The 118,616-nt window shown below is 37.0% G+C and overlaps 5 protein-coding genes and 1 pseudogene across 6 annotated transcripts; 3 read left to right on the forward strand and 3 right to left on the reverse strand.

The window, feature by feature from the left end:
• Positions 1–6,820: 6,820 nt before the first annotated feature.
• Positions 6,821–7,228, reverse strand: LOC115956859. The gene is made up of 2 exons (XM_031075135.1): positions 7,041–7,228; positions 6,821–6,992 (listed from the first exon to the last, which is right to left on the reverse strand). The coding sequence occupies exons 1-2, from the start codon at positions 7,226–7,228 to the stop codon at positions 6,821–6,823; spliced, it is 360 nt and encodes a 119-aa protein (XP_030930995.1).
• Positions 7,229–33,493: 26,265 nt separating this feature from the next.
• Positions 33,494–38,639, forward strand: LOC115958534 (nicotianamine aminotransferase 1-like). Its single transcript, XM_031076947.1, has 7 exons — positions 33,494–33,906; positions 35,901–36,240; positions 36,451–36,669; positions 36,937–36,996; positions 37,474–37,629; positions 37,717–37,810; positions 38,226–38,639. The coding sequence occupies exons 1-7, from the start codon at positions 33,635–33,637 to the stop codon at positions 38,348–38,350; spliced, it is 1,266 nt and encodes a 421-aa protein (XP_030932807.1). The 5' UTR covers positions 33,494–33,634; the 3' UTR covers positions 38,351–38,639.
• Positions 38,640–41,105: 2,466 nt separating this feature from the next.
• LOC115957997 (tyrosine aminotransferase-like) lies at positions 41,106–52,832 on the forward strand. The gene is made up of 7 exons (XM_031076360.1): positions 41,106–41,377; positions 47,801–48,140; positions 48,586–48,804; positions 48,961–49,020; positions 49,772–49,927; positions 50,008–50,101; positions 52,301–52,832. The coding sequence occupies exons 1-7, from the start codon at positions 41,106–41,108 to the stop codon at positions 52,417–52,419; spliced, it is 1,260 nt and encodes a 419-aa protein (XP_030932220.1). The 3' UTR covers positions 52,420–52,832.
• Positions 52,833–56,438: 3,606 nt separating this feature from the next.
• On the reverse strand, positions 56,439–61,326 carry LOC115954931 (G-type lectin S-receptor-like serine/threonine-protein kinase At4g03230). Of its 2 annotated transcripts, none has more exons than XM_031072935.1 (8): positions 59,932–61,326; positions 58,974–59,432; positions 58,240–58,380; positions 57,915–58,126; positions 57,606–57,816; positions 57,263–57,500; positions 56,993–57,143; positions 56,439–56,883 (listed from the first exon to the last, which is right to left on the reverse strand). In XM_031072935.1, the coding sequence occupies exons 1-8, from the start codon at positions 61,154–61,156 to the stop codon at positions 56,581–56,583; spliced, it is 2,940 nt and encodes a 979-aa protein (XP_030928795.1). In that variant the 5' UTR covers positions 61,157–61,326; the 3' UTR covers positions 56,439–56,580. The 2 variants fall into 2 exon arrangements, with proteins under 2 accessions (XP_030928795.1, XP_030928794.1); XM_031072934.1 differs by having other exon boundaries at positions 57,915–58,132.
• A 2,926-nt stretch (positions 61,327–64,252) lies between these two features.
• LOC115956860 lies at positions 64,253–81,473 on the forward strand (annotated as a pseudogene).
• A 4,958-nt stretch (positions 81,474–86,431) lies between these two features.
• Positions 86,432–95,487, reverse strand: LOC115955637 (tyrosine aminotransferase-like). The gene is made up of 7 exons (XM_031073848.1): positions 95,038–95,487; positions 90,894–91,233; positions 90,197–90,415; positions 89,982–90,041; positions 88,880–89,035; positions 88,709–88,802; positions 86,432–86,972 (listed from the first exon to the last, which is right to left on the reverse strand). The coding sequence occupies exons 1-7, from the start codon at positions 95,307–95,309 to the stop codon at positions 86,854–86,856; spliced, it is 1,260 nt and encodes a 419-aa protein (XP_030929708.1). The 5' UTR covers positions 95,310–95,487; the 3' UTR covers positions 86,432–86,853.
• Positions 95,488–118,616: the final 23,129 nt, after the last annotated feature.

Raw genomic sequence — 118,616 nt, forward strand, 5'->3', positions numbered from 1 at the left:
TTATTTAATTTAATATAGGGATTATAGTACACCCCAGCTAGGTGATTAGATACAAAAGGGTTAATAGGGTACTTCTTATTAGGAGTACAATATTGCAAAATAGTCCCATATATATATTTACAATATACAAAATCTGGACATTCACAGTATTCTTCAAGTTTCTCAAAAAACGTGGTGTTGAAGGACGGTCCACTCTCAGACCAAGAGGGCCTTGCAATAAAAAATAAGTGAAGCCAAGTTCGGTGCCATAACACCATACAATGTTAGCCAATTTATAACAAGAATAGAATCAACATCAAGATTTATAACTTGGGAATATTCTGTTCCCCATAAAAAAAAAAATGCAAATCATAGTGTATATTTTATTTTTTGCATGTGAGCTGCAAATTGACAAGGAAACACACATTGATGGGTATTCAAGTTTGTCTAAGAGCATCCACAAAAAAGATAAGCATGATATTCATTTATCTTTTGTCGAGTTTGAGTCTCAACTCTGAAATTCTGCAACCACTTTGGTGGTTATCCTTAAAATTGTACATCAATAAGCATTTAGCTGGTGCCTTTAGATAGTGTATTTAACCAATAGAATTGGATATAATATGAGTGCTAAATTGAAAACAAGGAACTTCATTTTAATTTCACATTGTATCAATTATCAAAGATGGTAATGAGGTGAGGCAGGCATGATGGGATGGGGATTGATTAGGGATATAATGTCCCTACCCAATCTCTTCTTCGGGGTAAGAACATGGCATATGGGGAGAGAGGCAAGTTAGAGGTATTTTGTCATTCTTAATGAGGTGGTTTCAACATTAATGAAATAAAGATGAAAGATAAAAGGGATGAGCATTCAAGAAAGTGCTAAAAGAGATCAAAGATAAGTATTTTGGGAGATGGTAATAGAAAGAGTACAAACAAAATTTTAAGTAAGAATGGTATATAAAGATTATTAGATTATATATATATATATATATATTTATTTATTTATTTATTGGCGAGGGACAAGACAAGTAAAAACCATCATTGCCCCATCACCACTTCAGGGTAGGAAAAACCTGCTTGAGGTAGAGCACAATTACATTAGAGTGTGTTAGGATATAACTTTTTGCTAAAAGCTTTTTTTTTTTTTTGGAGAAACTTTTTTTGAATGCTTATGCTATAAATCGGTTAAAGTATAGTTGTTCATTTTAAAAAAAATGGTCAAAATTTTTAAAATTGTAAAAAAACAAATAAGCTAAAAAGTTTAAAGTTTAAACAAAATATGTTATACAAAAACAAAGACACTAATGATAAGAGTAAGACAACCAAGATTGTAGATGCCACGAGTAATGTAAGAAACAACTGCAACCCAGTTCCAATGCCTGCCCCTAAATTTGTAGCTTGGGATTTTATTCACGTCTGTTGTCTGTTTATTTGTTAACTCTGTGGCCCATAACCGTGCGGGTTGGGCTTTTAGTGTAATACCTTTGGGCCCCTATTCCTCTGTCTTATTCTGAATTGGGTTTTCATCTGTAGGAAAATATGGATCGGGCCCCTTGGCCTTTTTTGAGTAATGCATAATCATTCAGGAAAAAAATAAAAATAAAAATAAATGTGGGCTTTGGTATGCCTGAATTTATATTATACTAGTGTTATGCCCGTGCGATGCAGGCTTAATAGAAAAAAAAATCTAAATTAAATAGTTTATTTCATTAATATAATTAAATTACTTATCTAAAAATATTAAATTAAAAATTTTGGACTTATAAGAGAGATTTTAACTCTTTGATATTCTATCATTGGTTCAAAAAAAAAAAAAAAAAAAAAAAAAAAAAACTCTTTGATAGTAAGACTACACTCAACTAAGGACAAATTTGATACGTTGGGATGATGATTATATGAGAATAAAAATGATTATTTTAAGAAAGACAAAAGGTTAGAATGTAATAACTAATCATATAATGAATATATGGCAATTTTGGTTAAAGAAAAAATTATTTAAAAAATTAGAAGGAGAGTTAATAGAGAAAAAAATTATTTACATTGGGAATTGAATGGTTGTCCTTAAAAAATAATTGTCTATTAATCTTGACCTTTCTTTTATGGTAAAATGTCTAGAAAAGCATCCTTATTTATATGCCATATCAAATTAATAAACATATATAAAGAAAAAAACAAATATGTAATCAAAGATTTTATAAACAATTTAATTTTGTTAAAGGGAAAAAAAAAACATGAATCATATAAAACAAAAAAATTAATTTGATTTCTATTATTTTCTCAACAATTAAAGAAAAATTTCAAATGAACTCTGATGATGCAAAGAAAATCAATAAGCTCAATGCTCCGAGCTTCAATGGGCTAGTGGTTGTCTGGAAGGCCTAAAAAGAAAGAAACACAAAAATCAAAGGTGACCGGGGTGAACCGGCCAAGAACCCTCTGATGCTTAAGTTAGTTTTTCCTTTAGAACTCAAGAATTCCAACTTTAGGAGTAGTGGAAACTTACTTTCATTTGATGTGGATGAGTCCTTATATTGAGTTTTGGAGTAGTTACTTGTTTAGTAACTTCCTCAACATGTATGAAAGTTAGAAGGTTCAGACTTAATTTTCACAACTGCTATAGCAGTTAGAAGGTTCAATCTTATCTTCTACAACTGCCATTAGAAGTTAAGAACTTTGTGGGAAGTTATAGCAATGAATAAAGATTTTGCTCATACTTTTAAATAGTAGAACGTGGTTTGAATCATAAACTTTTGTACATAAATTCATTCTGAAAATTTTCTAAGTATTGAGAGGTTGTCCAGCTGCTTCCCTGATGGACAACCTTCATACCCACGGATGACTTCCCCATGGTGGATGGCCTTCCTATGTTGGGTTAACCTTCTTGGTCCTGGACAACTCTATGGACGAACTGGAGATGGTTCAACTTTTAGTTCACCATCAGTTACCCCCTTATCTAAGGGTCGTCCAGACCACTGTAGTATAACTATTGGTTTTTTACACGCGTTAACATTTTTATGGTCAATTTTTGTACCACATGTCGACCTTACTCTGGGTGAATTTTATTGTTCCAGATTGTGCCACGTGTCATAATCTCAATGGTTGGCTGGTTGAGTCAATTTATTTTTTGATGAAAATGCCACGTGTCAATTTTTGGTTGGTCTGCAACGTTTCGTTGACCCACCTCTAGGCCTTATAAATATGTACATTCTCTCTCTTTTACCTTTTACTGTTCTGATAATTTCATTTCTACCATTTCGTCCAAGAGCCTCGTCTAGTCCTCATCTTTTAGTCTCGTAAGGTACTTCTTTCCCTTCATCCTTAGGTTTTTGTCTTTGTTCATTCTTCTAATTATGTTTGCGTCTAGTAGTAGCCTAGAGAGAGAGAGATAGACGAGTATCAGGATGTATCCTTTGGGAGTGGTGGCGGTAGTTATGAGAGTAGTGGGAGTAGTATAAGTTATAGTAGTGATAGTAGTTCCTTAGACGAGCATTATTTGTCTAGGGTACCTGGTTTTCCTTTAAAGGATTTCCAGGAGATGCAACGTAGGATGACTTCTGAGGCTGAGGCTAGCTCGTCCAGAAGGTCACCTAGTCCTCCTTAAGACGAAGAGGAGGAAAAGAATGTAATCTATAGTTGTGCCCTTGAGGTAGCGTCTACTCTAGACTCGAGTAAGTTAAAAACTCTTATAGGTAGATACCAAATTCTAGCAAGTTTAGACCTCGTCTACCTGAAGAGGGGGAATGGTGACGTTCTCATTCTTTAGGTTTTGGTGTATATACCACCTATCTTCTAGTAGATCTTAGATTTCATTTGAACTTATTTTGTAGAGGTCTCTTCCATAGGTTGGGTATTGGACCAAATCAGCTCAACCTTAATGGATGGAGGACAATAGTTGCCATGCAAGTGTTATTGCATAAGACGCTTGATGGGAACTGTCCAATCACAGTGGATGAGTTCCTTTATTGCTATAAGCCTTCAAAGATTAAACAATTTGCTGGTTTTTACTAATTCTCTTCTAGGGGCCCTTAATTTAGTTTGATTAAGGGTCGTAGTTCTTCTGATAGGCTTTGGAAAAAAGAATTTTTTTTTGTTAATTTCTGGAAATTGGGCTGGGGACCCCGTTGATGTAAATAGTACCCCCTTCCTTCCTTTTACCAACCTTCTAGTCGTCTTCGTCTTGAGGGTATGTCTTTCTTCATTTATTTTATCTAACTTTTTCCTTGTCTAACCTTCTCTTATATTGGTGCAGCTGTTACTCGTCCGCACTTGGACAGTTTTTATTTAGAGCGTATTGACAGAGTTCGTGCCTTCCCTGAGAAGTCCTTCCATAGCTTGGTGACCTTGAGTTGCCTAGCTACTTGGGGACTTGGTCCTAAGCCTACTGTCGAAAACCTTGCCCACGAGGAGACCATTCGTCGAAGTAAGCTTCATCCAACTCTTTTTTTTTTTTTTTTTTACCATAGGGTTAGCCACTATGAAGGAAAATAAAGGGAAAGGTGTTGCAAGTGATACTGAGGGTGAAGAGGACGTCTAGGTCCAAGATGATGTTACCCTTTTGGTCGTCCAGAAGCTTGCCATCCAAACTGGGAAGAGGAAGGTCATATCTAGTTCTGTGGACCTTGGTGACCTTCCCACTCGTTGAGGTCCTATGAAGTAAAAGTTTGGCAAGAATCCTCCTCCCAAGGTTCCAAAATTCCCTTCTACAACGGTAGACCTGGACGATTCAGCAGTGAACTTGGTACCTGTCCAAACCACTCCATTCATCTAATCTAAGAATCTTCCTCCTCTTGCAACCAAAACTTCTCATAGGACTCATCCTTCAAAGCCAACCAAACGTCCTCCTAACTTGGTGTTGGACAAGGGTTATGCTTGGAGGTTGTTCAAAGGACTCGTCACTAAACATGAGGTGAACGCTTGCTACAACATGTTAGTGAAGGACTTTAAGCGTTTTGCCATCCATGACCTTTTCAAGGTACGTAGTTTTTCATTATCTCTATTTTATTTTGTAAGAAATTTAAGGAAAATTTCTAACTCTCCTTCGTCCATCTATTCTTCAGGCCATGTCAAAGTTTTACACCGTGTCCACCTAAGCTAAAGAGTTTTGTAATGAGGCTAAGGTTACCAAGGAGAAGAGTAAGGAGCTAACTAACGAGGTCCTCTTGAAAAAGGGGGATGTAATTAGGTTGACTGAGGAGCTTAATCGTCTACAGGGAATTGAGCAGAAACTAAAGAATGAAGTGGAGGAGCTCAAGGCAGACTCTATTGAGAAGGAAACTCATATCAATCACCTTGAGGTGAAGGTTCAAGAGTTTGCTTCGTCTATGGAGAAGGCTTAAGAGGAAGCCATCGCAGCCTTCAAGAGTTTAAACAAGTTCAAGACTTGTCTAGATCATCATTATGTTGCTGGCTATGAAGACTTTAGTTCTGATGCCAAAGAGGCCTACCCTGAGATGGATTTTGACTCCTTCATGATCCTCACTACCGCAAAGAGTTCCCTGCTTTCGACGAGCTCTAAGGATGTCAATGTGATGGAAGATGCTTCAATTAAACCCGCCCAAGATACCACTAATGCCAACAAGGATGACCCAAAGTCTGGGGGTGATACCCCCAGTGGTTTATCCTAGTAATTTATTTTATTTATTTTTAGCTTGTTTGGAAGTGCTCGTTGTTTTGGGCTTTTCCTTTTAAGATTCATGTAAGTACAATTCCCTCATCCAAGTTTTTTGACGAGCTACAAATAAAATTGCCTTTATTGGCTTTGAATAACTTAAGGGTTTTTGGACGGTGGTCGTCTACCCTTTTTTAAATTTTATGAATGAATGTCTATTTTTATTTTCATTCCTTATTTAGTGTTGAACATGTTGTATACTTTATATATGAATGATTTTCCTTTGTTTATATCGTCCATGCTATTTCTATGGTTTTAAGTGTGGTCTGTCCACTCATGAAAACATTTTATATCGTCCTAATTGAATGAACAAATTTCCTTTGTTTAAATCGTCCATTTTAGTATAAATTTTTCATGCTTAACACTTCTACCATTCTTTGTTTCCCAAGTATAACTCGTTTATGAATGGTATTTCTTTTGCTAGCTTTATTCGTCCATAAATTTGACTTATAGCTTGCATTGTCCCTCGTCCATAGGCCAGATGATTCTTTATTCGTCTTTGGGTAAGACATTCCCAGCATTTACTCGTCCAAAGATTAGATTGTTTGGCTGGTCAAATTCATCCATGGATTTTAAGTATTTTTACGTGCACGTTTTTCCTTGTCAATTGATTAGATGAATATACCTAAGGTTTTACCTCGTCCATTGATTAGACGAATATACCTTAGGTTTATTTTCCTTTGCTTCATCCTTATTTTAAGGAAAGCTTATAGACGTTACATCCCTGCATCTAGAGATTTTACTCGTCTTGGGCTTGTAGCCTTCTTGTGGATTAGTTTGAATGAAAATAACATGAAAATTAGGAATTCACACATCATTGTATACATTGGGTATCCAAACTATATATACACAACATAAACATCGTCCACAAGCATGGCACATGCTTAGAAGCTAGTGCCTTTAGGGAATTAAACATACTTATGTACAAACAAACAGACTAAGTTAATGACTTCGTCTATTACAAATTCGTCCATAGACAGCGCAAAAGTTGGAAACTAATGCACTTTTAGGGAATTAAAATATTGAAAATATGTAGTGCTGGTACTAAACAAAAATAAATATGAGGAAAGCAACACATAACTTCAACTTCATCCATAATAATACTCGTCCATGATGATGCTCGTCCAAGCTGACCTTTCATTGATAGTATCTTCTTAGATGCTTAACATTCTAAGGGTGCTCTAGCTTCCATCCATCTAGGGCTTCCAAGTAATATGATCTCTGCCTTTTGCAGTTGATAACCCTGTAAGGTCTTTCCCAATTAGGCCCAAGCTTTCCATGGGCCGAGTTTCTAGTTGCCCAGGAGAACCTTTTTAGGACGAGGTCTCCAATGTTGAAGTACCTGGATTTCACCATTGTATCATATTGTCTAGCCATAAGATTTTTATACCTTGTTGTTTTATACTCCGCATCCATCCTTACCTCGACTATTAGATCGAGGTTAAGATGAAGTTGTTCTTCATTCTCCTTGTCTTGATACTTCATCACCCTATGGTTTGCAATGTACACCTCTACAAGTATGAATGCTTCACTTCTATAAGCTAGTTTGAAAGGAGTTTCCCTTGTGTGGGTCCTCATAGTCGTCCTGTAGGCCCATAGAATACCTGGTAGCTCGTCTGGCTATACTCCCTTTGCCCCCTCAAGCCGAGTCTTAAAGATTTTCAACAAGGATTGATTTGCTACTTTTACTTGTCCGTTTGCTTGTGGGTGGAAGGGTGATGAATAATGATTCTTGATTCCAAGTTACTCGCAGAAATCTCTGAAGGGTGTGTCATCGAACTGTCATCCATTGTCTGATATTAGTACCCTAAGTACTCCAAACCGGCACACAATGCTCTTCTAGACGAAGTTTTTTACATTCTGCTGTGTGATTTTTGCTAAGGGTTCAACTTCCACGCATTTAATGAAGTAATTGATCCCAACCACTAGAAACTTCATATGCCTGGTTCCCATTGGAAAGGGTCCCAAAATGTCCAATCCCCATTGCATAAAGGGAGATGGGGCCATCATCAGGGTAAGGTACTCCGATGGTTGTCTATGGAAATTACTGAATCATTGACATTAATCACACACCTTCACATAAGCCTTAGCATCTGCTTGAATGGTTGGCCAGCAATAACCTACACAGACAACCTTGTGGACAAGTGCTCTAGCTCCTGAATGGTTGTCACATGCTCCTTCATGAACTTCTCTCAATACATAATTTGCTTTGTCTAGAGCTAAACACTTTAGGTAAGGTTTAGGGAAGCCTCTTTTGTATAACATCTCCTCTATAAGGACGTACTTAGCTGATCTGATCCTTAGGTTTCTGGCCTTGTCTCTTTCTTCTGGAAGTCTTCCATCCTTTAGGTAAGCGACTATTGGGGTCATCCAGTTTTCTTCACCTTTTATCTGCTGTACCTCTGGAAGATCTATGCTAGGCATGCATTGGACTTCATCAAACTCGTCCATCGATCCTTCTGCTGACGCTGCTTTTGCCAAGGCATCTGCTTCCATGTTTTCTTCCCTTGGGACTTGAATAAAACTAGCTTCTTTAAATTTCTTAATAAGGCATCTCACCCTATTGAGATATTTCTTCATCCATTCGTCTTTAGATTCACACGTTCCATTTACTTGACCTATGACCAATTGAGAGTCTCCCTGGACGACTATTGACTTTACCTCTAAGGACTTAGCCAATTCTAGCCCTTTGAGGAGGGCTTCATACTCAACTTCATTATTGGTTGTTTGATACTGTAGACGAACCTTATACTTTAACTTATCTCCTCTGGGGACTACAACACAATTTCTATTCCTCCTGCATACAGCGTAGACGACCCATCTACATGGACGACCCATACTTTAACCTCTTCCACCCCGTCTAAATCATCATGACTTAGAGTGAATTCCGCAATGAAATCTGCTAGAGTTTGAGCTTTTATTGCATTCCTTGGTTGGTACCTGATGTCAAACTCACTAAGCTTAATGGCCCATTGGATTAGTTGTCCTGTGGCTACCAACTTGTTCATCACCTTCTTGAGCAGATGATCTGTCATGACATTGATGACATGAGCCTGGAAGTAATGCCTTAACTTCCTGGAAGCCGTTATTAATGCAGAAGCCAACTTTTCAATCATCGGATATCATCCTTCTGCTCCCCTTAGTGGTCAACTTGTATAATACACAGGTTTCTGCACCTTCCCTTCTTCCTTGATTAATGCTGAACTTATCGCATATAGGGTCATTGCCAAGTACAAATATAACTCCTTACCTGGTATGGATGGACTTAGCAGGGGAGTTGTGGTAAGATAGACTATAAGATCCTGGAAGGCCTTTTGGCACTCGTCCGTCTATTTGAATGCCTTTCTGAGAACTTTAAAAAGCTTTTGAAACAAACTTGTTTAGAGTTGCAACTCGTCCAATGAAGGATTGGACTTCCTTGACATTCTTTGGTAGTTCCATGTTTAGTATGACTTGGATCTTTTCTAGATTCGCTTCAATTCCTTTCTGTGAAACCATGAATCCTAGAAACTTCCCTGATGAAACCCCGAAGGCACACTTACTTGTATTCAGTTTCATATTGTATTGTCTAAGTGTGTCAAAGGTCTCTTGTAAGTCATTCAGATGTTTTTTCTCGTCCAAGCTCTTCACCAGCATATAGTCCACATAAACTTCTACATTTTGTCCTATTTGTGGACAGAACATGTGATTGACTAGCCTCTAATAAGTTGCCCCCGCATTCTTCAAACCAAAGAGCATCACTTTATAACAAAATAAACCTTGACTGTTAATGAAGGATGTCTTCTCTTGGTCTACTTCATCCATCTTTATCTGGTTATACCATGAGAAATGGTCTATGAAGCTTAGTAACTAATGACCTGCTGTTGAGTCTACTAACTGATTAATGTGTGGCAAAGGATAACTATCCTTGGGGAAAGCCTTGTTCAAATCAGTGAAGTCTACACACACCCTTCAGTTGCCATTAGCCTTCTTGACGATCACCACATTAGCTAACCAATTCGGGTAATAAACTTCTCGAATGAATTCTGCTATGGTTAACTTCTGGACTTCTTCCTTAATGGCATTATCTTGCTCAAGAGCAAAGACCCTCTTCTTCTGACGAATAGGCTTGGAAGATGGATACACATTTAATTGATGAGTAAAAACACTTGGGTTAATTCCTAGCATGTCTTCATGACTTCATGCGAAGACATCAATGCTCTTTCTTAAGAACTGGACGAGGTCTTGCTTCATCTTCTCCTCCATACTTGTTGCAATTCTGGTAAACTTCTCAGGATTATCCTCTTCCAGAGGGATGTCTTTTAGTACTTCAATGGGCTCTGCAACAACCCTTCTCTCCTCTATGCTTATTGTCTGTACATGCTCGTCCATAGCTAACATGGCTAGGTAGCATTCTTTAGCAGCTAACTAATCTCCTTGCACTTGCCCTATCCCAATATCTATTGGGAATTTGACAGATAGGTGGTAGATAGATGTTACTACCTTACAACTGTTTAAAGTTGGTCGTCCAATGTTGGCGTTATAAGAAGATGAACAATCTACAACGAGGAAATTTACTTCTTTGGCTATCTATTGTGGATATGTTCCCACCACTATAGGTAGTGTTATAGTGCTCATAGGTCGCACTTTCATTCCTCTAAATCCTACCAAGGGTGAACTTACTGGACGAAGTTAATCTCGTTCAAGCCTCATTTGTTGGAAGGCGGGATAATATTACATGTCTACCGAACTCCTATTATCTACCAACACCCTTCTGGTTGTATAATCCGCAATGAGTAAAGTGATGACGATTGCATCGTCATGTGGGTGATGGACCCTTCCAACGTCCTCATTTGTGAATGTAATGGCTTGCTCGTCTGCCCCCCTCGTCCTTGGTGGTTGTCTAGAGAGTTAGACGTTCTGTACCACCTTCAGATACGTCTTCCTTGACTCGGAAGATTGCCTTGTTGAAGTTCCTCCTATAATAAGTCTTATTTCTCCAAGTGGGGGTTATGATGGCTCTTCTACCTTTCCTTTCAACTTCTCATCTTTATGATCTCGTCCAATAAAATGTCTCAACTTTTCCTGTTTGATAAGATTCTCTATCTGCTGCTTTAAGTCATTGCACTCGTTTGTGTCATGGCTGTGATTTTTATGGAAGCGGTAATACTTGTTCTTATTATGCTTATTAGGATCTTCCTTCATTTTCTCTGGCCATTTTAAGGATGGGTCATCTTTGATTTGCATAAGTACTTGATCAAGTGGAACGTTTAAGGGCGTGTAGTGCTGACTCCTTCTGACGACGACCCTACCTTCCTGTTATCTCTATCTTTCTTCTCTCCCGTCTGAGCCTTCTTTGGATGAGGGCCTTGTTCAGGATGGCGTGGGAGGTCTGCTTCCATTCGCTCTGCTCTTTTCCTCTTCTTGGCAATGATTGCATCCTCTGCGTTCATGAAGTTTTGGGCTGAATGGACGAGTTCAGCCATGGTTTACGACCCTTGATCATAGAGCTTGTAGATGAATAAATTGGACGAGTTCAGCATTTATGCCTTTGTCCTCCGATAAAGTTGTTGACGAACAACTTACTTAACTCATTAAAAGAACCAAAAATGTTTGGAGGTATCTTGCTAAACCACACTCGTGCTAGCCCCTTAAGGGTAGTTGGGAAAGTCCTGCACATTATCTCATCTGGAACACCTTGAAGGTGCCTTGTAGTCTTGAAAGTGGCTATGTGATCACATGAGTTGTGTGTTCTATCATATGAGTACAAGGAAGGCATCTTGAACTTGGAAGATAGGGGATGACTATTGATGGAAGCCATAAAAGGGTGTTAAGGCTCATTTTTGGCAAGCCCAGTAAGAGAAAAGGCCCAGCAACATGGGCAGACCATAGTTAGCAAGCAAGAAAAAGCCATTGAGCCCAAGTGGCAGAAATGAATGACTTACGGGCTCATAAAGTGGGTCCTGAAGAAGTAAACGGGCTTGAAGGGGCCTGGAAAGAGAGAGGAAGCAAACTCATGGGCAGTATGTAGAAAAGCGAGAATGGGCCACAGTAGGCCTAAAGTAATGTAAGCAAAGAAAGTAAGGGACTAATGGAAGACCCATTAGCCCCAAGGATGAAGTATAAAGTAATTAGGCTAGGGAAGCCTAAAGAGAGTTAGTAAACGCCAATGGGAAAGCAGGATTGGAAAATGGCTGAAGAAGCCTAAGGAAAGCAAATGGACCAAGGATGCCTAAGAGGGAAATGGGACACAAGAGCCCGCAAACAGTGTAAGAAAAGGCCCAGTGAACACACTGAGTCACTGGGAGGGAAATAAACAGCAGGCCCAAAGAGGCCCAGCAGGATTGAGTCAAACAACATTACAGCAGGAATAACAGAGTGGTACAGTAGGAGCATGGGAACAAGGCCACGGAGTGAACACAAAATAGGCCGGGAGAAGAAAGGCCTGTGATCCAATAAGACCCAATCCCCAAAAGAAACAATTCATTAAGAATGGCAGATCAGAGAACAACCCACGCCATAAGAAGCCAAAAGTGCACAACAGAACGTACAGAACAATCTCCAGAACACGACAAGTGCATGAGCAGCGGGTGAAGAAGGTGAAGCACGCGCGAGACCCAGACACCACCAGCCTATACCCAGCCAATATAGGAAGTGGTGGGTCATGGGTTAGAGGGCATGGTTTGGCGGTGGGGAGAGGGAAAAAACCTATTATGGGGTTCTTATTGAGGCTCTTTTGGGTGAAATGTTTTGCTGGGATGACATGCCACCCAAAAAAAGTAAGGATGAGTTGGAACCACCAGGTGTATGCTATGAGGGATAGAGAGGGAGAGCACACACACTGTAATGGGTAGAAAAAGCCATAGCAAGCAAGCAAACAAAATATCTTTCTTTGTTTGGCAGAGGGAAGCGGCATAGCCAGCACAGGTAAGTGGTGGTAGCTGAACCACTGACGACCAGTAAGTAGTCGGCAAGGACATCCATACCAGACAAAGGCAGTTAAGGGTTAAAACAGTAAATACCAACTACGGCAGGCTCTATAAAGGACCCCTTGCTGTGCACTGAGAAAGGGGATTCGAAAATCACAGTAATAGGAATTACTAGAGAAAGACATAACCCAGAAGTAAGCATTGAGAAGGAAAAGAAGTAAAACAAAAGAAAAAGAAAACCAGGAAGTAGGAAGGAGAGGAAAAGAAAAACAGAGAGTTTAGAACGGCAGGCATGTACCAATAGGTTGATTTCCTCTTTTCCTCAATAGCCTTGCTCTCTATAAAAAGCAAAAGATCTGTATTTGGGCATGGACCATTTAGGCTTGTTCTTTCATAGCAATTAATTTCTTCTCCGAGATTACTCGAATTGAGGGAAGGGTTTTTCCCTTCATGGTTTCAACCCCGTGTATTACTTAGCATGGCAAACTAACGCTTTGATTTTGCTAACTTTTTTTTTTTTTTTTTTGGCGTAAATACACTTTTGGTCCCTACATTTTGGGCCGATTCTCGATTTGGTCTCTAAATTGATTTAGCTCATAGGTCAGTTCTCGATTTCAGAAAATCGTTTTTATTTTAGTCCCTGCCGTCAACCTAGTAACATAAAATGCTGAGGTGGCAAATGGAATGCATTGTGTGCACAGTAAATGTTGACGTGGCTATTAAAATAATATTAAAAAATTTGATTAGGCATTTTTTAAATGCCACATCAGCATTTAATATTCCAAACTAGCATATAAATTAATAAAAAATTAAAAAAAAAATTCAATTTCTTGATTTTAATTTAAACTGAAAAAATTAAAAACAAAAAAGCTTATTATAAAAAAAATTAAAAAAAAAAAAACCAAACTCACAAACCTAACCCAAATATCTCTCTCTGCCCCTTGAATTCTCTCACTCTCCATTTCTCTCTTTGATTTGATCCACTCCAACCCTCTGCTCCAAACCGAGAGACCCATGGCAAAAGACAACAAGCTCCAAACCAAAAAACCATGGCCAAATAAAACAACACTCTTTCTTCGATCTACCCAGAAACCCACCTTGTTCTTCCTGATCGAGTTCATGAATTCCTTGGGGACTCTCTTCATGTCGTTGTGCACGTTGTAGCACTCGAAGTAGATCGGCACGTGCATCGCCTCCATCGCACAAGACCAGCGTCATCGCATCGAAGCTTCGTCACCAGGTTGAGGCATGTGGGTCATAGATAGGGTCTGGTAAAGGGTTACGAAATTGAAGGAGATGATGGTTTTTTTGTGTGTGTTTGGCTGCTAAGAGAGTGGGGAAAAGAACCAATCAGATCACTCTCTCTCTGACCTGGGTTTGTTTTTCCTTGTGGGTGTTGATTTGTTTTGAATTTCTGGGTTTGGTTTTTTCATGTGGGTTTAATGATTTTTCTGGGTTGGAGGTTTCGGGGTTTGATAATTTTTCTGGGTTGGAGGTTTGTTGATTTATCTGGGTTGGCTTTTTCATGTTGGTTTGATGATTTCTTCATGTTGGAGGTTTCGGTGGTGGATGGGAATTTTGTATGAATTTGTGCATGTTTATTTGCTAAGAAAATATAAGAAAAGTGAAGAAAATCTTAGATTATTTTAATTTTTGGGCAACCCGAAGAACATGAAGAACATCTTACCCTTGTTCTTTCAAAAATAAGAAAAAGAAAATAAGAAAATAAGCTTTTTTGTTTTTAATTTTTTCAGTTTAAATTAAAATCAAGAAATTGAATTTTTTTTTTTGTTTTTATTAATTTATATGCTAATGTGGCATTTTAAATGCTGACGTGGCATTTAAAAAATGCCTAATCAATTTTTTTAATATTATTTTAATAGCCACGTTAGCATTTATTGTGCACACAGTGCATTCCGTTTACCACCTCAGCATTTTCTGTTAGTAGGTTGACGGCAGGGACTAAAATAAAAATGATTTTCTGAAATCAAGGACTGACCTAGGAGCTAAATCAATTTAGGGACCAAATCGAGAATCGGCCAAAAATGTAGAGACCAAAAGTGTATTTACGCCTTTTTTTTTTATTCTTCACTTAGCTTATTCTGTGGACAAAGAGCATTTTGTTGCTCACTTTTACTTATTGTGGCTAAAAGTAGTGATTATGTTTCTTATATCATCGCTATTATATCTGCTTGCCATAACTTACTCACAGTGGTTCTGCCTGCCATGAGTCTGTGGTTAAACTCTAGCAAACAAGGCATAGTTTGTGCATAAGTCGGACCAAAGTGAGTTACAATTGGACCGGTCCCGACTCCCTAACTCAGAACATTTAGGCCAACACCGCAGGAGGCAGCCCAGCCCAACATTGCAAAAAAGGCCCACTACAAAGGGGAATCAGTTTGATGAACTAAATCATCTATGTGATTCGTTCTTCTCATATTCTCCCTCATCTCGTCCATGGCTCTCCTCATTTAATCCATTTCCCTCTCCAAGTGTGGCACCCTTCGTGAAGCTATACCCCTCAAGTGGTTCTTGTGCTTAGCATTTTCTCTTTCTCTAACTTCTTGACTTTGAGCTTGTTCTTCCATGCATCGTTCATGAGATTGCCTGATCTCTCGAGTCAATTCTTGATTCTAATGAGTTAGCTCTGCAATGGCGACTGTCATGGACCGTATTTGTTGGACGGTTGCATGACAGGTGTTGGCTAGTGAGCGCGGTGGGGGTGGCTGGAAGCGTTCCCACTCTTTTGATGGCTTGGACTAGTGGCCATTGACCTTGTCTGGACCATACAGCCTTTTGTCTAAGAAAGATAAATTGCAAAATACAAATTTTTCTTCCCTACAGATGGTGCCAACTGATGATGCAAAGAAAATCAGTAGGTTGAATGCTCCAAGCTTCAATGGGCTAGTGGTTGTTTGGAAGGCCCGAAAAGAAAGAAACACAAAAATCAAAGATGACTGGGGTGAACTGGCCAAGACCCTCCGATGCTTATGTTAGTTTTTCCTCTAGAACTCAAGAATTCCAACTTTAGGAGTAGTGGAAACTTACTTTCATTTGATGTGGATGAGTCTTATATAGTGAGCTTTGGAGTGGTTACTTGTTTAGTAAGTTCCTCAATGTGTACGGAAGTTAGAAGGTTTAGACTTAACTTCCACAACTGTTATAGAAGTTAGAATGTTTAATCTTATCTTCTACAACTGCAATTAGAAGTTAAGAACTTAGTGAGAAGTTATAGCAATGAACAAGGTTTTTACTCATACTTCTATACAGTAGAATATGGTCTGAATCATAAGCTTTTGTATGTAAATCTATTCTGAAAATTTTCTAAGTGTTGAGAGGTCGTCTGGCTGCTTCCCTGATAGGCGACCTTCATACCCACGGATGACCTCCCCACGGTGGATGGCCTTCCTATGTTGGGTTAACCTTCTTGGTCCTGGACGACTCCATGGATGAACTGGAGATGGTCCAACTTTTAGTTCATCATCAAACTCTATTAGGACATAGAATGCAAAACCCAAAAAAAAAAAAAAAAAAAAAAAAAAAAAAAAAAAAAAATTCTTACTTATTTTTTTATCGGTCCATTTTCTACTAAAAATTTTAGGATTTTAAATGTGGCAAATAAATCACACTAATGATATAATGATAATTTACCTTTTTTTTTTTCAAGAGGGTAATTGGAAGTTTAGAACCAAAGCTTTGCTTCCTGTATTTCTACCTTAGCTGCTCATCCTGCAGGCACTTCGCTCGAGACTTTTAAAGCGAGTATTGGTCCTATTTATCTTTCCTAGCTATGACTTTCTTTGTTTTCTTCTTGTCTCCTTTTGAATGAGACGTGTGTGTGTGTGTCAACTTCTTATTTCTTCAATTTTAAAGGAGGCAATATTTAGGTCTATTAAATAATGTGATCTTCAGGTTTGTAGGTCCTAAGTGTGCTAGACCCAAGTTTTATCAAGTTTTACCTTAATTTTTGACATCTAAAATAACCAACCAAAAAAATGAGTTTGACAACAACATACATAGCATTTAGAAAATGAAAAGGAAAATAAGCAGGATAGAAACTAACTTAGGATTCATGCTGGAAGTCAAAAGAGGCTTTGGCCTGAGATTTATTCCCTGTACAATAAATCTCCTCCTGGCTTGTGTTAAATAGAATAGCATCATAAACACATAAGCTCTTGTTGTCTCTTGTTGCATGATTGCACATCTTATGAAGTTGCTTGATCGCATCATGTGAAGTTGCTTATCAAAGATGGGCTAGCTAAACTCCTAGGAGTTCGTGCTCTTCTTCACCTATCGTGATTGCATGAGTTTGTAAGCATATATATACATCACCCAAGAGTTTATTCCGTGTATCCAATTTTTATTTATTTATTAACTGATATATATAATAGATAAATATACACTATAGATTTCCCATTTATGCTAATTAGGAATTAATATTATACTATAACTCATTCACAATGAAGATTATTTTTAGGGTAAATTCCACAAACCTCCCCTGAGCTTTGGGCTAATGCCGATAAAGTCCACAACATTTAAAAAGTGACCATCTTGGTCCTTATTCCCAAACGGTTTGTAACACCGTTACTTTTTTTTTTCCTTCATTCTTCTTTGTTATTTCCTCTCTCCAAAATCGCCTCTCTCTCTCTCTCTCTCTCTCTCTCTTTGAGTCCATAACCTTTGACCAAACCGAGCAACCCTAGCCACTTGAGCCAACCTACTAGCACTTTAAATTAACCATCCTCTACTCAAATCTGGCAACGATAAGCCCTCCTTATCTAAGCTTCGGTAACAATTTTTCTCATATCTACTTAGAGCCGATGATTTTGGCTTAGATCTGAAGATATTTTTCAAAAACCCGCTTAGATTCAACGATGTTTAAGCTTAGATTGGTAATGTTTCACTCTCCTCCGCTCAGATCAGGCGACGTCCGGCGACATTTCAATCTCCTCTGCTCAAATCTGGCACCATGGTGGTGGGTTTGCAATTTCTCCTCTCTCTTCCTCTTTGCGGTGGTGTTGTGGTGGTAGGTTTTGTAGTGGGTCAATTTTGGTTTGGATTGGTGATAGAGAATTTGGTTTTTTGTGGGTGTGTTGGATTTTTGTGGGTTTTGGTTTGTGTTTCTAGTTTTGGGTTTGTTTTGGGGTGGTCAGTATTGCTGATGGGTTTGTGGGTTTTATTGATGGTCGGTGGTTTTGGGTTTCTGGGTTTTGTTGGTGCCGTTGCTTTGCTGGTGATTGATGGTTTTGTGGGTTTTGCTGGTGATCGGTGGTTGGTGGTTGCTGGCTTTTTGTGGGTTTTCCTGGATCGAGTTACTGGCTTTGTGGGTTATGTTCTTCAAATTTTTATTCTTCTCTGAATTAGAGAAAAGGAAGAGAGAAGACTTAGGAGAGGGGTGACGGAGAGGACAAAGGGTATGTAACAGTGTTACAAACCATTTGGGAATAAGGACCAAAATTGTCACTTTTTAAATGTTGTGGAATTTATTGGTATTGGTCCAAACCTCAGGTAATGTTTGGGTTTGTGTTAACTCTGGCAAAAGAACTCTCCTACTGGGGACATTCTTAATGTGTTATTTTCCATTGAAGAAGAAGGAGAGTTTCATAGTACAGCCAAATGTCTTCTTTTTTATCAATGGTGTTGGTGTTAACTGTTAACCATGTCACATGTGGAATGGCACAAGGCCATGATGGTAGAAATGGCAAGTAGTAATGTTAGGATCAATATGAGTTTGGGATTGGGAGCCATGGAAAAAGCAATTTTCTTTTTTGCTTGAAAAAGTTTTATGTTACATCTTTTCTCTTTTACTTTGCCTTATATGTTAATTTCCCTATTTTATCATTGTTGTTGTTATTATTATTGTTAGGTTCTAAGGATTAGGAACTAATGTATTAGAACACTAATTTGTAATGTTGGCAAACCATGATCGAAACAGATTTTAAGTCTTGTTTAGACTTGCTCAAAGTGTATGCGTTTTATGTAAAGTTGGAATCGAGTTACTGCAGAACTTATAGTGCAATTCTATTTGGCTTGATTGATCGAGAATTAGACTTGATCGATCGAAAGTCGTGCAGATTGTTTTTTCTATTAATTTCCAACTCAGTCTAAGCCCGTTTGACGTGTAGGGTTTTATGTTTTGTCTTAAGTATAAAAGGGAAAACCCTAGCCACGTTTTATGTTGCTCCTTATGTTGTGTGTGTGAATCTTCTGTGAGATCAAGAGGTGGTTGCCTTCATACATACTTAGGGTTTCCAAGATTCAAGATTATGTCAAGAACTTGGTGATCATTCAGTTGTTGCATTCAAGAAGCTTAAAGATACACAAGCTGGAGTGCTTGTACTTGCTGTGAATCCAAGAAAGAAGTAGTTCGTGGACTCAGAGCTGTTACGTGGCCATGGTAGTAAGTTTCCTACTCGAGGTAGCAATAGGATGTTAGTGGTCTAAGTTGCTTTTGTGTAAACTTCAATTCTTTTATAGTGGATTTAGGTTTACCTTGAGGATAACTAGGTTAAATCCTCCCTAGGTTTTTACTAGTTTGGTTTCCTAGGTCATCATATCTTTGTGTTCTTTATTTTCCACACTTTACATTGATATGATATATTTGTGCTAACCTAGATCTGATAATTGGACTAAGTAATCACTTGGCTAAATAACTAGGTTAATCTGGTTGTGTTTTAAGGGGTCTAAAAACAAACAATTATTATTATTATTATTTTATTTTATAGCTCAACTATTAAAACAAGTGAAAAATGAAGACTCCCCAACATTGATTTTCCTCATGAATTAGATTAGACAATGAATTACAAAACTATTGAGGTTGGGTCATATATACTCATATGTAGTAATCCTGACAAGTTACAATATACGATTGAATTGAATACAGTCATAGCAAGTCTAGATTTGAAGTCTCAAGAACAAGATACTAACCATTTTGAAGAAATTACAAGTGCAAAAGCTTATTTTGTTTATATTTCCATTGTATGATATCTCAATCTTGCGAGGTAGGGTGCCATAGTACCAAATTGTTTACTGAATGTGTCAACGTGGTGACAAAGCTTTGAAGTCATTTTTTGAGCAAAATTGACAAAGATGGGCGCAATGCTCACTTTGTTTCTCTCTATCTCTCTCTCTCTCTCTCTCTTGGATTCTATATCTTGGTATGACACTGTTTTTCAAATAATGGCATATTATTTAGCTTGTAGTGGCACGAAACCAACTTTGAAGTTGTAAGGGGATGCTTTATTCATAAACTTGCGCTTGATTGGACCTACAAATATGACGCGATTATCTTTAGTTGTTTGATAAACTATGTTTTCATGGGCTTTTTGGATGAGGAAAATTGATGAACTGGAGAAAAGCTCGGCCTTCAATTGTATGCGAGACTCCCATACCTAGGCATTTTCTAATGCATAAAATGCTTAATGGGTTTAGAGCATCACCATCAGGTCTTCCATAAAAAATGTTATTTTGACACACTAAAAGCCTACTTTATTATTTTAGCACATCAGTTAACAATATCATTTATCAGATGTTCTATTCTTCAATCCCATACATTAAAATAATATATACATCACATTAAAATATCATTAAAAAAAACTTCAAACAGTAATATATACTACACAGCCCACTACCACCATTGCCCATAGCACACCACCACCACTGCCCATAGTAGCCCACCCATACAACCACCGCAATCCACCACCGCCGACAACCATAACCAAACCCAAAATCAACCAACCCACTACCACTGACCACCATAGCTAAAAACTAAAATCAACCAAAACCCAAAATCAGCCCACACCCACCGCTATAACCTACCAACATCAGCCCATCACAACCAATGAAAATTAGCCCACCCATCGCCATAACCCACCAACATTAGCCCATTACAACCCATGAAACTCAACCCACATCCACCAAAAAAAAAAAAAAAAAAAAAAACCCAAGGTGATCTGAGATGGATGGCGCTGCGTGATGGACAGCGATTCACCCATCCGAAACCACCCATTGCCCAACCCACCCATCAAACCACAACCAAAAAAAAAAAAAAAAAAAAAAAAAAAAAACCACAGCTAGAGAGATTGGCATGGAAGTGATGCGTCGGTGTCGGCGTTGGCGTGGAATTAATGGTTGGCGTTGACATGGAAGAGAACTGATGGCGAGAGAAGAAAATATGAGAGGATGAGAGAGCTATGCTCGGTTTTTAAGAAAAAAAGGAGGAAGAGACTGACAAAGAGATGAGAGAGAGAAGAATAAAAAATTCATTAAAATTACACATCTTTCCATACGTTTTCATATTTGAGAGCGTATTGTTGATGAATATCAAATTTTTTGAGATTTAGAACATCTCATGAGAGATATTTTTTAGTGTTTGGTGTGTCAAATGCCAAATATCAAGATTGTTAGGACATATGTGTTTCACTTGTTAAGAACATATGTCATGATTTTATGTAATTGGCTTATCCTTTGATAAAACTCACTTTACTTGTATTTGGGTAGATTTAGGATGTTTTAAATACTTTAAGAAACCTTATTTCAAGATCAAGTATTGAAACTTTCAAGTCTGTTCAAGAAAACAAGTTCAGAGTGCAAAATTATTAAATCTCGACAACTGCATCTATCGAGCTTATGAAAGCTGTTCTTCATTTGGTGTGCTCGACAGCTGCTTGACAGCTGTTATCTGTCGAGGTTTAAGATTTTCAGAATTTCAATATGATTTTCTTGGGATCCGTGAATGTGTCTTTGGGCTTTCTTTTCTCCTAACCCTAGACATATAAAAAGATCAGTTTAAGGGCTGTCAAAGTGTTCACAAGTTGCGCAAGCTTTGAGCAAACTTTGTTCAAGCAAATTGTGATCGAAGACCAAGTTCTTGCCCTAGTTCATCTCTTTCTCTTGAAGAAGTTGTTGTGTATGTGTACCGTAAGGTTTTGTGACCAAGCATCTTCTTGATCTTCATCGTTTGGATGAACTGAAGAACTTTGCAACCAACAACCTTCTTAGTTGGTGATTGAAGTCACATACTGGGATCCGCGCAATTGGTTAGTCACGTACTGGGAGTCGTGCATCTGAAAGGGGAACTGTCACTACAGAACAAGTCCAATTGGGTATTGGGGTAAGGGTTCAATTGTAGGTTGGTAAGGTACTTAGATTCCTTTACTTGTAACCGCTTGTTATGATAATAGTGGAATTTCGGGAGTGGTGACCTGAAAATCACCCGGTGGGTTTTTTGCCGTTAGGTTTTTCCCATTCGTAAATAAATCACTGTGTTATTTATTTTCCGCTGCATATTTAGTTTATTGGTGATTTTTTTGTGCTACCACGCGTTTGCATGATAAATTGATTAATTAATAACTTGACTAATTAATTAATTAATTTCTATCACAAGGGATCATTCAGTTTGTGGCCTATCAAGTGGTATCAGAGTAGGCACACTCTGATTAGGATTTAATCTTTACTGTGTTGATCCATTGACCCCTGTTTGTCATGGATAGAGGACAGTCATTAATCATACCTCCTTTATTTGATGGCACTAACTATGCATACTGGAAAGTACGCATGAGAGCTTTCTTGCAGTCTTTAGATGAGAAAGTGTGGCAAGCTGTGGAGATAGGCTGGACTAAGCCTACAGAAGCGCCAGTCAACTGGGATGATGCCAAGATTAAGGCGGCAAACTTCAACAGTAGATTTTTGAATGCATTGTTCAGTGCTGTCACCAATGAGGAGTTTAAGAAGATATCCTCCACTGAAACTGCCAAGGCGGCTTGGACCATTCTCTAGACAACCTATGAGGGTACTAAGGCTGTCAAGGACTCAAAGCTTCAGAGGCTCACTACAAGCTTTGAAGAGATAAAGATGGAGGAAGATGAGTCTTTTGATGAGTTCTATGCCAAGCTAAAAGACATAGTGAACTCAGCCTTCAATCTTGGAGAAACCATTCCTGAACCCAAGATTGTGAGGAAAGTGCTCAGATCTCTGTCCAAGAGATTTTGTGCCAAGATTACGGCAATAGAGGAATCAAAGGATATTGACAAAATTCCTCTGACTGAGCTGGTTGGAAACTTGCAGGCTTACGAGCTAGGGTTGACAAGAATAGACAAGTTGGGTAAAAGCAAGAGTATGGCACTGAAAGCCAAGAGCAATGAAACAGATGAATCTTCTGATGATGAAGATTCTAAGATGAAGTCCTACATCACCAGGTAGTTCAAGAAGTTTATGAAGAATGCCAATGGAAAGGGTTTTGACAAGGACCGCAGGCAATCCAATTCTTCTCAGTTAAAAGACCAAGACAAAGGGAAGAAGGATGCTAAGGAAGGTGGTCAGTACACTGTTCCCTTAGGACCTAAGTGCTTTGGGTGTCAAGGCTTCGGTCACATGAAGCATGAGTGTCCTACATACCTCAAGAGTATTGGGAAGAGCAAGGTACTTGTTGTTACCTTAAGCGACATTGAGCCTGAGGATGATTCCGACAATGAGGATGACGGAATCTTAAATGCCTTCACGACCATTGTTAATCCTGTTGATGGGATTGTTGAAGATGTGGTTGAAGAAGAGGAATTGGTGAACTCTAAGTTTGAGAAGATGGATGATCAAGATGACATCCATACAGCCTATGAGAAGCTATATAAGCTTTCTGAGAAGTATGAGAAATTATATAGGCTAACCACCAAGAAGGTCACTGATGTGGAACTTGACCGTGAGGAGTTTTCCACTAAGTTTGATGAGGCTAATCAGACTATTGAAGCACTGAGATTTAAGAACAATTTCTTGGTTGAGAAGACCAAGAAGGTTGAAGCGGAGCTGTTTCAAGTCAGAGCTCAATTGGAGAGGACTTCAAGCGCAAAACTGAATGAGATGCTAAGCATTCAGAAATCTGCTTAAGATTGAATAGGTTTAGGGTATGGACTTTCTTCCTCTAATACTGCTTCTTCTAGTACTACTGTTTTTGTTCCTCATGCTAATAATGTTAAAATTGAGAACAATGAGATTAAAACTGAATTAGCTAGTGAGAACATAGATAAGGGTAAATCTATCTTATGAGCACCCCCTAAGCTTGAGAAGAAAGATGTTAAAAATCCTAAGGCTAAGAAGGCTAACTCTCAAAAGTCTAAACAAAAGAAGCAGCATCTCTATCATAATTGTGGAGCTACCGGTCATACTCGACCAAATTGTTACAAGTGGCTTGCCACTCAACAAAGCAACGACATGATAGCATCTGGCAACCAGAATCAGCTTCAATCCTCTCTCGCTCCCCTTGGTGATCTTCTCAAAGCACTCATGTTCCTTTCGAACTTGAACGATTTTAATTCTTCCCCTTCACCGTTAGTTCAAGGGTTTGCTAGACGGAAAGGTTCTTCCAAGGTGTGGAAGGAAAATGGCTCTAAGTGATTCTATCACTTTTCTCTCTCTCTTTTTGTTTTTGTGTGTGCATTACTTATGTGTTTTGCTTTCATGTTTTGAGTCAGTCTAGTTTTTATGTTTTGATTGTTTAACATGTTTTTGTTTGGTTATTTTTTTTTCAGTTTTTGCTTTTTTTTTTTTAAATAAAAAAAATTGAAAAATCAGAAAATATAAAAACAGTGTGTGTTTTGTGTACTTTGGTAATTGTGTACCTTGGATGGCCATTGAAACAATGTCTTCTAAACTTTGTATCATTTGTAACTTAGATGAGCATCTCTATGCACAACTAAGTAAGTGAGCTTTGTGGCTCGTGTTTGTGATGAGTACGATTAAGTTGTCTCTTAAACTTAACACGCATATCACTCTTTTTGACAGGAAGGACTAAAAAATTCTGAGAGAAAGGCATAAATAGCCATCTCACCACTGTTGCTCGCCAATCATAATTTGACACCTGTATGCTTCGGCATAGCAAAAGTGCAGTGTCAATGACATTTGTGTGCTTAGACATAGCAAAATTAGAATGTCAAATATTATTGGGTATTTCTTTTCTTTCTCTAATATGCCCATGCATGATATACTTAAAAGAAAAATATGCAAAAAATCAAAAGCAAAAAGATCAAAATGCTTTAAACATGATTGCAAGCGTGTATTCTAGGAGATGTGGGAGTTATAGAATGTACCTCAAATGTGATAGTCCCCATTAAGCAGTTATGATTGTGTGTGAGTTAAAGTGATTTTCTCATATCTCAAATCGTCATAACATGTATACACTTATACAATCTTACGATGTTTTTCACACACAACACGCAATATTCTTTGCTATTCTTGATACATGTGCAGGTACAATGTGATTTGGCCGTCACAAGGTTTTACATGTATTAATGTATGCTCACTAAACTGTCTAAGACTTGTTTTTGAAATATAAAATTAGTTAGACTTGTTTAGTATGTGTGTGTGTTTTTGAAGATCTATGTGCTTAAATTTTCATTTGAGAGATGTTTTTGAGTGCTTAATATGTTGATTGGATCGTTGGTTGAGTTGCATGTTGGATTGCATTCATGTCTGTGTTTTTCACATCTCGAAAAACTGTTTTTAAAAGCTGGCTCGACACCTCCTTGATACCTGGCTATCTGTCGAGCTTTTTAAAGCTTTTTCTTATCGCAATCTCGCCTGCACCTCGATACCTGGTGGATCTATCGAGATTGGGTCTGTATGCTCGACAGCTTATCGATACTTGGTGGATCGATCGAGCTTCTGTTCTTAATTCTGGTGTGTTGATCCTCGATACCTCCTCGACACCTCAACTGTCAACGAGTATTCCGTCGACACCTCCTCGACAGATAGCTCGATACCTCTCAATACCTGCATCTGTCGAGATTTACTGGCTTTCCTATATAAAGCCTCTACGCAATCTGCTTCTCATTTCCATCGATCTCTCTCTCTCGATACTTCTCTGTTTATCTCCCAAAAACACTCCAATCTCACTTCTATCTTGGTTCTCAAGGATTTTACAAGGTTTTTCAAGTTTTTCTTTCCTTGGTAAGCTTCTAATCCATTCTCATTCATGCATTTCATGTTTTGAAACCTAGGATTTGGGGTTTTTGAAATTTTTTTTTGGGTTTTTCAAAATTGATGAGCTTTCATTGAAATTTTGGGTTGGGTTTTCACTTAAATGTGTTTAAAACCTCATACATTGCATCACATTAGCATTATAATGGTATTGCCATGCATTTAGATGTGTGCTATATGTTTATGTGCTGATAGGTTTGGATTGGGCTGAGCCCATGATGCAATTTCCTTTGCATGTCACATGTTCATGCATTTCCCATGCATACTTACTTCTTTTCAATAAATTTGATATATTTGAAACTGTTTGGGACTTTTCTGATTGTCTTTCTTTCTCTCCCTCTCTGTTAGTTTATGTTAGTCGTGTCTATGGCACCTAAGTGTAAATCCACTCCAGCCTGGAACCCTCTTTGTTCCGGTGCTTCTTCTTCGTCTGATCCTACCTTATCTTATATCCGGTTCCGTGATGATGATGCCTTTAAGGCATTTTCAGAGAACTTTTTTAGACGAGGCATTCATTCGGAACACCAAGTCATCTTAACGGATTTTACAGACACCGACCTTCCCTCTGTCATTCACAGTAGGGGATGAGAGTCATTGTGTGACATCCCGGTCACCTGTCCTCTCGTGCTTATCCAGGAGTTCTACTCCAACATGCACGGGATTGATCAGTTAGTACCTTATTTCTTCACTCGCGTTCGGGGTACGCGCATTCCTATCACATCGCAGTTAGTTGCAGATGTGCTTCGGGTCCCTAGGATAGAGTTTCCTGACTATCCGAGTTGTGAGCGTCTGAGGACTGTGTCCAGGGATGAGCTCATATTTGCTTTTTTTGAGCGCCCCTCTTCTTGGGGTAAACGTCTTTTTACACCATGTTGACCTTTTGCTAAAGGTCCTAGATGAACATGGTAATGACTTTTGTTTTGCATCCTCTCTCTCACTATAACTCCATCACAGAGCCTCATGCTCAATTTTTTTGTCTCTTCTTGAGCATCTTACCATAGACTTCCCTTCTCATTTCATTCTGTCTATTATAGATGTTCATCTAGATTCGGCGTCCCATGATAAGCTCATCTTTCCTTCCGCTATCACGAGGATTCTATGCCATATTTCCGTTCCTTTTCCCTCTTCCGACCACTTTACTGTCATGTGTGCCATAGATTACGCCACTGTTAAACGTAGCGAGGCCAAGCTTCGGTCGCGGTAGTCGGATTCAGTAGCTCCTTCCTCCCGTTCCGCTCCATCCCGTTCGGCTCCATCCACATGGGCTCCTCCTTCTTCTTCAGGCGATGTGTCTTTAGGAGATATCATGGCGCAGCTGCAGCGCATGGATGCTCGCCTCAATACACTCTCTACGGAGTTGTATTAGGTGAGCGTTCGTGTTGATCGTATTGCACAACGACAGGCGTTTATGGGTGGCTTTGCTCCTGAGGCTACTCCTTCACCACCTTCTCCCATGGCTTATGCTTCTGAGGATGAGGATGATGATGATAGTGATGATGATGATACTTCCGATGATGCTGATGGAGCTGCTAGCTTTGCCGATGAGATGTCTACTTGACACTCTTACCCTTTGTCATTCATGACAAAAAGGGGAAGTAGTTTTGGTATGAGAGTAGTCCTTCGTAGGGGGAGAGTTAGTATATGACCATTTTGATAGAGGGAATGTTGATACTTTTTGAGGGATGTAGTGAGGATAGTATGTATCTTTTCTTTTCTTTCTTTTTAGATACATTACTATTGTACACGAGGTCTTGTGACCATTTATAGACATACATTGTACTTATCTCTTTCTTTATATTGATGTATGTTTTTCTTTCACCTACCCCTTCATGTGTTGTTTCTTTTCTCTCTTTATACACATGTTTCTTATACTTGTATGCAATCTATTATTTTTGTGTCACACAAAGATGCCTTGATGAGTTTTGTTTAAAGTGTTTCAGAAATATAGGTTGTCAAAGTCTACTTGCCATAAACTCTCTTCTTGCAAAGTTTTTCAAGAGTCTGTGTTAGGATAGATTTTATTGTATTCAACAATGAATATGAGTTGAGTGATTTATGACTTCTCTCATATGTTCATTTGTTTGTTGTGGTTTTGTCACGGATTGCCAAAGGGGGAGATTGTTAGGACATATGTGTTTCACTTGTTAAGAACATATGTCATGATTTTATGTAATTGACTTATCTTTTGACAAAACGCACTTTACTTGTATTTGGGTAGATTTAGGATGTTTTAAATACTTCAAGAAACCTTGTTTCAAGATCAAGTATTGAAACTTTCAAGTTTGTTCAAGAAAACAAGTTCAGAGTGCAAAATCATTAAAGCTCGACAGCTGTATCTATCGAGCTTATGGAAGCTGTTCTTCATTCGGTGTGCTTGACACCTACTCGACAGCTACTATTTGTCGAGGTTTAAGATTTTTAGAATTTCAATATGATTTTCTTGGGATCCATGAATGTGTCTTTGGGCTTTCTTTTCTCCTAACCCTAGACATATAAAATGATCAGTTTAAGGGTCGTCAAAGTGTTCACAAGTTGCGCAAGTTTTGAGCAAACTTTGTTCAAGCAAATTGTGACTGGAGACGAAGTTCTTGTCCTAGTTCATCTCTTTCTCTTGAAGAAGTTGCTGTGTATGTGCACCGTAGAGTTTTGTGACCAAACATCTTCTTGATCTTCATCGTTTGGATGAACTGAAAAACTTTGCAACCAACAACCTTCTTAGTTGGTGATTGAAGTCGCGTACTGGGATCCGCGCAATTGATTAGTCACGTACTGGGAGTTGTGCATCTGAAATGAGAATTGTCATTACAGAACAAGTTCAATTAGGTATTGAGGTAAGGGTTCAACTGTAGGTTGGTAAGGTACTTGGATTCCTTTACTTGTAACTACTTGTTGTAATAATAGTAGAGTTTCGGGAGTGGTGACCTGAAAATCACCCGGTGGAGTTTTTGCCGTTAGGTTTTCTCCATTCGTAAACAAATCACCGTATTATTTATTTTCCACTGCATATTTAGTTTATTGGTGATTTGTTTGTGCTACCACGCGTTTGTATGATAAATTGATTAATTAATTAATTAATTTATATCGTAAGGGATTATTCAGTTTGTGGCTTATCAAAGATATCTAGGGGAAAAGTTGTTCTTAGCAGCACACGTATCAAGATACATGTAGCCAACATTCATTATAACATATATTAATGACAAGAGAAGTCAAACACACGGATACCTCTTAATAGGGCTGCTTTTTCTTTGATTGAGTTAAACCCTCCTTTTTCTTTGATCGAGTCACATCTGGTAAGTATATTTACTTTGAAATGTAGGAATGGGCCTTGTTTGTCACTAGTGAACCAATCAAAAGTAAAATAATTCGTCCTTTTAGGCTTATACTTCTTTAAGAGGAAGGAAGTTGAGTCAGATGTATATTAAATTCTTCTAAGTAAAAGAGCATGTTTTTTTTACTTTGTTATAGGGAAAAAAAAAATCAAATTAGCAAAAGCCTTTATTGTTCAAATTTCACAGAACTGAAGCTAATACAACCGTAGACAGCAACAAATTTTCTTTTTGATAATTCGTTTGTTGGGGGAGAGAGTATTCAAACCCTGATTGTTTTTGTTAAAGACACTAAAAGGTACCGGTTGAGCTACAAGTCTTTTAGCCAAAGAAAAGACTTTTTACAATTTGCTCTTAGCTTAAAAAGTTTACAATTTGAATTATTTGAAAAGTCATACTCAATTAAACAAATTAAGTTCCTTTCCCTCTTTCTTTTAATTGACCTTAGAGCATCCACATCAGTGGGTGGAAACTCTTGTATAATAGAAAAAGCTACCATTTTTACACATTTTGAAGCAAAATTGCTCTACATCAGTGCTTCCAAAGTCTTGTATAATCATGTATATTTATCCACGAGCTACAGTAACTGTGAATATATACACGGTTACTGTAGCTCGTGTATACAATATCTTAATAATTTCTGGTTCGCTCGTTTTTTTCTCTCTCTTCTCCATCTACACAACTAACCTTCCCTCATCATGTTCTTTCTTCCTCTGATACACACTCCCACAGACACAAAATCAAAAATCAACTACAAACATCAAAAATCATCCACAAAATCAACAACAAAATCAACCACTAGAACAAAATCGTTTGATCGGTGATCGGTGATTGTGGATCGTGGATTGGAGAGGCGATTTGGATCGGTGATGTGGATCGATGTTGATGGAGATCGGTGTTGATGGAGATCGGTGATGGGTTGACAGAGATCGGTGAGATCGGTGTTGATGGAGATCAGTGGATTGGAGAGGTGTTGTGGTGCTTGTGAGGCTGTGGTGTTGATGGAATCCTTGCTCTGGTGCCTCTGGGTTTTGACCGTGAGAGAAAGAAGAAGAAAGAAGGGGAAGAAAAGAAAGAGGAAATGGCAGAGATAAAAGAAAAAGAAAGAAAGAAGAAAGAAAAGGATATATTGGAAAAAGAAACGGTAGGTAAAATAATATTAAAAAAAGAATATAAAAATATTATTTATATAAAATATAGTGTATAATAGATGAACTGATGTGAGTGTTTTGTAAAAATAGATGTGTAAAATAGAAAAGGTAGCTTTTTCCGTGTAAAATAGATGATAAATTTACACGAGCTGATGTGAATGCTCTTAGTTTACTAAATGAAAATTATGAACAAATTTTTAAGTTTGAGCAACAATTAATGATTATCTAGTATTTGCTTATAATTAGAGGATGCAACAAGATAACCTAATTGCATGGACTAGTCAGCATTAGAATTTAGATGGTTTTTTGAAATTTGAACCCAACAATTTTGCCAATTAAAAATATAAAAAGCTCCAAATTTTGTCAAATAGACATCGCATCCAAATACTTGGTTTAATAGTGTTCAAGGTTTTAATTTGGAGCTAACTTTCCTATAACTTGGTAAAATAAAAATGAAAGAAGGTGAAAATTTTATATTATTGTTAAGTGATGAGAGTATGAGACACTGTTCTCTTCAAAATTCAAGCAGATCTGCCTCCTTCACGGACTAGTAACAACAAGCCAGCACCACATATATGATAATTCTGAAAAGGATTTTATTTTTTGGTGATTCTACAGATAAGTTTGACGGGACACTTTTTTGGCTTCTTGCCTTTCTTTGGTAAAGTTTTTAGAGAAAGAACCAAATCTCACGAAGCACATAATATTGTTAGGGCAAGATATAAGTATAGTAACTAGGGTGAGTTTGGTTCAGCTTTTCTTAAAAGTGCATAATGAAAAAGTGGAGTTTCAAAAAGTTGAGTGTTTGGTAAAAACTGTTAAAAAGTGCATAATGAAAAAGTTGAGTGTTTGGCTAGCACTTATAAAAGTGACAGTTTGAGGGATAAATTACCAAAAAGGACAATGTATATATAAGGGAATTTATTTCATACTTTTTTTTAAAAAAAATTTTTTTATTTTTTTTTATGTGAGTTTGTTTCATACTTAAATCAATTACTTCATCATACTTAAATCAATTTTTCTCTTTCTAAAAAAATTATTTTTTTCTCACTAATATTAGCTAATAATAACCTACCACTTAAGATTTATTATAAAAGTATTGTGAAAATATTGTGATAAAAATTGATACTAATTTTAATTTTAACATACTATTAAAATTATTTTTTTCTCTTTCTAAAAAAATTATTTTTTTTCTCACCAATATTAGCTAATAATAACCTACCTTAAGATTTATTGTGAAAATACTGTGATATAATTTCTTTTTTTTCTCTCTTTTTTTCTCTCCACACACGTGGGCTCTTCTTCCTTTTCTTTTTTTTTCCCCTCTTTTTCTCCTCCACCCACGTATCCACACTCTTTTCTTTTCTTTTTTCCTTCTTTCCTCTACCATACTAGCACTTCAGTCCAGAACATTCCACAGCTCTCTTTCTTCTTCTTTTTTTCCTCTTAGCACTTCGGTCTAGAACATTCCACAGACAACTCTCCTTCTTCTTCTTCTTTTTTTCCCTTTCCGGTTTGAAATCGGCTTGAAGCGAAAAATGCCGGGGTCCCCGTGGTAGCAAGACACAAGATTCCTTCCCGACCACTCGGCCTTAGCGTATGTCGGTGATACCCGTGGGTGGAAGAAAGACCTCTTATCAAAAGAACGAGTGGCATGATGCGATCTACTCAATTAATGGGGAACAGTCTGCCGTGGTCGGTAAATCTCCCCCCCCCCCTTTTTTTCGTCAGTCTTCTTGATTCACCAGAGGGTCTTGATTTGCTGCTGTTCTAATTTTCTTGTTGATCTGCTGTTGATCCGAAAGAGTTGTTGTTCTAATTTTTTTTTTTCCTGTTCTTGACCTGCTGTTTTCGAAAGAGTTGTTGTTCTAATTTTTTTTTCTTCTGTTCTTGATCTGCTGTTGTTGTTGTTTTGATTTTAGATTTGTTGTTTAATAGAGGGTAATTTGGTAATTTCCTGTGAGCCCAACGGATATATCAAAACGCTCCATTCACGTTTTGATTTATGGACCTCAGGAGGTCCATAAATTTTGCGCGTTTTGGACGCTATTTTTGCCTGATTCCAAAACGTAGCTTTTATCAAAAAGTTGCGTTTTGGGCTGAGCCAAACGCAATTTTTCTACCGCTTTTTCTAATATGCGCATTTTCAGCTCCTAAAAGTGCAAACAAACGCACACTTAGACGCTGTTCTTTAGGTTTTTTTTCTTAAGATTCTATCATGTAAATTTTTTCTTATGGGATAGAAGTATATTTCTTAGTTAAATAGCCACATGGCTGAATCTTAAGAAGTGAACTTAAGGAATAGCACCTAAAATACTGTACTTAAATTTTGTCCATATTGCTATATCGTCTGTATTCCATGTGTCTAGTGGCACTAAACTCGTTGAGATAATGACATGTGTTTACTCTGAAAGTACTGAACTTAAACCAAGTTCTTTTTGTTGTATATCATTTTCATTACACAAACACATCTAATTTGTACAAGAGGTTGATAGAATTTGGTTTGGAGTATTCCGAAATGCTTTAGAATACAAGATTTTTTTAGAATTCTGCGTGAGAAGCTCTACCATGCTTTAGAATACAAGAGTTTGATAGAATTTGTTTTTTTATTCCTCTATGATAGCCACCCATGTGGGGTGTCAGCCAACCAATAATACATCTTTTTTTTCTTGATAATATACATCTTCTTTATATTACAGCCACATGTGAATTATCTTCTTAGGTGGATTTTTGATAGCCAAGTCTTTCTTGGATTAAGTAAGGAGAATTACAGATTATATTTTGTACAATTTTAAGAGTTTTTATTTTTTTTATTAGGAGTTTTGGTAGTAGATTTATGACATGGCATAATCTTGACTATTTATTATAAATGAAATATCAATATTAAATTTTTTTTAACCAATCCGCCATTAGTGGATTGGAAAAATTCCAAATCACCGCCAACCCACCAAATTATAAAAATGATAGGTCGGTTGAAAGTTTGAGCAATTTCAACTTGGCGAATTGGGCTAGTTAGGCTTTGTTATGTGTTGTATACTAAACTTCAAAATTTATTTTATCATTTATGAATAAATTTAAAAATTATTTCCTCTAAATCCTATAAACTATTGAAGGACTTGCAACAAAAATATAAACCATTAAAGGAAATAAATCATAAAAATTGTCCACTTTTTCATACATTAAAGTACATACATCTTATAGTATGAGTATTTTCTAACATTTTCTCTATAATAAAAAAAATTAAAAAAAAAAGGCTTTAAAGTATATCTATGTATATATGCTTACGAATATGTAGGACAAGTATAACATTTTGAAGTACTTAATTAAAAAAACCTTTAAATTTGATGTGATATATAGACTAACAATAGATGAATATATATATGTGGGGGTCCAGTAGTCTTGGCAGTCGAATTGGCCAGCTAACCCGACTCTCCACTTTAATAGTTGAATGACTTGAATCTACTTGAAAATAAATATCAGATCCATGCGGGGTGTGGTCACTCGGATTGAATGGATTGTTACTCAGGCCTAATTTTTAGGAAAGATGGAGCTAAAAAGCCTAAATAAGTGTGAGTATGTCTGGGCTATAAAATCACATGCATAACTCAACTTGATCACCAAAAACAAAAAGAAATGGAAAACGGGACAAAGCAGATATGGGGGTTTAGGGGTAACGAAGAGCTGAAGATTGCATCTGAGATAACTGTTCGAGGATTTCTCAACTCGTTAATGTTTCATGTCAACAAAGATGATGATAGACCAACGGTTCCTCTTGGCCATGGAGATCCCTCGGCATTTCCATCCTTTCGGACCACTGGCATTGCCGAAGATGCCATTGTTGATGCCCTTCGAACAGCTAACTACAATTGTTATGCACCAACTGTTGGCGTTCTTCCAGCGAGAAGGTACGTAACTCTATAAATGTGACATCGATTATTTCTTTTATATAAAATTATTCTCTTCCATGGATTTGCTGATTCAAGTTCTTTTTAATTTTTATGTTCCTTCAAAGTTGTAATTATCCTTTTTTTTTTCTGGGTAATTAACTCATGCATCTCCTCCATGCTTATGAAATTGAAAGCGTTATTAGCCCAAAATCTGTTGGCATCATCACATATTCACATTATTTTTTTTTTTTTTTTATGGTTCGTTTAAATTGAGGGAGAGTAGAGTAGATTTAGCATAAAATTAGCTTATTTTTAACCAACTCTACTCTACTCCCCTCCACTCTCCCTCCTTCCCCCCTCCATCCAAACAGGCCATTAATGTTTGAATAAGAAAATTCAAAAAGTTAGTTATGAATTCAAAAAATTGCCAATCTAATTAGATAATCATTATTCCTAAAAAATAGAAAAATATGGTTAAAATTGTAATTTAACAAAATTCAAAAAAAAAAAAAAAAAAAAACTAACTGAGAAACTGAAATTAGCACTCTCTATATAGCACTCTCTATATAAATATATCGCACATATGTTCGATACATTTTTCCCTAAAAATTAGAGCACACTAAATCTAGCAATTTACTCATTTTCAAAATCCAAAATTCTATGTAACCTCTCTAACAATAGAAAAATTCAAATTGAAAAATTATGACATTAAACTCTAGAAAAAAAGAAAGAAGAGAGTCATATCACAGACGCAGAATGTGTATGATGAGACTAGTATTTTATATATGAATGTACTATTTCTAAAGGCCTCATGTTATAGGCAAAGGAAATAATTTAGGTAGTCCTAGATTACTGCTCTGGACCATCACAAAAGGTGTGGACTTAATAGTGTGATCCACCCCTTTTGCAAGAGCTTGGAGCAGTAGTCCGAAACTACTTAAGTATTTCCCTATAGATAAAATGGTGAAAATTTGTAAAAGTAGGTTTGCATGTTTAAGGTAAACTGACAGAACTTTCGCAATGTCTCTAAATTTTCACTTTAATTCATTAAATACAATGCCTCTATAACTTTTTGGGTGTATGATAACCCTTATAACACATGTACTAACTTTATTATATTTATTGGTAACTTATGCTAGAACATGTGGGGACCCCTCCCTTCTCTCTCTCTTTAGTTTTTTTGTTTTGTTTGTTTTTTTTTGGACAAACAACAGTAGGATTTCACGTCATAATAATTTTTTCAAATCTATTGTTGGTATAAGTCACGTTAAACATAATAATTTTATGATTTCTAACATTTCTTTCTCAAGTTAAGATTGTTATAGTGTCATATAAGAAAGTATTTACATTAAATGTGTACTTTATGTTATGTCATGTGGTATAACCTTGGTTCCTCTTTTTTTTTAATCACCTTGAACAGTTAATAGCAGGGTTACACATGACAGTAAATTTTTTTTATATTCGCTCATAACTCTAGTGATATTGAATATTAACACCATAGTTTTCTAGTATTTTTATTTTTTCAAATTAGACTGACATAGGGTCACATTAGGCAGCACTATCTTAAATTTGACTACAATTCCTCCATGTTACATGGCAAATGATGAGTCTTTCTTCTTCTTATTTATTTATTAATCTTCAATTTTGTCATTTTGGATAGTCCACCTGTACTGATGGTAACTTTGTCGCCTGGTAATTCACGTCACATAAAAGTATTAATTCAAGGATGGATATCAATCATATCATAGTATCATTACCCCAAAAAATTATAGATATAATAGAGGAACCTTTATTTTCTTCCATATATATATATATACATGGTATTCCCTACTCTAAAAAGGAAAATTAATACGGTTATTTTTGGACAAAGTTAGAAAGAGGAATGCTGTCTATCTGTGGCTGCCAATGCAAAGAATCATATATATACATGAAATGGTGTAAAAAAAAAGGGTGCTCATTAGTTAATGGCTTACCATTCAGATTAGTCTGATTTAATTAATTAACTCCAAAAGGTCTATAGCGGATTATCTCTCTCGAGACCTCCCATACAAGTTGTCAGCAGATGATGTTTATCTTACAATTGGATGCACACAAGCAATAGAAGTCATATTAACTGTCCTTGCTCGCCCGGGTGCCAACATTTTGCTTCCAAGGCCAGGCTTCCCATACTATGAAGCTCGCGCTGCCTGTAGCCGACTTGAAGTTCGCCATTTTGATCTTCTTCCTGAAAAGGGTTGGGAGGTTAATCTTGAAGCTGTTGAAGCTCTTGCAGATCAGAACACTGTTGCCATGGTGATCATCAACCCTGGAAATCCTTGTGGCAATGTCTACTCACACCAACATTTGGAGAAAGTGAGTTCAATTACTTCTTTCATGTTAAAAGCTACAAGCTTGTACTAATCTTACACGAGTTTGAGGATTAGATCCTTTCTAGAATTAATATTTACTCACATAATATATCAGTATCTTACATATTATTATTATTATTATTAGTTGATTAATACTATTGTTTTTTTCAATTTCCTAATCAGTATTAGTGGAAGTTGGTTTGTTGAATTTTAGATTGCAGAGACAGCAAGAAAGCTTGGGATTCTGGTGATTACAGATGAGGTTTATAACCATCTCACTTTTGGAAGTAATCCCTTTGTCCCTCTGGGGACCTTTGGATCAATTGCACCTGTTATTACACTAGGGTCTATTTCAAAGAGATGGATTGTACCTGGTTGGCGTTGTGGTTGGCTTGTTACAAATGATCCAAATGGCATCCTTCGAAAAACTGGGGTATGTGAACATCCTTACAAAATGTGGATATAACACATGAAATTAATCAAATTATGGACATTGTGTGTATGAAGTATATATCAATAAGTGTGTAAGAACAATTTTCCAATGTTTTAAACACTACGGATCTACTTATATAGAACTTGTTCATGAAATACATATGCAATGACATTAACGAGTCTGCAACCTATATATAACATCCTTGTACTTATTTTAATGGATAGCATTATTGTTTACATGGAGTTTTTGTCATTTTTTCTTCCTCAGATTGTTGATAGCATTAAGGGCTGCCTTGATGTCTCTTCTGATCCTGCAACCTTCATTCAGGTTTGTAATATAAGATGCTATTAGTGAAGAGCATACTGGAGTGACTACTAGCTATATATTTCATCCTTTCAAGCACTACTAGAGTTTATAACAGCCCACCTAAAAAAATTAAATGCATGATCTACAACAATATTATCGTTTGTAAGGCAAAATTTTCAATTTTTAGCTGTTACCCTTTTTAATATGTAACTTGGAATTTCCTAGCCTATATATGTGATCTCATTTAGTTGAGAGTTTTCTTACTAAAAGCATATTCCCACAGTAATGTTTTAAAAATTTATTTATTCACTTTTTTTTGCAAAATTTTCATCATAAAAGAAATTTCAATCGAATCATCTACTTCAATTTGCATAAATATTCAGCCACCCAGCTGCTTCTAAATTTTATTTGTAGACATTGAGCCTACTAATGATACATATCACATGTATTCTTTACCTTTTTCTCGTACAATTATAATTAATTTGATTTATGTTTCAGGGGGCAATTCCTCAAATCTTAGAAAATACAAAGGAGGATTTCTTTTCAAAAATCATCTACATAATAAGGGAAGCTGCAAATTTGTGTTATGAGAGAATCAAGGAAATCCCTTGCATTACTTGCCCATATAAACCTGAAGGTTCCATGTACACAATGGTAAGGGAATCACATATTTAGCATATTTTGTGCCCCTTCGTTAAAAATCAAATACATATACTTTTAGTTACCAACTTTCAATTTTAGGTCAAGCTCAACCTGTGCCTACTGGAAGACATCGGTGATGATATGGAGTTCTGCCTCAAGCTGGCAAAAGAGGAATCAGTCATCGTTCTACCGGGTAAGACACAAATAATCTAAGAGTCTTCAGTTGGTAAATCAAATTCATCACGGTTTATAAATGCCAAGACACTTTCAATGCTTTATTGATGCATCTTAAGTGGAGGGAATAAAGTTTGAATCCTGTACATCTCCATTGGAAACATTGTCAATTAACCTAAAGGTCTTTGTCTTATACTTGCTTTCAATCTTTCTTTATCTATGCATTTCAGCTTCTCAACGAGTATGACTTCAAGTATGTATATATATATATTTATGCACATTACAAGTATGTTTTATGTTTATATAGATCTCAAAGGGATAGAGCCTTTGTTTAAGCTCTCCTTTTTCGGGGGGAGGGAAATATTGGGATTTGTTGCACTAAAATGGTGTTAGCTGAGTGACACATTTGACATTTACAATACGCATTATCTCAGGGATGGCTATGGGGATGAAGAACTGGTTGCGCATAACTATCGCCATTGAGCTTTCCATTCTTGAAGATGGCCTTGCAAGGATAAAAGCCTTCTGCCAAAGGCATGCCAAGAACAATAAGATTTAGTGCTGGTGGCGATCAAATTCTATGTATTTGCAAAGACTAACAGTCTCCTTTCAAATCACATGCAAAAAGTGAGAGACTGAAACAATTAATTGGTAATTTATATTCTACAAGAGAAAATAAAGTGAAGAAGAGAAGGAAAAAACTAATTGTTTTTTTCCATTATTGCACTAGTATGTAATTTGTGCTTATGCACATGAATGATGAATTATAGTGGTACTATTGACATTAGTTTGAGTTATTAAACATATATGACATAGTTCGATCGGAACATTTGGAGGTATTAAAATAATTTTTCCTTGCAATTTTCATGATATTGATTACGTTAAGTTTCTCATTATATTGTTATTACGTATATAATTTTGAAAATTGCTAGTGGATACTATCTATACAATATCAATTCACAATTATTTTATGTGAAATTCTACTAAATATAACACAAAATAAAATAATAAATTGGTCAAATAGTATTTTTTAAATTGAATGGGGATATGTGCATTGGATTGTTTAGCTTAATTACAGTTTGTTATATTTAATATCTTAGCATACAAAATATCTAAATAGAAATAGTATAAAAAAATATGCTCATTAGTTTAGAGAAAAAATAACAGCAATAATCTAAACAATTTAATTTGTATGGAAAGCTAACAAAAGCAAAATCCAATTTTGATTCTAACTGAATTTTCTATAAACTTCGATTTTAAAAAAGAAAATGTATGTATTACCTAGTTAACAATGGACTAAACATAATCATAGTATATTACATAAATAATTTATAAATTTGAATTGTTTTTAGCTATACCAAAAAAAAAAAAAATGCTCATAAATATAAAATCATTCAAACTCTCTTCCTCTATTTTTATACATAGAGTTAGATATATGGTTATGTTTTTTATGGCTTTTTTTTATATTGAACTCCTTGTTTTTTACACTAAATTAACTCATTTGGCACAAAAATTAAAAAACTTAGATTAGATGGGACACGTGTCACAAAATTAAACTCTAATTGAAATCTAATTTTTACATTGAATTAACTCACTTAACATAAAAAATTAAAAACTTAGATTAGATAGAACACTACGTGGCATAAAATTAGACTCTAATTGAATTCCAATTTGAAATCTAATTAAATTTTTTCTCAAATTTACCTATTTATATATATATATATATATATATATATATATTAAACGTCAATTTTCCTCTAAATCTCACATACATATTTTTGAGAGAATTATGTTAGGCCTTTCGTCGTCTTCTTCTTTTTTGGGCTCCTGAAAAAAAAAAAAAAATGAGGCTTGTAAGATATTGTTGATATACTTTCCTCCATACAAATTTAACATAGACGAAAAACAAAAAAACAAAAGAGTCAGACATCCAATGGTAGAGAAGATCATGAAAAGTGGAATCCATGATGCATAAGTGAAAAAAAGTATAACCTGAAAAATAAATGGGAGCATCGATTAAATAGTCAAGTTAAAACTGTCATTCACTCATGTATGTACATAGAACTAGCCCCCCAAATTTAGATATATTTTCTTTTCTTCTCAAAATGAATAGGTATTAAATTATGAAATAATGCTAGTACAAATTTTACTATATAAGTCTTGCAAACTGATATATCCTTAATCATGAAAGATAATTTAAACACTTATTTATATCTCGTTGAAGGAACACCATAAGCCATTTCACTTAAAGAGTTCACTTAAGTGAATGACTTCTTTCTCAAAAAGAAAAAAAGAAAAAAAAAAGTGAATAACTTAAAAGTCAAATAGAAAGTTCATTTAACACTCACTTTTAAATTGTTAAACTCAATTTTATTTTTACAAAAACCAATCTCCATTTCTTCTATTTTTTATAGTGATGTCTTGATGTATTACAATTTTAAGTTTATAATTGAAATTGTGTCTTAAACACACGATTTACTTGCTAATTAACTTAATTCACTCCAAGAGCAAGTCTATAGAATATTGTTATAACAAAATTGATTATCCACTGATCACATAACTAGTCCAAAATCTATTTCAATATATATTAACTAATTAATCATCACAGTATTAAAAAAAAAAAAAAAAAAGTCTCTCATTTTCAATGTGAGATTAAACATTTCACTAACTACTCATTTTTCATGTTTTTTATTTTTATTTTTATACAAGATCGAATTTCTATTCTAACATAATCTAAGTATATATGTGTATGAAACTTCCACTTGGAGATTTAAATTTTGACCCTTGTCTTCTACACCCCACAAGTACTTATACTTGTGGAGTGACCATCGCACTAAGAATATGCAATGGTTACTTATCTTTCATGTTAACTCTTAATATTCTTTTATATATATATATATATATATAGTCGTATTAATTCATTTTAAAAACTTAGAAAGATGTCAAGGTAGCTTGCTCCTCATCCGAGCATCCGTTATCAAATCACAGGGTACGTAGGTATATATATATATATATATATATATATATATATATATTTATATATATTTTGTTGTATTAATTCATTCTAAAAACTTAGAAAGATGGTCAAGGTAGCTTGCTTCCCATCCAAGCATCCGTTGTCAGATCACAGGGTACGTAGTTGCTTATTATATAAATATTCCCAACCTGCCCTGCCAGCCCCACTTTCCTGTTTTTGGGCTGTGCATGTATGTAGTTGCGAGTGACAGGCCGACAGCATCGAAGTCAAAGCAATATATATATATGTATGTATATATGACTCACTCAGTTCACACCCAACCCAGCTGAACCAAGAAATGGAAAACGGGGCAGAAAGATGGAATTTTTTGGGGGACGGAAAGCTCAAAGCAACGTCGGGAACCACCACCGTTCATGGTGTTCTCTTGAATATAAGAAGAAATGTTGACAAAGATGATCCCAGGCCAACTGTGCCTCTTGGCCATGGCGACCCCTCGCTTTTCCCATGCTTTCGGACCACCACAATTGCCGAAGATGCCATTGTTGACGCTGTCCGCTCCGCTGAATTTAATTATTATTCACCAAAGCCTGGACTCCTTCCCACAAGGAGGTAAATAATACTAGTACTACTACTACATAGTACATACTATATTATTATGTCTTTTTTCAGGTAGATTTAGATTAGAACCATGTACTCTGATGAATTTCATATTTTCCTTTCCTTTTTTTGGTAGTTTAGTTCACTTTCTATTTCTTTTTAGTTTTTACTATGATTGCATATCTTTGACTTTCATATTTGTTGGGTTAAGATAGCTTGATCAGGTTAATTGAATAATTAACCAAGTTGATTAATTAGGTTTAATTGTATGTAAAATGTGAAGACACCAACAAATCACCAAAAATACTAAGTGTAGCGGAAAATCAATTAGACACGGTGATTTGTTGATAAATAGGAAAAACCTCACAAGCAAAAACCCCATGGAGTGATTTTAAGGTTACCACTCCCAAAAATCCACTAATCAACAATCAGACTGTTACAAGTATGAGAAATCTTACCAACTATTTTGTTCTATCCCGAAATACCAACCTATAGTTGAATCTTTGCTCCAATACCTAATTGGACTTGATCTTGTAGTAGCCTTCTTTTCTTTGATGCACAACCTCCAATTTGTGACTAACACTTTGCACGGATCCCAATACGTGACTAACTCTAGCAACTTAAATAGATATTATTGGCTGCAAAGTTCTTAACTTCATCAACAATGAAGATCAGGAAGCATTTGATTACAAAACCTATAGTGTACAAACGTAGTAACTTCACACAAAAAAAATAAGTCTCTTGGTCTCTGTGTCCACATATGATGGCTCTTAAAATAAGTCTTATATATGTCTAGAGTTGTGAGAAAAAAAAAAACCCTAAACAAATACAAAAGTCTAGGTTGGATTTCAGAACTAGAAATTCTAAATAGTAATTCTCGATAGATCGAGCTACTGTCAAGCTATTTATCGAGCTTCATATTAAGTCTTGATAGCAGGCATCTATCGAGACTTAATGAACAACTTTTATTCACTTGTTTTTTGGACCAATCTTCATGTCTTTAATACTTGACTTGAACAACATGTTTCTTGAAGTACTAAACTCATCTTAGATTTACCCAATTACAAGTAAGGTGTATTTTGTTAAAAGATTAGTCAATTACAATAAAGTATAAAATATGACCCTAACAATATTGTTGCTCGTTTCATTGTCTAACAATTGGTAGGGACAGTAACGTGAATGATCAATGAGTCACGAGTGGTTTGTAGTTTTATTTTTTGGTAAACTAAAAATGGTTAGAGGGGATGATTGATGAGACTTTCCTATCTAGGCATTACTATAATAGTATCCTAACCACTCTTGCGTTGAGACCCCATATTATGAGTTAAGTAAACAATCTGTAAACGAGGTATAAGAGCATTAACATTGAAGAATGCTACTCTATCCTATTTTACCATCTCAAAAAGTTACTTTATTAATTATATCATACCATTTTACAATACACCTTACATCCAAAAACTCTATTATTTTACTTTTTTATTAAAATATTATTTTTTAATCTTTTTTTATTATTTCTTTCACATCATCACTTTTTTTCAGCCAAATATCTGATTCCAACGGAAAAGGGGTAGAATAAAATATATTTTTTGTTTTACCATAGTACTACAGTACAATTCTAAGTTTAGAATTGTACTATAGCACTATTGCAAAAAATTTTGCAATAGTGAGGTATACCATTTTTTGATGCAAAAGTTTTTGACCTATGAAATGCCAAAAAAGCCTTAGATATAGTATTAGCATTCTTCAATGCTAATGCTCTAATAGAAGCCCCACTATATTACTAGTGAGGGAACTTGAACCATACTCAGGCATGTTGACTGAAGCCCTTGCCACTAAACCGGGCAACGTGTTGATCAGTTTTGTGCTTTTAGTCTTTGTGTTTGCGAACTCTCACCGTCTCGCATATGCAAACAAAACTGTGATGTGCAACGAGAAAGGTGGACATTGATTGCGTTTGGGTCAAAACATAATTGGACTAAAATGGGGTTTTATATCCTATCTTTGACAGGTCAGATCAAGCAGGAATTATCAATAAATTTTTTTTAAACCTTTGAACCTTTATTTTTGTATTTCTTTAAATACAAGTAATAGAACAAAAAAAATTCTCAAAGATAAAAATTACATAAATCCTTAAGTTTAATTGTAATTGACTAATTAATTCTAGTAGTTTATTAGTCTAATAATTCCAAAAAAAAGGAAAAATAAATTATGTATACATTTTATGGATGAAGCTTGAAATAAAGTAAAATCATTTATAAATTGATAAGTTTGTTTTGGATTTTTTTTTTTTGAAAGGTAGCAAAATTATGGTCGTACTTAAAAAAAAAAAAAAAAAATCAAAGCTTTGAAAAAGTTGTATATAAGTAATAAGCTAAAAAGTTAAAATTAAAAAATTAATTCAAACTCGTACAATACATACAATTTTAAGAATAAAATATAGCTTAGGTGAAGAAAGAAAAAAGAAAATAATTAAAAAGAAAATCTATAATGAACTTGTGGGGTCATGGGCCCAGATCATACAATTAGGTTTTGGGCTTAAGGCCCAAGCCGAGGATAAGGGGCTGTCCGAAAATGGATAAGTATAGCCAAGAAAACCAATGCTAGTGGATAAGGAAAACAATATTGAATATAATGGCCTAGGAGTTTGTGCCGAGGATGAATTTGTCCTCGGCTAGCCAAGTCCGAGGTCCGTAAAGGATGCCTGCCATCTAGAGGTGCAATCCATGAAGTTCTGGAAATATGGATAAGCATTGCAGGAACAAAAGACAGAGAAGAATCCCAAAATATCTTGGGAAAAACTGTCATCACCGCATTGAATGCACCCCAGCTAACTTTCTGACCGCATTGATGAGGAAGTGACCTCTGTACAGTATTATTGTAACCTTACAACCACCCCAGAAGACTTCTAGAGGAGGTTGATGGGACAAGTATCAGCATAAACCATCAATTATCCACGTGTAGGGGAGAGATGAAGGAAGATATGTAGTATAAATAAGGGTAGAGATCCTAAAGATCGGGGAGAGGAAAGGGGAAGAGAAAGCACTGTAGCAATCTCAACAACTCCTGTAACCATTATCATCCAATATATACTGGAACAAAGCTCCTCGATTGTGCTGAGGACAAACTCTCTTGTACAAACTTAGTTCGTTTCTGTTTGATTGTCTTGGAAACTCATTATAATTGTTATCCCATTCACTAAAGCCTAGTTCTTCTACCCATTCTCTACAAATTTATTGTATTGGGTTCACTGGGCCAATATCCCATACACTTTGGGCCTGGGCTGAAAATAGAGTCCCTACAGAACTTATTACAAAAAACCTAAATGTTAGTATTAGATCCGATATTGAAAACAATTATATTTGAGAATTACTCAAGTTGACAAGTAAAATGTCATTAGCATTTTTATCTATAATATAGAAAATTGAATATAGCTTTAATATTCAAACATACATAAAAAATGTGTCGATAAAAAAAAAATTTAGGTTAAACATTTATAATAAAAGCTTGATAAATGGGTCAGTTTGGGCTTACTACCTGTTCAATTGGTCTGATCTGGTCAAAATTGAGTTCGAGTCATAAACCTATTAGATTAAAACAGGTTAAAATTCCTATTATCCATACTTGATTTTTTCTGTTCATGTGTTTGGACAGATTTAATTTTGTAGGATCTAGAAAAAGGTCATATCAAGATAATTGAAATTTCATGAGAATAACGTGCCCTTTTATGTACCTAGTCATTTCTCTTTATGTAAACGTTTTATTTTTAATTATACAAAACACTATTAGCAGAACAAAAAATTAATTAGAGGAATATTGAAGCCCATTTCCATTGTTTTTTTAGAGAGCTTAAACTTATAGCGTTCACTCATAATAATGACTCTTTATCATCAGACCAAACCCATTTCCTTTGTTAGGGGGCAACTTTATTACGAGTTCCTTCAAATACTATGTGTTATCATCAATTAATATTGATCTGTTTTCTCTTTATAGTAAAGAGTCCAATTGTCTATTTCATTCAAAATTTTTTTTTCAACATCAAGTTGGGAGTAAGGATCCAACAGACATTATTATTGAGGATATTGTGATTCTGTGAGATTGGGTTTTTTAGAAAAACATAATATTATTTTATTTATAATTATTAAAAATAGTGCTATGGCGAAATTATTTTGGTGGATAGTTTCTTTTTGAAAATGTGTTTTGAAAAATCAAATTTTGTATTGGAATTGTGTTTTCAAAACACAATTTCAATTTTAAAATGTGATATAATTGAAATCATGCTTTGGATTGAGTTTGAACTTTGTTTATAGGCTTGGTTTGAGTTTTAAGTGAAGTTTGATTGTACATTTTACTATTGTTGTTGAGCTGAGGTCAAATATTTAATACTTGAAAAAGTTTGGCCGGTTTAGTGCCCTAGTTGTAGCTATCTTAAATTTGGAAAAATTCTAATTTTTACCCTAGAGCAAGGCAATTTGGTCTTATTTCAACCTGCTTGAGTTGGATTAGGTCAAATTCAAGTACGGGTCATTCTAATAAGTTTCTCTTCCCATTTTGATAGGAATGGTAATGGGATGAGTTGGGATTAGATGATGGTGTCTCTTCCCCCATCTTCTCATCGGGCGAAAAATCTGTGTGTGTGGGTGGAGTGGAGTATGGTGGGTCATTCAGGCAGGTTGTTTTTGACCTTTTGCCATCCCGTAATTCCATACATTTGCATTCAATACATTAATATGGGCCTGGATTCCAAGGTTTAGGAATAATATCTATTACACACATTTATGTTTTTATCAACTGAAAATGTGGCCAATGGGGGTTGGTTCAGTTGATAAGGCTTGAACGCTTCACCCAAAAGGCCTATGTTCGAGTCCCTCTGCTAGTAGTCCTCCTTGGTGGGCAATTTAGTCCTCCTTAGTGTGTGATTTATAAGTCCAATATAAGTCCTCTCTAAGACTTGCGGCTTGCCCTATCTCTGGTATGGGGTAGCCTCCCCTCCAATTGAATAAGAAATCTGAAATTTAATCTTACACCGAAAAAGGAGCTATCTTCGATACGCAGTGCATAATAAACAATGCTCATATCCTAAAATAAATCATCTCTATCTCTCATTACTGCTCCTCCTTTCTGACTCTCCATCTTTATAACTCATGAAAATCGATGACACCGATTTTAGAATGGCGTGTTAGTGTGTTACTGTTAGAATAAGGTGGAATAACAACTTTACTGGCATGCTTGAGGACGGCATTGGGTAGCTCATGGTGGCGTACAAGTTTGATGTTGGACTTTTTGTTGGCGAGGTTCAACGATGGAGTGAACTCTCACATGGGCCCGGTATGTCATAGGTGTAGGTGTGATTTCAGGTGGAGCTTGATCGGTACGAGAGCAAAACCCTCTCTGTTGTGGCGTTGATAGGTCAACCATAAGCATGTAGCTTTGAGTTTCTTTTCATTACACTTTTTAGTTTTGCTTGATTTGTTGACATTGGAATGAAGTTATGTTGTTTTTGCAACATAATTTTGGTAGTATTGTAAAGGGAAATGGGGTTCGGATATGGATGAATTGTGTCTATAAAAATTGTAGTCTCAAATATGAATGTATTGCTCATAAGTTGTTTGTCAAAACAATGTTTAAATGGGATATTTTAGCGCATTTTGGCTCTCTGTTCGATTTTTTGAATTTGAGTTGTTTTCGTGGTAGTGGGATCTGGTTTAATTCTGGGGCTATTTTCTTTGAGTTAAAGTAGCAAAGTTTTTCTGTTTGGTTGCGGAGAAAGTTTAGGAAATGAAAAGAAAGGTAATTTTCTTTATGATTTGCTCAATTTTCACAACAACCAAATAGGACTTATAATTGCAAGTTTTCATCTAGTACGTTTAATTTGCAAAAAACTATGTTGAACCATGTTTTTGGGACTCTGAAGGTGAGAGGAAATTCATACCAAAATTAAATTAGTTAATGTACTAAGTGCAGAGAACAGAGAATGGGTAGAATGAAAAGGAGAACTTACTAAATTTTTTGAAAACAAAATATGAGTAAAATTTATTAAATAATGATTTTTTTTTTTTAAATAATAAAATTATCACGTGCATTAGTACTCCGTTATTGAAAGTATGTTAATGCAAGTATTGGACAGTTATTGAAAGTGAGCAATAATCCATTAACATCTGGATCCATGTTGTCTATTACAATCGGATCAGCATTCATAAAAAATCCCTATTGCAGTGTATACATTGTATTTATACAAGTTGATGGTTAGCTTCTTTTGTACAACCGTCAACAAGATGATCATGCTCACTTAATTCAATGGAAAATGTATTGGCCATTTTCAAACTTTCATACTAATGCTAGGAGTCTATTGAAAAAAGATAAACAGAGAATGTGTATTTGCATTGTGTCATGTATTCAATGTTAATCTAATTTAATTTAATGCTTGAATTGTAACAGAGCTATCGCAGATTATCTGTCTCGTGATCTTCCATACACGTTATCACCAGATGACGTTTTTCTCACAGTTGGTTGCATCCAAGCAATTGAAGTAACACTGATGGTCCTTGCTTGCCCAGGTGCCAACATTCTGCTTCCAAGACCATGCTTCCCATCCTATGATGCTCATGCCTCATCTAACAATCTTGAAGTCCGTTATTTTGATCTCATTCCTGAAAAGGGTTGGGAGGTTGACATTGAAGGTGTTGAAGCTCTTGCTGATGAGAATACTGTTGCCATGGTTGTCATAAACCCTGGCAATCCTTGTGGAAGTGTCTATACACACCAACATTTGAAGAAGGCATGTTAAAACTTCCTTTTTCATACATACAATTAATAAACTTAAGTAGGCAAAGTTAACTCTTAACATCAATTCTAATCATAATCCACAACTCTACCTCCTAATGTCATCTAACTGATTTTTCATTTGACCCAATGTCTTATCACAAGTAGAGTCAAATTTGTTCTGAGAATATCAGAATGTCTATAAGTTCATAAGAGGAATTACATAAATTTTTTAATGGCTTAACAACAATTAATATTAGTATATGTTGCTAGACTCTCATGTGATATTGTTGCCTTACATGTTAAAACACAATGGTGTATTTAATTGTTTGGACATTGGAGCTCATGCTTCATACGTTTGTGTAATCAGCATGAGTTTTCATAAGTAAAACCTTTTTGTAATTAGAGCGTTAATGTTAGTTTTGACCCAACACAGTGGTGGTTGATTTTCTGAATATTAGATTGCAGAGACAGCAAGAAAGCTAGGCATTCTGGTGGTTGCGGATGAAGTTTATCACCATCTCTCTTTCGGAACTAATCCATTTGTGCCGATGGGAGTATTTGGATCAATCGTGCCTGTTATCACACTAGGGTCTATATCAAAGAGATGGCTTGTACCAGGTTGGCGACTAGGATGGCTTGTGACAAGTGATCCTAATGGCATCCTTCAAAAATCTAAGGTCATTTCTCCCTCTCGCTCTCTTTGTGTAAAATTGAACATCTGCAAACACATATAGTAGAATTATAATAATGGTTCTGCATTATATTACATTTTATTGGATGAATAATAACATGACATATTTTGGCATTCTCAAATCTGTTACTTTTCCTCTCAGATTGTAGAATGCATTATGGGCCGTCTGAATTTGACATCTGGTCCACCAACATTCATTCAGGTTTGTAAACTCGTAGCGAAAGAATGCAACAGTTTTTCCTATCTCAAGCACTTTCAGAACTTAATTTGTATTTTTATCCTGAATTCTTGCTGGAGCAAATTCATCTGAAAGACAATAGAAGAATTTCATGTAATTGAAGACTAGAGAAATAACATGAAAATGCCCAATTTAGACCCAACTTTGGCTTTTATTATTTCCTTGGTGGTTTGGTAGAACAGCTCTTCGGCCTGAAGTAAAAAGTGAATCTACATCTATGTGGAAACTTCCAAAAATTTATCCTGATAATTAAAGGGTGCTTGTAAATTAGTCACCCTCACACCTCCTTGGCCCGATAGGACATGTACTAAAAATCTTACTCTAGTGGCTTGTACTCCATATCCTTAACATACTAAAAATGTGATCCCTCTGGCGTCCCTTAAGATACTGATGACCAACTTCTGGGTGTATAATCAAACTTAGGATGGTTATTCATTAATCCATTTTCGTTATATCACTTTCTCATATTTTAAATTTTTGCATATATTATTATTTTTACATACTACTTTTTATATATTTGAGTCCTAGTAGAATGACATTTTGCTTCTTTTTCAGTATGTAGCTTATGTTCTTCTAAATCTGCACATATTAATGCTCCTTTCTCTCACAGTTATTTTTTTAATTCAAACATTTGACATAGTAATAATGAAATACAATAATCATCCATCTGTTTTTGTCTTCTCTTGAAAATATAACAATGTTGTTTATGTATCAGGGTGCGGTTCCTCAGATCCTTGAAAAGACAGGTGAGGATTTCTTTTCAAAAGTTATTGTCATCCTAAGGGAGGCTGCACATATATGTTATGATAGAATTATGGAGATCCCTTGCATTACTTGCCCAAACAAACCTGAAGGATCCATGTTTGTGATGGTAAGGACATCAAATCTTGGACAATTTGGTGCCTTAAAATTAAGTATTGAATATCTTATTTACTAGGAATTTCATCACAGGTTAAGCTAAATCCATCATTATTGGAAGACATAATTGATGATATGGACTTCTGTCTCAAGCTGGCTAAAGAGGATTCGGTTATTGTTTTACCAGGTATGTAACAAGGCCTTTATATTTTCTTGAGCTGGACAAAACCCAAGTCACAAGTTTAGATTTCCAGTCTTTTTTTTGCCTTGGTTAACTAAGAAAAAAAAAGGACCTTATAGACTGTTTGGCTGCTTTGTAAATTTTCATACATCTGCATTAGTTGAGAAAATATGGGTAGTAGGCTGGTGGGGTAAGGTCTTTGTACTTAATATCATGCATTTAAAAATCATTAGGCTTAGAAGTCATGGCGTGGTGAACTAGGAGTCTAGAAATAATGAGGAACAAAATAAAATGAATAAAAGGAGAGTACATAAATCTTAGTATATACGGTATTTAAGATATTTAGGCCGTTCAATGTTTTGACATTTCACTACCAAGCTAGGAAGCTCGGATGTGGATTTGGGTTTAGGTGTGGTGTGGCGACTTAGCAATTTTTGAAAAAAGTAGAATGTGGGTGCTGTTTATTAATAAATTAATAAATATATTTTTATTTTATTTTCTATATATTGCTAAACATATTTTTTCATATAATGGTAAACATATACCAATTTAAGAGTAATAGTAAATAATAAAGTGAATACTAAATACATAACCATTCCATGATGTTCAGAAATAAGAGAGAGAGAGTTTAAGATGCAGTTTTTTTTTTTTTTTTTTTTTTTTTTTTTTTTTTTTTTTTTTTTTTTTTAGAGTCAAACGGTGCCTTTTGCCATATTTTTTTACTTAAAAAAAGAAAAAAAAAACACTTATTTTGGCCCAAATTGGATCGATTTGGGGTTGTTTCGGACCAAATTGGCCTGTATCGGGCCACATCGAAATTGGGAAAAAAAAAAAAAATCACAACGGACACGTGTGCAATCGCATTGACAGTAGCACGGTGCGGCTGTGCGTGTCAGGTGCAGGCGAACTCGTGCTTCCTAGCTACTAAGTATATGTGGATTGATCCCTTTTAATCGCACCGTTTAAGATGCAGTTTTAGGGTTTTTTTATTTTCTCCTTTAAACTAGAGTCAAATAGTGTGTTTTTCTTTTCTTTTTCTTTTTTTACTTTTTTCGGCCCAAATTGGATTGATACGGGGCTGTTTTGACACGTTTCAGACCGAATTCACCTGTATTGGGCCAAATCGGAATCGGAAAAAAAAAATTGCAATGGATGCGCATGCAATCATGTCGACAGCAGCATGGTGCGGCTATGTGTGTTGGGTGCGGGTGCGCCGCCCCTAGAGGCGCATCCATGCTTCCCAGCTACCAAGTGTATGTGGATCGATCCCTTTTACACCCCCCCCCCCCCCCCCCGGCGGGTATCTCTTACTAATAGATCATCTCGCGAAGTAATATGAAATTAAAAAATAAAAAATCTCGAAAGATTAACCCACAATCCACGTTTGACCTAGAAAACAGCTTCTGTAATGCATTCTTAATGGTGGCATCGTGGATACCTCTTTCAAGGTAACAGTGATTACCTACCTCTTGAAATCTCTAGATGTTGCCATTACAAGACAATAGTATGCATGTTGGATTGGTCACTTTCTTGCACTATGTGTCTGTATATATTGATTTTTTTATTTTCTATATTTATATTGTATTGTTGCAGGAGCGTGGACATATTGCAGTTACTCTATATTCAATTGTCTCCAAATGTTTATTGAAAAAGTAAAATTCCTAGACACTTGAGCCATAGTCATGGCTTTTCAAAATTCACATTATCCTAGCTGGAAGAAAATCTCCATGAAACATGTATTCCAAGAAACTTGGTACATAAAATGCTTATTAGGATGGTAATGGCGCCATAGGGTTAAGTGGGTGTCTCCGTTATCATTCCAGCCCTGGAACTTCATGTCTCCCAGTATTCATCACATATTTGAAACACGATAAAAATATTAGTCACAATCTCCATCCCATCTAAAATTTTCAATACTCAGACTCCAACAAGCCCCATTAATCCAACAAAACCAAGCAAGTTCAATATATAGTAAAATAAGCTATCTACTAACCAAAGCCTGGCAAAACTAAGATAAGAGAGAATGGGTGATGGCTATTGTAGTTTGTAGTGCAATGAGCATAGATGATTTAGAAGACAGAATGATGGCTAAGATTGTAATGATATGCAGGGATGGGTTTAGGAATTCAGTAAATATCCACAGTTGTATATGCTAATTGATTATGCTGCCAATTGACGCTAATAGTACTCGAGCCTCTTTTTTAGGGGTGGCCCTGGGAATGAAGAATTGGTTGCGCATAACTTTTGCAGTTGAGCCTTCAACTCTTGAAGATGGATTAAGGAGAATTAAAGCCTTCTGTCAAAGGCATGCCAAGAAACAATAAAACTGAGCCTAAATTACAAGATCGAGCAGTAGTAAACTAGTGATCAACAACTACGCGTTGGATCTCAAGCTCAAGCTGGTTGCTCATTGTGGTTTCCATGAATGATAAGAATAATAATTGTTGCAGGATTCGTTAATAAAATCCTCTGTTTGATGTTTTACTACTCAAGCAAGACACCACGAGGAAGGGATTGTGATGCCTTTGTAATCAGCAACTTCTTGTTGCACATTCACATGCCGTTGGTATTGGTGACAGTTGATCAGCAACACTGCGTTGCATGATTTCATGCTGTTAGTGCCTTAAAAGGAGTTATCAGATGTTTGAACTCCATGTGTCCTGTGATTTTTTATTATTGAACCAGAAAATATTGTTCAATTGGAGAACTTCTAAAACAAGAATTTATTACGGATCATTTCTGAAGAGCTTGACACGCATTACCTACTTTTAAAAAATCAAAACAGGAAAATAATTATGAAAAAGAATACTTACAGAAAGTTTATTTTTGCAGAATTTTATAGAAAAATGAGGGAAATGAATTTGTTTGTCTCTAACAGCTAGTAATTTTCATAACAATGTTTTAAAATATTTGTGCCAACACAATTGACTTTTCAAAGTTGCATTTTCATGGGTAACTCTTCATCTATACATACTATAAAACCAAAACATCTTGATCATAAAAAATAAAAAATAAAAAATAAAAAAACCAAAACATCTTACTTTTTGTTGACCACTTGAAATTTTGTCACATAAGTTTTGGAGCTCTCAAATTTTCCACGTAATTAAAAAGAATTTAAAATAAAATAAAATTCTATCATATTTCACTCTTGACCCTATGAAAACCCTACGCAGTGACACTATATGCATAAGCCTCCTCAAGGACGCTGAACAGAGACACAAATCTTTCTCCCCTATATATTTCATTCTCTCCCACTCTTCTACCTATGACCAAGTTTAATTGAAAATTTGGTTCAACAATTAGTTGCAAATTCAGATCCAGCACATAGAAAATTTTCAATGTAATACGTAGAAACTTCATTGTATTTTCAACAGGTGAAATTCGAACCATCAAAAATGATCCAACTTCACCAAATCTTGATTCATCACTTTCAAGAGGTTGCTACTTCAATTTCTCCATCCATTTATTCAAATATTATCTAAAATTTGTTGGGAAATTTAGGGGATATCAGTGGAAAAGGCTTAGAGGCTTGAAAAAGTAGAAAAATATAGAAAGATTAAAAGTATAAGAAAACTGGTTTTAAGAATCTCGCTCAAGCAAGATTGATGCTTGCTTGAGCGAAATGACCAATATGAGCAAGTGATAGGCAAGGAACATGCAAACTTTCTATTTTATTTCAACTCATTCACTGAAGAGTTTGCTTCAATGAGTGACATAAAAGACAGCCAAAAAGTTCATTTATCCTTGCTAGTCCCTCACCTATCACTGGCTCGAGTGGGTATCAATCTTGCTCAAACAAAATTCTTAAATTGAATTTTATTCTTCTCTTAAAAAAAATCTTCATCCTTCTACTTTTAAAGTAATTAGTCGCAAACCCACGTGATGTGTGAGAATTGATAATAATTTTGTAGTTATGGTATAATATATTATATGTTCTTTAAATTCTGTGAAAAATAATTTGTTCTCTCAAAAAATTAAATGATTTCTAAAATTATTTTTCATTTATCTATCCCAAAAAATATATCGTCGTTTTATTATTTGGATTTGTTTAATTGATATTATTCATTTTTTAGGCAGTCCATATTTTGCTATATTATGTTATTGTACATTATATTTTCTTAAATTTTTTTTCCTGTACAATTAAACTGTTTAAGTTTTAAATATATTATTCAAAATTTTCATTATCTTAAAAGAGATTATCATATTTATAATTTTTCGTACTGTAGGAGTAACTTCGAACTATTGATTGGATTTTGTTTACTAATATAGATACATGAGATGGAACATGCATATTTCTTAAAAATTCCTAGGAAACTATACCATATTATAAATTTAATATTTAAAATAATATGTAGAAAAAAAGTAGACTTTATTTCTAAAATTTGAACACTTCACCTATTGAAATTTTGAAAGAAAATAATTTGTATAACAACGTAAAGAGTGTTGAAGATGAAGCTCAAGCTGCTCAAGGTAAAGGTTCAAGTTCAACAGCAAACGCACCGTTTTAGGTTATAACAATTGTGGTTATAAGTAATGCGCACCGTTTCATTAAAGCTATAGATGATGCACACCGTTTCATTAAAGGTACAAGTGATGCGCACCGTTTTGGTTATGTGACTGGTGTTTCTTCTTCATGTGTTAAACGGTGTCGTCTTGGGCTATTCAAATATTTGTTATTGTGGCGTGAAGAGCAGTTATGGTTGAGCTGGGGTTTCCGTGAATTTAGGCGCATAGTTTGGATATAATCTATTCTATTATAACTATAATTGTAACTATAAATAGGAAGGTGTATCTCTAATGTAATTAAGCTTTTGTATTTTGACAATTCTTTCAATCAAGAAGATATTTTTCTCTCAATCTCAATCTCAATCTCTCCCTCTCTTCCTCTATCTTTCTCATTGTTCTTCTTCTTCGTTGAGTTTTCTCGGTGATTCTCATTGATTATTGTGTAATAAAATTCTTCATGGTATCAGAGCCATCTGTTACTGAAACAATGGTAGCTACAAATTCAACAACAATGGTAGCTACAAATTCAACAATGGCTGCGTCTTCATCATCATTGTTCCCTTCAAGTTCTTCAGTGAATGTACTCAATCAACCACTCCTTCTCTCTAATATGGCCAACATGATGACCATAAAGCTGGACAATACAAACTACATAGTTTGGAGGCATCAAATAACAATGGTGCTAGAAACTTATTCACTGTTTGAGTTGATTAAAGAACCATGATTGATTCTTGATCAATATCTCAATTCAAAGATCTCTCAGGTGCATACACTGCTGTTGTGAATCCTGATTTCTTGGTTTGAAAGTCAAAAGAGAAGGCTTTGCTTACCTTCATGAGCACTACCCTGATTCCTTCAATTCTAACACTCACTGTGGGGTGTTCTTCAGCATTAGAGGTCTGGAAGGTTCTGGAGAACAGGCTCTCCTCCATTTCCAAATCACATGTTATGAACCTTAAGGGTGAGCTTCATAATATCAAGAAGGGAGCTGATTCAGTAGATCTATATCTGCAGAAGATTAAAGTTGTTAGAGATAAATTGTTGGCTGTTGGAGTAATTGTGGATGATGAAGAATTGGTTCACATCACTCTCAAAGGACTTCCCAAGGAGTACAATGCCTTTAGGTCAACTATACAGACCAGGAGTACTCATGTGAGTTTTGATGATCTTTCAACCATGCTCAATACAGAAGAGGAGTCTCTAAATGATGGATCTAAGATCAAAGATACCATCTTTGCCATGGCAGCAGTAGCTACTTCAAAGCCTAATAACAATGGCTTTAATCAGTCTTTTAACAGAGGAAGAGGTAGAGGTCACTTTAATAATAGAGGTAGCAAAGGTGGTAGAGGATCTAATGGACCATCTCAATTCTCTCATTTTAATAAGTTTCAGCAAGCACAATCTAATTTCTAATGGAATTAAGTCAGAAAGGCCAATCTGTCAGATTTGTGGAAAGGTTGGTCATTTGGCCCTTGATTGTTACCATAGGATGGATTATGCTTATCAAGGAAAGCATCCACCTACCAAGCTTGAAGCTATGGCCACTGCATCCAATGCTTGTCTCACTCAAGATTAGCCCTGGCTTGTTGATAGTGCTGCAACAAATCATGTTACATCCAGTCTTAGTCATCTCAGCTTCCCTAAACCTTATAAAGGTCAAGATCAAATCATTGTTGGCAATGGTCGGCTTCAAAATAATAGGATTAAATAAATGAAGGTAGTTGGTTAGAGTTAGAGAAAATCAGAAGTCAATAAAGTACAATAAATACAAAGGAGGTTCAAATAGGAAACAATTAGACTTAGATTGGATACAATGTTATCATTTATTTATCAGGGACAATAAAAAAAAAAGTATCAATATGATAGACAAGAAATATGCCTTAATTGTTCCTATAAGAACCATAGTAAGAATACTAGAAGCTTCTGCATGACTGATAAAGAGAAAACAAGAATCATGAGAGCCCTTATGCTATCCACCATTATCGGCCTTCTTCAATGGTAGATGTTAATTCATTCAAACTTTCTGGTTTAGTAGTAGAAGAAGTTGCGCTAGAAAGGGATCTTCTTACAACATAGGCTGGTTGTTTAGGAGTTGGGAGAGTTGCAGTTTCACTACCAAGCATGAAAACCACATTTGACATTGTGGGACGATCACTTGGGTCTTCTTGTACACATAAAAGCCCAACGTTAACACACCTCAAAAATTCGTCTGCATTACAAGTTTCACGTATTGTTTGGTCCATTAAATCCAAGGCCTTGCCTTCTTTCCACAGTTTCCATGCCTGGGACAATTTGAAATTGAAATTGGCATTAGGTAGAATGTAGGAAATATAACTATATATAATTGATGCAACATACTTTTTCTTTGGTTTACTAATGCAACATACTTACATAACCTAAAAGACTCAAAGCATGTTCTGACTGGTAAAATCTTGTGTTCTTTTTTCCGCTAATAACCTCAAGTACAACTACACCAAAGCTGAAGGCATCAGACTTCACTGAGAAAAACCCATCCAATGCGTATTCTGGAGACATGTAACCGCTGCACGACAAAAATTATTTATATTGTCAGTGAATTAGGGGACAGATGGGAAAACTGAAAACTACAATACAAAGTCTAAATAATCAGCTTTCATAATCAACCATCTGCTTCAAACTTACTAAGTCCCAACCACTCTTGTTGTGGTTGCCTCAGTTTGTTTGCCTCCAAATATCCTTGCCAAGCCAAAGTCAGAAATCTTGGGGTTCATCTCCTCATCCAAAAGAACATTGCTTGTTTTCAAATCTCTATGAATGATCCTCAACCTCGAATCTTGGTGAAGATAGAGCAGCCCTCGAGCAATTCCCAAAATGATGTCAAAGCGTATCTTCCAATTCAATAACACGCATAGAGTCCGATCTTGCATTCCATTTTCCATTTCAAGATATATTTTAGTAACCACTCAAATCTAAATTACTGGTAAGTAAAAATAAAATAAAATAAAATTTAGGTTTAGAGTCTAACCAAATAAAAATGAGTCTAAACTCTTGTTTGGCATGTATTCATAGAGTAACATTTTTTCATCTCCTTCTATGCAATAACCCAAAAGTCTAACAAGATTCCGATGTTGAAGTTTAGCAATCAAAACAACCTCATTCTTGAATTCCTCCAAGCCTTGCCCTGAACCACTCGAGAGCCTCTTTATAGCAATTTCTTGGCCTCTTGGAAATGTACCCTGAGAGAAAACTCCCATAACCATAAGCACCATCCATCATTAATTAGAAACTAGTAAACAAACTGCTATATTGATTGAGTACTAAAAAGGTTTAATACCTTGTAAACAGGCCCAAAGCCCCCTTGTCCAAGCTTTTTTGTATCTGAGAAGTAATCTGTAGCTACTAGTATGCTTTTCAAATTGAAAAATGGTACATCTATGCCTTTTTTATCATCTTCTCTAAATTGGTCTGAATCTATCAAGTCTTTGACACTTCGTTCACTCTCATACAGTCGAAATGTTGTGTTTCCCTGATTTCTTTTCCTGTTAACTGATTCTAAAAGATTAATCATAACTTCAGTCTCTTGCTAGCTAATTTTATGGAAGAAACCAAAATATTGTCATTTTGAAACAAGGATATATGGTTGTTTTTGCACCATTTACCTTGTCTGTTGGCCACTTTTCTTCTTCTCAAATAATACAAGTAACAGCATGCGATAACCATCAAAGTTGCAGTAATCACTGGGATAATTGCACGTAATAGGTTCTTTTTTTTGTGAGACACTGCAAGCTCGTTGTGCACAACTTCAAAAATGAAAGAAAACAATAATTAGTAAGATGAATACTATTGGGCCATTGTCAAGATAAAATGGTTGGGTTTCCCACCTGCATTCAATCTAGGTCTGTGACAATGCATATTAAAAATATTCATTTAAGGAAAAGGAATAAGTGAGCGCCTAGAACAAACTATCTAGGCATCCTAATGGCAGACGGGTTTCAAATTTAAGAGGGGTTTCTTATGATTTCATAATTATCATTGACAATATCGTTTTGAGTATTTATACTCTTGGCAGCATTACAAAATTTATCGTTCATTAACAAAGCAAAATTAAATGTACAGGGCACACTGTTATCATATTGTGCATTAATATAGGATTCTAACCTGGAGTGCAACTGAAATTAGAATCGTTACACGTAAGTAAGTAAAAGAAAAAACCCTGATCAGTCCTTAGCTAAATACACAAGGTCCTAACATTGTGCTAAATCGCTAAAGCAATCATTATCACAGTTAGTAAAGGAAGAAAATAGAAAATCTCAGCTGGGGCAACATTAACTAAATCTTTATTTGTAATAAAGTTATTTTTATTTGCAATATGCACATGATATAGAATCCTAACCTTGCGTACAACTTAACTTTGTGCCATCCCATCGAAAGCTTTTGGTGCAAAGGCACCTCCTCTTCCCATCAATTGCTGATTTGCAAGTTGAATGTGGCCAATCCTTGCAATCTGCAGATAAATTACAGAGTGGCTCCAGTGGTGGCTCCCAAACAATCTCAACATCATCTGTAACTCTAGATGAAACATTAGAACTAGAGTTTCTTGGAGTAGTTAGATTAAATGGCAATGACTGGTTTAGCCGCAAACTTCCTACATCCTTGACTTGGATAAAAAACTTCGATGTATTTTGATCGATATTAGTGACTCGATATGTCCCACTTGGGGCCTTGAAGCTAACCTGACCAGAGGTGTTGCAATTGAAGCTGAAGTACATAGGATCACCACAATTTGAGCTAGTGCTAAGTGGATAAGGGATCATGTTTGTGCCACAAGGCTCACAATTTTGTACAGTTGGTTCTGCAGAAATATCAAGTTTCAAATAGTGAATAAACTCAAACAAAAAGGACTTGGCCTTATATACATATAATGAAATTGCCTATCATTGCAAATCCATCTGTCCACAAACCGACAGCCCATCATCCCATGGGCCATGGTTGAGAGTTTGTCATATATAGAGACAAGGTTAACATTTTGTTTTTGTTCAGTAAAGATAATTGATATTTTCAATTATCGGCTCACCTTGACAAGATTTTGGTTATTATGTAGAACCATGCTCCTTGTCAAATTCATTATAAATAAAGTTACTAAGTTGTTAGTACTATTATTGTATCCAGTATCTTAAGAGAGTGGCTGTTTCTTTAACATTTTGTATAGACTTTGGCTTGGACTATAAACAGCTGGCAAGATTTCTAAACTTTCTGCTTCATATTCAAGACGCTCTCTAAATTTCCTTACGTAAAATACTACGTTAGTAAATCTAAGCAATTTATGTAAAATCGACCAGTTAGTACATTACCTATATCCGAAATTGCTACACGGATGGAGAGTTTTAAACCTTCAACATACTCCTCTTGAAGATTAACTAGCTCCTGCGTCCAAATCGAGCATAACTGTACATAATAACTATAAGACTTGCAGTCGCAGTTTTTAAGGCACAACTCTTTGCATTCTGTTTCGTTTCCGACCTCATAACTTTGTTCTGGTTTTCCGCCTATAATCATCATCGTTAAGTTCAAGAAGGTGTCGCCACAGGACATCGAATTTCTGGTGCACCCATCTGAAAAATCTCCAGAATACCACTTCTGAGCGACATGGGGCATGAACCCTGGCAAACATTTGCATGGCAATTTATTATTGTTTAAATTACAGCTACCATATTTTCCACAAAAATTGTACACACTACAATTGTCACTCGGATCCACAGATGACAACGACCAAGTCCCGTTTATGCTCTGTTCCCAATACTCTATCTTCCCACTAAAATTCATCACCAACCTTGCATTCTCAAAATGACTTCTATTTTGACCTTCTGTTGTTGAGACGATAGAGTAATACAAACCATTCTCCGAGCTTTTCCAGTAAATCTTCCCCTCTTTGTTGACGATTTGTGTATTCGAATTTCCTACTGTATCTAGCATAAACATGAAGTTCCCAGTTCCAGGGTCATCACGGTCTCTCCAAGAAGTCAACTTCATGTATCGATTCATAGTCATGTTTGGGAGAAATGTATCAGTTGGATTATTAAAGCTCTCCCATAGACTTGTCTCATTATTGAATAGCACCAGGTTTCCAGAATCCGTGAGATTCAGAATCATGTCTGTACACGGATCACACCAATAATAACTATCAACTTCAGAAGACCAATGAACCTTCCCACTACTCATATCTAATACCGTGAGGTTGCCATCTGTTGTAAATCCGAAAGCTCCAGTGGTAGTATTGATAAGCGGGCTATCTCGATTGGCAACCCATACAACTATTTGCTTATCCGACGTGTACCATATTCCAACATACCTTTTGTCTCTAGAACTTCCAGTTGGACCAAAGAATCCTAATTCAAACTTTCTTCCAGGCGAAACCAGAGTTTCTTCATAGTCTCTAATCCACTCACCATACCTCAAAGAAACTCTATCAGCGCAATAAACATGGAAGGAACACAGAAGTACTGGTATGTACAAGATGAACATGGAACACAGCATGCAGTTTGCGGACCATCCTTTAATAACGGTGATTGCTCCCATTTTTCAACTTTCTGCTACCATGATGAAAAAAAGCACACGCACAAGTAGAATTTACTTTGTTGTTAGAAGCACGGTGTCGGTGTGGTCGCTGATCATCTAATTTCAGCAACTCCTCCTGTTTTGGCTTTCGAAGACTTCTTGGTCAGCAATTTTCACTGTGAAAACAGGAAAAGCTTACAAAACAATTATGCAACTTAAACCACTTTTACTGTTTGATTTGAATCACTTCCTTGTCATTCTATTACGGATTTAGGCCCCGGTTGTGCCAAATTATACTACCAATTTTAAACCAAATTACTTATTAGTCAAATTATGTGTTGGTGCACAATGCTGGGTGCATGGCACCATCATAGTCCAGCCACATTCTATAGGACACCTCATTAAATGAGCCTGTTGAACAAGCCACAAAAGTCATCTTGCCCACATTCTATAGGACACCTCATTAAATGACTCATTAAATGAGCCTGTTGAACAAGCCACAAAAGTCATCTTGCCCACATTCTATAGGACACCTCATTAAATGAGCCTGTTGAACAAGCCACAAAAGTCATCTTGCTTTTTCTTGGAAGGTGTCTGGGGCGTGTCTTACACACTGAAGAGAAAAAGGAAAAACTGAAGGAAAATAGAGAGATATTCGGTCATTGAATGAGATGACTCATTTATTTATATATTATGAGAGAATTTATCAGAAACTCTATCGTTTTATTTATTTTTCTTTCTTTTGTCAATTGTTAAACTACGTAAAATCAATTCACAATTACTGCAGCAAAACTAATTTATGAAATTTACAAATGAAAGTTTTCTCTAATGAGAAATGAGAAATAAAAAATAAAAAATATCAAATTATGCCCAAATAGAAACTGTTCATCATAAGAATAATGTCTCTTACACATAAGCTTATAAGGGTGTCACTATTGAGAAGTTGAACCTGTGTATAGCTTTAGTTGGTCTTCTAGCTTGAGGACAAGAGGATGAGTTGCTGGGATGAGGGATTGTTTTTGGAGGATTAGGGTTGATGTTGGTGATTGAACTAGTCTCCAAGTGGGAGATTTGTTAGGCTTTTGTGGAGCCTAATTGTATTTGATCCGTGGATGTAGGCAAATTACCGAATTACGTAAATACTGTTTTGTGCATGTGATTATTTTTCTTTAACGTGTGCTTTCTCTATTTTGTTTCTCACAGGTTTTGGAATTTCAGGTTAATTCCCTTCAATTTATGCAAAGTTTACCTTACATATTTGTTTAGTTTACAACATAAAAGAGTACTTAACACTGAACAGTAAATGTAAAAACATAACTTTCCTTCGTATTTTCCCTCATTGTGGTTTAGTTCACCTCATTTCTTTTTAATTTTTGCATTAGAAACTAAAAGAGTTGGAGTTGAGAGATTTGAAACCTAAATGTATCTGTTAGAATTTAAAAACACCAAAAAATATGAGTTGAGCTATGATGCTCTTGCCTTTTTCCAGTTATGTATTGCCAATTTTGCTGTCTAGAAACTGGTGAGGACAAGAACATGAAAAACGAGCGGTTTGTACTTTTAAGTCTTTGACTTCGCGAATCTCGATAGTCTATCATGGATAGATTGAGATTAATGCCAATGCCAAGCGAGCTTTGAGATTCAAAGTTAACTTCGATTCTCAGCCGATCAAAAAAGATTAAAAGTTAAACTTTTAACTTTGAATTTCAAACTATGGATGACTTTTTAACTTGAATCACAGCCCTTGATTAGTGTTGCACCCCGTGCAATACTCTAAATATTGCAGTGAATCTAAATCCCAGTCTCAATGGTGCAAAAGTGTGGTGCACAACGAAAAAGTTCACATCAAGATTATTCGAATCCAATATAAATAACACAACATTGTAAATTTTACAATATTTTTCACAATTCTTAAGAATTAAGTGAAGAAATACATATGAAATTTCCAGATTGTGAGAAACAAAAATTAGAGAAAAAATATGTGCCAAATAAAACAATCATACAAGATAGTATTTACGTAGTTCGACAATTTGTTTACATCCACCAAGTTGTAGGGATCTCACTGTTCTAAAAAAAAATACAAGATGTATCTCAAAAAATCTCCCATTAAAAACTGTAGCAATATTATTTCGGATTGGGTCATAATCCGGATCAAGCACAATTAGGCTACACAAATCCCAATATTAAGATAGTAGGTTGTGATTGTTGTGCAATAAAAGTGATTATTAGTCCTAGTGAAAATGATATTGCACTAATTACAATCTTTTATATATCTTAATAAGTTGTGAAATTTGTTGTGTATAGACATTTTTTGTTTGGAATAAACGTGCCTCTTTTAATTTTTAATAAAGTTTTGATGAATTTAACAAAGTTATTAATTCCGTTCTGGAGACATAATCCAAAACAAGGAACCCATAGAAAAATAGTGTAACAGAGTGCTCTAACTTTTAATGATGTTTTCCAGTTTTGCTAGAAAGTTGGAATGTATATGATATGTGGCCCCCCCAAAAAAACCATATGCCACCAGTAAATCATTATATATATATATATATATATATATATATATATATATTTTTTTTTTTATTGTAATTGTTTCGTTGAGGACAGATTCAAGAAATATTTAATGTGTCCAAGTTTAGCCATTCCTCATCCCATTTATATATCTGAATTGATTCTGCAGTGTGGAGGAATGGTGCTGCCCTATTATCAATTCCACATGTGTTGACTTATTCGTATGAAAAATATATAACCTGAGAAAGATTTTTAATTACGAAAACAATTTCCTCATACACTTCCTCCTGTTCTGGCCAAAATTGGGAATTAACACTGATTTCCAAACAATATAATTAGTAGGCATTGTTACAAAATTATATTTTTTACTAACATCTCAAGTCTCAAAGACTCAATTTTAGTGTTCTGATTTGGTGTTTCTTCCACGTGGCATCTACCTAGAAATCAAGTCTCTAAGACTCGATTTATAGCCAAAAAAAATTTAAGCCTAAGTCATGTACAAGTCATTCACAGAAATATCCAAAAAAATTATTAAAAAAAAAAAAAAACCCAAATCAGATCAGAGAGAGAAAGAATCCGAGGTATATTGTGAAATTGTTTTCTTCAATGGAGTCTATGATCTCAAACCCAGATTTCAACATAGAAGAAGAAGAGTTGAAGCGAACGAAGTGTAGCAAAACCAAGATGCGAGATCCGGAATTGGATCCAAAACCCGAGATGATCAGATGGAAAGCTCGTCGAAGCTCTCTGCCAAGTCCGTTGCAATTCCTCCTCCTCGCCATCATCAGCCAAGCTCTCCTCCTCCTCCTCCGTAGGACGACACCGCGAGATTCGAGACGTGACGAACCGAGTTCTCGCCATATCGGCCCCACAACCCACGCCGACTTGAAACCCACCCATACCAACTTGAAACCCACCCACCCATGGTCCCACGCCGATCTGAAGCCACCCACTCCGATCTCACTGCAACCCATGTTTCTATTTCTGGTTTTTCTCTCTCTCTCTCTCTCTCTCTCTCTGATGAGGTGTAAATGCCACATTAGATGTGATCAGACCATGAAAACCAAGTCTTTGAGACTCGATTTATAGCCCAAAATCGAGTTTTTGAGACTCGAGATGTTAGTGAAATATATTCTTTTGAAACCATGCCTACTAACTATATAGTTAGGAAAATGGGCTTAATTCCCAATTTTGGCCTCCTGTTCTTGTTCTCCTTATTATAAAATAATACCAGGTGAAAGAGACGAATAACCATTTGCAGATTTGTGTTTTTGAGAAAGCGTTCTGGCCAATTTATCATACCCACGGAGGAAGCCTAAAAAGATTGGTCTAGTCACCAGTGCAATTGGAAGATATATCTAAAACTAATTTCACTTTAAAATTTTGTGATTTATTCCATATCTCGATCCATGTTGTCTATCCAATCACCATTCATAAAAGTTCCCTATTGCAGTGTATACAAGGTATTTAGACAAAAGTCGAAGGCTAGCTTTACCATCATCATCAAGATGATTAACTTTATTTCCAATATTTATAAAAAGTACTGTACATTTTCATATGAATGTTATGAGTTGGTTGTGGATGAAAAAAAAAAAGACATAAACAGAATGTGTGTCTGTGTATTACCTATCTTGTGATCATCCATACATGTTATGTTCTATCAAGTTCTGTAATTTTATTTAATGCTCTAATTGTAACAGAGCTATAGTAGATTATCTGTCTCATGATCTTCCATACACGTTGACACCGGACAATGTTTTTCTCACAATGGGATGCGCCCAAGCAATTGAAGTTACAATAAGAGTCCTTGCCTGCCTAGGAGCCAACATTCTGCTTCCAAGGCCATGCTTCCCATTCTATGGTGCTCATGCCTCATCTAACAATCTTGGAGTCCGTTATTTTGATATGATTCCAGAAAAGGGTTGGGAGGTTGACATTGAAAGCATAGAAGCTCTTGCCGATGAGAATATTGTTGCGATGGTTATCATAAACCCTGGCAATCCTTGTGGAAGTGTCTATACACACTAATGATGCCGAAAAATCAACAGTAAGCTACACGGTCCACCCGTGCTCGAAACAACACCTACACAACACAAAAAGAGAAGACCTCGCAGAGAGCACTGGTGTGGTGCCAACCAAATACTCTCCGAAGGTCAAGTTAGAATTTCTCACAACTCTAAAGTGCCAGAGCGGGTAAATTATGCGTACCTTGGTTAGTGAGGGTATTGGGCCTTTTATAGTAGAGAAAGGTTGACCTCTCTTTCCTTGGCTTAGAAGTCTTTTCCATATAGAAATCCTTATGAGCTTATTTTTCGGAATCCTTTCCTTGTAAGAGTCTTTTTGATCAACATTGGGCATAAGGCACAAGAAATTTCCTTATACGTATGCATAGAAACCAAGTTTGGGTTACGTCAGAACCGTCAGCCTAGTTCCTCCCTTCATCATAGCAGCGTCAGCTTTCAATGCCTGTCCTAGGTTAATCCCGCCATCTTTGTAGACTTATTGTTTATAATGTGTTGATAGACACAAAATTGACGAGTTGATTTGGGGTGTCACTCTACACCTTGCCATGGGTAAGTCCCAATGTTACAAATTATCCTTATCAGCTGCCTCCTACTCCATAACCTCGTCAGCTAAAGTTGACGGGTTGTGGAGTTCATTTTTTTCTGACTTTTATTTATTTAATTTTATTTATTTCAAGAATAAGAAAGAGGCATTTATGGGCACTCCCTCAAGCATCCTGCATTAATTGCTTGAACACATGTCATATTCTAACTGGATCCGCTTCTGGACAAGGGTGTTGCTTCGTCTTCCGTGCACCCTTTGATTCTATATATACCTCAGTTTTTTTTCATTCTCCCCATTTTGTTGCCGATCTAGAGAGAGAGAGAGCCTACTGTTTGGAGAACCTTGCTCCCGTCGTCTTTCTTCATCCGTTTTTTGAGACCGTCACTTCTTCCCGAGACCGTTTACTCGATAAATCTTCTCTTCTTTTCTCCTATCTATCATTTTATTGCGCTTTAGTTGGTAGTGTAGCTTTTTAGCATGGCCGTCAACTTAGGTACATAGAATAACTTCGTCGCTTGTAGGTAAAAAATGTCTAGGGAAGCGATTAGTGAGCAGTTGTCAATCCATGAAGGAACGGGCTACGATGAAGTCTTCCAAACAGGACAGGAGCCCGAGGAGGGCCATTCCTGGTCGTCGAAAGAGAGATGTCAGCCCGTTCTCCTAACGAGGACGGGGATTATATAGGAGAGGAAGATGAGGAAGAGATAGACGGGGGAGAAGTTGATGGTGAGGAAAAGATTGAAAATGACGGGGTAATGGAGGGTGATAGGGACGAAGATGACGCGGATGATAGGACCCCCAAGATTGGGAGTTCGGTAAACCCTGAAAGTGGGCACGCTCGTCCATTCATTCTTTCTCAAATGTGGACTGTCAATGATTTCCTTCCGAAGATGACGTCCAAGATTTTCAAGAATTTAAGGGACCATTTCCAAATCCTAGATCACATACCAATCCGTCTTCCTGGGAAGTTCAAGAAGTACTATTCTGGGGAGATTGAAGATACTAGTATGTATGACACCACGCTAGCAGCGGGGTTGAGGCTGCCACTGACGACGTTACACCGTCAGCTGGCTAACTTCCTTAGTTTGTCCGTCAACCAAATCGCCCCTAATGCTTGGAGGATCGTTATAGGATCGGAGATCTTATGAGGTCGTCTAAGCGGAGGGAACCGTTAGCTCACGCTAGACGTGTTCATCTGGTGCTATCGTCCCTAACACATCGTCTCTTCACAAGGGATTTTTCACTTTGCTGCTCGGAAAAAAGTACTGAGGCTTGTATTAGACATGCCCAACTCCAACAGGAGTTGGAAGGGCAGATACTTTTTTGTCAAAGGGATGGATTGGGTATGCCGTCCAGAGGAGTGGGACACAATGCCCTATAGCTTTGATAACACTTGGGGCATAGTTAAGGATTCAGGTTTAATGTCGTCATCTTTTCTTGCTAAATTTTTAGTTTTCTTGCAAGTGTTCTAATGTCGTCATCTTTTCTTATTTCAACTAGTGTATGCCCATCCATTACCGGTGAGCAGGAGGCCTTCATCCAACAGGTTCTTGAAATTCCTTTTGAAAAGTGCAAGTGCAGGGATTTGATTACCCTTGACACACTACACACGTATTGTGGTGGTCCGGTGCCAACCCCAGTAGCTCGTAGGCTTAACTCTTATTCTCGTCGTCGTAAGTGTTTCTTATTTACCCCCGTCGCTTTGTTCTTTTTCTTCTTACTTTTTAGGTGTCACCTAGCTTATGTCTGTCACTTAATTTATGTAAAAATGGAGGCTGCTCAGTTGAGGGCGTAGGTGCGCACATCCACTACTCAGTAGAAGAAAAAAGAAGAAAATAAGGTGAAGGGGGATGGAGCGTCCTCATCAGCTCCAAAAGCCGTCGGGAAAGGCGTGCACAAGACAAAACCTGACGGGAAGGATGATCATCCACCTAAGAAGCCTTCTGTTATTGTTGGGGAAAAATCCTTAAAAAAGCCGATGCCCCTTAAGACTGGCCATGGCGTGGGTAAGGGTTTGATGACGTCATCGGGCCCTGTTGCTCAGGGACCGAACTGTCGTCTTCTTACGCACAAAGACTATGCCATCGAGATGGTGAGATCCATCATCAGAGATAAGGATGTAGACCCTTATGCTAAGCAGGGGACTGACGAGTTAGGGGCGTCAGGCCTCTTTGATCTTACTCGGGTACGTTTTCCTTTGTATTTATCTTTCTTACACACTTGTCTAGTAGCTGACGGCTATTGTACCTTGTAAGCATTGGTGCGTATGAAAGCTTTGTAAGATAGGGGCGACGCTAAAGAAGGAGTGATTGCCCGCTTGCATAAGCACATAGAGCTCCTAACGGACGAGGGGGAACAATACAAGGGTTCCATTCGCTCTCTTAACGAGGAGGTAAAAAATTTGAAGGGTAAGTTGGAGGAGGAGGGTCGTTAGAGAAAGAGTGAGCAAGAAGCAAAGGAGAAAGTTGAGAAAGAGTTGACAGCTCTCCTCGAGCAGGTGGAGACGGCCAGAGCTAACGCTGTAAGTGAATACAAGGCCTCCCAGTCGTTCATAGATTTTTGTGGTGGATATTATGGTGAAGGGTTTGAGGACTACCTTAAGCAAGTTAAATCCCGCTACCCCCACCTGGATTTTTCCAAGGTTACTATGGACGAGCCCCTACTGTCAACTCCTACTGACGACACTGTCCATGAGGAAACTGACGACTCCACTGAGTCTAATCCAAAAGATGGTGATGTCGTCCTTGCCTAGCCAGCCACAGATGCTCCCGTCACCTCTTTAGTCCCGTCCACTGAGCCTGTGAACGTTGAGGTCCCCGTCACCGAGGAGAAGATTGACGAGAACTCTCCAATCCCTCAAGCCTCTTAGCTTTATGTATTTTTCTTTTTGATTTGCTCTGTTTTTAAGACATTGTAAAACGCCCTGCTGTTTTTTGGGCTCGATTTGTAAAGACTAAAACTTATTTTGATTTATATTTGTTTCTTTCAGTACGTTTCATTGTTGCATGTTTGTCTTCTTGCTTTTATGAATCTGTCCATATGTGAGATGAATCTGTGCTTTATGGGTTTAAACCCGTCCACTTTGTGGACTAGTCCACCTTTTGGACTCGTCCACTTCGTGGATGACTCTCCCATTTTTTGGACCCGTCCACTTTATGGATTTACTAAGTTCGTCCACTTCGTGGACTTAGTGATAAACTTGTCTACTTTACGGACTTCGTAATAGGCTCGTCCATTTTGTGGACCTTAATGATAAATTCGTCCACTTTGTGGACTGAGTAAACTTGTCCATTTTGTAGACTTGATAATAAATTCGTCCACTTCGTGGACTTAGTAATAAGCTCGTCCACCTTCTGGACTTGATGAGAAATCCGTCCACTTTGTGTGGACTAAGTAATAAACTTACCCTTTTTGTGGACTTGATAATAAATTCGTCCACTTTGGGGACTTAGTTCGTCCACTTATGGACTTGGTAGCAAGCTCGTCCACTTTATGGACTTAGTTGCAAACTCGTCCACTTTATGGACTCGTTCATTTTATGGACTTGGTAGTAAGCTCGTCCACTTTATGGACTTAATTGCAAACTCGTCTATTTTATGGACTTGATAATATATTGTAGAAAAAACACATTAAGTCATATCTGAATGAAACTCCTCTTATTATGATAAACCATGCATTCATAGAAAAAGTAGTTCTTAAAAAAAAGAAAACCTGCCCTTTGGGCTTAAAAAAGAGTTATTGTAGCAAAATCTAAAGTAAAATAGAAAAACTGAGGAGTGTAGCTAAATTTAACTAAGGTATACTAAAAATAAGGGGGTGCTACTCTTCATGCTATCCTCTTTATTGGTAGTACTTCCGCAGGTGCTCGGCGGTCCATAGGTGGTGTAGCTTCCGTCCGTCCATCGTCTCTAGGTAGTAGGTGCCCTTCCTCTGCCATAACGTGACTCGGTAGGGTCCTTCCCAATTAGGGCCGAGCTTTCCTTGGATAGGGTCTCTAGCAGCACTCATGACCTTCCTTAAAACGAGATCTCTGACCTGAAAGTCTCTGTGTTGGACCCAGGAGTTGTAGTGTTTAACCATGCGGTCCTGGTACCGTGCAAGCCTTTGTTCTGCTATTGCCCTAACTTCATCAACTAGATCAAGTTGTAGACGCATAGCCTCGTTGTTTTTTCTTTCATTATGGTTGTCTATCCTGTAGCTTGTAAGTCCGACCTTGGCTGGAATGACTACTTCGCTTCCATACGTTAGCCAAAATGGTGTTTCTCCTATGAGCGTCGTTGCCGTTGTCCTATACGCCCATAGTATGCTTGGCAACTCTTCAGACCATATACCCTTTGTCCCCTCGAGCTGAGTCTTGATAATTTTGAGCAATGATAGATTTGTAACTTCAACCTGTCCATTTGCTTAAGGGTGGGTGGGGGAGGAGTAATGATTTCTGATCCATAACTGTGAGCAAAAATCCCGGAAAGAGTCGTTGTTGAATTTTTTCCCGTTGTCTGAGACTAAGACTCTAGGGATCCCAAACCTGCATATAATGGACTTTTAGACAAAGTTTCTCATGTTCTTCTCCATAATGGTGGCTAAGGCTTCAGCTTCCACTCATTTTGTGAAGTAGTCTATGCCTACTATCAGAAACTTTAGCTATCGCAATACTATTGGGAACGACCCCATGATGTCTAACCCCCACTGAGCAAACAGCCATGGGGCTATCATAAGGGTCAATTCTTCAGACGACTATCGAATGATGTTGTTGAATTTTTGACATTTGTCACAGGCTTTGACATAAGTCTGAGCATCTTTTTGCATGGTGAGCCAATAGTACCCTTCTCGAATTAGCTTGTGTGCCAACGATTGTGACCCTGAGTGGTTTTCGCATATCCCTTCGTGGACTTCTCTCATGACGTAATCTGCTTCTTCGGAACCCAAACACCTTAGGTATGGGCGGGAGAAGCCTCTCTTATATAAAACATCCTTCATCAAGATGAACTGCGCTGCTTGGACCTTCAGCTTTCTTGCAGCCTCCCTTCCATCTGGTAAGACGCCATTTTTCAAGTAAGAGATCAACGGCATGGTCCAATTGCTTTCGGAACCTATCTCCTGCACATCGATGATATCTATTAGTGGAGAAAGTGTGTGAGACCACGCCTCCAGCCCGTTTTTATATGATGTTGGACCAAACCCATATGAATGGGTGGAGTCATGTTATTGCCTCTCAAAATGGAGGTTCAACTAGTTATATTTTCCCTTTTAGATTAAGGGTTTTACAATGGAGTCGCCACTTATTTAATTATTAGAATAAATAAGAAAACCAAAATTGAAAAATTCATCAATTTATTAATTTGTAATTGAATTTACATTGATCATAGGAAAATTACATGGTTTTGGTCTTAGGTACAATCTAAGATAAAGTACATGGCTTTATTTCCTAGTTACAATCTAAAAATCGAAAATTACATGGATAAGCATTTGATCTACTAACCCTTGATCTAAACTCGGAGGCTATGTTACAAGGTGGGAAGGTGTTAGGCACCCACCTTACCCGGTGAAACCAGTCTTCTAGACTATGGTGGCCAACATTCATATCACATCATCCAATATGTTATCAATCAATTTGCATGTTGAATTTAATGTGTTTGCATGTGATAAACCCTAATTCAATTTATCAAGCATGACATTTAGATTGAAAAATAAACTCTAGTGAATGTGTGTGGATGGTGATATTCTAGATTCAAGAATTTAAAAAAATTATTAAACAAACATGTTTTTCATATTTTTAATATGGATTTAGGATCAAAACTAGTGTTTATGCATGAATATGTGATGAAAAACCAAAAACATGTGAAGAACATATAAGAACATTCAAATATATTCAAAAGAATTTAAATAATTACTATCATGCTTTGATTCTAGATTCTCATCATGGCAACATAAAAAACCAATTAGGGAAATGGATTATACCTTCATGCAAGATCCATATGGTGGAGGAGGAGACTCTTGATGGAGGTCCTAAGGGTGGAGGAAAAGAAGAGTTAGGAGAGGGAGAGTGAGTCTCACTCAATACCTTGAGTCTCAAGAAGACCAAGATATGACAAGACTACTCAACTTCACTAGAACTCAAGAAAAGAGAAGAGAGGAGGTTTTTTTGTATCTTTTGGAATGAAGGAGAGGGAGGGTTTATATAGTAGTGGTGGAGGAAATATGAATGAAATGCCATTTAATGAGGATTGACAAAAAATCATGAACCTAGACCTCATTTTAGCCTTGGGAGTGAGGAGCAAGCCAAAATTCGGTTTTCCCGTAGTTTCTGTAACAGCCTGTAGAGCCAACTTTGAAAAATCATATCTGAGTCAATTCTGATCGGAATTGTCTCGTTCTTGTACTCAAATTGAAGCCCCGGATTTCTAGTTTCTAGAGAAATTAACTTCGTTCAAAGATTCAAAATATTCTGAGAGATATCAATGAAATGGTGAGCAAAGGTCATTTGTTAGAAAATGGTTTCAGCACAATTAAAATTAATAGGTCCCAAATTAGCTCCCAATTAACATTAAATGGCTCCAATCACACCCATTTCAGACTTAATTAGTTCCAAATTTACTCTAATTAAAAGATAATTGCACAAATTACTCATTGAATAATTAATGTTTAACTATCTAGTTAATTAGGTGTGTGCAACCCTACCATAAAATGTAGTCCTAACCAATCAAATTATGACACATCATTGATATCAAATTGATTATACTTATAACCAATTGAAATCAATTTTTCATAATCACATATAATCGGACTCAATTTGTGATAGTGCATCTCAGCCATTAAAACTTGATTTGATGATAACTTTCAATCTGATGGTTCGATTAAGACTCATGACCAGTCGATTTGATCGTTACAACATCAAGATCATTTTGGTGAAATGAGATTAAGGATCTAATGACCAGAATCAAGATGCATATTTCCACGGTGAAATTACCCTTTTACACTCTATGTGAAGTTAAATACAGGTTGCAAAATAGGATGTCAACAGAAAGCTGAACAAAAGAGAGTACATTATCAAGGGTAGTAATATGTTCGGCTAAAGCTGCTTTAGCAAGACGATCGGCTTGCTCGTTCTCTCCTCTAGGGATCTAGATAATTTTGGCCTTCAGCTCGTCTACCATTCTCCTTACTTGATCTAGATATCTCTTCATTCTTTTGCCGCTGCACTCATAATCACCGTTTACTTGGTTAGTGACAACTTGAGAGTCGCAATAAAGAACCACTCTTGCGGCTCCTGCTGCTTTGGCGAGATCAAACCCTGCCACTAAAACTTCGTACTCCGCTTCATTGTTGGTGGTAAGGAAGTCGAGGCGAACCATACATTCGATTAAGTCTCCTTCAGGAGAGAGAAGTACGACACCTACAACCCCGGCCTGCCTGTTTGACGACCCGTCTGTATGTATACTCCACTGCGGACATTCATCTGCCCCCTTGTCTTCCCCGTTGGTGAACTCTACTATGAAGTTAGAGACGACCTGCCCTTTGATGGTGGTGCACGGTCAGTACTAAATGTCAAACTCACTCAACTCCATCGCCTATAGTGCCAACCGACCAACAACTTCAAGGTTGCTCATTACCCGCCGTAAGGGTTTGTCGATTAGGACAATTACCGTGTAGGCTTGGAAGTACGGCTTAAGTTTGCGGGCTGCCGTAACCAAAGTGAAGGCGAGTTTTTCCATGGGTGGATACCTTTCCTCTACACCACGAAATGCCTGGCTGGCATAGTATATGAGCTTTTGAACCTTGTCTTCTTCTCTGACCAAGGCCACACTGACGACTGTCGGGGAGACAGCCAAATACAGGAAGAGCTCTTCCCCTAGTTGTGAAGGACTTAGCAGCGGTAGGGAAGAGAGATAGGCCTTTAGCTCCTCAAATGCTTGCTGACACTCGGTAGTCCATTCAAAAGATTTCTTCAGCATACGGAAGAAGGGTAAACATTTATCTGTTGCTCATGACACGAACCTGTTTAGGGCGACTACTTTACCGTTTAAACTCTACACTTCTTTCACGCTTTTCAGGGGGGCCATCTCTACTATGGCTCTGATCTTGTCCGGGTTGGCCTCAATGCCTCTTTGAGACACCATAAAGCCCAGAAATTTTCCCACCATCACTCCTAATGCACACTTACTCGGATTAAGCTTCGTGTTGTAAGAGCGAAGGGTGCCGAAGGTTTCCTCAAGATCCTTCAAATGGTCCTCTTCTATTCGGCTTTTTACTAACATGTCATCGACGTAAACCTGAACATTTCTTCCGATCTGGTTTGCAAACATTTTGTTCATGAGCCTTTGATATGTCGTGCCCGTGTTCTTAAGGCCAAATGGCATTACTTTGTAACAAAAAAGACCTTGGCCGGTAACAAATGAAGTTTTCTCTTGATCTACTTCATCCATCCGGATCTGATTGTATCCTGAAAAGGCGTCCATGAAACTTAGTAGCTGGTGCTGAGCTATAGAATCTACCAGTACGTCGACTAGAGGGAGAGGGTAGCTATCCTTGGGGCATGCTTCATTCAAATCCGTAAAGTCTATGCATATCCTCCATTTCCCGTTGGCTTTCTTGACCATCACCACGTTTGCTAGCCAATCGGGATAGTATACTTCCCTGATAAAGCCCGCCTCTTATAACTTGCCGACTTCTTCTGCTATTGCTCGGTCTCGTTCTTGGGCGAATACTCGCTTCTTCTGTCGAATGGGTGGAAAAGAAGGTGACACATTCGGCCTGTGTACCATAACCAACGGGTTGATTCCTAGCATGTCTTCATGACTCCAGGCAAATACATCCTAATTCTCCGTGAGGAAGGCTACGAGCGCTTGGCGAACTATTGGGCTGGCAAGAGTGCCGATCTTCGTGGTTCTATCTAATCTGATGCTATCAAGGGGTATCTCCTTGAGCCTCTCTACAGGTTCTGCCCCCATCCGCTGTTCCTCTATGCCTATGGTTTGTAGATGGTCGTCCATCTCCAGCATCGCGATATAGCATTCGCGAGTAGCTACCTGATCTCCTCACAATTCCTCTACTCTGTACTCTGTGGGGAATTTAATCATCAGGTGGTAAGTTGAAGTTATGGCCTTCCATGAGTTAAGGATTGGTCGTCCTATGATGGCATTGTAGGTGGAGGAGCAATCGACAACAAAGAATGTAACATCCTTAGTGATTTGCTGAGTATAGTCCCCTATTGTTACAGGCAATGTGACCACCCCAAGGGGGTATGCTTTTGTTCCTCCAAACCCAACGAGGGGAGCGTTAGTTGGAACTAGTTGTTCTTTGTCGATCCGCATCTGTTGGAACGTCGGGTAGTAGAGAATGTTTGCGAAACTCCCGTTGTCAACCAAGACCCGGTATGTGTTATAGTCTCCTACTCGAATGCTAACGATGAGCGCATCGTCATGTGGGTGGTGAAGACGTCGGGCATCTTTTTCCGAGAAACCAATAACTGGGTTATCGACCCGCGGCATTTTCGGGATAATACCTGTCAGCTGAACGTTCTGAACCATTCTAAGGTAAGTCTTTCAGGCCTTTTTGGACGAACCTATGGTCGCTATGCCTCCCACAATTATCCTTATATCTCCTAGGGGTGGTCTCGGACGCTTGTTGTCCCGTCGGGGGGCTTGCTCTTGAGAAGGCGGATTTGTTCTCTCCCTGCTGACGAACTTCTGTAACTTCCCTTGCTTGATAAGGGCTTCGATCTGCTGTTTTAAGTCATAGCAGTCAGCCGTGTCATGACCGTGATCACGGTGGAAACAACAGTGTCTATCTCTAGACCATTTGTTGGGATCCCCTTTCAGCTTTCTGAGGAAGGTCAAGGCTCCTTCGTCCTTGATTTGCATTAGACTTGGTCGATCAGGGCAGTCAGTAGGGTGAAGCTCGTGAACCTCCCCGTAAGGGGCTTAGAGCGCCTGTTATCCCTTCGCTCTCCGGTTCTTGCCATCTTCCACCCTCTGTCCTGTCGCATGTCTTCCTACCTCTCTCTCTTCTTTGGCTTTTCCTCTCGAGCCAGCAGTGCATCTTCGACATTCATGTACTTAGTGGCCCTGTAAAGTATGTCCAACATGGTTTTTAGGTCATTCTTGTATAAAGAGAACAAAAACTTACCCTTCCGTAACCCATTTGTGAAGGCTGCTACAAGTATTTTGTCGTCAGCTTCATCGATCGAAAGTGCTTCCTTGTTAAAGCAGGCTATGTAAGATCTCAGCGTCTCGTCCTCTCACTGCCTGATACTCATCAAGCACACAGTAGACTTCTTATACCTATGCCCCCCAATAAAGTGCGAAGTAAACTGGGCGTTTAGCTCCTTGACAGTACTAATGGAGTTAGGCATCAGCCGACTGAACCAAATTCTCGCAAGATCTTTCAACGTTGTAGGGAAGGCCCTACACATGATCTCATCTGCTACTCCTTGAAGGTGCATCAAGGTCTTGAAAGTCTCTAGGTGATCGAAGGGGTCCTTGACTCCGTCGTAGCTTTCTATTTACGACATGCGAAACTTCTACGGTAGGGGGAAGGAGTTGACAGATATGGTGAAAAGCGAATCAATTCGGTGGACTAGATCATCGAGGTAGTTGGACACTCGTCCTTTGAGAGCGTTCATCATAAGGTCCATCCGTTCCTTCATCATTTGCATCTCAGTGACAATGTGAGGGGGAGCCGTGTCTATAGTGGAAGGACGGCTCATGTCTTGTTGCTCTGGTCTACCTGGGGCGTTACTACCTTCCAGCCCCTCTCAGTCTCTCCTCTCAGCACTAGTACCTTCTTGGTCTTCCTCTTGGGTACCCATAATGGCGTTATTTTGCCATAGCTATTCTTTAAGGTCTTGATTCTGTTTAGTGAGACGTTCCACTGTTGTCGTGAGGGTTTGGACCTGCCTCTCTAGGGCAGTGGGTCGTGGCTCGTCTCCCTGAACGTTGTTGGTAGTTGCCATCGAACGAGTAAGTACCATGCAACTCTTTGTCCGAGAAGCGATAGGCTAAAGTGCGCACAGACGGCGTTAACTGATGATGCCGAAAAATCAACAGTAAGCTACACGGTCCACACATGCTCGAAACAACACCTGCACAACACAAAAAGAGAAAACCTCGCAGAGAGTACTGGTGTGGTGCCGACCAAATACCCTCTGAAGGTCAAGTTAGAATTTCTCACAACTCTAGAGTGCCAGAGCGGCTAAACTATGCATACCTTGGTTAGTGAAGGTATTGGGGCTTTTATAGTAGAGAAAGGTTGACCTCTCTTTCCTTGGCTTAAAAGTCTTTTCCATTTAGGAATCCTTATGAGCGTATTTTTCGGAATCCTTTCCTTGTAGGAGTCTTTTTTATCAACATTGGGCGTAGGGCACAAGAAATTTCCTTATAAGTATGCGTGGAGACCAAGTATGGGTTATGTTAGAATCGTTAGCCTAGTTCCTCCCTTCATCATGGCGGCATTAGCTTCCAATCCCTGTCCTAGGTTAATCCCGTCATCTTTGTAGACTTATTGTTTGTAATGTGTTGATAGACACAAAGCTAACGGGTTGATTTGGGGTGTCACTCTACACCTTGCCATGGGTAAGTCCCAATGTTACAAATTATCCTTATCACACACCAACATTTAAAGAAGGTAGGTTAAACCATTAATGTACTTAACTAGGCAACATTAAGTCTTAACTTCAACTCCAATCCCAATCCACAACTTTACCTCCTTAGCCAAGGTGTTCTCAGGGGACGAGTAAAATCTTGACCTTTAATATATCAACTGCAATCGACTCAAAAAATAGCATTAAAAATTTACCTCCTTACCTAATTTCATTATCATTTGAGCCAATGTCTACTTGAAAGTAGAGTCAAATTTGTTTTGGGAATATCAAAATGTCTATAAGTTCATAATAAGAATGACTTAAAGCTTTTAGTGGCGAAACAACGATTAAATTTTAGTTTATTATGCTAGACTCTCATATGATCTTGTTACTTACATGTAACACAATGGTGGATTTAATGGTTTAGAAACATTTCTACAATAAGCGTGAGTTTTCATAAGTAAAACCTTTTCTTTTTTTTTTTTTTGTAATTAGGGTGTTAATGTTAGTGGTGGTTGATTTTCTGAATTTTAGATTGCAAAGACAGCAAGAAAGCTGGGCATTCTGGTAGTTGCGGACGAAGTTTATCACCATCTCACTTTTGGAACTAATCCATTTGTGCCAATGGGAGTATTTGGATCAATAGTGCCTGTTCTCACACTAGGGTCCATATCAAAGAGATGGCTTGTACCAGGTTGGTGACTAGGATTGCTTGTGACTAGCGATCCTAATGGCATCCTTCAAAAAACCAAGGTCATCTCCCTCTTGTGTGTGTATGTGTGTGCGCATGCACACATTCATGTGTGTATTCTGAATTAAGCTTCCATATCCGTGGACTCAATAGAATTATAATAATGGTTCTACATTATATTACATTTTGAATGAATAATAACATGACATATGTAATAGTCTCAAATCCTTTTCCTTTCCTCTCAGGTTGTAGATTGCATTATCAGTCTTCTCAATCTGATATCTCATCCACCAATGTTCATTCAGGTTTGTAAAATAGCTTCTTCTTTTTTTCTTTCTTTCTTTTTTTCTTTTTTTCTTTTTTTTTTCTTTAAAAAAAAAAATAAAAGTGAAAGAATGTTACAGTTTTTCCTCTTTCAAGCAATTTCAGAAGTTAATGTGTATTTTTATCCTGAATTCTTGCTGGAGCAAATTCACCTGAAAGACAATAGAAGAGTTTCCTGATTCCTGTAATAGAAGACTAGAGAAATAACAAGAAAAGGCAACATCTCTAAACCCTACATTGACTTTGTCATGTCCTTAGTGGTTTAGGCTTAACAGCTCTTCAGGATGGGAATCCTACTGCTAGGTGCAAACTTCCAAGAATTTATTCTGATAACTACCAGCTCCTTGTGGGATGTGAAACTTAGCTTGGTTGTAAATTAGTCACCCTAAAATCTCATTAGACCTAAAGGAGATATTTCAAAAATCTAGTTCTAGTGGCTTGTACTTCCAAATCCCTAAGACCCCTCTGGTATCCCTAAAGATATTGGTGACCAATTTCTTGGCGTATAACCAAATTTTAAGACCGTTATTCATTCATCCATTTACATTATATCACTTTCGCAGATTTCAAATTTTAGCACATATTATTTTAACAATACTACTTTAATTAATTTGACTCCTAGTAGGATGACATCTTGCTTCTTTTTTCATTTTTTAGTATGTTGCTTATGTTCATCTAAATATGCACATATTACTGTTCCTTTCTCTCGTTATTGATACTTTAATTCAATATTTTGACATATGAATACTGGAATGCTATAATCGTCCCTTTTTTCCCCTGTTCCTTCTCTTGAAAATATAATAATGTTGTTTATGTATCAGGGTGCGGTTCCTCATATCCTTGAAAAAACAGGTGAGGATTTCTTTTCAAAAATTATTGACATCCTAAGGGAGGCTGCACATATATGTTATGATAGAATTATGGAGATCCCTTGCATTACTTGCCCAAACAAACCTGTAGGATCCATGTTTGTGATGGTAAGAATATCAAATCTTAGACAAATTGGTGCCTTAAAATTAAGTATTGAATATCTTACTGACTAGGAATTTCATCACAGGTTAAGCTAAATCCATCATTATTGGAAGACGTAATTGATGATATGGACTTCTGTCTCAAGCTGGCTAAAGAGGATTCGGTTATTGTTTTTCCAGGTATGTAACAGGGTCTTTAAGATTTCTTGATCTGGACAAAACCCAAGTCACAAGTTCAGATTTCCGGTCTTTTTTTTTGCCTTGGTTAAATCAGAAAAAAAAAGGACCTTATAGACTGTTTGGCTGCTTTGTAAATTCCTATACATCTGCATTAGTTGAGAAAGATCATTAGGCTTACAAGTCATGGCCTGGTGAACTAGAAGTCTAGAATGATGAGAAGGAACAAAATAAAAATGAATATAAGGAGAGCAAGTAAATCTTAGTATGGTATTTAGGAAATTTTGGCCTTTCAATGTTTTGACATTTCATTCCCAAGTGTATGTGGATTCCTTTTAATCCCCTTTGTATCTCTTACTAACAGATCATCTCAAAGAGTAACATGAAATTTGAAAAAAAAAAAATCGTCTGGAAAGAAAAACCTAGAAAACAGTTAAATGTAATGCATTCTTAATGGTGGCATCGTGGATACCTCTTTCAAGGTAACAGTGATTGCCTACCCCTTGAAATCTCTAGATGTTGCCATTACAAGACAATAGCATGCATGTTGGATTGGTCACTTTCTTGCAATATGTGACTTAATTTTTCTAGTTTCCCTTTTTATAGTGTTGTTGCAAAAGCGTGGACATATTGCGGTTAGTCTATATTCTATTGTATCTCCAAAAGCTTATTGAAAAAGTAAAATCCCGTAGACACTTGAGCCCATAGTCATGGCTTCTCAAAATTCACATTATCCTAGCTGGAAGCAAATCTTCACCATGAAACATGTATTCCAAAAGTAGTAAGTTCTTGGCCAAGAAATGATTTTCTTGGTACTTAAAATGTTTATTAGGATGGTAATGGCATAGGGTTGAGTGGGTGTCTCCGTCATCATTCCAGCCCTGAACTTCATGTCTCCCCGTATTTGTCACATATTTGAAACATATAAAATATCAGTCCCAACTTCCATCAAATCTAAAATTTTCAATACTCAGACCCCAACAAGCGCCATTAATCCAACAAAACCAAGCAAGTTCAATAAAATAAGCTACCTACTAAGTACTAACTAAAGCCTGGCAAACTAAGATAAGAGAGAAGGAATGATGGCTACTGTAGTGCAATGAGATTAGATGATTTAGAAGACAGAATGATGACCAGAATTTACTACTCTTGTTTAGTATTTAAATGATTTATAGTCATGTCCAAAATCCAAATTAATGGCTAAGATTGTTATGATATGCAGGGATGGGTTTAGGAATTCAGTAAATATTCTCACTTATTTTACATTTACACTCGTTCACACAATATCCACAGTAGTATATGCTAATTGATTATGCTGCCAATTGAAGCTAATAATACTCGAGTCTCTTTTTTAGGGGTGGCCCTGGGGATGAAGAATTGGTTGCGCATAACTTTCGCAGTTGAGCCTTCAGCTCTTGAAGATGGCTTGGGGAGAATTAAAGCTTTCTGTCAAAGGCATGCCAAGAAACAATAAAATTTCTCCTAAATTACATAATCCAGCAGTAGTAAACTAGTGATCAACAACTACGCATTGGATCTCAAGCTCAAGCTGGTTACTCATGGTGGTTTCCATGAATGATAAGAATAATAATTGTTGTAGGATTCATTAATAATATCCCCTGTTTGATGTTTTGCTACTCAAGCAAGACACCATGAGGAAGGGATCGTGATGACTTTGTAATTGGCAACTTCTTGTTGCACAATCACATGCTGTTGGTATTGGTGACAGCTGATCAGCAACATCGCGTTGCATGATCTCATGTTGTTAGCTCTTGTCCCTATAATTTCCTTGAACCTTAAAGAAGTTCTCAGATGTTTGAACTCCATTTGTCCAGTGATGTTTGATCATTGAACCAGAAAATATTGTTCATTTGGAGATCACCGTCTCCCTTGAATTTTCACCCATGTTTATGATTGTAGTATCTGTTCTTCTCAGTCTTTATACTCTTCAATACTTCGATCACGCTTAAATTTTGTCCTTAGTATTTAGAATGGAGCGAAGGGGACCAAATGGGACTGAAGTAGACCGTAATGGACCAAATTGGACCTAAGTGAATCCAATGGACCGTAGTGGACCGAATAAACCAAAATGCTAGGTTGATGTGGCTCAAAGAGCGTAATAACAATAAATGTAATGCTTCATCTTTTAGATATTATATATATATATATATATATATATAGAATTGCTTGTCTTTTAAGAAAACAAATAATTTTGATTAGCAAAGCATGATCAATATCCTGAGACACCATTAAAATTGAAATAATTATTTGGGTCTTGTATATGCTAATATTTTATGATATTTGGCTAATTTGGGGTTTATATTATTTTTCTTGTTATTTATTTGTAGGAAGTTACATAGAAATGATGGGTAATAATCTTGACATTGTATTTATATATTTGAGGATAGTTTGAAAGAAATATTAATTCCTACCACCCTCCTATGAATAAACCAAACATGAGGGTGCCATATTCCTAAGAATCATATCAGATTTCTAATCAAACCAAACCAAACCAAATATGGGCATACTTATTACATTCTCAGTATCATATTCTGGAGACTCTGGATGCTGGAGGCAAATTAGATTCCCCAAACCACACACAAGTACATTCAGCACATGGTTAAGTTTGGCAATAAACAACTCTAAAGATGATAGGCCCCAATGACCCAGTCATGGGGTTATTTTCTTTCCTACTAACCCAACAAAGATCAGGGCTTAGACCTTCCATCTCTGGGCATATTCTCAAAAAGTTTCTCCACTCTTTTTTTCTGATCAAAGCTAACATTTATGAATCCGTACTGAGACAAAAAGGCATTCACCAAGTGTTTCCAACAACTCAATTTTTATTGCTTAAGATACCGGACTGTTTCAGGTCCTATTAAGTTTAATCTGGAAGGTTTGATTCACAAGAGGATCATTCTTTGTATACTAGCCTTACTAGGCCATCTTGTGATAGTATATCTGCAAGTGGATCATTGGGTTACTAGTGTCATTGTACTTCTCAAAGTCAAGTGTCTTGAATTTATTGGAGATCATGATATTTGGGAATTTGGACTATAAGGAGAAGTTTGTGTTGCCATATGAATTAATGCCTTAGATGAAATGAATTTGTTTTCTTGCTAGTATATGTACTTGCTTTCCATCTTCTCATTCTTAAGAAGGGAAGTCATCTTAGTAGGGAGTGGATTAGCATTCGAGACAACGTAGATGGGTATGATAGGCCAAAAACGTATTGATCCCTTGTGATGAATTAATTGATTAACTAGCCAAATTTATTAATTAATCAAATTAACATGCAAACGCGTGGTAGCACAAACAAATCACCAATTAAACTAAATGTAGCAAAAATTAAATTGACACAGTGATTTGTTTACGAATGAGGAAAACCTACACGGCAAAAACCCCACTAGGTGATTTTAAGGTCACCACTCTCGAAATTCCACTATTATCACAACAAGCAGTTACAAGTAAAAGAATCTCAGTACCTTATACCAACCTACAGTTGAACCCTTACCCCAATACCCAATTGGACTTGTTCTGTATTGACAATTTCTCCTTTTGATGCACGGTTCCCAATACGTGACTAACCAATTGCACGGATCCCAGTACGCGACTTCAATCACCAACTAGAGAAGATTATTGGCTACAAAGTTTCTCAGTTCATCCCAACGATGAAAATCAAAAAAATACTTGGTTACAAAACCCTACGGTGCACAAACACAACAACTTCTTCACAAGAATGATGAATTAGGGCAAAACTGTGTCTCCGGTCACAAATTACTTGAACAACAAACTTTGCTCAACACTTGTGCAACTTGTGTCCACTTTGATGGCCCTTAAAATAATCCTTTTATATGTCTGGGGTTGTGAGAGAATAAAACTTAAACACATAATCACGAATTAAAGTCAAAATAGAACTGAAATTCTATTTTTCATAAATCTCGACAGATATCCTATCTGTTGAGCTGCTGTCGAGTCACGGGACTGAACTGCTCTTCAAGCTCAATAGATGGCTAGCTGTCGAGCTTTAATGACAGACACTTTTCAGCTTGAATCTTGGACAGCCTTGCATGTCTTCAACACTTGATCTTGAAACAAAGTTTCTTGAAATATTAAACACATCCTAAATCTACTCAAATATAAGTAAAGTGTTTTTTGTCAAAAGATTAGCCAATTACATAAAATAGTGACATATGTTCCTAACAGGGTACATGGGAAACACCCATGGTTTTAAAAACTAGAACGGTCAAAGAACCAAAAAATGGTCCGGTTTCCATTTTTCCCAATTCTTGACCCATTATTCCGATTTTTACCGGACATGTTCTAGGTTCAATTCTCGGTTTAACCAGTTGAACTGGCTGGTCCAATCCAATTTTTAAAACAATGGGAAAAACTAGGGCCGATCAACGACTAGGCCACTTAGGCCATGGCCTAAAGCACCCAAATGGAAGAAAGCCTCAAATATCGGTCAATAAAATCTTTAAAAGAAATGCCAAATATTACACAATAATAATGTTTTTTTTTTAATATTACCCAAAAATAGAAGAAAATTTTGAGTTATTTATTATCTTGTAGGAGTATTAACTAAGCCCAAAATTTAGTCAATAAATGAAAATCTCTTAGTAAGTGTGCACTTTGTTTGACCCTATCTTTTGATTGACTCTATCTTTGAGACGGTTCAAATTCTTTCATGTGTATAAGTTTTATACTCTAATTTTTTACTACATACATTATAAATATAGAATAATCTCTCTCTCTCTCTCTCTCTCCTCCCCCCCCCCCCCACAAAAAAAAAAAAAAAACTTCAAAATCAAAATTTATTAGCTAAAATATTCCCCTCTAATAATCCAAAATTGCTATTAGATCTACCATCTCTCCTTTAATTGGTAGTTAGAGCAGTTTTAGGCGGCTCTCAACTGTTTCTTGAATAGGTAAAACAAAGTCTCTTAAGATAATAGTTAATAATTTATTTAAAGAAAGTTTTTATAGGAAAAGAAAAAAAAATTAATGTTTTGACAGTTTTTTCTATTTCCCATAAAAGTGATGTCAAAATTTTTCTAAAATAGATTGTTATCCATTGCCCTGAAGGCACCCGTTAGCATAGCCTTTTACTTTTCTCTTTTATGTTTGGTAAAGAATGGAAAAAATATTATGGTTTTCAACTTTTTCCTTTTTATATAACATGGTGGAAGTATATGAGTTAATGCAGCAAATGTAGGGTAAAGAACGCCCTGCAACAAAGAGACTTTGAAAATCTCCGATAAATCTAAAATCATTAAAAAAATAAATTTGCAGGAGACTTTGATTCAAGTATACAAAAGCTTACAATAATTGTTTGCAATAAAAATTTACATTTACAAGACAGTTTACAGTGCTTTGGTCTTTTAAAAAAGAAAGATAATCAAAGCATGATTCTGAAATACGGGTCGGGACTTGTTTTCTTTGTTCTTTATATTTGAATCTAGTCACCGTCCAATTACTTCTTCTTCTTTTTTTGGTTGAAATGGATGATTTGCATAAATTAGCAAGCCATAAAAGGCGAAGTATTGGCTAAAAGCCTTAAAGAGTACAAACCAGAAGCATCAGAATCTAAATTGATACAAAATTCATCTGAATTAGGAGAGTCTAAAACTACAAAAGTCCCTATCAAGGTGCAGCCTCCTTTGGTGAGGTGATCTGCGCATCTATTCACTTCTCGATAAACATGGCTGATCCTACTTGGTTGAATTGGCGAAGGAGGTACCTGCAGTCATTGAGCAGAGCGGAAAAGGAGTTATTGGAGGATTTTGAAGAAAGCATCAGGTCTACAACTACTTTAGCATCCAATTCCACAAGCAGTTGAGTGATGCCGAGCTAGGAAGCAAGCATCAGTCCGTCTTTTAAAGCCCAAAACTCAGCTATAATGTTGAATGCAAACCCGATATTTCTCATGTAGCCCTTTACCCAACTCCCATGATGATCACGTATAAGACCACCCCCACCCGCCTTGCCTGGATTGCCAAAAGAAGCACCGTGCAATTACTATATCCATGTAAGATTTAACAGTTAATAAGTAATTTTTTTTTATAGATATATATATATATATATATTTTAACGCTATTAACTTTTACATCTCATATAACTATATAAGTGTGTGTGATAATTATATGGTGTAATAGGGTTATTGCACCAAATCTCAATTCATTTTCTCTTCCTTGAAAATGTACTTTTTGATGATGATGTGACAAACTACTCACAACAAGCTCAAAATATTTATTTTTTTCCATGATGTGACAAAACATTTAAACTATATTGTTTTAAGCTGAAAGCCTTAAATACAAACGATAGTACAAAACTGCGAATCCACATTTGAAACTTAGTGGGACAAAATCAGAATCACTCCAAATTGTAAGAATGTAAAGTGCAATTTAATCATTATTTTCCTGTTTTGATTATTTCAAGTTAGGCAGTACTTGTCAAGCTCTTAAGAAATGATCTGTAATAAATTCTTGTTTTAGAAGTTCTCCAATTGAACAATATTTTCTGGTTCAATAATCAAACAGAACTGGACACATTCAAACGTCTGAGAACTACTTTATTTAAGGTTTAATGAAATTATTGGTGCAAGCAGTAACAACATATATGAGATCATGCTACGGGATGTTGCAGATCACCTATCACCAATACTGACATCGTGTGATCGTGCAACAGGAAGTTGCAGATCACAAGTCATCACCACTCTTCTTCTCGGTGTCTTGCTTGAGTAGCAAGACATTGAAGAGGGGACTTTATTTTCAAATACTTGAACAATTACAATTCATAACATTCATGAAAACCACCCATAGTAACCAGCTTGAGCTTGAGATCCAACGCATAGTTGTTGATCACTACTGCTCCATTTTGTAACTTAAGAGAATTCTTATTGTTTCTTGGCATGCCTTTCACAGAAGGCTTTCATTCTCCCAAAGCCATCTTCAAGAGCTGAAGGCTCAACTGCAAAAGTTATGCGCAACCAATTCTTCATCCCCACCGCCACCCCTGAAAACCAAAGGAATGAGTAATATTAGACTCAAATTAGCAGCGAAATTATTCCCCACAAAATATTACTCAACCAAAGTAATTGTGATCGAACCCTTTAATTAGGATATGACAATCTTTTGAATGCTAAAAAAGACTAGTAATCTTACTGTCATTCTTTCTTCTCAATCATCTATGCTAATTGCACTACTCTCTCTGTTTTGTTTTTAAAATGTTAAGGTATATGATGTATAAGGGGAGAGACTTAAAGTTGCAGGGGCAGGAATGATGACAGAGACACTCGATCCCCTACACCATTACCATCCTAATAAACATGTTTATTTATTAAGAATAATATTTTAATCTTGTAATATATGTTTTATGGTCAAGATTTGCTTTCAGCTAGGGTCATGTACTTGGCAATCAAAATTTTGAAAAGCCATGACTCTCTGCTCAGTTGTCTAAGAGATTTCTTTTTGGGTTAAATTGAATACATCGTACTCAACCCTTGAAATTTGTTTTAAAATCATCCTTATACATAAAAATGTTTTAAAAAAAGTCTTTACCATCATTTATGGAAAGAAAATGCGGACATAGCATACGTAATTTATGAAACTAAGGTTACTTTAATAAAGTGGAACCTATGTCATGGCATAAATTCTATTTGTCATGTCGGCATTTTTCATCCATCAAATGACAAAAGGGAATTTTTAAAACAACAACAACAAAAATCAATATAAAAAGCCACATAAATCCACTCCAATAATATGCTAACCGTAGTGCAAGAAAGTGACATATCCAACATGCATACTGTTGTCCTCAACCCATTGTCATTTTTTTTTAAGGGCTTGTAAAGGTGACATCTAGAGATTTCAAGAGATGATCACTATTTCCTTAAAAGAGATATCCCCAATGCCGCCATTAAGAAAGCAAGCAAGCATTGCAGAAAACGTTTTTGAAGTTGAATGTGGATTTTGTAGGTTTACCTTTCAAGAGGAAATTTTTTTTCCAAATTATAGAACATTTTGAGATTGATTATTAATATTACACGGAAAAAAAGGGCATCCACTTGGGAGTGAAATACATCAAAATATTGAAAGGCAAATATTCGTGTTTTAGATATCTTTCCATGAATATGTAATTAGCAGTCATTGGGGGAAACATGGAAGGGTCTCCTGTGAGAGCAACTTCCTTAATACTATACAGCCTGTTTGGCATCAGCTTCAGCTTCTAACTTTTAGCTTTTAGTTTTTATGTACAGGTTTTTAAAACCTCACTTTTTCCCCACATTTTCTCACTTTTTCAAATTTTTTCACAGTACAAATATACTTTAGTACACTTTTAACAAAAAGTTTTTAGCAAAAAGCTAAATAAGCTGTTCCCAAACAGACAAGAATCTAAGATTTACTAGCTCTCCTATTCTTTATTTTTATTATGTCCCTTCTCATCATTTTTTAGCTCATCAGGCCATAATATCTAAGCCTAGTTATCTTTAAATGCACCATATTAGGGACAAAGAAATTACTCCAGCAGCCTAGCTACTACCCAGATTTTCTCAACTAGTGTACAAGAACTCTAGTCCAGAAGATATATAAAGATTTACAAAGCAGCCAAACAAATACTAAGGCCAATCTTTTTGGGGGTAAAATGAAAAAACACCGCCTTAACGCATTACAAATCTGGATCTGTGAATGTATTTGTCTGGCTCAAGAAATCTTAAAGACCTTTTTTTAATGGGAAAAGACCTTGTTACATACCTGGTAAAACAACAACAGACTCCTCTTTAGCCAGCTTGAGACAGAAGTCCAAATCATCATTTATGTCTTCCAATAATGACAGGTTTAGCTTAACCTGTGATCAAATTCCTAATCAATAAGATATTAATTACCTTTTTAGGCACAAATAATTAAAAATTTTGATGTCCTTACCATCACAAACATGGATCCTTCAGGTTTATTTGGGCAAGTAATGCAAGGGATCTCCTGAATTCTTTCATAACATATGTGTGCAACCTCCCTTAGGATGTTAATAGTTTTTGAAAAGAAATCCTCCCCTGTTTTTTCAAGGATTTGGGGAACTGCACCCTAATACATGAACCACATTGTTATATTTTCAAGAGAAGGAAAACAAAAATACATGGATTATCATAATATTTCAGTATCACTATGTTAAAAGTTTGAAAGAATCAACTGAGAGAGAATGGGAAAATTATATGTCAAATGCCAATGAAAATAATCTATGGGTCTGTTTGGATACCGCTTATTACTGAAAACTGAAAATACTGTAGTAAAATAATTTTTAAATGTGTGAATAGTATCATGGGACTTAGTTTTAACTTAACATTTGCGTTTTTCCGTACTTATGGGTCTCGTGAACAGTACACAGGACCCACAAAAAAAACCAAATGTAGACTCTTTTCATTTTTCAATGCAATCCAAACTCCATCTACATACAAAAAAAAATGCAAAATGTCATTCTACCATGAATCAAATAAAGTACAGTAAAGTATTATTAAAATAATGAGCAAAAATTTGAAATAGTGATATAACTAAATGGATGAATGAATGAATAACCATCTTAATTTTCATTATACACCAAGAAGTTGGACACCACTCACCAGTATCTTAAGGGACAATAGAGTCATCTCATGTTAGTATGTTAGAGATTTGGGAGTAAAAGCCAATAGAGTCAGATTTTTCACTTCCCACAAGCACTAGATAACTATTAGAAAAAAGTCTTGGGAGTTTCCACATAGTTAGAGGTAGGATTCACCTTTACTTCAGATCAAAGAGCTGTTCAGCCTAACCACTAAGGATATAATGAAGTCAAAGTTGGGTCTAGAGAAAGTGGGCCTCTTTTCATGTTATTTCTCTAGTCTTCTATTAAAAGAAATTGTTCTATTGTCTTTTAGGTGAATTTTCTCCAACAAGAATTAAGGATAAAAATACATATTAAGTTTTGAAAGTGCTTAAAAGAGGAAAAAATGTAGCATGCTTCCATATTGAGACATAAACATAGCAATTTACAAACCTGAATGAACGTTGGTGGATCAGATGTCATATTGAGACAGTCTGTAATGCATTCTACAATCTGAGAGGAAAAGAAAAGGATTTGAGAATACTGCATATGTCTTGTCATTACTGATCCAATAAATCGAAATATAATGCAGAACCTTCATTATAATTATTATTCTATATGTATTTGTGTCTGTGCAAGCTTAATACAGAGAGAGAGAGAGAGATGACCCCAGATTTTCGAAGGATGCCATTAGGATCACTTATCACAAGCCAACCTAGTCGCCAACCTGGCACAAGCCATCTCTTTGATATAGACCCTAGTGTGATAACAGGCACTATTGATCCAAATACTCCCATTGGCACAAATGGATTAGGTCCAAAAGTGAGATGGTGATAAACCTCATCCGTAACCACTAGAATTCCCAGCTTTCTCGCCGCCTCTGCAATCTAATATTCATAAAATCAACCACCAATAATATTGTCATCAACGCTTTAATAAAAAATAAGTTTTACTTATGAAAACTAGTGCTTATTACAGAAACATATGAAGCATGAGTTCCAAACCAATATCATGTGAAAGTCCAGCAGCATATACTAAAATTTAATTATTGTTGCACCATTAAGAACTTCATAATTCATTCCTCTTATGAACTTTTAGACATTCTCATATCCTTAATATTCTTAAAACAAAGTTGATTCTACTTCTGAAAAGACATTGACTCAAATAATTACACGATGAGGCAAGAGTAGAGTAAATATATATTAAGGGTCAATATTTCACTCACATCTTCTGAAAACAACCTGGCTAGCTAATAAGGAGGTAAATTTGTGAATTAGTATTAGAGTAGACGTTAAAGTTTAATCTTTGCTACTCATATAATATAAATTAATTTCATGTATCTATAAAAAAGAAGGTTTAACCTACCTCTTTCAAATGTTGGCGTGTATAGACACTTCCACAAGGATTGCCAGGGTTTATGATGACCATGGCAACGGTATTCTCATCAGTAAGAGCTTCGACGCTTTCAATATCAACCTCCCAACCCTTTTCTGGATTAAGATCAAAATAACGGACTTCAAGATTGATAGATGAAGCAAAAGAGTCATAGAATGGGAAGCATGGTCTTGGAAGCAGAACGTTGGCATCCGGACGAGCAAGGGCTCTTAGTGTTACTTCAATTGCTTGGATGCATCCTATAGTGAGAAAAACATCGTCTGGCGATAATGTGTAAGGAAGATCACGAGACAAATAATCTGCTATAGCACTGTTACAATTCAAGCATTAACTTAATAAATTAGATTAACATTGAATATATGAAAATATACAATACATTATCTGTTTTTCAATAGACTCAGAGAATCAATATGAAACTTGGGAAAGTTTCGATAATTTTTTATTCGAGATAATTGAACTTGATCATCTTGTTAGTACAAAAGGAGCTAACCATCACGTTTTGTCCAAATACTACACACAAAAAAATAAAAAAGAAAAAAAAAAAGAAGAAGAAGGAATGAATATTTTCTAAGAATAAGAATATACATTGTAAACATTTTTACAAATCAATCAATGGCAGAGGGAGGGGGGCAGAGGAGGGGCCATGCGCCCATGCCCCCTGGATTTTCAAGATCCTCCTCCTCCCCCTTTATTTTATTAACAAAACTTTAGGTAGGTGAAACTTTAACATAATGATCCCTTTCATATTTATAATAAAAAAAAAATTTTAAAATGTACAAACACTAATTTCTCATTGAAAGCATTAATCTATTTTTCCTTATAATTTTATATATATCATTAACTTTAAGAGCATTTTAAGTGTGTTTTAAAAAATGTATAAGTAAATTTTTTTAATAGAATTTTTTTCTAAAGCTATAAGATCAAATCAGTGTCCAAAAAATAAAAATGCTAAGATCAAACCACAAGAGGGCAAATTTTAATATTTCAAAGCTAAGGCTACTTCGAATAAAACTCCTATATATACAAGGATCATAAAAAAATACATTAACTTTCACAACAACTTTTTCTGTTGGGTAGGTGATGAACGGTGAATTAGTCAATAGCATTGAAGATATGTAAAGGAAGCAACTTTATGAGATATAGACCGTAGGACTATTTTTCTACGTACAATGGGAAAACCAATCAATAATTAGTGTTGAAATCATGCACATAGTGATTGATATAAAGAACTTTTAACAAGGTTGCTCATCATGAACTATGTAAGCGGGCTTTTAACAGGAGGATGCATGCAATTAATCTTTCGTTTTGTTAATAATATTTCATTTGGTTTTAGGAGGAAAAATTTACATAAAGAGAAATGCCTTAAGAGTTAAGGGACACTTCACTCCCATAAAATTCCAAATATCTTAATATATATATATATATGAGCTTTTTTTACTGTCACCTACAGTACTTTTGCAAGGCGAGAGTGAGACTTTTTTTTTTTTAAAAGACAATTTGCACATGTGAGACTATGTGTGGAATATAGTTGTCAGATGGGTTTTTTGTAACAATGTAAAGGATTGATTTGGTCCACTTTATTCTAAAAGAGTGATAGCAGCCAATAATTAATAATAGCTAACCTTTTTGTTTCTTTAATTCTTTTCCTTATTTATTATTGAATTTTTATTATAAAAAATATATAAAAATGCAAACCACCGTTGTTTTTCACACTTTTGTACCCTACCTGTTGCTCGACAGCGCAAATGGACAAAAATTGCATAAGCAAATTTGTAATGAATAATGATAGGCAAAAAGTAGGTTGTGAAAAGACAACAATATGTAAGTACATAACAAAGATATATAATGATATAGTATTTCACATAATGTAATAGATTTTAATGGTAGAAATTGAGAATTGAAAAAATTGTCAATCTTAATTATTGAATAAAGAAAATGAAACTTAAGAAGTAATGTTAATGTATACCATTTTTTTTTATAACACACCTTCTGTCACAATTCTTATGTATGTCAATTGTCAAGTAATGATTAAATTATTTTTTATCAAGCACTTATGGTAGTCCTGTATGTTAGGGATGTAATCCAAACATAAGTTGATTGTGTGACCTCTAGACTCTTCCATAATTCGTTATGAACAATAATTTTTCAACAAAATATTTACAATTACGAGGTAGCAAAGTGTTAATGATAAATAATAAGATAAGATGATATCAGTAATAAATTTAGATAAATGTTAACAAGTTCTGTAGTGTTTGTTAAAGTTATACTAATGTGAATCCTATTTAATAAAAAAATTGAATACTAATTCCATAATTTATTTTAATATTTTTTTCCTTTCTGTAAAGCTGGCTTCAAAACTTAAAAGCTGCAAATATATTAAGGCTTCATTTGGTTGGAGGAGTGGAAAACTGGAATGATTGAAAATTGTGGGAGGATAGAAAAGTGAGAGGATGGAAAACTCTTTTATTTGGTTTGAGAGAAAAAGGGAATGATGGAAAATTCAATTTATATAAATTGACTATTATACCCTTGTTACATAATAGGTAAGAAATATATTTATTTATACTCATTAAATAATATAAAATTTACCACATCACTTTTACAAAATACTCACATCAGTTTATCTATTATACACACTTTTTTATTAAAATAATATTTTTTTCTCACTTTTTTTATTATTTTCCACCTACCCCACCTAACCCATTAAGTGACTTAACTCTCACTTTCCCCTAACCCACAAAGTCTTCGCCCCTTTTCTATATTAATTCCCAACAATTATATTTTTCAATGAAAAATGTTATATCCACAATATTTTTTGCAATATTTTTCAAAATCTTATATGAAAAGTTATTACTAGTTCTAATTTAAACTCACCACTAAAATTATTTTTTTACTCATCAATATTAGCTAATAACAATCTATTACTTAAAATTTATTATGAAAATATTGTAAAAATATTGTACTAGTATTTCTAAATTTTATTTTTCCTTTTTTTTCTTTCTATCATCTGCACGTTTCTTTTCTTTTCTTTTTTTCCTCTTTTTTTCTCCTCCACACCTTTCCCTTATCTCTATCTTCTCTAGGACTTTGTCTGGAGCTCTAGGAGCACTTTTCTTCTATTCTTTTCTTCTCTAGCAGCACTTCGGCTGGAGCTCTCTCTCACACATAAAGATCATCCCTCAAGTCTCTGCATCTCTTTTTTTTTTTTTTTTTTTTGACTGTTCAAAAGCTACTAGAAAGAGAGAAGATGATGATGATGAAGATGAAGATGGGTTGATTTTGAGTTAATTTTGTTTTGGGTTGATTTTGAGTTGGGTTTGGGATGGGTTTTCTAATGGGGTTTGAGTTGATTTTAAGTTGTTTTTGTGTTGATTTTGAGTTATTTTTGGGTTGTGGTGGTGATAGTTGGGTTGTGCTGATTTGATGGTTGGAAAATTGTCTTTCTTCTTCTTTGCTGAGTTGTTGTGACCGTTGAAAAAGAAAGGGTATTTCCGTAATTTGGCTGTGAGAGCACTTTTCTCTCCATAGTTTTCCTCCCAAATTTGTGGGTCCGGGAGAGAAAATTTTCTTCCGGTTTTCCATCCTCATTATTTTTCACACTTTGCCAAACAGTAAAAAATACTGTTTTTCACCTGCTTCTCCTTTTTATTTTTTCCATCCCCTCTAAAATCACCACAACCAAACACAGTATAAGCTTCAATAAAACTACCCCCCCCAAAAAAAAAAAAGTACAATACGATGCAATTAATGGGGACCGTATAAAGCATATGAAAATTTACAGCAGTTTGATACTAGATTAATGAGGACCTTTGATACCAGGTTAAGGAGGACCGTAAGTACAGCCCAAGAGCTGGTATCTCATGCATCTAGCGCATGAGATATTTTTCCTTACAGGAAAGCCTACAATACTCGAAATAGTCAAATAGTATGTCAAGAGAAAATAAAGTGAACTATAGTCTAATCAGAAGCCATGAAAGGAAAACAAAATCACGACCATGATATATAGATATGAGACAGTGATTTTATACAGCTATAGTTATACAATTTTAAACCTATTACTGAATAAAATTGGTTGTAAAAATGTCCTAAAAATAGCCTTTCTAATAATATTTACCTTCTGGCAGGCTGGAGTCCAGAGGTGGGTGGATAAGAATTGAACTTGGCGGAGCGGAGAGCGTCGACGACGGCATCTTCGGCTATGGGAGTGGTCCGAAAACATGGGAAAGGAGAAGGGTCGCCGTGTCCGAGAGGCAAAAGTGGCCTTGGATCATCTTTGTTAACGCTTCCCCATATCTTCATCAAAAGCCCTCGAATTGATGTTTTCGACTGTGGATTCAGCTTTCCCATCCCCCAGAAGTTCCATCTTTTTTCTTCATTCTCCTCCATTTTCTTGCTACAACTAGCTTCAGCTCTCAGATGGGTCTACCTGTGACTGTGACTGTGACTGTGTTGTGTGTTGTGGTGATATTTGTATTATATTCGCATCAGCTCTGGTTTTCAAGCTCTCTCTTTCATTCTTTGCTTCTCTCTCTTGCACTCACCACAGAAAATACATATGGTTGGTGGGATATATAAATTATAGTATGCGTCTCAATAATAAATTAATATTATTCGGGAAAAAAAAAATCGACTAATAGGATAAGCAACAGCTGGTATGATTTGGTAAAAAAAAAAAACACGAAAAAATTAATATTAAAACTAATTTCACATCTATTTTAACAATGGTTTGAGCTGAATTCGGTTCTGAGCAGTAGAGGAAAAAAAAATAGTAGAATATGCGTGAAAGGCATCACAACCTGTCAGACAAAAAAAACAAACTATTAATATTATATGGAAAATACGTTTAAAACTATTAGTGCCTTGTTGGAATATTAACTTAAATATATGTTTTTACTTTTTTTTAATAATATTATATATATTTTTTAATTTACACATATTTTAAAAAAATTAAAAACAGATGTTTAAACACACGTACTAACAAGTTCTTAATTTTTTAACCGTTTAACTTAAACCTTCGTATAAAACTAGTACATAATACATTTCTTAAAAAACAAATAAAAATAAAACAAGTTGCATATGGGATTACATAATAATTAAAAGAAATCAGCTTGCAAAAATAAATTATGAACAAAATTTAGCTACAAAATTGGTTATAATCTAAGGTTACAATTTTATTCAATAAAATAAATGTTCTACATATTTTTAAAATCTAACCGTTGAATTACATATTCTTTACGTTTATAACACATGTCAAATTTTGTATGAATCGAATATTATTTACTATATAATCCATAAACTTATATTTTATACATAATTTTAAACTACAAAAACTTACAATTTAAAAAATTTATTGATGACATGGCTATTAATTTTTAATTTTCTAAAAATTTTGCAAGTATGGAGGATATAAAAAAAAGATATAATCTAATGGTAGATTTGTTAAAATTTACTTCCAATAAAAAATATTGAGTAAAATTATAGCTAAACTTTATCCCTAAATTATTATTTTTATTTTCATTATAACAAAGTTGGGACATTTACAGGAACAAGTAAAAGGTAAAATTACACCCAGGGGTAGAACTATAACTATTAAACATTTTTAAAGACATAGCCTATAAAAATAGGGGTTGGCCCCGTCAAGCAAAATTTTTAGTTCCGCCCCTAATTACACCAAAATAGCTGGGTGTACCCAGTAGTGAATAGGATATTTTGAGGCTATACAGGGCCCTGGCTTGCTGAATATATGGTTCAAATCTGTTCTCATATTATTAATTTCCAAAAATAAATTACATGATTTTTTTATCAAATAAAAAATAAATTAAATGATTCATTGGTATTAAGACCAATTTTTCCCCGATGTAACATTAAGACCAATTTCAATAAGTGTTACTATCGATACCGGGGAGAATACAAAAGAAGCATGCGGGTGAGTTTATTTTATAAAACTCATCTCAATGTGACATGTATAAGTTGTTTATAGATGGGGGAGTTTCTTTTTTCTTTTTTTTCTTTTTTTTTGAGAACTATAAATGGGGGACTTTCTAAATGTGGCTGACAACATGCAAGTTCATAATTTCTTTTATATATATAAATGAAATCCCATGAACAGGGACAACTTTAAGCTGAGCACAGGTGTGAACATTCAAAAAAAATTATATTTACAAAAAAAAAAAAAAATATATATATATATATATACACACACATACTAGTTTTAAATAAACAAATATGTAAGCTCAAAAATTTTAAAATAATTAAAACTAAAATTTTTAAATAAATAGTAATAATAAATTATAAAATAAAAAATTTACTTTAAACAAGTATATTTGATTGTTTAGAGTTTAGTCTTTATAGGTATAGGGGCGGTTTTTGGGCCTAGACCCAACAAGTAAGTGGTTCTGGTCCAAAAGTCTCTAGACAATGAATTTGTAGAGAGCGGGTTACAAAACTAGGACTGGACGAAGTGAACGTCAATTAGATGTATGTCATGCAACAGACAGAACGTGAAAGTATTCCATTTAAGTTCACATGATATCGGTCCGAGGAGACGTATAAGTGCACCACTTGTTCTGGTTACAGACTATAGAATTCTTTCACCTTTCTCTGCTTTTTTTCTAAATTCTCCAATCTCTTCTTCATGGGGATTTCTTTCTCTTATATAGCCTCCTTAAATTGATAAGGACCTTACACTTGTTAACTATCTGGACTTTCACTTGAGTGTCTGTCCCATCGGACATCTTCCTTATCTTTCTGTGAGTTGCACTGGCCAATGTAACACTGTTCGCCTGTCTTCTCCACATTAATGCGACTGAAAAAATAGTTTTCTTGCATTTAATGCAGCAATTGTGGCTTCTCCCTGACGTCTTACATTTTCCTCTTTCCTGCTGCGTGAGACTCATCCTACTACCCACGTTCGTCTGGGATGGTTCTTCACTGTGGAGGGGACGCACATTGCGCCCATATTTGTGTGTCCGAGGAGACATTCCTCCTCAGACGTCTTTTAAAACAAACTGGGCTCCACAGGATTGGGCCAGAAGTCTTTTGGGCCCCTATTCCCCTTTGGGTCATGGTTGGGTTTCGTGTGGGGCCCCAGGCCCATTGTTGACTTTGGGAATTTCACCCCTACAATAGATGTTTATTTATTTTTATAAGTGTTTATGGGTTTTTTTTAGAAAGAAAACATGGGTTGTTGTGTGGGATTTATGTTTAGAAATTTTCTATAATAAACTTTTAGTTTGAATAGAATTTAAATTTGTTGAAATTTAAATGATAAATTTTTTGTAAATAGTTTGTAAATATTATCCTTTAATTGAGGAAATATATCTTAACAAAAATATATAATTAATTTACTGATTAGTGAAAGTTGTCACTTGGTGCAACCACGACTTCTATAAGCCCAACTTTTATTATATAGTATATCATATGATATATATATATATATATATAATTATTTTTAAACAAACATGTTTTGTTTGTCTACTTTAAAAAATATATATTATGGCTTGTATACTTAAAATATATATATGTAAGGACACGATTTTGTAACGAACCTAAACAGTATCGGGTTCGCACGTAAAAGGCCCAGACAATATGATTTTTAGAGCGTGGGTGTAAAGAACTAGGTTAACTGTGGTCTCTCCTCCAAAGATTTGCTCTCCAGAACGTTCAAGGTTTAAAGCTGGTATAATCAATGTTTTTCTTTGGTGACTAGTGCAACTCCCTTTTTCTTCTCTTACTTTCTTCTTTTTAGTTTATCTCTGTTCTTCTCTTTTCTTTTTCTGTTTCGATTTTCTTCTTCATGTTCTTCTTTTAGTTTATATACTCCCCTTTGCACTCCATCCTTACCGCACACGTGTAGGTTGTGTCCGGAGGATTTCTTTCTGTCCCATCTAGCACCTCCTGGAACTTCCTATGGGCAGCTGTAAGGCTGCTTCCTTACTGTTCAGGTATCACCTCCACATTAATGCGGCCAGAGAGTTGGTTGAGAGGTCATTAATGCGGAGGCAGCTGTAGTTACAGATATTTGTTTGTTTTATCTCTTTCATCTTTAGTCGGCTACTCTATCCTTTGCGGTGACCTAATTCTGAGATCTGATCGCAGTGAGACCACGTCCCGATCTTCCTCGGACGTGATAGTCCTCGGATGCATACTGCCGAGGAGTATGGTGTCCTCGGACGAGTATACATCCTCAGATGGGCCATGGGCCCAACAATCCCGAATCAATTCTGAACCATATGGGCCTATTGATCGAACGGTCCCCACAATAGCCCCTCAAAATCCTACTTTTCGACTCCTCGGGAGAAAAGGTGGATTTTGACGTCATAAGCCTGCACCTGTGCGCATTTTGGGGCATGCCCCTGACGCTTCAGCACCCCGATTTTAGCAGCATTAAATTCTGACAACTCCCTTATCTCCCACGTTCAACGGTGAGATCTAAATCAAACGGCAGGGGGCTTCTCTTGTTTTGTGAGCGGGAATTTCACCGCTCACAACCCTCACATGACTATAAAGGCGCTCCCTAATTAAACCTGCACCTTACCCTTAATGGTTACGTGGTTCCAGAGCTTATACATTGAATCTGCCTTCTTCCAGTCTTCGCTATTCTCCTGGCGACTACAAATAATCATACGTTGTCCGAGGTCCTTCCTTTGAACCTGTAAGTCTTCTTGAAGTTTTTACCATTTTTGTTTAAAGCCAAAAAAATCTTTTCTGCTAAGTTTTTTAGAAAAATGGGGAAACAGAGGAATCCCTTTCGATGTCTCGTTGACTCCGATGAGGGTATTAGAAACTTCCGCTCTAAGTACAAGATCCCCCCATCGGTAGGGATGAGGTATGCAGCCCAAGGGGAGTGGGCTGATGCCAGGCAAACTGGGGAAGTAGTTATCCCCATGATTGCCTTTATCGAAGGCGGGATGACTATCCCTATGGGTAGTATCACTAGGGGTTACCTCAACTTCTTTAGGCTATCCCCCACCCAATGTGCTCCCAATATGTTTAGGGTCCTGGGGAGTGTAGACGCTCTAAATCAGAGAATGGATCTAAAGCTAACTCATCACGACGTGAATTGGGTGTACAGCCTTCACCGCCTAGCTGACCAGGACTATTATCTCAAGTCGAGATATCCTGAAGTAAGGCTAATTCAGTGCCTCCCCACTTCAAATAAGAATCTAAAAGAGGATTTCCTTATTTTTTCTAGGGAATGGCATGATGGTCTACCTTGCCCGATAGTAGAGGGAACACCAGGTGAGTGTGAAGTTATAGACCTATGCTATTTAGCTCGTGAACACATTTTACTTACCTTTATTATTTTCGTGTCTTACAACTTTAACTTTAGAATCAACGGTTTTGCAGATAGACGCTACACGAAGCCCAATCTCAGATTAGTCAATAAAACGAGCCTAGACAGGTTATTGAAAGCTGAGATATACGTGAACGAGGCTGATGGTCAGCTACGGGTAGCACATTTAATTCTTGGCTATACCCCCCTTTCTTTTGGCTTTCAGGGGCCGAAGTGCGTGATTAGGGCACGCGATCCTCGGCTTCGCCGTATCAGTGTTGCCTACGAAGGGTTTATTGTTCCAGAGGGCATTCCACTTCCGAAATACACACCTCGCACAGAGCCTCTTTTTGTGGCCAGCGTCTTGGCGGGACCTTCTTCACCCTCACCTTCCCTCAAGAAAAAAGGAACCAATAAGGGAAGGAAAAGGGGAAAAGACAAGGAAACCGTCGTAACAGTATCTGAATCTGCGGACGACTTCGGGATTTTCGATCAGCCCACAAGCCCGAGGAAAGTCCTAACGAGATGGGGATACAAAGGAAACCCCAGAAAAGCTTGATGGAGCTGATGGAAGGTCAACAGGGAATGTTTGCGCCTGCCCAAACAATACCATCCCAGGCTTCATCTCTTCCAGCCAGGTCTCCTCCTCCAGTTCCTCGCCACCCTCCTCGATCATCTCTGCAACCAGCGCCGCTCAGCGCTGCCGAGCAAGGAAAACGCAGGGAACAGAGGGGCAAGGAGGTGGCAGATGCGAGCAAATCTCGTCCCACTCGAGAGGAGGATGTCCAACGAGCTGCAAAGCAGCAGAAAACTAGGCACCCCGCTACGAGGGGCCAAGAGAAATCCGATTCTCCACATCCTGATTCACAAGCATGGCTGCCAGTTCCTATGCTCGGTGGGGAGCCCCTGCGAGACGATGCCTCTATAAGGGATTTTAACGGCGGCATTGGGTGTCATGTAGCTTCGGCCATAGAGGAGGCCTTATTGCTCCCAAAAGATATGGCTGAGATAAAGAATGTGAGGAAGAATCAAATCATCCTTGACAACAAACAATACTTGGGCATGGTGAGAAGCTGTCTTTTACACTATTTCATTCTGTGACTGTTACTTACTAATGCGCACTTTTCATTAACTATAACGCTAACTCACCGCCCCATTTTTTACAGATCATCCAAAATACTTTCAAGCTAGATAAGATGCTCAATGCTTGCTCCAACCAGCTAGATGGTGAGAGGAAAAGAAGGGTAATGGCTGTACAGACCTTGTCCAAATCTGAACAGGATTTAGTCGACGCAAGGAAAAAACTACAGGTTGAAGAAGAAGCTCGCAAGAGTGCTGAAACGACATCAGAAGGCTACCAGAAGCAGGCCGAAGAACAAGCCAAGCTTCTGCGCGAGGCGAATGTCGAGCTGAAGAAGACTCAGGAGCAAGTTATTGTTCTTAAGAAGCATCTAGAAGAAACTCAGAGGCTAAGAGAGAAAGCTGAAAAGCTCAAAGAACAAGCCGAGAAAGCGAAAATCAAGTCCGAACAGGCAATGAACGAAGCCGAGCAGAGGGGCTACGAAATTGGGATAGCTGAAACTGAGAAAGCTTTAAGAGCCGAGGTTCCGGAGGTGTGCCGCATCTTCTGCGCGAGAACCTGGAGCGAGGCTCTTAATCGTGCTGGGGTTGAAGCCTCATCTGAACTACGTAAGCCTGAGAACGTATATTACCCCGAAGCGATATGCTCCTCAGCTCCTCAACCATACCAGGTTGATACTCCTTCCTCAGCTATTAACCCTAACGAGGAGGTTTTGCCTCGTAATTCCCCTCCAGGAGCTTCCCCAAACAAATCCACCACTGCTTCGAAGGCAGAGACGGCCTCACAAGGTTTTCAACAGGAATTGGACTCCATAGTTCTATCAACTGGGGGCATTACCAATCAAAAGTAAAAAAAAGTAGAAACTATTCTGTAATTTTAAATAGATACTTAATAGAGGACTTTTTCGCTTACTTTCTTATCATTCTGATGGCTCTAAGTTACCTTCACACTTATTTACTTTGTCGTCGTGATTTTGTATGGGTTCATTTCAACCACCTTTTTCATTGTACGCCAATCTTGCATTCGAAGCTCTCTCTTTCTGACTCCTTAATGAATGTTCATAGGGTATTACTTTCACCAAGTTTATGATTTAGAAAACTCATCACCACTCTATTTATCATTTAATAATTCAATACACAACTTAGAAGGTCAATTTCTACCGAGTTTGTGGTCCGCGGATTTGGCATAACTTAGCCTTTGTTCCACGTTTTAATATAAATCACAAGATGTTAATTTCCACTAAGTTTGCGGTCCAAGAACCTGGCATAACATAGTTTCTGTTTAACAATACAGCATGAATGATAGGATGTTAATTTCCACTAAGTTCGCGATCCAAGGACCTGGCATAACTTAGTTTCTGTTTAACAACTCAGTATGAATGATAGGATGTTAATTTCCACTAAGTTTGCGATCCGAGGACCTGGCATAACCTAGTTTCTGTTCAACAATTCAGTATGAATGATAGGATGTTAATTTCCACTAAGTTTGCGATCCGAGGACCTGGCATAACTTAGTTTCTGTTTAACAATTCAGTATGAATGATAGGATGTTAATTTTCACTAAGTTTGCGATCCGAGGACCTGGCATAACTTAGTTTCTGTTTAACAATTCAGTATGATAGGATGTTAATTTCCACTAGGTTTGCGATCCGAGGGCCTGGCATAACTTAGTTTCTGTTTAACAATTCAGTATGAATTATAGGATGTTAATTTTCACTAAATTTGCGATCCGAGGACCTGGCATAACTTAGTTTCTGTTTAACAATTCAGTATGATAGGATGTTAATTTCCACTAGGTTTGCGATCCGAGGACCTGGCATAACTTAGTTTCTGTTTAACAATTCAGTATGATAGGATGCAAGATTTACAGGATGCATAATTGACGTAAGTTAAAAGAGAATACTTGAATTGAAACTTCTTTACTAATAATAATACCTTCTGAGATTGTTTACATTCCAAGAATGGAATACAGGTTTTTCATCTAAGTCCTCTAGATAGTAAGCCCCTATTCCTGCTACAGAAGTAATCCGATATGGCCCCTCCCAATTGGGTCCCAGTTTTCCCCAATTTGGATTCTTAGTGGCCCCCAGGACTTTTCTCAGCACCAGATTTCCTATGGCTAATGGCCTCATCCTCACATTGCTATCGTAGCCCTGCTTGAGTTTGTGCTGGTAGTAAGCTAGCCGAACCATCGCGCTCTCCCTTCGTTCTTCAATCAGGTCTAAACTTTTTTCCAACATCACATCATTATTATTCGAAGAGAATGCACTGGTCTTCAACGTTGGGAATCCAGTTTCCAGGGGAATAACCGCCTCGGCCCCATAGGTCATGGAGAAGGGAGTTTCCCCCGTCGAACGTCGGGGTGTTGTCCGATACGTCCAAAGCACATGTGGTAGTTCTTCCACCCATTTTCCTTTCGCGTCGTCTAGTCTCTTCTTGAGCCCATTGACAATGACTTTGTTAACAGTTTCAGCCTGCCCATTGCCTTGCAGATAAGCTGGAGTGGAATATCTGTTTCTTATTCCCAGTTCTGAACAGTATTTCCTAAAGGCATTGCTATCGAACTGGAGCCCGTTGTCCGAAACAAGAGCTCGTGGGATTCCAAATCGCGCGACAATGTTCTTCCAGACAAACTTCTTCACATCTACGTCCCTGATGTTCGCCAAGGGTTCAGCTTCAACCCATTTAGTAAAGTAGTCTGTGCCAACCAGCAGGTACTTCTTGTTTCCTATAGCTTTTGGAAAAGGGCCGACAATGTCCAGCCCCCATTGTGCAAAAGGCCAAGGGCTTGAGAGAGGGTTAAGAACTCCTCTCGGTTGGTGGATATTCGGAGCATATCTTTGACACTGATCGCATTTCTTAACGTACTCCTGCGCTTCTTTCTGCATATTCGGCCACCAATAACCTTGCGTTAGTGCTCGGCATGATAGGGACCTTCCTCTTGTATGGCTTCCACAAATGCCCTCATGCAACTCTTCCAGGATTGATTCTGCTGTCTCAGGAGGCACGCAGAGCAAGTATAGCCCAGAGAATGACCGTCTGTATAGCTTTTTATCCTCGGATAACCAGTACCGAGGTGCTCTCCTTCGTATTTTCTCAGCTTCCACCTTATCTTCGGGCAACACGTCACTGTCGAGAAATTTTAATATAGGGTCAACCCAGCATGGCGACAAATTAGCTTGACGAATTTGGCAAACCTCCTTTTCTGGTGAAGTGGGAGTACGCAAGTCTTCGACAATAATCACCCGAGGGAAATTTCGTACTGAGGAGGTGGCAAGGGTCGCCAAGGAGTCAGCGTGGGTATTTTCACCCCGTGGAATATGTAATACGTCGAAAGATTCGAACTCTGTTCGCATACGCCTAACCCGGTCCAGATACCCTTGCATCCTTGGGTCTCTGGCCTCCAACTCTCCAATCACCTGGCCAACGACCAGCCTCGAGTCCGAGAACAGTTTCACCGCCTTTCCACCCATTTTATGGACCATGCTCATTCCCATTATCAAAGTTTCGTACTCTGATTCATTGTTAGTAGCCGAGAACCCTAGTCTTAGCGATTTCTCGATGATGACCTCTTCGGGGGATATCAGAACCAATCCCAATCCAGCTCTCCGCTGGTTTACTGCCCCATCCACGTATACTTTCCATACAGGCCCTCCTGGTGCGGATATCACACCAACCGATTTTTCATCCATGTGATCTTGATTCCGACTAACTTCCTCAGGGCACTCAGCGAATTCAGCTACCAGATCGGCGAGAACTTGACCCTTTACAGAGGTGCGGGGCATGTATTTGATGTCAAAAGCACCCAAAATCGTACCCCACTTGGCAATTCTGCCGGTGTAGTCAACACTTCTAAGTATGGATTTAAGAGGCAATTGAGTCAAAACAACTACAGTGTGAGCTTGAAAATAGTGCGGAAGTTTACGTGTTGCATGGACCACCGCCAGTATGGCTTTCTCCAATGACAGATATCTCACCTCGGCTTCATGGAGGGATTTACTTACATAATAAACTGGCCTCTGGGCGCCATTGTCTTCTCACATCAAGACGAAACTGACCGCGTGAGGAGCTACCGCCAGATAGGCATACAACACCTCATCCACCTCAGGGCTAGACATGATCGATGGTTTGGATAAATAGTCTTTCAACTACTGGAACGCCTCAGCGCACTCCTCGGTCCATTCGAATCCTTGCCACTTATGTAACAGACGGAAAAAAGCACGACACCTCTCAGCCGACCTGGAGATGAACCGGTTCAACGCGGCAGTCATCCCAGTCAGCTTCTGCACCTCTTTTGGATTTCGAGGCGCTTGCAAATCGTTAATGGCCTTAATCTGGTCTGGATTCACCTCAATTCCTCTATGGGTCACCATGTATCCCAAGAATTTCCCGGAACCTACACCAAAAGAGCACTTCGAAGCATTCAGGCGCAACTTGTGTTCTCTCAGTATCCCGAAGATGCTAGTGAGGTCCCCCACATGTTCAGTCACTACCTTGCTTTTCACCACCATGTCATCAATATAAACTTCAATACTTCTGCCCAGCTGTGGCTCAAACATTTTCGTCATCATGCGTTGGTAGGTAGATCCAGCATTTTTCAAACCGAAAGGCATCACCTTGTAATGATAGTTCCCAACCGGGGTCACGAAAGCGGTCTTTTCTTGATCATCGGCGGCCAACGGTATTTGGTGATACCCTTGAAAGACATCCAAGAAACTCATCCTAGGGTGACCCACGGTCGCATCCACCAACTGGTCAATCTTCGGCATAGGAAATGGGTCTTTGGGGCATGCCTTATTAAGATCCGTGAAATCCACGCACACTCGCCATTTCCCCGTTTTCTTCTTCACTACCACCGTATTGACCAACCATTGGGGGTAAAAGACTTCTTTGATAGCCCCAGCCTGTTTTAGCTTGGCAACTTCACTTCTGACTGCCTCGGCATGCTCTTTCGATGGTCGCCGAGGAATTTGCCTTCTGGGGGAACGGCAGGGTTTACGTTGAGTCGGTGACAAATGAAACTTGGGTCTATTCCTGGGGCTTCATACGGGTCCCATGCGAAGACGTCCACATTGGCTCGAAGGAACTCCAGCAAACTCGCTTTCTCTTGCAGAGGCAACTTGGCCCCAACCCGGAAGAATTTCTCTAGATCATCAGCAACAGTCACCATTTCCAGATCTTCACACTCTACCCCATTGGTTGGTACGTCTAAACCTGATGCTGGGGACTTTAATTGCTATGACTCATTATCGGCTGTAGCCGAGGTTTCTGCTTCTGGCCGATGCTGAATAGCCGCTACTTGGCATTGTCGAGCAGCCGCTTGGTTCCCTACTATCTCCAGCACTTGGTCTCCGGATGGATACTTCACCTTCTGATGTAGGGTGGATGAAACCGCTTTAAGCGTGTGAAGCCAAGGTTTGCCCAAGATGGCCGTATACGGAGAATAAACATCTACGACAATGAAATCCACCTCCACCACCTCCGTGCCTGACTGCATGGGCAGCCTGATTAGCCCCATAGGAATGACCAACCTTCCCTCAAAACTGATTAGAGGGGAATTATAGGTTGTCAAGTCCTGCTGTTTCAAACCTAGCCCCTTGTACAAATCCGGATACATCACATCCGCTGCGCTTCCCTGATCAACCATCATTCTTCGGACATCGTTCCCACTAATCCTCAGTGTTACCACCAAGGCATCCTCATGGGGTTGTATGGTTCCAACCAAATCTTCGTCTGAAAAACCCAAAATCAAGGGGACACGCCTCTTGGCTCTCTTTGATGCTTGAGAACGATCCTCGGCCGGGAATCGGGACACCGACAACACTCTGGTAGGGCAAGATCCAGTCCTTCCCGGGGCCGCAAGGATGACGTTGATCGTATCTCGAGGGAGCCTTGATAAAGCATCCCCACGCACCTCGGAACTTGCTTGGCTCGCCCTTCCGCTGAAGTGATGCAAGAGTTGCCTTAATTTCCCTTCCCGGACCAACTGCTCCAAATGGTCCCATAAATTCCTGCAGTTGTCTGTCGTGTGCCCATGGTCCTGATGGTAATGGCAATACAAACTCGGGTTGCGTTTCGTAGGCTCTCCCGCCATCCTGTTTGGCTATTTGAAAAATGGCTCGTCCTTTATCTTTTCCAAAACCTGTTGAACAGGCTCCCGAAATACTGCATTAACAACCTGGGCGTCCGCCGAGGCCGACTGCCCAACAAAGTCCCTCCTCGGTCGGCTGTTATTATAACGATCCGACCTGAAATCCCTCCTCTCCTGAGGGATCATCTTGGCCTTTCCTTTCCCCTGAAGTTGATCTTCCTCTATCCTTTTGTACTTCTCTATTCTGTCCATCAACTGGCGCACACTGGTAACAGGTTTACCCGTCAAGGATTTTCTCAAGTCGTGATCAGCTGGGAGACCGGCTTTGAAAGTGGTTATAGCCACAGCGTCATTCTTCCCCCCTATCTCGTTAAACATTTCCCAGTACCTATCCGAATAGCTCTTGAGAGTCTCGCCCTTTCGCATAGACAAAGTCAACAAAGATCCCAGAGGCAATGGAGTCCGGCTGCATGTAATAAAGTGAGCACCAAAAGCCTGGGTCAGTGCTTTGAAAGATCCAACAGAATTGGCCCTTAAGCCATTAAACCACCTCATCGCCGTTGGACCCAAACTCGATAGAAAAATCTTGCACATCAGAGCATCATCCCTGGAATGAATAGCCATCTTCTGGCTGTAATAGCTTACATGTTCCACCAAATCCGAATGGCCATCATACAGAGAGAACGTAGGTTGATTGAACCGCCGAGGATAGGTAGCATCATCTATGCTTTTTGTAAAGGGTGACCTGAAAATTTGAGTCAAGGCTTTGTTCATGGCATCGTTTCCCAAGCCCCTGCTAGTTGGACTTTTACGCCTACGCCTATGGCGACGCTCCTCTTCGTAGGAGAAAGTCTCGCTTTGCGGAGTCCTCGACCTCCGCCTGTAGCTAGTTCCGTCCGACTCCCCGGATGTTGGTTCAGAGCGAGGTGGGGAACGCTCCCGTCGTGCATGGCACAACTCTCTCTTCAAGTCCGCAATCTCACGCTGCAGATCCCCACCATGCTTCGCGTGGGAAACGTGATTCTTCCCGCGTGTATGGCTCCTTGTGGTATGAGTGGTATGTATACTCCCCTCCCGGACTTCCCTCCGTTCGGGACTCCTTCGAGGACCATCATGCTGAGAGCCCCTTGACTCCGCCTAATGCAGGTTGACATCATCCTGATGCAGCCCCGCTGCGGGATGAGGTAGTTCCACTCCTTCCATCGGAAACGTTGTATCAGAGGTTGTACAAGCTAACACAAGCTCTTCCCACAGACGGCGCCAATTGTAAGAACACGATTTTGTAACGAACCTAAACAGTATCGGGTTCGCACGTAAAAGGCCCAGACAATATGATTTTTAGAGCGTGGGTGTAAAGAACTAGGTTAACTGTGGTCTCTCCTCCAAAGATTTGCTCTCCAGAACGTTCAAGGTTTAAAGCTGGTATAATCAATGTTTTTCTTTGGTGACTAGTGCAACTCCCTTTTTCTTCTCTTACTTTCTTCTTTTTAGTTTATCTCTGTTCTTCTCTTTTTTTTTTTCTGTTTTGATTTTCTTCTTCATGTTCTTCTTTTAGTTTATATACTCCCCTTTGCGCTCCATCCTTACCGCACACGTGTAGGTTGTGTCCGGAGGATTTCTTTCTGTCCCATCTGGCACCTCCTGGAACTTCCTATGGGCAGCTGTAAGGCTGCTTCCTTACTGTTCAAGTATCACCTCCACATTAATGCGACCAGAGAGTTGGTTGAGAGGTCATTAATGCGGAGGCAGCTGTAGTTACAGATATTTGTTTGTCTTATCTCTTTCATCTTTAGTCGGCTACTCTATCCTTTGCGGTGACCTAATTCTGAGATCTGATCGCAGTGAGACCACGTCCCAATCTTCCTCGGACGCGATAGTCCTCGGACGCATACTGCCGAGGAGTATGGTGTCCTCGGACAGGTATACATTCTCGGATGGGCCATGGGCCCAACAATCCCGAATCAATTCTGAACCGTATGGGCCTATTGATCGAACGGTCCCCACAATATATATATATATATATATATATATATATTGAACACATGACTTGAGCATCCCAAAAATGTGGGTTCAACAAAAATAATCTTGACCCCTCAAACATAATCCTTAACCCTTAAACAAAAAATAAAAAATAAGAGCCAAAAGAACAACATTAAAAAATAACCAAAATAACAACAAGATTAGACCAAAAAACAACAAATAAACAAAAAATTCAACAAAAAATCCATTCAAAAGGAGATATAAAAAATAAAAACCCCTAATCATTTATATTCGTAATTTATACAACCCATTATATAAATAAATAAATAAATAATCATTTCTAATTTCATTTTCCCAAAAAAAAAAAAAAAAAAAAAAAAAAGGTACCAAGAGAGTTAGAGAGAGATGTTGTAGCCATGAGTTCTCCTCTACAATGCCAACAACTTTACTCCTCTCTCTCTCTCATCTTACAATTTTAAGTTCTCACTTTATCTCTCAACAATCCCCTTTTTACTTTTTCATTGTATTAGTAGAAAGAAATTGTAAAATTTTATGCATTTACATGTTTTATTATGATGTCAATATATTCAAGTTCTCTTTTTATAAGTGCAGACATCAAATTTTCCATGATGTATTCACAGTTATCCAATTGATCATGAACAAATATTTGTGATCAAATTCATTTACAATTGATGTTGTGTCAACAGTGGACAATCGGTAAATAGAATCATTTCACACATCAAATATTTGAGTTATTACGACTCACATAAAAATGACATGTGTCACAAGTCATGTAAAGCCATGTGTGGCATTAAATGAAGGGAGTCATGTGGAAACATCAGAAGAAAAAACTCACATGAAAGGTTTTTATTAAATGGAAGACCAAATTAAATTCAAATTTGAAGTTAAAATTCATAATTCATAATTAACTTTCAATAAATGCTGAGAAAAAATTCCAAATCAAAGACCATTGAGCAGTCTATAAATAGAGGTTTCTCATATGAGAAAAGAGAAAATTTTAGAGAGAAAACCTTTCTAACACACTGCCAAAATAGAAAGTCATCTCTAAGTCCAAAAAAAATCTATTGCTCATTCAAAACCAAGGCTAATTCCTACTTCTTCAAATCAAAGTAGAGATTTTCCTTCAAGTCCATTTGTTTGGTTCAAGATTAAGCCAATGGCCCTCAACATCATATAAAAAATACATTCAATTACTCATTTAACTTGGAGATATCAAGACACAATTCAAGATCAAGCTTTATAACCCTTCATATTGTAAAGTTTATTGGAGATTGAATAGCGGAGTTCATTGTATTCTTTATTGTAAAAAATCAAACATAGAATTGTACCTGCTTACATACAAATCAATATAAATTGATCATTTGTTACACTATTTCATGCCCGTGTAATCTAACTCTTACGAAATTTGGGTGTAAAATTATCTTTTGTATAGTTTAAGTTTCTTAATGGCTACCTTAGAAAAAAAAAAATTCCTAGAGCCTCCACTACCAATAAATTAGCAGTGTGGTGGAAAACCTTAAAACCTTCAAATCTATGATACATTATTCAAGTCCATTAAACCCAAAAACCCATCACATAGGTGTCCTTGGAGGAGGATTGCAATTAGTGCAAGTAAAGACCTAAACTTATAATATTTTATCTCATGGGCTAACAACTCCACTTGATAGTGCTTACTTCTTAAGATTGTTTGTATTGTTGCCCCATTAAGACTGCCGTTTAGTTAACAAGAGAATAAATTTGGTAAGGAATATATATATATATATATATATATATATAGTAATTTAATTTGTAAAGAAGTAAGAAAGTAGGATAAAGTTCTTTATAAAAAAGGGTGAGAACTAAAATTATTTTTTTGCATAAACGTACACAATATTTTTACAACATTTTCACAATAAATCATAGGTGTTTAGTTATTATTAGTTCAAATTTGAACTTAACACTAAGATTACTTTTTTGCCATAACAATAACAACCTGTCACTTAAGATTTGTTGTAAAAATGTTGTAAACATATCATTTCTCTAAAAAAAAATCATCATCATTTATTATTTTGCTTTTATTTTTCAAACAAAAGTATGATCTTACAATTCTCAATCCAATCTATAAATAACAAAGTTTAGTTACAAAATTAGTTGTAGTTTATGGCTACAAAATTGGTTGTAGACTCAATATCTTTTTATTGAAGGTGAATTTTGATAAATCCACCATTGGATTACATCTTCTTCTTATATTCTTCATGCTTGCAAAATTTCTAGAAAATTAAATATTGATAGCTATGTTATCAATAAATTGTTTAAATTGAAAGTTTTTGTAGTTTAAAATTATGCACAAAATATAAGCTTTATAGATCATATAGTAAATAATATCCGATTAACACAAAATTTGACATGTGCATTAAGAGCGTAAAGAACATATAATTTAATGCTTAGATTTTCAAAATATTTAATAATATTTATTTTATTAAGTAAGGTTGTAGCCTTAGGTTACAACCAATTTTATAACTAAACTTTGTCCATCTATAAAACCCTTCTGTACATAGGAGTGTAATTTTTTGAAAATCAAGTAATCCACCATACCTTAGGAGCATCATTTTGATTTATCCCAAAAAAAAAAAAAAAAAAAAAAAAAAAAAAAAAAAAAAAAAAAACCTTCACAAGGCAAGTTCAATTATAGTAAGAAAGTTCTAATGAATAAGAAAAAAATGAAAATGAAATAACAAATTCCACTCCCTGTTAAACTAAAATATTATTCAAGATGCACTCTTCTCAAGCACTTTCTTTTAAACAAATTCCAACTCTCATTTTTTATCCAATAGAAAATGCATTTGCCAACAATAAAACAAGTTACCTCTCCTACACATAATTTCAAAGGAAACATCAAAAAACTAATCAACAAACCTTTTGAATAAAAGTTGCCTAATTGGATATTAGACATTTACACAGAAGAGAAAAAAAAAATCTCTTATAAAAGTTATGCTTGATAACAATATTTCTTAGAATAATTTTCAGTTATTAATATGCATATATATCTAGTGTAAAAAAATCTTAAAATTTTCATGTTCAGTATAAATTACCAATTTGTCTATAAAAGTAATAATAAAAAAATCACAATGAAACTAATGAAGTCTTCAAAACAATAAATAATCCAAAACTTTAGCAAATATAAAAATTAATTTTACAATAAAAATGAAATTGAGAAAACAAAAATAACTTGTCTATATAATCACTAAGCTTATTACTAAATTATTTTTTAGAAGACCATGAGAATTTTTTTGACATCTCTATAACAACTACGCCTATTACTTAATTCTTTTTTTATGAAAATCATATGATATTTTTTAGGGGGGCCAGGTCCTATTTTTGTAAGCCAAATGTTCCAAATATTTGATAATTAATTATATATAGTAATTTTTTCTTTTTTCCTGAGAGATGATGCAAGTGGTTCCGCCATTGATCACTCGTGAACAACGAGGGATTATTTTATGGTGACCACTAACACCAAATTTTGTGTCATAATTTTTTATTTTTATGTCAGTATTTTTGTTAGCTTTTATCAGCTTTATAGGCTTAAGGTCAGCTTTATACAATTTTTCCTATCTATTCAATTTTTTTTATTGTGTATGATGCACATTATTTTAACCTTAACAAATACCATATAAATTTTTATTAGATATGATGCACATTATTTTAACCTTAATAATATGGTGCTTGTTAACATTTGCCGAGAAATATAGGTTATATTATACTTTGCCCAAGCATTATTTTTACGGACTCTTCAAAAACGTCATTGTATTTTCACTATTTTTTTTTTTTTTTTATAAGTGTATTTTCACTATTTTTGATGCTACGTAAAAGTCATGATTATCGATGACTTTTTCAACACTTCAAGCTCTGGTTATATATATATATATATATATATATAATATGAATTTTTTTTTATATATAATATTTTTAAAATAATTGTTTTGAACCCCTACAATACAAATTTGCATACCCTCACCTTGAACTTGACCCCCTTTTTTTTTTTTAACCCAGCTTAAACTCTAAAAAAAAAAAGTCCAACAAAATTTTTGGTCTTTAATCTCAAAAATAAAAAGCCCATAAGCATAAATCAAATTTTGAAAAATCATAAAAAAAAAAAAAGGGCCAACTAAAACCTAAGAACCTACCACTCTCCCACTATCCTTCTTTAGCTTCACTCTCCAAACCCAAAGGAAAAATGCGGTATCTGCTCTGCTTCACACACAATCTGCCTCTGCACAGTCCCAAGGATCTGCCTTCTGCCGCCGCTTGGACTATCCCTGATCTGCCGCTAGCCCGCCGCTTGATCTAGTTTTTCAACTCTCTCTTTCTTTCATTGTGAGAGTGTGTGTTTATAGTGTTTCGATATACTTTTTGAAGAGACTCTTTCACTGAATCACCGTGTGTGTGGGGTTATACATGGATATGATAAGGATAGAGTATGTAAGTTGCATGGATAAACTAATAAGGATTTATACGGTCCTAACGGGGAGAGAGGGGTTATAGGAGATGAGTCTTTTAGGACTATTATAAACTGAATGGGGTTATACATGGTCAAAGTCAAACTGATGAGTCTTGATTTTTTTTTGGTTGAGTTTTGAGTCTTGAGTCTTGTTGTTGAATGTTGAGAGCCTGTTTGGCTAACCATTTTTCATCACTCAATTTCCATCACTCATAACTCATAATTTATCACTCATCACTCAATTTTTCACACCCGTTTGGCATCATCACCCAATTTCTATCACTCAATATTTTTCACACTATTTGTGGGCCCATACCTGTCAGCCGGTGCAGCTTTTTTTTTTTTTAGTACCCTACTGAAAAAAAAAAAAAAAAAAAAAAAAAAAGAACCCAGAACTGAAGACCGAATAAGTGAAAAAAAAAAAAAAAAAAAGTCAAAAGGTGGTCAAAAGTTGCGGCTGTGGGTCCCTCATGTGTGTTTATTTATGGAAATGCCATTGAGTTATGAGTTATAGAAACTAAAAACAGCCTTTGGTTGTTTTCAGTTTCCATAACTCATAACTCAAAAATCAGATAACTGAGTGATGGAAACAGAGTTATCGTTTGGCCAAACAACCTTTTTGCTATGGGTCCCACCAATTTTGAGTTATGAGTTATGAAAACTGAGAATTGAGTTACGGAAACAGCTAAACCAAACAAGCTCTGAGTCTTTAACCATGTGTGTGGGTGGCCGCTGGCAAGGGGATATAGAGGCCGTTTTTGGATAGCAATTAATCCGGCGTCTGCGTTTTCAAAGCACGTTTTCTCCTTCTTTTTTTTTTTTTTGCCCACATTTGTTGACTTTGGGAGACAACATTTATTGTTATGAACAGTGTATGTACTATTTATGCACTATGCATATATTGTTCACGTATTAAAAAATATTAAAAATAGATCACACGGCACTATTTACACATTTAAAAATTATTTTACTATAGTGTTTTCAGTTTTCAGTTTTCAGTTTTCAATTTCAGTAACAATAAGTTCAATCCAAACGGACCCTATAGTGTCTTGATATTTTTTTTTGTTGAGTTTTGAGTGTTTGACAAATTGACATTTTTTCCTGAGTTTTTATTCTTTACTATTACTGTAATAGTGTTTGCATTGTTTTGATATAAAGTTTTTTTTTTTTTTTTTTTTTTTTTGGGGTTTTCTACCATGTTTCCTTAAAGCTTTTAATTTGAGTTATGAGTTTGTTTTTTGCAATTGGACTATTTGACCGAATTTGTGACTTGTTAGTAGGAGTGGTTGTTGACTATGTGAGTAGGTCAAGACATTAATACTAAAAGGCAATAAAATTATAAAATATTTAAAGGAGAGAAATGATATGTCCATAACATTTTTAAAATAATTTTATAACAAATCCTAAGTGGCAGGTTGTTATTAATTGTTATTGTTGGGGTAAAAAGGTAATTTTAGTGTTAAGTTCAAATTTAAACCAATAACAACTAATCACCTATGATTTGTTGTAAAAATGTTGTGAATGTAACATATCTTTTTAAAGAATTGTAAACTTATAAATTAAAGAATTGTGATGGAACACAAATTCGTCAGTAAGAGTGAGCAGATGGAATCCCTTGTGGAATGTGAAGGTTTGCTCGATGAGGGTCATCGGTGTGGTGCCTGCCACAAAGTCTCTGATGCCAAAGTTAGGATAACAATCAAACACAGTAAAGAAGTAGAATGTAATTTCAGAGTATTTTTGCATATATGTTCCCTTCCGTTGGTTGTATGAAAGCTTTATACCTGAGGCCTTAGGGGCTAGCCATTGGGGCTGTTAATGCTCTCTGAAGTAACGCCCCTGATTCAGTAATGAGACTTTTAAGAGGCTCCCAACGGTCTGCTTGGTCGACTTAGTAACTGCTCAGGTCATTGATTAACTGCATTGAATGACTCCCTGCCTTCGTCAATGATGATGGCTTTCTTCGTTGTTTCTGATGACCTCGTCATGGATGATTCCTTCGTCATTAATGTTATCTTCGTCAGTGGGATATAGAATCGTCAATCCTGTCAGTTGGCCCCCAGGTTCTGGGATCGTCGGTGACACGTCATGACAATCACAGAAGATGAAAAGTTTTTCTTGTGACTCTTGGGGTTCTGTTCCGCTTTTAATGCTTAGTGGCAGCGCTACACGCAATCATGGCCACGTGGCGCGTGATGATCTGTGGAATTAATGGCATGACCCTTGGGTTTCCCGCTGGTTTTTCAATCGTTTTTGGCCCACATTTAAAACTTCTCCTCTTTAATTTTTCTTCTACTTCTCAGAGAGCAAAGACAGACCCATTCTTTAGTGATATTCTGAGCATTTTCTTAGGACTTCCTTTCTTCTCCAAATTACCTTGCGCTGTGCTTCTGCTGTTCCACCATTGGAGGTATGTTTCTCTTTCCTTTTTCTTTCTTCTTTTTCTTCTTTTACTGTAGCACAATTTCTGATTTGTTATTCCCTTTTGCTTCTATTCTGTTGTTGGTCCTTGTTTTACTTTTGGGGTTTTAGTTTCGTACGTTATTTTTCTGCCCACCGATTTCTGCATTTTCCATGGTTGATAGCTTGGAGGTTAGGATAGCTTGCCCGTCGATCTCCTTTCTTTTTGCGCGTCTAGGGGGGTCTTTGGGTACTTACCCGTTTTTAGAAAATTTTGTGTACGAGGGCAATAGTCTGAGCGTGGTTTTGGGCGAATTGTTGCCCTTGCTCCGTCAATCGCTTAATTGGTTCGAGGGTTTAGGAGGGAGAGGATTAATGTCTGAGGTTAGGTCTAGTGACCTTGAGACTGGGCTATCATCCAGTGATGACTCGGCTGAAGGAGATACAGCCGTCTCTGGCCCTCGAGAGGTTAGGGCTTTTTATGCCCTTAATGAGATTTGTGGTCTGGATGCCGAGACCGTAAATAGATTCAAGGATAGGTTTCAGTTTCCGTCTAGGGTTCGTGTTCGTCTACCCAAGGAAGAAGATAGAGCCTGTCACTTTTTTCCAGGCGAAATATGCTTTTACGAGTCAGCCTTCACCTGTGGGCTTAGGCTCCCTGTCCACCCGTTCCTGATGGAACTTTTAGATCACTTTGGTATAACTCCCGGGCAGCTCATGCCTAACTCGTGGAGGATCGTCATCAACTGTATGCAAATATGGTTAGTCTCCAACGGGGATATGATCAAGATAGGCGAGCTCACCTACCTGTATCGTTTGAAAGAGTCTAAGGAGTGGGGGTATTATGAATTAATCCCTTAGGAAAGAAAGACTAGGATCGTCAAGGGATTGCCCTCGTTATTCAGGTATTGGAAGTCGCGCTTTTTCTTTGTGTCTGGGGACGACTTCGAGACTCAATCCAGCAGTGATTGGGGTGATATCTCGAGGTTGCTCCGTCAGTGGGGAAGCCCGACCTTAGGTGCGTCAGTATTTCTCCCCGTCATTTCAATTTTGCCAATTTTGAGGCTCTGGTCTTGCTAACTTCTTTGTTTCTTTGTTTGGTATAGTTAAGAGACGGCCTGGACTGAAGAGCCGGTACAAGGAACGCATAGAGACTGCGATCGGGTACGCTGAGACGATTGAAAGCTGGGACGAGCTGGTTGACCCCCGGTCTCTTGCATTTTACAATCTCGGTCCTGACCCGTCTTCTTTCGTTCTTCGTCAGCTTGGCATTAAAGGCAAAAAGAGTAAGTTTTAACTTCGTCAATGTTTGATTCTTCTTATGTACACTTAAGCAATCTTTGACTGGCCTTTTCTTCTTGCAGAGATGACGACAAAATTCAACAAGGATATGTATGCAAAGATGAGATCAAAGAAGGATGAACCACTGTCCAATCTGGGGAAGAAAGCAGTGCGAGTTACCGGGAAAGGTCCTGCTTCCATGCCCCTTAGTATCGTCCCTTCCATAGCTTTCGAAACGACGAGGACTGCCTCCCCGACCGTCTCGATAGAGGAGATTCCTACTCCCGGCTCCAAAAGGCCGCGTGTGGTTGACAAAGGGAAGGAGAAGATTGATACTCGTTCGTCCACCATTTGGGATGACGAGACGTTGGCCATAGAAAGGGCTCATGAGGTCGTCACTCCAGCGGACTTGAAGGCTCTTTCTGACATGTCCCTAAACGATGTGGTTTCTCGTCATGTTCACAAACTCGTCCAGGTATGGAGTTCTTCCTTCTACATTTCATCACTTTCTTTCTTTTTTTTTTTTTTTCTTTTTTTTTTTTTATAGACGACTTCATAATTTCCTCCAGGTGTTGGGAGAGAGCCTCCATATTACCGCTGAATACCTCACTCAAGGGGCCAAGGTGGTGTCTCTGACGACTCGGATGGAGGCCTTGGAGAAAGAGAGCTCTGAACTGAGGACGAACCTAATCACCTCCAGGGACGAGGCAACGACTTTGAAGGAGAAGGTCAAAGTGCTGGAGGACGACCTCAGAGTTGAGCACGGGTTGACTCAAGAGAAGGACGAGCAGCTTCTTGCAGCCAAGGAGAAACTTGTGACCATCGCTGCTCGATCCGTGGAGGCTTTCCAGACCACTGACGAGTACAATACTGTGCTCTTCAGTTGGTATTTCAAAGGTTTCGAGCTTCTCCGGAGGTATATGATCAAGCATCCTTCTGGAGTCAACCTGGAGAGTTTGGACTTGGAAGAGGTCGACAAGGAAATGGCTCTGGATGAGGCGGCTTCATCTTCTGCCCCTGGTGATGACGCGCCTGAGCCTGTTGCTGACGTACTGACTAGTGAAGGCACAGCTGATGCCTGATTTG

This window comes from Quercus lobata, chromosome 8 (genome assembly GCF_001633185.2).
Source record: "Quercus lobata isolate SW786 chromosome 8, ValleyOak3.0 Primary Assembly, whole genome shotgun sequence".
NCBI classification, from domain to species: Eukaryota; Viridiplantae; Streptophyta; class Magnoliopsida; order Fagales; family Fagaceae; genus Quercus; species Quercus lobata.

What these genes read in the sequence shown, in the direction of transcription:
- LOC115955637 (XM_031073848.1), bottom strand. Translation starts at nt 95,309, where the DNA reads ATGGAGGAGAATGAAGAAAAAAGATGGAACTTCTGGGGGATGGGAAAG. An exon ending in CACGCCAACATTTGAAAGAG is followed by an intron (nt 90,416 to 90,893) that starts GTAGGTTAAACC and finishes TATGAATATTAG; the next exon opens with ATTGCAGAGGCGGCGAGAAA. An exon ending in AAGGATCCATGTTTGTGATG is followed by an intron (nt 88,803 to 88,879) that starts GTAAGGACATCA and finishes ATTTGATCACAG; the next exon opens with GTTAAGCTAAACCTGTCATT.
- LOC115956859 (XM_031075135.1), bottom strand. Translation starts at nt 7,228, where the DNA reads ATGAGGACCCACACAAGGGAAACTCCTTTCAAACTAGCTTATAGAAGT. An exon ending in GCGGAGTATAAAACAACAAG is followed by an intron (nt 6,993 to 7,040) that starts GTATAAAAATCT and finishes GGTGAAATCCAG; the next exon opens with GTACTTCAACATTGGAGACC.
- LOC115957997 (XM_031076360.1), top strand. Translation starts at nt 41,106, where the DNA reads ATGGAAAACGGGGCAGAAAGATGGAATTTTTTGGGGGACGGAAAGCTC. An exon ending in CACACCAACATTTGAAGAAG is followed by an intron (nt 48,141 to 48,585) that starts GCATGTTAAAAC and finishes TCTGAATATTAG; the next exon opens with ATTGCAGAGACAGCAAGAAA. An exon ending in GTCCACCAACATTCATTCAG is followed by an intron (nt 49,021 to 49,771) that starts GTTTGTAAACTC and finishes TTTATGTATCAG; the next exon opens with GGTGCGGTTCCTCAGATCCT.
- LOC115958534 (XM_031076947.1), top strand. Translation starts at nt 33,635, where the DNA reads ATGGAAAACGGGACAAAGCAGATATGGGGGTTTAGGGGTAACGAAGAG. An exon ending in GGCGTTCTTCCAGCGAGAAG is followed by an intron (nt 33,907 to 35,900) that starts GTACGTAACTCT and finishes TAACTCCAAAAG; the next exon opens with GTCTATAGCGGATTATCTCT. An exon ending in ATCAGTCATCGTTCTACCGG is followed by an intron (nt 37,811 to 38,225) that starts GTAAGACACAAA and finishes GCATTATCTCAG; the next exon opens with GGATGGCTATGGGGATGAAG.
- LOC115954931 (XM_031072934.1), bottom strand. Translation starts at nt 61,156, where the DNA reads ATGGGAGCAATCACCGTTATTAAAGGATGGTCCGCAAACTGCATGCTG. An exon ending in AAAGTTAAGTTGTACGCAAG is followed by an intron (nt 58,381 to 58,973) that starts GTTAGGATTCTA and finishes TCATTTTTGAAG; the next exon opens with TTGTGCACAACGAGCTTGCA. An exon ending in CTTTGAGTCTTTTAGGTTAT is followed by an intron (nt 56,884 to 56,992) that starts GTAAGTATGTTG and finishes AAATTGTCCCAG; the next exon opens with GCATGGAAACTGTGGAAAGA.